This window comes from Crotalus tigris, unplaced genomic scaffold, assembly GCF_016545835.1.
Source record: "Crotalus tigris isolate CLP2741 ecotype Arizona unplaced genomic scaffold, ASM1654583v1 scf7180000017614.5298720, whole genome shotgun sequence".
Lineage (NCBI taxonomy): Eukaryota > Metazoa > Chordata > Lepidosauria > Squamata > Viperidae > Crotalus > Crotalus tigris.
This window is the reverse complement of record NW_024096513.1, coordinates 2,980,487-3,118,922: the sequence shown is the minus strand read 5'-3', so window position 1 is coordinate 3,118,922 and position 138,436 is coordinate 2,980,487. Positions and strand designations below refer to the sequence as shown.

The 138,436-nt window shown below is 45.1% G+C and overlaps 11 protein-coding genes across 24 annotated transcripts; 5 read left to right on the top strand and 6 right to left on the bottom strand.

Moving 5' to 3' along the window:
• The first annotated feature begins 15,973 nt into the window (after positions 1–15,973).
• Positions 15,974–18,792, top strand: MARCKSL1 (MARCKS like 1). The gene is made up of 2 exons (XM_039329445.1): positions 15,974–16,289; positions 17,689–18,792. The coding sequence occupies exons 1-2, from the start codon at positions 16,200–16,202 to the stop codon at positions 18,343–18,345; spliced, it is 747 nt and encodes a 248-aa protein (XP_039185379.1). The 5' UTR covers positions 15,974–16,199; the 3' UTR covers positions 18,346–18,792.
• A 5,672-nt stretch (positions 18,793–24,464) lies between these two features.
• Positions 24,465–48,167, bottom strand: HDAC1 (histone deacetylase 1). The gene is made up of 14 exons (XM_039329434.1): positions 47,959–48,167; positions 42,335–42,447; positions 41,722–41,839; positions 40,480–40,554; positions 36,991–37,129; positions 35,150–35,291; positions 32,909–33,001; positions 32,343–32,451; positions 31,886–32,026; positions 30,792–30,900; positions 30,346–30,476; positions 26,909–27,055; positions 26,114–26,162; positions 24,465–24,846 (listed from the first exon to the last, which is right to left on the bottom strand). The coding sequence occupies exons 1-14, from the start codon at positions 48,005–48,007 to the stop codon at positions 24,819–24,821; spliced, it is 1,443 nt and encodes a 480-aa protein (XP_039185368.1). The 5' UTR covers positions 48,008–48,167; the 3' UTR covers positions 24,465–24,818.
• Positions 48,168–48,440: 273 nt separating this feature from the next.
• On the bottom strand, positions 48,441–72,219 carry LCK (LCK proto-oncogene, Src family tyrosine kinase). Of its 2 annotated transcripts, XR_005555035.1 has the most exons (14): positions 72,042–72,219; positions 68,569–68,678; positions 67,634–67,715; positions 64,363–64,453; positions 63,438–63,536; positions 60,309–60,412; positions 58,380–58,529; positions 57,791–57,943; positions 55,730–55,909; positions 53,365–53,441; positions 52,272–52,425; positions 50,657–50,788; positions 48,698–49,952; positions 48,441–48,549 (listed from the first exon to the last, which is right to left on the bottom strand). XR_005555035.1 is itself a non-coding variant. In XM_039329416.1 (13 exons), exons 2-13 carry the CDS (start codon positions 68,671–68,673, stop codon positions 49,750–49,752), a joined length of 1,530 nt encoding a protein of 509 aa, XP_039185350.1. In that variant the 5' UTR covers positions 68,674–68,678; positions 72,042–72,219; the 3' UTR covers positions 48,634–49,749. The 2 variants fall into 2 exon arrangements, 1 of the variants encoding a protein (XP_039185350.1); XM_039329416.1 differs by lacking the exon at positions 48,441–48,549 and having other exon boundaries at positions 48,634–49,952.
• A 3,085-nt stretch (positions 72,220–75,304) lies between these two features.
• FAM167B (family with sequence similarity 167 member B) lies at positions 75,305–79,239 on the bottom strand. The gene is made up of 2 exons (XM_039329404.1): positions 78,577–79,239; positions 75,305–76,255 (listed from the first exon to the last, which is right to left on the bottom strand). Exons 1-2 carry the CDS (start codon positions 78,883–78,885, stop codon positions 75,992–75,994), a joined length of 573 nt encoding a protein of 190 aa, XP_039185338.1. The 5' UTR covers positions 78,886–79,239; the 3' UTR covers positions 75,305–75,991.
• A 4,805-nt stretch (positions 79,240–84,044) lies between these two features.
• On the top strand, positions 84,045–100,555 carry LOC120301740 (myotubularin-related protein 9-like). 7 transcript variants are annotated; one of them, XM_039329311.1, is made up of 12 exons: positions 84,045–84,263; positions 85,581–85,797; positions 86,728–86,787; positions 89,395–89,503; positions 90,776–90,901; positions 92,012–92,185; positions 94,193–94,410; positions 94,873–95,034; positions 95,189–95,330; positions 96,166–96,386; positions 98,657–98,799; positions 100,076–100,555. In XM_039329311.1, the coding sequence occupies exons 2-12, from the start codon at positions 85,601–85,603 to the stop codon at positions 100,189–100,191; spliced, it is 1,668 nt and encodes a 555-aa protein (XP_039185245.1). In that variant the 5' UTR covers positions 84,045–84,263; positions 85,581–85,600; the 3' UTR covers positions 100,192–100,555. The 7 variants fall into 7 exon arrangements, with proteins under 7 accessions (XP_039185245.1, XP_039185239.1, XP_039185251.1 ...); XM_039329305.1 differs by having other exon boundaries at positions 85,539–85,797; XM_039329317.1 differs by lacking the exon at positions 86,728–86,787 and having other exon boundaries at positions 85,539–85,797.
• Positions 100,556–100,854: 299 nt separating this feature from the next.
• On the bottom strand, positions 100,855–108,852 carry EIF3I (eukaryotic translation initiation factor 3 subunit I). The gene is made up of 11 exons (XM_039329357.1): positions 108,713–108,852; positions 106,963–107,055; positions 106,204–106,291; positions 105,469–105,534; positions 104,871–105,020; positions 104,634–104,761; positions 103,111–103,221; positions 102,332–102,421; positions 101,535–101,608; positions 101,254–101,346; positions 100,855–101,165 (listed from the first exon to the last, which is right to left on the bottom strand). The coding sequence occupies exons 1-11, from the start codon at positions 108,713–108,715 to the stop codon at positions 101,084–101,086; spliced, it is 978 nt and encodes a 325-aa protein (XP_039185291.1). The 5' UTR covers positions 108,716–108,852; the 3' UTR covers positions 100,855–101,083.
• A 79-nt stretch (positions 108,853–108,931) lies between these two features.
• Positions 108,932–112,655, top strand: TMEM234 (transmembrane protein 234). 2 transcript variants are annotated; one of them, XM_039329391.1, is made up of 5 exons: positions 108,932–109,079; positions 109,865–110,016; positions 110,628–110,694; positions 111,338–111,430; positions 111,559–112,655. In XM_039329391.1, the coding sequence occupies exons 1-5, from the start codon at positions 109,067–109,069 to the stop codon at positions 111,633–111,635; spliced, it is 402 nt and encodes a 133-aa protein (XP_039185325.1). In that variant the 5' UTR covers positions 108,932–109,066; the 3' UTR covers positions 111,636–112,655. The 2 variants fall into 2 exon arrangements, with proteins under 2 accessions (XP_039185325.1, XP_039185316.1); XM_039329382.1 differs by having other exon boundaries at positions 108,932–109,097.
• Positions 112,656–114,986: 2,331 nt separating this feature from the next.
• LOC120301771 (serine/threonine-protein kinase PAK 2-like) lies at positions 114,987–117,277 on the top strand. The gene is made up of 2 exons (XM_039329367.1): positions 114,987–115,616; positions 115,731–117,277. Exons 1-2 carry the CDS (start codon positions 115,038–115,040, stop codon positions 116,127–116,129), a joined length of 978 nt encoding a protein of 325 aa, XP_039185301.1. The 5' UTR covers positions 114,987–115,037; the 3' UTR covers positions 116,130–117,277.
• Positions 117,278–121,178: 3,901 nt separating this feature from the next.
• LOC120301699 (mothers against decapentaplegic homolog 9-like) lies at positions 121,179–130,287 on the top strand. Of its 4 annotated transcripts, XM_039329266.1 has the most exons (6): positions 121,179–121,461; positions 122,681–123,150; positions 126,697–126,957; positions 127,745–127,963; positions 128,403–128,659; positions 129,771–130,287. In XM_039329266.1, exons 2-6 carry the CDS (start codon positions 122,739–122,741, stop codon positions 129,912–129,914), a joined length of 1,293 nt encoding a protein of 430 aa, XP_039185200.1. In that variant the 5' UTR covers positions 121,179–121,461; positions 122,681–122,738; the 3' UTR covers positions 129,915–130,287. The 4 variants fall into 4 exon arrangements, with proteins under 4 accessions (XP_039185200.1, XP_039185203.1, XP_039185185.1 ...); XM_039329269.1 differs by having other exon boundaries at positions 122,796–123,150; positions 128,403–129,902; XM_039329251.1 differs by having other exon boundaries at positions 128,403–129,902.
• A 141-nt stretch (positions 130,288–130,428) lies between these two features.
• LOC120301719 (uncharacterized protein C1orf109 homolog) lies at positions 130,429–132,679 on the bottom strand. 3 transcript variants are annotated; one of them, XM_039329294.1, is made up of 4 exons: positions 132,389–132,679; positions 132,151–132,288; positions 131,941–132,062; positions 130,429–131,566 (listed from the first exon to the last, which is right to left on the bottom strand). In XM_039329294.1, the coding sequence occupies exons 1-4, from the start codon at positions 132,655–132,657 to the stop codon at positions 131,526–131,528; spliced, it is 570 nt and encodes a 189-aa protein (XP_039185228.1). In that variant the 5' UTR covers positions 132,658–132,679; the 3' UTR covers positions 130,429–131,525. The 3 variants fall into 3 exon arrangements, with proteins under 3 accessions (XP_039185228.1, XP_039185221.1, XP_039185213.1); XM_039329287.1 differs by having other exon boundaries at positions 131,941–132,288; XM_039329279.1 differs by having other exon boundaries at positions 130,429–132,062.
• A 1,346-nt stretch (positions 132,680–134,025) lies between these two features.
• YRDC (yrdC N6-threonylcarbamoyltransferase domain containing) lies at positions 134,026–136,297 on the bottom strand. Its single transcript, XM_039329238.1, has 5 exons — positions 135,971–136,297; positions 135,781–135,895; positions 135,549–135,668; positions 134,832–134,974; positions 134,026–134,560 (listed from the first exon to the last, which is right to left on the bottom strand). Exons 1-5 carry the CDS (start codon positions 136,264–136,266, stop codon positions 134,491–134,493), a joined length of 744 nt encoding a protein of 247 aa, XP_039185172.1. The 5' UTR covers positions 136,267–136,297; the 3' UTR covers positions 134,026–134,490.
• Positions 136,298–138,436: the final 2,139 nt, after the last annotated feature.

Genomic DNA, 138,436 nt, shown 5'->3' with positions numbered 1-138,436 from the left:
AGGCTTCCCTGCCCTGGCACCCTTGTCAACATCAATGGTCAGCGAGGAGACCTGGGAGTGCAAATCCCAGCTCTTTGGGAGGGAGTCAGTTCAGAAAAGGATCTCAAGAACTTTGGCTACATCCAGGTGCTTCTTGGCCCGTTCCTGAGGCTGATCCAGTGCAAAGGAGAAGATTGGGCTGGTTGGAACTTGATCCCAACCTAGATGAAAAGCAGAGATCTTGCTGGCGTTCTGATCTTATGCTCATCCAAGATGGAGTCCTATCATCATCTATAATAAGACCACTTCAGTTCTAAACTCTCAGTATGTTGTTTCAGCGTGGATTCTTCTAGAGCTCTGTCCACGATATACTTAAATCCCTGTTGCCCAAATCTTCTCGTTATGTCCCTTTGCGTTTCCTGATAGTTCCAGGGCGTATAATAGTGAGGTTCTTGTGGAAGACTAAGGACAGCAATCTTGATCCTCAGTCACAGAAACTGCCAGAAGGACAGGAGTTTGACTTCACCTTTCTCCTTAACACGTTGGGTTAAAGGGCAGAAGCTATTGCCGGCGAGCCACAGGGCAGTTGTGGGGAGAAATTGGGGGTGGGGGGAGACAGCAATCTAGCAAATAAATAAAATATACGGATCTGCATTTCCAAACAGATGGGGAGGGGAGGGGAAGGAAGGAAGGAAGAATAAATGTGGAATAAAGAAAGGCGAAGGAAGGAAGGAAGGAAGGAAGGAAGGAAGGAAGGAAGGAAGGAAGGAAGGAAGGAAGGAAGGAAGGAAGGAAGGAAGGATAAATGTGGAATAAAGAAAGGAAAAGAAAGGCAGGAAAGGAGGGAAAGGAGGAAGAGAGAAAGGAAGGAAGGAAGGAAGGAACGGAAGGAAGGAAGGATAAATGTGGAATGAATAAAGAAAGGCGAAGAAAGGGAGAGAAGGAAGGAAGGAAGGAGGAAAGGAAGGATAAATGTAGAAAAAGAAAGGAAAAGAAAGGCAGGAAAGGAGGAAGAGAGGATGGAAGGGAAGGAAGGAAGGAAGGATAAATGTGGAATAAAGAAAGGCAAAGAAAGGGAGAGAAGGAAGGAAGGAGGAAAGGAAGGATAAATGTGGAATAAAGAAAGGAAAAGAAGGGGAGGAAAAGAGGGAGGAAGGAAGGAAGGAAGAATAAATGTGGAATAAAGAAAGGAAAAGAAAGGGAGGGAGGGAGCGAGCAAAGGAAGGGAGGGAGATGTCTTGCATAGACAGATGCTGGCCAACGTGTACAGCTTGCTTTGAAGGCTGCTTCTGAGTTGACTTTCTCAGCCTCAGCCCTGGTTGCCCAGAAGAACCCATTCCTGGCTACCTGCTCCCTTCCTTGCCTCTGTGTTCGCAGAGCGTGTACGACTCTCACTTAGTGGGAGGATTCTATCTCAGCCTTTCCTCTCCTCTCCCCCACATCCTCCTTTCTCTGCACAGGCCAGCTTTCTCTCCCCCCGCCCTGCTTTTCTGGGGCCGTCAGATGCTGCTGAAAAGGAACAATGCTGGCATTGTCTCTGCTGGCGCACAGGCTTCAAACTCCAGTAGGGCAACAAAAAGACACATTGACTCGGAGGGAGAAAGGGTCCCATAGATTGCAGTGTCACATTTGGGACTGGGGGATGGGGGGGAGAAGCCTGTCTTGGTGGACAGAACATCGGAGGATTATGTTCTCTAGCCGCAGATGCTCAGAGCCGGATTGCTGGAAACATCCTCCTGTTTTCCTGGATGAGCGATCTCCAATGGGATCAAAACAGAGGCTGCTGTTTTAACGGAGTTCACACAACTTGCCTGTCTGGACTAAAATGAGGGGGGGGGGTGTTGATATGTTGTGTGCACCAGGCTATCAGCTTAAACCATATCAGTGGCAACTGATGCAGCTGGTACAACTGGTGCAGCTGGTACAGTTTAATCTGAGAAGACAGTTAGGCCTCTCCCTTCCTCCCGTGAGCACAGCATGAAGGCCACCTCTTTCTCTTCTGACCACAGGATGTGGCCCTCTCAGCCTCAGGTCACAGCAAGACATCTTGGTCACCTTTATATGTTTAGCTTTCAAGTGGTGTTTTGTCTTTTCTTCCAACACACTTTTTTTGACAGTGTGGTGGATGACACTGAAAAGGGACACAAACTTGCTAGTTCCCACTGACTGCTTTGGGCACACCGCCTCCTCTTTATGGCCATTTTAGATCTGCTGGGCAGAGGAGAGTTGAGACATCACAGCCTTTTTAGCGTTGAGATTCAGAGCTGAAACAAGTGGAGGACACCTACTTGGTGCCTTTGCAAGACCATGGATATTGTCTGCAGGCCAGCATGACCACATCAGGGGAGGTCAATGTTGAGAACTAAGGGACGCCTAGCTTCCTGATTTCACCGGTAGCTGAGCCTTTCCTCCAAGTCAGAGATGGAGACAAGAATCATGTCTAGTGATAGGGCACAAATCCTGCCTTTTCACCCAAACACTGGTCTGCATCTGTCTTCAGAGATAACTGGTGACTTCCAGGAGATTCTAATTTTGAAGTTTATTCACTGCTTTGGTTATCTAGATATTTTGTTTCTGGACCTTAGCTGACCCCTGCCTCTGATCTCCTGCAGAGTTCCCAACCTTCAGACCTTTAAGGTGCATGAACTTCAACTCCCAGGGGTTGCCAAGGTTGGTAAATGGTGTCCTACTAGGATGTACACCACTGGAAACCATCAAATCTGATCCTAGCACCTCTTGGTCACACAAGCTGACACTGAAGCCCATCTAGGCTGGCAGCCCACAAGAGTTCCATGCCACGTGTCTCTTTCACTCTGTGTTATTAAATGCACTAAGTACATAGTCTCTTCCTAGAAGTCCTCAACAAATGCATGTTCTCCCTTCCTTGGTGTTGTGCTGTTTTTTTGAGGAATTTTCTAGGAGGAAGAGAAAACAGATCAGGTACGTACAGCGCACAAAATCAGGATTAGCAGACAAAAATTGTCACCTGTTTTGCTGGCCAATGGCTTGGCAAGACAAAAATATTTTGTTCTCCAAAATGGCTACAGTGCAGAGGTTCGGAGCCCCTCAAAATTCTGGCAGTTGAGGTTAGAGCCACGACAGTTCAAGAATCTATTGTTGTATTTACTTGTTACTGATTTACAGTTTCATCCATTTGTCAATCATTTGTGCTGCTCCAAGAACTGTTTAACTCAACACTGGTTTTTTTTCCTGGTTGGATAAGAAAATCCTGGAATTCAAGGATATAAATAAAGGCCTAGAACAAGGGTCGAAGGAGACTTATAGCTCCACTCAAGATCAATCCCATCTCTGGAAGCAAAATGAGCGTCAAATTGTAACTTTTCATGTGATGCGGGCTGGGAACATTATTGAATAAATGGAGAATAATTTTAGCAATTTTATTTAATTAACCAGATCAACTTTTCATTAAACTAGATTACCTTTTTCTCCTGGTCACGCTCACTCTTTGGAGTGTGGCCACTGCATGCCATTGGAAAGTCGGGTGTGGTCAAGTCTAAAAGAGATGACACCATCCTGTCCCAGAGCAACGGGGAAGCCCACCCACTCCACCCCAGCTGCACTCATGCTTACCCGGTTCCTTTTAAAAGAAAAATCTAAGTTCTGCAGTGCTTGGCCAGCTCTAATCTCCATTAGCATAGTGGCTTTTTATGTGGTAGCAGGGGGTGCCAATTCAGCTCATTTGGTTAGCTTGTATTTCAGAGGGGTTGGGTTTTTTTTTTTTTTTTTTGCAAAGCTAGAAAGTGGATTCATTCCGACCCATTAAATAACTGGCGTGAATCTCATAACAAGGCATCAAAATATGATCTGATGGTCCTCTGGGGCCAAATCCAGCTCTGGTTTCAGGAAAGGGATTGTCAGCTTCAGTGCATGAATCTGCCACTCTAAAGGTGCCCAGCGAAGGGTTGGCGTGCCAAGGGAAGTCTAGCTGAGTGACTTTTCTCTCTGCCTTTTTCCAAACTGGGACCACTGCTGGCTGGCGGGGCCCAAGAGCCACCCGTCCCACAGAAGGGAGGGGGCGCATTGCTGGGCTGCAGGAGATGCACCCAGGAGCCCTTGTGGCAGCTGTGCCAAGGCCCTGGTGGGAAAAGTGCCATTTGGCCTGAAATGCCTTTTGTTTTCCTTGTCCGCTTCTCTTTTAATGAGGCTCTGAAACCAACTCCATCTTCTGCTCTGCGCCTGCCAAAAGCTGACTGTGCAGCCGCAGCCACAGACTGGGGGGGGGGGCGGGAGGGGGAGAGGGGGTGAGGGCCAGTGGCCAAAGGCCAAGAGAGACTAGTGCCCTCCTGAACTGACTTCCCTTCCCTTTGGCTGCCAGCTAACACTCTCTCTCTCTCTCTCTCTCTCTCTCTCTCTCTCTCTCTCTCTCTCTCTCACACACACACACACACACACACACACACACACATTCTTTCTCTTTCTGCCTTTCTTTTTTACTTTTTCTTTCTCTTTCTTTGTTCTTTCTCTCTCCTTCTTTCTCTTTCTGTCTCTCGGGGCTTGGAGCCATCTGTTTATGGGAAGGCAAGTCCACTGGCCACCCCGTGAGTCCAGGTCCCAGGGAGGACTTGAGATAAAAGGCAACGCTCAGCCACCTCCTGCCCCCAGGATGGGGCTGTTTGCACCGAGGCACCTCTGCCTTGCTGACCCCCCCAAACAAAAAAGCTGCAGAATGTGCTCTGCCTTCTTCAAATGACCTTCTAGACTTTGTTTTTTCAACCTGAGCAACTTTAAGAAGAGTGGACTTGACTATCAGAATTCACCAGTCACCATTAAAAGCCACAATAAGCTAATAATAATATTTTTTGTGGTGTAGGGTAAAAAATTGATGTAAAAGGTGTCATGGTTTAAGGCAATTTTTCTCAATCTCAGCAAGTTTAAGAGTAGATCTCAATTCCCAGAATTCCCCTGCTGTCTGGGCAATTCTGGGAGTTGAGGTCCACACATCTTCAGATTGTTGAGGTTGAGAAACACTGTTCTAAATTAAGAAGCGAATTAATTCCTTGATTATCTTCCTTCGTTTTCTTCTCTTCTTTCCTCTTTTTCCTCTGTGTTCCTTGCTTCCCACCCCCCACTTCCCTTAATTTTCCTTTGGAAAATACACGAAAAGGGACTGGCTTCATTGACACACCTTGCTAACCATCTGTTGTTCCTCTTTAAAGTCTCCTTCCAATCCAGTCGAATTCTAATGTTCATGTACCTGTTTCTTGTGTAACGTGTTCGTTGCAAGATAAAGTGCCCTGCATTTTCATCCACCTCTTGTGTAATATTTTAATTCCAAGCAGGAGACATCAATGAGGCCCTTGGCAAGAATGAACGAAACTCACTTGGATTGCAAGGTTATTTGTTCTTAACCATTTTTTGTCATATTCACTCTTTCATTCTTCTTTTACTGTTACAGATTAATTTGATCTTGTTTTTAAAGTTTTGAATCTGTGAACTGCCCAGACTCATTAGGAGTCAGGCAGCATGTAACTATAAAAAATAAATCATAAAAAACCAACTACTTCAAAGTTTCTTTTCCCAAAAATTATTTGGGATCCTTTGGAAGGATTTCTTCTGCCCTTCAGACACTTCCCGTATCGCAGCACTTCTGTTTCAAAGGGCTGCTTAATTAACCTGTAACATTTGTGTCATGATGTCATGAACTGTATCATGTAATCATAATTTTGTAGTCCTTGAGTAATAATAATTGTTATGACCACCGGAGCGCATGACAGATTTGCAAACACGCACTGCCACAGACTGATCAACCAGAGACCCTAATGGTTGTGTCAAACGAGAGAGGACTATGCCCACAGTGGAAGCTGCTTTGAAAAGCTGTGTCCTCCTTAGGAAGCCCTGAAGAGAAATGAAGCATCCTGAAGCAGCGCTACTCTCCCCCCCCCCCTTCCCACCTTCTCCTGGTGTCCTGGACAAGCTAGTCTTTGTAGTTATAACCTTTGGCAACAGAGAAGTAGAGCCTTTATGGCCCCACCTACGTCCTCACTCCTTCCCTCCTTTTCTTTGAACGGGCCATCAATTTTGTCTCTTGGATGTTGCATCCATTGGCATCAATGCTGGATGAAAAGGTTGCTTTCATCTTCTGAATAATGAAGGACAGAGGGAAGGTAGCTAGCTCTCATTTTCCATGCCTCAAATGTCTCTGAAGTCATTTCTTCTTCTACTACTTCTTCTTCTTCTTCTTCTTCTTCTTCTTCTTCTTCTTCTTCTTCTTCTTCTTCTTCTTCTTCTTCTTCTTCTCCTCTTCCTCTTCCTCTTCTCCTTCTCTCTTCCTCCTCCTCTATATCATTGCAACTCCCACAATCTATGGATTTTGACTGGGAACTCTTGGAGTTGCAACCCTAAATGAACAAGAGCCACCAACCTGAAGAAAGATTGATCTGCTTACACAGATAGCAGCTCCCTGGGTTTTCAAGGCACAGGATTCTTTCCCAACTTTCTCAGGACATATTCAACATTCAGTCTGGGACTGTGGGCTTGAAAAGCTGGTGCTCTGTTGTACACACAAAAGCTGGTGCTCTATTACACATTTCCCCAAGGATCCCAGGACCACAACGCAAAGTGAATTCCTTTGGCCCTGCAGGAAATTAACCTACAGAAGAATGTATTTGCCCTTTTCAGGGCGAAGCCTTAAATCTCTTAGACTGGAAAGTAATTTTATTAGCTATCGTAAATGTTAATGACATTTCAATGCACATGAAATGAAATCAAATTTAATTTTCCTCCTGGCCCTGTGTAAGTTTTGAATGTAGCCTATCATACAAAAAGACCAACAGCCCGGGACACATTTCATGGTAATGGGACAGAGCTGGGCTACCATATCTGGATTACAACAATCCAGATGACCACAAGATGGCAGCAAAGCTTAACAGGAAATATTCTTTGCTGCCATCTAGCATCAGTCAAGGCTTTGCAAGCTGGATATGGTTGTCCTAAAGAGGAATGGTTCCAAAAATGACCTTTGCATGCTCCTGTGGCCCTTTCCTGATGATCCAGTAATAAAAGTTGAAGCAGAAAACATGGTTTTGCCAGTCCCCTAATGCCCAAAATCAGGTAGGAGGGGAAAGAGAGAGAGAAGTGGGGGGGGGGAAGAATCTTGCTTTTTTCTCGTTTGTATTCAAGGAGCACACCATCAGTTAAAAATGCCACCATGCACCACAGACAACCAAAACAAACAGACCCCTAATAAAACCTCACAATTAACTTGTATAGGGCAGCTTTACGGGCTGCTTTGAGAGCAAGTTCCACTGAGTTCCATCCTGCTGACCTGAGTCTGCTTAGAGAATCTCAGGGATCTCCCATCAGCTAAAATACAAATAATTGGACAAGGAGGACTCCTGTTTCAGCTGCTATATAGGGAGCTAAACTCCACAAGGGCCTAATTTCTTTGGAGATCGAATTCTGTGTGGTTACCTATAGCTGTTAGATCAGTGTTTCTCAACCTTGATAATTTTAAGGCATGTGGACTTCAACTCCCAGAATTCCACAGCCAGCAATGCTGGCTGTGGAATTCTGGGAGTTGAAGTCCACATGCCTTAAAATTGTCAAGGTTTGAGAAACACTGTGTTAGATACAAGTGGAACTGAACTTAATCTAGATGGGCTTAAACTCCACGGTGAATGGGAACTTGACACTGTTTTTGCACTGAAACTATATTTAAAGACAGGCAGTCCTGCTAAGGAATGCAGTCATTAAGTGAAACATGCCCAATTTTACGGCTTTTTTGCCACAGAAATTAAGCGAATCACGCATTCGTCATTGAATCCCGCTTCCCGCATTGACTTTGCTTGCCAGAAGGATGCTGGAAGGCAGCAAACGGAGATCACGTCACCCCAAGACGCTGCATGCAGGTGGGCACCAGATAAGAAAGCAGGAGACTGTGAGTTCAAGTCCTACTTGAGCCGTGAAATCCAGCGGGGTGACTTTGGGCCTGTCACACCGTTCCTCAACCCAACTCACTTTTCAGGGTTTCAGTTGCATGGAAAAGAGGAGGAAGTGAGCTGGATGTGTTTGCTGCCTTGAGTTATTTATAAAAATAAAAATAAATAAAATAAAATAAAAATAATAAATTAATTAAAATGATAAAAACAACAGATAAAATAAAAATAACTAATAAATAAAAGTGGGATATAAATAATTTAAAAAAGTAAATACATGCAATGGTCTGTGAGGACTGATCATAAGTCACTTTTTTCAATGCTAGCAAAACGGCCACTAAACCAATGGTCATAAAACAAGGACTACCTGTGATTACGTTAAAAACATCTAGCTTCACTTGGTTCTTTTCTTTACCTTTTGATTTCTTTTTTTTTCTTTTTTTTATTTAAAAAGTTTTATTAATGATTAACAAAATAAACCCAGTAACCCATCCATCCCCACCCCCCTACCTCCCCCCCCCACTTCCCAGAGCCAAATACAGGGTATTACAAACATATTAAACATAATCTAATTAAATTTAACAAATATATTAAACATAAATCTAATTAAATTTAACAATTTATACAATTAAAATCATACTTAACCCTTAACTTCCTTTAAACCTTAATAACATATTATAAACAAATCCATTTATAAACAATTATTATATAAAAAATCCCATTATAAAATATTATTACTTATTTTTTTTTAAATTTAATCATAAAATAAATGGAACTTTTTAGTTCCATATTTAATCTGAATATAATCTATCCATCTTCTCCATACCATAATATATCTTTCTTGTGTAAGATATATTATGATATATTTGATTTCTTGTCTCTGTCAGATACTCACAAATAATAAGAGAACTGGAGAAAGCAAACCCATTGTTTACTATGTGCTGGTTTTGACTGGAAACCAGAAGTAAGTTTCTGGCAAAACCACTGTAAGTTGCAGTCACATGACCTCAACTTGATTTGTGGGCCATTTGCTGAGTGGCCGAAATGCACATACATGATGTGGCTGGTGGGGCCGTGTCAGGATTTGAAACCAGATCATGAGTAGGAGTCACTAAGAAACTTCAAATGGTCACTAAGCACCTGGTTGTAAGTCAAGGACTACCTGTAGTTTCTTTTGATGTAGACTGGAAAACAGCCTTGGAATTTCCTGGAGGTCTACTGTACCTTTAATAAAAAGAAAACCCTTCCCAAGCGCTATTATAACATTTAAAAAGAAGCAGTAAGAGGGGGAAAAAAGAACATTGACTGCTCTCCTCTCCAGGAGGGGGACCTAACTTAAAAAGCGCATTAAGAGGGGTTAGTTAACGGGCAATAATCAAAATTGTTCACCATTCCACCTGCTGTCCCAATGGAAGCAGTAAAAAGAGTTGAAATAGCAAGGAGGAAGCTGCTAATTAATCCTGCAAGGGACCTTTCCTTGAACCACACCGACCTGCAGGTACAAATGACAGAAGGCTCTTGATGAAGCCAGGTGCTACTGGGGATGGGGCTATTTTATGGGTTGTGTGAAATGGCTGCTTTAACTCTGCTTCCACCGGATAGTGAAAAGGAATGCCTCAAAAGTGCTCAAAAGCCATGGAATGAAAGTAGATTCTCTGATCTACAAAAAAATAGAAGTCTCCGCTGATCTTCTCTTAGTGTTTCACATCTATTCTTAACAGCCCAACATCGGCTTCTAGACAGTGTGTGGGTGGGGAGTCTGCCCTGCCCCGGGCACAGACAGGAGGTGTTATGGCCTTGCCAAATGCTCTTGAAATACATCATCCCAAGGGCGAGAGGAAAAGATTTGTTTGGAAATTTGCCAGAAAGGACTACTAATGGCTCTGAATAATAAAACTCTGCCTGCTTTGAAAAGGATTCAGAAGACGTGCTTCAGACCCCCTGCAAACCTTAATTAAGATCGCTCAACTTTTCTCAGGCTTCTGGAAGAGCCTGTAAAAAAAAAAAAAAAAGACGCAGCTGCTTTAAAGAGCTTGAGAGTCCAACTCTTAAAAGCAGCTGCTCTTTTTTTTTTTTTTAGGCTTGGGAAGAAAACTTGGAAAGGGCTGGGCTACTTTAATTTGTAGCACAAAGATGCAGGGGGACAGGGCCAAAAGATTTTTTTCTCAATCATTTTGAAGAGTGCATAGCTGCATTGAAAAATACCGAGCAAGTATGATTCGCTTTGCAGCAGATTGCTTGTCTTGCAAAAGGCATCTTCAAGAACAGTTTTCTAGCCATTTCAGTCCACCTGGAAGGAACGATTGGACTAGATCAGTGTTTCTCAATCTTGACAATTTTAAGGCATGTGGACTTCAACTCCCAGAATTCCACAGCCAGCAATGCTGGCTGTGGAATTCTGGGAGTTGAAGTCCACATGCCTTAAAATTGTCAAGATTGAGAAACACTGGACTAGATGATCCTCGATTCTGGTCAGTTAAATTGACCAAACCAATCTAGCCCGGGGGGGGGCACTAAATATCCTGTGGAATATTATCCCCCCTGAAGTGAAATTGGTCCCAACCCTACTAATGTTCCAGAAATGGATGGAAACTAATCAAAGAGAGAAGCAACCTAGAACTAAGGAGAAATTTCCTGATAGTTAGAACAATTAACCAGTGGAACAACCTGCCTCCAGAAGCGGTGAATGCTCCAACATTGGAAGTTTTGTCTGAAATGGTATAGGGTTTCCAAGGTCCCTTCCAACTATTATTGTTGTTGTTGTTGTTGTTATTATTATTATTATTAATCATTAGACATAAACCTCAGTCAACTGAACGTTCAAATGGGCTGGCTGGTTGACACGGGTTGATACCAGCATCCTAGGTGTCAACCAGGTACCCCCTTAAAATATAAGATTGTTCCGAGTAGTGCAGTTTTTTGTAACATTGCTGGAGTTATTGCAGGAAGCTGCAGTTTCTTGATGTATTTTGCAAAGTGCCCAATGACCATGGGTATCACTGTTACACCTTTCATCCATAATCACGCAGTTTCAATGGCCAGGTCGTGATATTTCGTAGTTTTTTTCCAGTTCTTTTTCTTCGACTCTGGCATTTCCTGGTACAGCGATATCAATCAGCTGTACGCTTCGGTTCTCTACAACTGCAATATCTGGCGTGTTGTGTTCCAAATGGCGATCTGTCTGTATTCGAAAGTCCCACAGGATCTTCACCCTCTCATTCTCAACAACTTTTTCCACCCTATGTTCCAACGACTTTTCGGACACAGGCAAGTCGTATTTTTTACACAGTGCCCAATGGATTAATGTAGCAACTCGGTCATGTCTAGCTTTGTAGTCAGTTTGTGCGATTTTGCTGCACTCACAGATTAGATGTGAAACAGTTTCAACTTTGTCATTGCAAAGTTGGCAATTTGAATTGTCAGTGGATTTGTTATTGTTGTTGTTGTTGTTGTTATTATTATTATATAAATTTGCAATAGCGGCGAATATCTGTAGCTCAGGTGTAGGATGAGGGTGAATGTTTGTTCTCCCAGCTTGTGAGTTGGCTGCCAAATGTTTTGTTACCAGGCTAGATAACAGCTTCAGCGTTTAGGGGAAACTCCACTGAAGATGTTAACCTAGCCTGGTAACCAAATGTTCAGAAATCAAACCACAAGCTCAGAGAACGAACCCTCACCCTTATTCCAGAAATTCCTTAAAACTTGTGTTTTGTTAATAACCTTGAGAGTTCCAAAGATACTTTCCCAAAAGGCAACTTTCTTGGGTTTTTTCCTTCACATTTCGTTTCTCATCCAAGAAGCTTCTTCAGTTCTGACACAGCTGATTGAGAAATTCTGGGAGTTGAAGTCTAGCGGTCTTAAAGTTGCCAAGGTTGGACATCCCTGAATTAGCTTGCTCGGTATATTGTGTGAATGCCAGCAATTGGCTAATTCAGTAGCTGGGTGAGAAGCCTCATGCGAAGACAGCCAAAACTAGGAAACAGGAAGAAAAGAGAAAGGAATTTTAGGAACAAGAAATCGTGATGAAGGCTCCTCAAAATATCTCTCCATGCTACCTCCAGTATAGTTCTAAACAGGAGCAGCCACAGGGGAGAGGCAAAAAAGTCAAGATGGCAGCCGTGATGGTGAAACTGAAGCTCTACTTGTTTTTTGATCCCCATTTTAATTCCTTCTGGCCACCCCTTGCAGACCACCCCAGTCCTTGAACATGAGAAGCTGGCAACTGGAGCTGGCAATATCTCATCCCAAAGAGAATTCAGAATTCAACAGTGCCTCTTTACTCCACAATGCCAGCCTAAAGATGATAAGGATTGGAACCAGCTCATTAAAAAAAAAAAAAAAAAACCAGGTGGAATGGTTTTATCGTGATGAAGGGCAAAATAAATTGTACTTCTCACACTCAGCAGGAAGGACTCCGCAAAAGATCATTAGCTAAGGAGAGGCCTCTGCGTCTTGCGCCCCCCCCCCCAGCTTTTAATCCAAAAATCAAACCAGATTTGGGGGTGGGCCAAGACAGAGAGAACAATTGGGAGGAGCCCTTGTGTTTCTCCATCTCCAGCCTTGCTGGACTTTGTTTCCTTGCCCCCTACCCAGCCCTCCTCTTGGGAGACCTGCAGCTTCAATGGGCTGGAATTTGCTCCCTGTTAATTAGCTAATTCTGTTGCTATTTTTAAAATGACACGGAAAGTCTCTTTTATTTGTTTGCCAGCTCCCATTCCTTTCTGGCAACGTAGTCAAAATGCCAGGCGTTGGGGGAGTCGCTTAGGCTCAATCGATAAATCAACAAGGCAGGGCACGGAGGCTTGCGGCTTTAGCTTCTACTTCTACCAACTACTCAAAGTTGGTGCTCCCCCCCCACCACCACTTTTGGACTGAAAATACCACCAGTTATTTAGAGAGTAGCAGAAAGCAGGAAGCCAGAGGCACCAGATGTTTAACTACCAGGGATGAGCGCAGCTCTCCGAGGGGTCTACAACAGTGTTTCTCAACCTTGGCAACTTGAAAATGGGTGCACTTCAGTTCCCAGAATTCCTCAGCCAGTATGCAGAATTCTCCAGCAATCATGCTGGCTGGGGAATTCTGGGAGTTGATGTCCACACACCTTAAAACTTAACGAGGTTGAAAAACATGGCTCAAATCTTGATTCCTCTTGCGTCAGTCAAACACAGAGGCATTTTGCGTCCTACTCTGCAGAAATGATCATTATTAGCCTGTTTCGGGATTAAGAGTTTTTAATATTGGCTGGGGGGGGGGTTCTGGGAGTTGAAGTCCACACATCGTAAGGTAGCCAAGGTTGAATTACACTGCCTCAAGGACTGATCCTAAAGCTGATCCAAAGTTTGCACCGCCAATTCCCTAAATGCACACAGTTGTCTGGATTTTGTGGGTACTCTTGCAATGCCTAATTTGCCCTTCTTTGGGGATTAAATGGCTTTAAAGAAACTGGGCAAAATTGTCCAACAATCCTCTTGTCAATTTGCTTTTTGTGTTCGGCTGCTGATTACTGGCAAACTAAATATGGGAAATTATTTTGGGGGAAAAAAATGCAAACAGCTTTGTAAGGCCTGACAAGAATAAATGTATTGAAACCTGATCTCCCATTTTAGCCACACATATAATGCTTCTCAAAATCCCCCCTTCCGCAGAAATGTCATTCTAAATAGGAATATTGAATCTAGATGTTTCACTTGTTGATAATTTTTTTGGGAGGAAGGGAGAAAGCTTGTGAAACCTACTCAACCCCAGCATCTTTCACCTCTCGAAAGCCAGCGCTGCCTCTTCTGTTGGACCCCCAAAGGCTCCGGTGGAAAGGAACCGAAAATAATTCAATTCACCCACCAGTGTTTCTCAACCTTGACAATTTTAAGGCATGTGGACTTCAACTCCCAGAATTCCACAGCCAGCAATGCTGGCTGTGGAATTCTGGGAGTTGAAGTCCACATGCCTTAAAATTGCCAAGGTTAAGAAACACTGACCCAGACAGTTCTCTTCCAGCCCAAGACACAACACAGCCTTGCAACCTGAGGGAGAACAATAAGCAGCCGTCTACTGCTTGAGTTCTGGGAGCTGGCCTTGATCTGGTAACGCAGCTCTCTGCCTTGGCAACCTAGCCCCCCCCCAGCAGGAGAGAGAAAGGGGTCAGGCCCACAAATGGCCAGCTCTCTCCATGGCTCTCCGGTGCCCTAATCTGCCCCTCTGCAAAGAAAAGGGGTCTAGTGTTGCAAGCCTGTCCTTGGGGTGGAAGTTAATCAGTTTCCACTGGTAATCTAATCAACTATATCACAGTGAGGTCGTGTTCTCTCACCTTCACCAAGTTCTAAACCCTTCCTTAAACCCCCACCCCATTTCATACCCCCCCCCAGGGTCAAAAATAAAACAGGCCATTCCTGCCCAGAGGCTTCATGTATTGTGTGCAGAGAAGTAAATTCTTACGAAATTGAAAACAACTCAAAGTGAAAGCAGTACAGTATTTTACGACCTGAGAGTAAATATTGTATAAAGGCCCCAGGAGTAGCTGGATCAGAAAGCAAACATTCTCACTTCCAAGCACAACCGGCCATATGCACCCAGGAAACTCACAAATGGGGGGGGGAGAGGAGGTTTTGAAGATTTAGGGATATACTGCCTCTGCTGTAGGAAGTTCCCTTAATTAACACTTGAAAGCTACACCCACTTAAATCTTCTCGCTGGCTTTTTCAAGGTAAAAAAAGACTTCTTCTCTTGCAGCCAGAAACAATCAAATTGTTATCAACAACAGGTTTAAATGCAGTTTTTAAATGTTTATTTTTTTTAAAAAAAATGCATCCTTTAAATATTTAAATTTTTAATACGTTGCCGTTTTTTTGCAATGGTTAAGGGGCATCCACAGGGTGGGAGTCAGGAAAAAAAGTGATACTTTTGTTAAATGGTTCCGGGAGGTGCAATGAATACCAAACAAACAATGAGTACCGGAACAAAATTTTCAGGTCAAAATGTGTTCAGTACCAAATCTGATGAGTTTCAAGGCAGTTGAGTACCAAGATAGCACTGTATGTGTGTGGATGGGATGTGATTATCTAACAAGAGCACATCAAGAAAAACACAACACACAACACACATATTATGCCTAACTACATCCACTACCCTAAACTTAACTTCTTCCAGCTTGTTCAGTCCACTGTTATTGTGGTGGCAAATAACCATGAAAGATCTAATCTCATCCACTTATTTTGAAAGCAGCTCTTCAAGAGATGATCTGATCCCCAAAGCCGTACATTTTGCACGCTCGATGGAAGTATACTAATTACAATCAGCCAGTACAAGTTCATATCCCACCTTCTGTGCTACCAAATTGGCATTTTGTGCAATTCTAAAAATAAAGTCCCAACAGCAACTCAACGCTCACTTCCTTAACCTGAATGCAGAACCACCAAATTTAAGTCAGGAAAGGCAAAGAAGCAAAAAAACACGCATTGAAAAAAGGCAATTTTGGGCCCTTAAGTAAGATGCAAACATCTCGCTAAGCCATCCTACGGTCTGCACGTGTTCCATTCGGGACGCTATGCAAAGTCAACCATCGTGGCTTGCCAATAATTTACATTTCGAACTGTTGCGTCAACCCAGGCGGATCATGTTTCATTTACTAAACCACGTTAAGCAAACCTTATCGTCATCCTTACAGTAGGGCCAACCTCGAGGGGGCAGAGCAGGTGCCCACAGGGGTTTCCGCATCCCCAACGAAGGGGGAGCGCAATCTTAAGAGGGGCAGAGGGGCGCTTCTCCAAAGTCAACCCACGGGAGCGCCCACGTGGTCGGGGACTGCTCTGGACCGGCTACACCAGACTTGTTTTCCCAAGGGCTACACCAGAACGGGAGAGAGAGAGAGAGAGAAGCGCACTCTGCACATGCTCAAGCGCACTGGCGCAGGGCGCGTCTTTCCCGAGAGGCCACGCGAGGGCTGCCCGGCGAGGGTCTGCGGGGTCTGCCGCGCCCTGCAGCGCCCCCCGCCCGGGCGCGAGCCGAGAGCGAGAAGCCCCCCGCCCCTTGGCGCCTCCCCTGGGCGGGGCTCCGGCGCCCGGCTCCGCCCCCGCGCGTGCGGCAGCCTTATTAGCCGCCGCTTTTGCGCACCAGGCTCAGTGCAAGCGAGGCGCGCGCGAGGAGTTGCGCGGAGGCTGCAACGGCTGAGCCAGGGACCCGACCGAGCCAGCGACGCCCGGAGCGCGGCGCCTCCCGGGGTGGCCTCAGCGCGTAGCGTCCCTCGAGGCGGCCGGGGCTCCTCTCCGTCTTGCCCTGCCCTGATCGCCGCCCGCGCCCCTCCGCCCCCCTCTCGCCAGCAGCCGCGCCACCATGGGCAGCCACAGCTCCAAGGCCGCCAAGGGGGACGTGATGGCCCAGGACGCCGCCGGCGACGCCTCGCCCTCCAAGTCCAACGGCCAGGTGGGTCTGGGGCGCGCAGCCGGCCAACTGCCATTGTTCCCCGCGCTGCCGCCGGGGCTGCCCCGCCCGGCTTGGGCGCGGCAGCCTCTCGGGACGGTCGCCGCGCTCGCTTGAAGCCCGCCGGATCTCCCCCGCGGCCGCTCGGCTGCCTCTTCCCACCGTCCCGCCGGGGACGCGGCGTGGCGCGCCTTTGTTCGACGCCGAGCCCGGCAGACGGAGCGCATCCCCCTCCCTCGGCGGTCTCCTCCATCCCGACGGGGAACAAAGGAGGACCGGCGCGCTGGATCCCGGCGCTGCATTGCGCGCATTCCCGGGCGAGGGGCGGGGGCGGCGGCGCGGGCAGAGCCGGGCGGGGAGGGGGCTGCGCAGCCGGGTCATGGACGCGCTCCGTGCCCCCGCCCCGCCTGATTTCCGCCCTTTTGCGAGGAACCCCGACCCTCTGCCTTTCCAGGAGGGGCGGGACTGGGGCGCTTCGGCCTCGAAGGGACCCACGGGCGGGAGGCGCTTTTGCTAACGTGGCCCGCCCTCCCTGGGGCTCGCCTCGCCTTCATCCGTCCTTCCGACCCTCCCGCCCCCCCCCCAGCGCCGCCGGACCGAGCGGCCCAATGGCGCGGCTTTGCATGGGGAGAGAAAGGCGGCCCCCCTCCCCGCCTTTTTGCCCAGAGTGGGGATTCGCGGCGGCGGCGGCGCTCTTGCACATTCGCGTCCCGCTCCCGGAGCGCCTCCTTGGCGCTGCAAGCCAGGCGGGCCGCGGCGGGAATGCGGCGCCCCCTGGCGGCGGCGCGCGACACGCTGCCTTCCTCGGGGAGAGACGTTTCAGCCGCTCCCAGAGAAGCGGAGCCAAAGCTGGTCGCGGGGGGCGCAAAGCGCTGCCCTCCGTCTTTTAACCGAGCCCGAACGCTGGAAAAGGTTGGCCGAGGTAGCCTGGACTCGCCCCGGTCTGATCAGCGCGCATCATCTGGCTAGTTGGCTAATAGGAGTGGTAGTGTGGCACCTGTGGATGGAAGGGAAGCCAAAGGACCCGTTTTGCGGCCAGGCGTCTGGGAAAATCAATCCAGCAGACATTCAGCCCGTAGAATTGAGCCCTTGGCCGCCCGGTCCAACTTGGTTCATTTTTCTGCTGCTCAGTATATTGGCGTAAACCCGGGTGATGTCGAACGGTTGGGCTGGATGCTGGGTGCAAGCCCAAAGAACGAATTAATCCAGTTACCTGTTGTGTGAGGGCAGTCAAGGTTGTGTGCTGTTGCCAGTGTGTGGCTCTTGGGACTATGGGATGTGGGGTTTCAGTTCATGCAATTGCGGGGGAGGGGCATTTTCTCAGCTGGATGAGACTCAGGGATGCTGAGCGTCTCCTTTTTCAGAGCTGTAACTCTGGTGTACCTTTTGTTTCCCCCTCCAGGAAAACGGCCATGTGAAAGTCAACGGGGATGTGTCCCCGAAAGCCGATGGGGAGGTGAACTCCCTGAACGACAGCGGCTCAGCAGAGGCCCCCAAGGAGCCGGCCAAGGCCGAGACGGGCGGCGGAGACGCCATTGAGCCAGCCCCAGTGGCCGAGGGCGAAGCCAAACCTGACGGGGCGGCTTCCACCAACACTTCCAAGCAGACCCCCAAGAAGAAGAAACGGTTCTCGTTCAAAAAATCCTTCAAGCTGAGCGGCATTTCCTTCCGGAAAGCCAAAAAGGAAACCGGGGATGCGTCGGCCGCCGCCTCTCCCACCGCGGGGCAGCAGGGAAAGGCTGAAGCAGCGGAGGCTGAGGACCAGTCAGCTGCCACTGAGGGGGGGGAGCAGGCCAGTGCGCCCCAAGAGGAGACAGCCGCCCCCGTGGAAATCGCGGCTGCTACTCCCGACAATCAACCGGCAGCCAAGCGGCAAGATGGCAGCGAGGAGCCAGCGAAGGAGGAGGAACAGCCACAGCAGCCTCCTTCCAGCGAGAGCCAGGGGGACGTAAAGCCAGATGAGAGCTCGGAACCTGCGGAGGTGGAGCCTAGCGCTGCGGCTGACACTGCTGCTGCGGCCGACACTGCTGCTGCTGCTGCTGAGCAGGAAGAGGAATAGAGCTGACTTAGCTGCCCACCAGAAAGAGACTTGTCTGTGCCATCCTTCCGATCCCAACCACCCCTCAGAACTGCTGCCTTGACTACATGCCACACAGGCCCGCCCCACACACAGGCCTTCTGCATTGAGCTGGCAAGCTCTGTCTCTCCAATGTGCCCCCCCCCACACACACAGTGAAGAAAAAAAAATAAAACTGACTTGGCCCGGAGGGCACCACTGCCCCTCAAGCAGGAGCTCCAAAGCCCCTCTTAAAACTATTATGGAGAGAGAACTGATCCTGGTCAGAAACTGGGACTTGCTCCATGTAATGAGACTTCAGCTATTAACACCAAGTTCTTTTTCCTCAGATCTTCTGTTTCTACTAATCTTCAAATGCAGCTCTCTTTTTTTCCTCCAAAAAGACCAACAAGCCAGCAACAACTGACCCGTTTTTCACAACGGATATTCTCTCTCTCTCTTGGTTTACATTCCTGGTTCTGACTTCATTTAAAAGTATTTTGTGCTTTTTATAGAAACCACCGTTTAAAAAGCTAATCTGGTTAGTTTTTTATAATGTCTTGCTCTTGGCTTTAAACCATAAAGCGTGTAAGTCCACTGTGTTTAATTTGACATCGGAGGGAGAACTACTTCGGGTTTATTTAGGGATGGGGGGGGCAACCCCCTGGGGGAGGGGGGTGGGAGAGGGTTGAGCGGGAGGGCTGGCTGTATGATGTGACTTTAAATTTTCGTTTCCTTGTCTTTGTAAATAATTTTTTAATGGCCCTACTCCTGATCTGCAGTTTTCTAACTCCTAAACAAAAGTTGTATGGGTCTTATTGTAACATTTGAAAAGAATAAATGGTGACCCCCTTTATGGATCGGAGTTGGATCCTTTTCTGTAGTAGTTGGCTAAGCGGCCAGTAATCGGGCAGCTGCATGATTCCCAGATAGTTTTCCCCTTGGGGGTGCCAATTCCTCTTTCTGTACCATCCAATTCTCCAGTGAAAGTTGAACTGTGTTGGGAGGGCACCTATAATTCCCAGAATTGAAGCCAAGGAGAAGTGTGGCTTGCGCCCATCACAGCCAGGCATATATTTACTCCATTAATGCATTTAAACTACACGCTAGGAGACAAGCTAGAACCTTTCCTGACAAGTTTCCTTAGAAGTGCTAAGCTTCAGGACAGATCTGGGTGGAGGCACTTGGGAGTTTAATCCCCGTGCCGCTTTCTTTCACGGGCTATTAAGAGCCTTAGTGGGGAGCACCCTAGGATACTCTTGTAAGGAGTATGAATTCCTGCAAGACACAAATCTTATCTGTATCTTCAGTTGCTTTCATTGGGTGTTCCTCATTGCCTTGACCTGTGCGCTCAACGGAACGGCGGCCAGGCAAGCAGCAGAGACTCGTCTTTTCTCCAACCATCAGCCTTTTTGAACAAGGGAGCCCACCTTACTCAACTCTGCATGCTCCTCTTTTCAGGCAGAACTTTCCAACCCTAGTTAGCAGGTAAAGGTTAGCTCGGCATGTCTGAATGGATGCCAGTAAATCTTGTTGGAATCGCCAGGTGGGTTATATGATGGGCTTCATAGGGTGGTCTGTGCTGCATGCAAATGGCTCCAGATGTTGAAAGCACTCCAGTGGATTCTTTTCAAAACTGCAGCTGGGCTGGGGGAAAATATAAGAACAGCATTTCTCTGACAGTGAGGCTGGAATATGGTCTGGCAGCCATTTTAACTCATCTTAGATCAGGGAGAGGTGCCTGCTAATCACCATATGAGGCAGCAGTCCTTGCTTCTCCTGCCTAAGATGGAGGCAGGGAGTCGCAGCTGTAGGAACCAACCACTCAAAACTCACTGGCTGCAGGTTTCCTACGATAGCTGTGGGAGACAGATAAGCGCCAAAAGATTGTGTTGGTGTATGGTTTTAACTGCCCACTGCACAGGTCATGGGGCTGAGAAATACTCTTGAGGATGTTTTTGGTACAAAAGGCTATGGGGGATGAGACTCTAGAAAGCAAGGTAGGTTATCAAGCAGTATCAAATTGGTTATTTTTTGTCTTGAGCTCAGCACCTATTCCAGTTGGCTTGCCAGATCTTGACTGGGGACAAGAATGGCCAAACATTCTTGTGTATTTCATCATAGATTGGTCTCTATATATATATTGGCTTCTTACCTCAATTTTTGCAAACCTCCCGACTTCTGGAAGAGCCAGTGAGCAAGTGAGAAGAGAATGTTTTGCTGATCTGCACTCCGTGTGTCCTTAGAAAGCATGATGGGACAAGCTACAGCATGTGCTGGCTGAGGGTGATAGGAGGTGTAGCGCAACGCTTCAGGAGCACATCAGATCATGGAGGGCTAATCATGCTAATTCCTCCAACCCCAGCAGCCTCCAACGAAATCAAAGGAAGTTTGTTTTTGGGGCTTGGTTTTTTTGAATAAAGCAACTTGCCCTGCCCAAGATCTTATCTTTTTTGAATTCTGTTACAATTAAGCCTTGCAGTTCACAGAATCACATGCTGCTGGTGGATCACCGTTCCATTTCAAAGGCCATTCAGGGTCTTTGGTTAATCTTTGGGAATCTGGACACTCACTGTGCTGGCGCCAGCAATGTTGTTACCCCCGTGGCACATTTGGGAAGCAAGTGGGACCAGGGTGAACTTAGTGAAGTCTTCTGGCCTTTAGTTACCTGCTGTGAGAAGCAGCTGCAGTGCCCTCCTTGAACAAAACAATTCTTGGTCTTTAGAGAGTAGGTGATAATGGTTGGCAAACAGTTGTTTATTAGGCCGGCAATCCTTCTGGGATTCAAGTAAACTGGTGATGTCAGTGCCAAAAGTGTTCTTAGCTGTGGCTCTCACTATCTTTCATCCTTCCCATCTGCTTTGATCTTTAGGCAAGTGGAGAAGAAGCACCAGCAGTGTGATGCAGTTGCTGGGTGGAAACTAGATTAAAAAAAAACCATTTTCTTGTTCCTTCCAGTCGAGATGCTGGCGGACAATCTGGATGGACTTCCAGTTGAAAACTGGCTTCAAATAATCGTTTCCAGGGAATCCCTAGATTCCCGTCCCATTTCCTCGGAGGTTGAAGACAATAGTATCTTGAATTGGACCCCCACCCCCATTTTTTCTCACAACAAACCTAGTCACTAGGTTGCATCTTGACTTGACCCTGAGTTCTCTGCTCCTAGTTCAGCTTCTTAGCCACACGTGACTTCTTGCTCTTTCTGACTGCTCTGCATATTAAAAAAAAACTAGTGTAGCCAGAACAAAAGATTAAATGGGCGTTGGGCATAGCTGTAGGAGCCTGGGCGATTACCAAGACATACTGAGCCTTTGTGGGCACACAACCTGGCCCAGTGTTCATAGATAACATAACTGCTTTTGCACCTATTTTTTAGTCCCGTTTCAGCTGTTCTGCCAGCATAGACAAGCGTGCAACACTATGTTTCCTCCGGAGACGCAAAGAAGAGGTGCCCATTCGTCCCAGGGTTTCCTGAGTGCCCTGCTCAGTGCAGTCAATCTGGTCAATTTCACAACAGGAAATGGAAAATGCCTCGCTCTGAGCACCTTTCCAAGGGTCATGTTCAGCAAGTAAAACTGATGATACACAACACTGAAAATGCTTCCATGTGGCAAGCAGCGCACAGGGAACATGTCAAAAGCTGGAGGCATTGACACGATGGAAGGGGGGCATTCTGTGACCGGGCAGAATCCTCCTATTTAGGTACAAAGAAACATGTATATACAAGCCGGTTTTACATGCCAGAGTTTTAAGTAAGCCAACTTTGGCACAATTGGTAAATTGCGCTGCCTGTTTGGGGAGTGTTCCAGAACGGGCCACAGCTGAGAAGGCCATGTTACAGTTCCCCACGTTTGATGCTAGAACCCAGAACCTCTGCCCACCCAGATGTTTTAAGCCTTTGTGTCTAGAACAGTGGTTCTCAACCTTTTTAAGTTGGTCGTAAGTCGAGGACTAAACCGGTCGTAAGTTCACAACTTTCCCTGCCCGGGAGCACCGCGCATGCGTGGTGCCGCCCCCTGCACCGGCCGAGGCGTAGCTGGCAAGCGGCAGAGACGGAGCAGGCCGACCACCGGCTGGGCCACCACCTGGCCCAGCCCAAGGGAGGTAAGGCACCCGCCGGAAAAGGGAAAAAAATGGCGGACAGCCTTGCTTGGCGACCTCCATGAAATGGTCGATCGACCCCAAATGGGGTCGCGACCCATAGGTTGAGAACCGCTGGTCTAGAAGCATGTAGTATCTTATGTTGTCAGTAACCCTTTTCTCCCATAAGGGGGAGGAGACTCTGCTATTACCCAGTGCACTTCCCTGTCGTCCACACGTTACTTACACAGATCCTTCCATCTTGATTATTCCCACCATCTCCTGTGCCCTCCCTGGATGTATGTACTAAATTCTAGGCTGTATCATCTTCAAGGCAGGAGTTTCCTGGGGTGGGAAAGGCGAAAAGCTTTGCAAATGAGTCTGCTGCATGTGAACCGTGAGCACTAGGCCGGCCCTGTGCAGCAATCCTTTGTCCCACTGAGGTAGTATCCCAGAGCAAAAGAAATCCTGGAGAATATTCAAATGTGCTGCTCCGGCAGGTGACATATTTTGGTAGATCCCTGCTGCAAGAATTCACCGTCGAAAACAGAAAAACAGACCCATTTTATTACAAAGTTTTTTTTCCCCTGCAAAAATGAAAATAAAAACTTTTCTTTTAAAAAACACAATATATATATATATATATATGTATGTATATATATAAATCTTCCCATCCCACCCCCTAGAACACACAAATACAATGATCTTTCATTTCACCAATACAAGTATTAAAGATAAGAACAACTGGAGGGCAATTGCATCCAAGCGACTAAAAAAAAAAAAGGCTTAAAAAAATAATAAAGCCCCCCCCTTCCCCCCCTGAAAGAGTGACATGGCAAAATTAGCAGCATTGCTGGGGTCGACCCCAAACAGTGACATTCTGTCCTATCTCTCACTTCCTGGGTTCCCTGGGAAACTCCCAGCCCACCTGCAAGCCTATTGGAGCCAATGCTGCCTCCTGGAAATCTTAACGCAATTCAGGAACAGGAAGCAGGTTTGGGCTAGTTCCTGTTTTAGGAAGAAGCCCTTCTGCAGAGCCATCCCGCAACAGGTCGGTTTTCCTAAGGACCCCTCGAGGCTGGTGTGACAATTCATAAGCAAAAGCCCACAGACAATTTTAAAAAGGGGACGGGGGATCGCAAAACTCAGATGGCATCACCAATGGAGACATCAATCTCCACTCCTGGCTCCGAAGGGAGGACCCCTGATTTTTTTTCCCCTATCATAAGCAGGATGAGATCAGCGCCTCCCCTGCAACTCCAGAGCTGATACCCCTAGAGCAGTGCTTCTCAACCTTGACCATTTTAAGGCATGAGGACTTCAACTCCCAGAATTCCACAGCCAGCAACGCTGGCTGTGGAATTCTGGGAGTTGAAGTCCACATGCCTTAAAATTGTCAAGTTTGGGAAACACTGCCCTAGAGCAAAGTAGGCAACTGTGGCTCTTTTAGGACTTGTGGACTTCAACTCCCAGAATTCCTGAGCCAGCTACGCTGAGGGGAAAGGGGGAGGTTTCCAAGCTGAGCCAGGCAGGCTCAGGAATTCTGGGAGTTGAAGTCTACAAGTCATGAAGGGGCCATAGTTCCCCCACGCTGGCTCAGGAATTCTGGGAGTTGAAGTCCACAAGCCATGAAGGGGCCAAAGTTTCCTCCATGCTGGCTCAGGAATTCTGGGCATTGAAGTCCACGAGTCATAAAAGAGCCAAGCTTGCCTAACCCTGCCCTAGAGGGATGTGTGAAGTGGGGTTGGGGAATTAAACCCTGGTTTACACTCAGGGTTGCTCAAAAGGGATCGACCCTTCCGAGGCTTACAGGTGGGTAAGTGTGTTTGGAATTCTGGGTTCCACCTATCCCCTATCCCCCCCCCCAAATAACTCTTCCAGAGTTTTATGGCTGTATCCTAGCTAATTAAACTAGTGAAAGGAAAGGAGCTTCCTCTGAAAAAATATCTTCTCCCAGAGAATAGTCATCCTATAAAATAGGGGTTCTCAACCTTGGCAACTTTAAGACTTGTGGACTGCAACTCCCAGAATTCTGGGAGTTGAAGTCCACACGTCTTAAAGTTGCCAAGGTTGAGAGCCCCTGCTTTAAAAACAGAAGGGAAGTTTGGGGTTTGCTTTCCAAAAGGAAACACGCAAATCTCCCCTATGCAAAAGCAAGAGGGACGGGAGAAGCAGGAATCTCGTAAAGGGCGCTCTCTGGGATAAGCCTATTCAGGACCTCCCTCCTGGCAGCTCTCCCAGGGAAGGGCAGCCAGGTCTCAAGTCCCCCCCACCCCCAGATTTATAGAAAACCAACAGAAACATATAAAATACAAATCTCATGGAACAGGGAGGGAACCAGAGTGCTGAACTGGAGAACCAGGGAGGTGTGGCGTTCCCCAGCCGTCCAACGTTTCTTAGGTGGGCTTCACCTCTTCCTTTATGCTGTTGGAGAAACGAAGGGGGCTGTTAGGGGCCTGTTAGCTTAGGAAATGTCAGGGGAAAAAAGCCAATTCTCACTTCTAAAGTTACTGCTCTCTCTCTCTCTCTCTCTCTCTCTCTCTCTCTCTCTCTCTCTCTCTGTGCTCACCTCAGGGATGGATCTCTGTCTTTTGCAATGTCCAAACCAGCCTGAGGGAAGCTGGCACCCCAAATCTCCAGCTTCCTTTTTGCACAAACAATGACAACATAGCCACAGGGAAGCGAGCACTTTCATGCACGTGTGAAAAGGCTTCATTTAGAGCAGTGGTTCTCAACCTTTTTAATGCCGCGACCCCCAACCGGTCGTAAGTCAAGGACTACTCAGCCGGTCGTAAGTCGAGGACTACTCAACTAGTGCAGCACCGTTTGCAGAATGGGACTTTTGGCGGGCTCAGTAGGGCAGAGACAGCCTGGTGATCGGCAGCCTGGTGAGGTTTCAAATGGGCATCCCGGGATAATAGCCAGGGGCCAGGAAAGGTGGAATCAGCTGCCAGAGAGGGCATCCTTAACTGCTGAAAATTACACAGCCAGGGTGCTGAATACATTCTGTGTGTCTGAATCTTACGTGGGGAGATGTTTGCTCTTCCTTCCTTTCCAGAAATAATTACTGTCATCAACCCACCTCTTAGTAGCTGCCGAGGATCTTGGTTCCACGTTCCGCACCCAGGCTGTCGGGTGTCAGGTGGATCCTTTTAAAAGGGAGCATTCCTGAAACACCCTCAGGAATCTCCCTTTTGGCCACCAGAATGGGACACGCGGGGCTCAGATTCTGCAAAACGCCAGGGATTCCTCTAAATCAGTAGTTCTCAACCTTTTTAATGCCACGACCCCCAACCGGTCGTAAGTCGAGGACTACTCAACTGGTGCAGCACCGTTTGCAGAATGGGACTTTTGGCGGGCTCAGCAGGGCAGAGACAGCCTGGACAATTCCTATTGGCTTTGGAAAGCCAATAGAGTTAGACTCTATTCAAGAGAGTCTATTCTACTGGCTTTCAAAAGCCAATAGAATAAAAGGGAGTAGCACAGCTAAGGAAAAGGGGGGAAAAATGGTGGACTGCGTTGTTTGGCGACCCCCGTGCAAATGGTCGTTCGACCCCAAATGGGGTCCCGACCCACAGGTTGAGAACCACTGATTTAGAGGAGGAGGAGGAACCAAGTCTGGAAGCTACAGAAAGGCATTTCCAGAGGTGACACCTAACTAAGGGTCTTCCCCCCTTCCGGGGTCTCTCACCTTTTGGCCTCTGCTGGTTCTTCTTTTCTCTTCTCCTCTTCGTGTACTTCTGCAGGAAGGAACATATAACCCCGTTTCTCTCAGTTATACATACACAAGACATCCTTTAACATGCGGTGGGTGTTCTTGTGCACCACACCCAAAACTGACCAGCCTCCCTAACCATTTTCTAAGGCTGTTCTGGCAGAAAGACAGCAATTTGGCTAGTTGGCCCTGTGTTGTTGTTTTTTCCTTTGTGAAAGTCAACAATTTCAGGCCTTCAGCCTGGTGCAATTCATATGGGCACCAGGAGGTATCAAAGAGTAACTGGAAAGCCAGTGCCGATTGAAGAGATTACACTGGTACTCTAACCTAACAGGTGAATAGTTAATATAAAATGGGGAAAACGGCTTCATTTTCATAATGAGGTTTGTACCTTCAAGCTTTCTTGTAATTGTATTATTTTGGGGCAGATGTGTGGGCAGGCTCCATTACGGTCGTAAAATCAAGAATTACTTGTGCTCCTAATAGGATACAATACAGAGGTGATAACTTGTCCCGGCTTAAAAACAAACTAACGATCTGCATCTCCTCAGGTAGTACAACCACACAGTTTTAGTCCAGGAGGCCACAACACATGTCGAGGGTCAGCAGTGTGATGTAAAGCCCCAAACATGGCATTTCTGCAGGGCAAGTTCTTACTGGATGGGAGATTAGAGGTCTCGCTGGAAAAGTCAGCTCTGTCACTAATTTGATTTTTTTTTTCCCCCAACAAGCAGGACTTAAAGTTCTCCCCTACGAATAAGTAGCTGCTACCTTTCTTCTCCTCCTCCTTCTCCTGTTCTTCCGTTTTTGACCGTTTAGCCTTTTTGAAATTGGCAACATTTTTGCGTCCGCCTTCCCCTTCGTCCTCCGAGTCCGAGAATTCCTCTTCGCAGGCGATTCTCTTGTCCGAAGAGCGAACTGTGGGGGGGAGGGGGGGGAAGAGAAGCAGAAAGGGATATTAGCAGCTTTACATTTCATACAGCAGAGGAGGAAGGCTAAAAATATTCTTTTTTTTTTCTTCAAACAGTAAGTCCCACCATTAGATGTCCATCCATCAGCACATTGGCCAAAACTGGCTTTCCCAAAAAGAAAGATGAGGGTCAACAAAGCACACAAGGGCAGGGTAGGAATTGCAATAGGACCCTGAGATTAAAAACCCTAATTTAAACCCTAAACTATGAGTCAGTTTAGTTCACAGTTCCCAAGGGTATGAAAGCTGGCTGGGTGACTTTGGGCCAATCATCAGGAGGCTCTGAGTTTTAGTGCTGCCTTTGGCATGAAGGCCAGCTGGTTGAATCTGGGCCAGTCCCTCTCTCTTGACCCAAGCCACTTTGTAAGGTTGTTGTTGTGAGGGAAATAGAAGGAGGAGGAAGTATTAGGTGTGTTCATCACCATGAGATAGCTAGATAAAAATAAAAAGGCAGGGTAATAACGCCACCAGTAATAATACTGACCACCCATAAAGACTCTGCGTTTTATAAGGCATGACGTTTCAAAACATCCATTGCAATAATAAAAACGACTATTATATTTTTTTATTGGTTATACACTTTTCCCAAGGTGTAAGTCGAAATGACTCAGTAATCACAAAAATTCCATCCAGGATAAATAATCCCCAAGCTAACAACAAATCCAAGCAAGCAACTATTCACAGCTAAAATAAATGCAAGCACAACCCCTGTACCAATTTAAAGCAAATTCCTACTAGACCTGGCGTATACATGCAATTTCAATTAGTCTAAAACAGGTACCAGCCTGGGAACTTCACCATTAACAAGAAGAGGGTGGAATAAACAGACTCCAGAGTAACTTCCTAGTCAAATAAAAAAGGTCTTTAAATCCTTTTGAAAAGCCATTAACTTAACACAAAGGCAAGAGGAAAGAGGAAGCTGGTTCTAGAGCAGTGGTTCTCAACCTTTTTAATGCCGCGACCCCCAGCCGGTCGTAAGTTGAGGACTACTCAACCGGTCGTAAGTCGAGGACTACTCAACTGGTGCAGCACCGTTTGCAGAATGGGACTTTTGGCGGGCTCAGCAGGGCAGAGACAGCCTGGACAATTCCTATTGGCTTTTGAAAGCCAATAGAATTAGACTCTATTCAAGAGAGTCTATTCTATTGGCTTTCAAAAGCCAATAGAATAAAAGGGAGTAGCACAGCTAAGGAAAAGGGGGGGAAAAATGGCAGACTGCGTTGTTTGGCGACCCCCGTGAAATGGCCGTTCGACCCCAAATGGGGTCCCGACCCACAGGTTGAGAACCACTGGTCTAGAGCCTCAAGGCCAGATCAGCAGAGAAACCTGCCAAGGGAACATATGGAGCAAGCGGGACAGTGGTGGGAAGAAATGGGGCAGAATAGAAGATTGTAATCAGAGGGCTAAAACTCCACCCCTGCCATTGAATCTGGGCTCGGGATCAAGTTCGGATCCAGTGAAGAGCCCGGCAAGAGAAGGGTGGAAGGTCCCAATTTGCACCCCTCCAGGCACAGGAGGAATCAGGCGTGCATGCCAGTCAGCAATTACTGTAACTGAAGCATGAAACAACAGAGGCACAAATCAATAAAGCCGCCGTCTGCTCCCCAGAAATAGGCAGTTCCTATTAGTATCCATCAAATAAAACTCAGCTACCCTTGCGGTAAGATTGAGAAATGGGGGCAGAGTTAGTTGGTCATCCATCAAACCTAAAGGTGGACAAAACTGAGTCAATTAAGGAACTTTGGAAGCAAACACTGGACAAACACTACAGACAACTGGAAAAAATAATCGGCCAAAATTCAAATCTTCATCTTATCCATATTCACTTGAAGGATGGAACATGGATACTGAAGGGCATCCAGGATGAAGCATTAGAAGACACTGTGTTGTGGTGGGCCCTGTGCAGTCATCAAAGACCAACAGATGGCTATCACCAGCAAAATGATGATACCAAATGTCCCGATCATGAAACAGGACATTAGGAATAATCAAGGACAAAGAAAAAAAGATTAATTTTCTGTTATAAAGCCTGCTACAAGAGAAAACTCCCAGAAATGCCACGATGGACATCTGTGTAGCAATCTTGTGTAGCAAGGGGATGCTATACAAGATTGAAACCGGTCCAATACAGCGTGAATGATCCCCGGGGATTGTAAGCGAGATAGCAGCATCTGGTGGGCAAGCATATGAAATGGGGCCATTCGGTCCAAAAGAATTAGCTCTAAAGTCAGATTTAAGCCTTGGCCACCAGAATGTCATTCAGAACTCAAGAGCACGTTGTCCCAACTGAGCTGCTGAAACTGGGACTGAAGAGGATCAAGCAGGCTGTGGAAGAGAAAGGAAGACTCAATGGTAGAAGAGCAAGGAATCCGAGGAGAGCTCCTTCAACATAAAACAGCATGCTTGAAAGGGGAGGGAGGGAGGGAGGAAGGAAGGAAGATGAGAAGGTGAGGTAAGGAAGAGAAGGAAGAGGGAGGGAGGGAGGGAGGGAGGGAGGGAGGGAGGGAGGGAGGAGGAATATGAGAAGGTGAGGTAAGGGAAGAGAAGAGGGAGGGAGGGAGGGAGGGAGGGAGGAAGGAAGGAAGGAAGGAGTAATAGGAGAAGGTGAGGTAAAGGAAGAGAAGGAAGAGGGAAGGAGGGAGGAAGGAAGGAAGGAAGGAAGGAAGGAAGAAAAGGAAGGAAGGAAGGAAGGAAGGAAGGAAGGAAGGAAGGAAGGAAGGAAGGAAGGAAGGAAGGAAGGAAGGAGGAATAGGAGAAGGTGAGGTAAAGGAAGAGAAGGAAGAGGGAGGGAGGGAGGGAGGGAGGGAGGGAGGGAGGGAGGAAGGAAGGAAGGAAGGAAGGAAGGAAGGAAGGAAGGAAGGAAGGAAGGAAGGAAGGAAGGAAGGAAGGAAGGAAGGAAGGAAGGAAGGAAAGGCAGGGCAACTTAACCTTGACACCTTTAGGATGCATGGACTTGCTGGCAGGGGAATTCTGGGAGCTGAAGTCCACACATCTTAAAGTTGCTAAGCTTGAGAAGCCCTGCCTGGCCTAGAAGATAGTAAAAGAACAGTCCAATTTTCAAGCCTCTTCCCCTGAGACTTAAATACATTCAAATACAGATGGAGCAGAGGAGGATAAAAAGGAGGGATGGTGGAAGGAAAAGCCACGTTTGGTACTTATTCAAGAGGCAGCTTCCTAAGCCCTCAGCTAAAAGAGAGCCCCCCCTCCTGTTGGCAATTCCTCCGGGCCCGGCACTCACTGGAAATCCGTTTGTCAGGATCTTCCTCTTCTTCGTCGCCACTCTCCTCCGGCACGGCGTCCTCTGGAATTGGCTGCATCTGCACTCCAGGAGCATGGGGGAGCATCCTCAGGTTCTCAAAGAGACGTTGCCTGCAACCAAGGAATCAAACGTCAAGCAGAAGCCCTTCAGCAGAAATCTACACACACACACACACACACACACACACACACACCCTCAAATATAAATATACACACACACACACACACACACACACACACACACACACACACACACACACATATATTAATAAGAATAGTGAAAATAAAAATGTGATTCCTGGGTGAATCCATAGTCAATTACCAATAAAACGTGAACACCAGGAATATAATAAACTATAAAAGTTTAATACCATCACCGATCACCAAGCTCTCTCTCTATATATATATATAAATGCAGGGACTTACTTTATCTTTTCCAGGTATTCATTGGTGTTTTGGTTGGTCATGTTGGAAGGGCTGATGTGGAGTTTGAAATCCGGCCCAAAGTATTCGAAGTAATCATTGTAAGGAAGCTCTGCAGAAGGGTTCAAAGGCACGGAGGTTAGGCTGTTAAACTGCCCCGTGGCAATTCCAAGGAAGGAGGAAAGCCACAAAGAGGACGTTCACGGCCTCAAAATGGCGCTGCAAAAAGTGCAAACTCAAATAATCACGTTATCGTGAAAGCTTCTTTGGGGACTTGGCACTCTTTCTCAGCCCAGCCAAAACAGAAGGCTGATGCTGCCAGAAAACTGGAGGAAAGTGCGCGCAAGGCACTTTGGCTCCTGTAAAATTAACAAATAAACCCAAAACGATGCCCGCTGGCAATTACTACGCATTTCTTAAGCAGCACTACCATTCCCTTAGCATCAAGACTCAGGCACAAGGAACCAAAAATGAACTGCTCAGAATAGTTTTCTTTATTGCTGTTTGCTCACAGGCCAGAACCTCGCCAGACTAAAACACACGAGGCTGCAGACCTATCAGATAAATCCTGTGACATTTTAGGGAGGATCCCTCCAGGGTCTCTTTCTGCATACCAAGAATTCAAGGCTGATTTGTCTCTTAGCTCCTTGTGAAAGACCCCCACCCCCCACCCTCCTGCAACTCAGCACCAGATTCCACCACAAATATTGATGCAAGGCAAGCCTTAAATCCATCTTCCAAACCTATAGATCAGGGGTAGGCAACCTTGGCTCTTTTATGACTCGTGGACTTCAACTCCCAGAATTCCTGAGCCAGCATGGCTCAGCTTGGAAACCTCTCCCTTTCCCCTCAGCATGGCTGGCTCTTGAATTCTGGGAGTTGAAGTCCACGAGTCATAAAAGAGCCAAGGTTGCCTACCCTTGGTATAGATCAACCAGAGACTCACCCCAAGTCCCAGGGTTAGCTGGTTTTCAGATGCTTGGCTCTGTAACTCTCTAGCAGCTCAGCAGCTGCCCTCATTCACCTTGCTGTTGGGACACCCTGAGGACCTGTCCGTGCCCCCCTCCCCAGGTGAGCTAGCCAAGAGTCCTGCGTACCATTTGGAATCTCTGTGTTCAACGCCACAGCCGTCTCGTATGTCCAACACCGGGCCACATTACGGATCGTGTAGCCACCACCTCCCAGCATCAGCATGGGCAAATTAAAGCCTTTGATAAACTCCACGCACTTGGCATGACCTGGGGGAAGGAAGAGCATCAGTCGGCTGGAAGTGAGCTCCCACTTAGCAATGAATCAGCAAAAAATAAGAAGGAGGGAAACAACCCAACGGAGCCACAAAACAATGGGGAGAGATGCATTTCACTGTTACAGACAATCCTTGATTCTCATTGCGCCACAAGACACAAATATCCAATCTTTAAAGATTCCCCTGCAATCCTGCAAAGCATTGAACGGTCCCTCAGAGGACACGCAGCTGATTTTGACCAGCAAAGCATCCTGGGGACACTCTTGAGTAAGTCACCACCACCACCCCCTCCAAGGAACCCCTCTTACCTTTAATGGTCAGATTAAAACAACCCAATCTGTCCCCCGATAAGGAATCTGAGCCACACTGCAGTGCAACGGCACTTGGCTGGAATGTCTCCATCACTTTAGACATCACCTGGCCATTAAAAAAAGCCAAACACCTGAGCATGGTCACAATGTAGCCAACGCACAGAACCGGAAGGGTCACCACCTGGACCGCTTCCCTTTCAGCACAAGGTGTGGCAGAGAAGGAAAAGCCAGCCCAACGCCTTCAGCAAAGCCTGTTCCTCAACGGAAGCCACCCAGAGCTCCTGTTATGCTTCCATGAAGAGCAGGGACAAGGCTCCCACCTCCCACCAACAGGACCTGAAGGAGACTAAGGGCTGGTCAGTGCTGAGCAGGTAGCCTGAAGCTTGCCCTTTCATCCCTGAAAGCTCATGTTCTCCCATCCCCTCCCTGCTCCTCTGGGACCCTCCAATAGCCCTTGCTAGAAGCTACAACTTTCTCCACCATCTGCAGGCCTGCAAAGCTTAGCAAGGCAACTGCAGCACCTGCAAAACGAATTAGAAGCATTTGAGGACCAAGACATTTACCGGCTTGAAAATGGCTTCGTAAGACTCGTCATCGATCCCGTCCCGGAGAGGGTAGTTGACAGCATAATATTTTCCTTTGCCCGCACCAATATCCTTAGGAAGAAGAAGAAAAGATGGCATCTGAAACACCAGCTGGGGCCACCTTCAGAGGATGCCCAAGTCAGGGACTGAAGGACGCAGAGGCCCTGTGGCCCAACAGTGGCACACCCTTCTCACGTCACCCAGAACACCGCCAAGGGCTTGTCCACAAGCTCCCTTGGCTCTTTAGAGCCAAAGCATTTCCCAATGACGCCTCCCCAAAGCAGGAGAGTCAGCCATCTTGTCCTGCCCAGGAGAGCTCAGCCCAGAAGACTGGGGGGAGGGGATGAGCTGGTGCTGAATCGAAAGAATAAGCCAGATTCAACAAGGATGCCAGCCGGCGCATCCGATCCCAGATGATGAGGGAGGAAGGGCAAAGAGCAACACACGGGCATCTGCTTCTCCTCTTCCCCAATGAGTGAGATTTTGCCAAATGGCGCCCAAATGTTCCCTATCTAGTCCTTCTTTGTTGCTGTAACAGCAAGCTATTTTCTGAGGGGGGAGAGGAGAAGAAGGGAAAGACCTTGAAGAGTGAGTGTTCTAGGATTCACATGATGCTTGCAGGGTGTGACATTGGTTCCCTCAATTTCCTCTTAAGCCAGAACAATGTATTTCTCAGCCAGTGTAGCTTTCCATGGAAAGGAGAGCCCACTTGATGTAGCGGTTAAGGCAGTGTTTTTTTCAACCTTAGCAACGTTGAGATGCATAGACGTTTAACTCCCAGAATTCCCCAGCCCACTTTTAAGATGCGTGAACTTTAACACAACATGCTGGCTGAGGAATTCTGGGAGGTGGACGTCTACACATCTTAAAATTGCCAAGTTTGAAAAACCCTGGGTGACGGTGTCAAGACTATCCCTACGGCAGTGTTTCTCAACCTTGACAATTTTAAGGCATGTGGACTTCAACTCCCAGAATTCCACAGCCAGCAATGCTGGCTGTGGAATTCTGGGAGTTGAAGTCCACATGCCTTAAAATCGTCACGGTTGAGAAACACTGCCCTAAACACTGCCCTACGGAGACCCAGATCACAGCCCATCTTTAAAGAGGTGACCTTGAATCTAATAATCAGTAAATAGACAGGAAGAGGAATGGAACAAGGTTAAGGAAGTTTCACATTTGAATTGTTTCAAGCTCAAAACAGCATCTCGACTCTCCCAGAAATGCCCAGTCTGTTTCAAACTCAACAAGGCCGTGTTTCATTGTTTTAGAATTATAAGCTGCCCAGAGTCACTTGGCTGAGAAGGGCAGTCATAGAATAAATACAATTTTAAACTGGAAATATTTTGCACGCCCCTGGAGGCACGTACAGCTTTTTCTAGGCCAAAGGCCATACTCTGCCTCGACAAGTTCTTTAATCAAGGTGTTGTCCTCTCCAAGTCAACATCAACTAATAATGGAGATGCTTGTGTAATTTTGGGAAAATTTCTGGGACCAGTGATGGCGAACCTTTTAGAGACCAAGTGCCTAAATTGCAACCCAAAACCCACTTACGTATCATCGGGTGCCGGGTGGGCGTGGCTGCATTGGTAATGGCAGACTGGGTGGGACTAAAAAGTTCAATCAATCAATTCCAACTTTGTGAGATTTTTTTTTCCCAAGAGAAGTTGAAATTGATGGATTGATTGATTTTTGTCCCCCCTTTTTTTTTCTGCATACGGCGGCAGAGGCCTAAAGCAAAAAGGTTTTATAAAACCCAGCTGAAGGCCTAGGACTGGGGCGACGGTGCACGTGCCCACAGAGAGGGCTCTGCGTGCCACCTCTGGCACCCCTGCCATAGGTTCGCCACCACGGATCTAGACCACAGATCTGGGATTTCTGGATCTAATTGACATAGCTTTTGAGGTGAAAACAAAATCAGCCAGATATTATCATCAGAGCTTATTTCAGTTATAGGAACAGTCAATAACGCTAATGAGATTGCCTGCTCTCTTCCATTCCATAGCAGTGTGACATAAATTCTGTCACATTGAACTTTTCAACCTGGGAACAGGTGTGCTAGGACCTCTGACCCAGCGAACACAAATCATCTTGTTTTAGAAGGAGAGGAGATCATTCAAAGCTCTGTTGCCTAACAGGGCCTGGAAAGTTTGCGAGCCAACAAAAAAAAGAAGAAGAGGGACCGAATGCCCAGGAAGACGCATCTCCAATTCCCATTCTCACCCGCAGATCCCCAGTTCCTGGGAAATATTCCCCATACTTATGGAAGGACGCTGTCATGACACGGTCTGTGGTGTAGAACGCTTCCTCCACACCATCGCCATGGTGGATGTCGATGTCAACATACAAGACTCTCTGGTGGTACCTGAGGTTGCAAAAAGAGGTCAGGCTGGCACCTCAAAAACAACGTTCAGCCACGAGGAACCTAGGCGTCCCCCCCAAAGCAAACTCAAAATTAGCCACTTTTAAAATTCAGTTCCCAAAGCCACACCAGGCCTGGTTGAGAAGAAAGTAAGTGTCATGGTTCCGAAAGAAGAAGCTCTTCAAAGAACTTTGAGGCATTGTTTACCTTAAAGAATCTTTTTAATTGCTACATAGTTTCTGGCAGTACATAGGGAAGCCAAAATCTGAATTCTCCTCCCCCAACACACCCGTAACAAAGCATAACTCACTCCTTCATTTAACCATCATTAATCACATTCTCCAATTAGTTTGAAGTGTGAATTTTCTCTCCCACTATTGTCTCTCATTACAACTAACCTTGAAAAATACTCTACTGAGATATTGTTATGGCTAACTAGTTCGCAAGTACATTCTTCCCCCCTCTTCACCCATTAACTATCTAATTTTAACTCTAAAAGCAATAGACAGGTTAAATAGAAAATGTCTGCATCTTCATATTTTGTCAAGTAAGAACATCCGATGTTAGCAGCATTGACAGTAAGTTTGTATGATCGGCAGCCTGGTGAAGTTTCAAATGGGCATCCCGGGATAATAGCCAGGGGCCAGGAAAGGTGGAATCAGCTGCCAGAGAGGGCATCCTTAACTGCTGAAAATTACACAGCCAGGGTGCTGAATACATTCTGTGTGTCTGAATCTTACGTGGGGAGATGTTTGCTCTTCCTTCCTTTCCAGAAATAATTACTGTCATCAACCCACCTCTTAGTAGCTGCCGAGGATCTTGGTTCCACGTTCCGCACCCAGGCTGTCGGGTGTCAGGTGGATCCTTTTAAAAGGAAGCATTCCTGAAACACCCTCAGGAGCCTCCCTTTTGGCCACCAGAATGGGACATGCTGGGCTCAGATTCTGCAAAACGCCAGGGATTCCTCTAAATCAGTGGTTCTCAATCTTTTTAATGCTGCGACCCCCCAACCGGTCATAAGTCGAGGACTACTCAACTGGTGCAGCACCGTTTGCAGAATGGGGCTTTTGGCGGGCTCAGCAGGGCAGAGACAGCCTGGACAATTCCTATTGGCTTTTGAAAGCCAATAGAATTAGACTCTATTCAAGAGAGTCTATTCTATTGGCTTTCAAAAACCAATAGAATAAAAGGGAGTAGCACAGCTAAGGAAAAGGGGGGAAAAAATGGCGGACTGCATTGTTTGGCGACCCCCGTGAAATGGTCGTTCGACCCCAAATGGGGTCCCGATCCACAGGTTGAGAACCACTGCTCTAAATGCTCGCTGAAAGCCATTGTCAGACCAAATAATGTTTCTTGGACTTGCCTATTCAAATCTGTGCCTCTCCAGCTGTCTCATAGGTAAATTCCCTCCGTGATGGTTAAAACAAGGGCAAAGCTGTCAAACCTCTCAGATTTCCCTATCCGAGCAGCTTTTTCTGCATAAGATGAATAGGATATTTTTGACAAGGAGAGGATTCACTTTGATCCACAGTATAAAGCACGGTTTCTCGACCTTGGCCATTGCATAGACTTCAACTCCCAAAATTTCCCAGCCAGGAATTCTGGGAGTTGAAGTCCTTAAAATGGGCACGATCTGAGAAATCTTGGCATAAAGATGAGGATTTCATTTAGGTCCACAATACAAAGTGGCGGTTTCACATACTTGAGCAATTCCAAGATAGCCAGGACGATGTCATTGACGTAACAGAAGCCAGACGCCTCTGATTTCTTGGCGTGATGCAAGCCCCCAGCCCAGTTCACGGCGATGTCCGTCTGCTGCTTGTTTAGTTTCACGGCGCTTGCTGGGGAGAAAAATTCAAACCAGGGAGAGGGCAGAGATGACAAAGCAGCCATTGCAGCCAGGCCCATTCAGAGGGCACTGAGGATGCTATCTAGTTTGGTAATCAAATGCCTGTAAGAAAACCACCAAGAGAGCATCAAGGACTCCACAGTTCAGCGCTGAGCTACAAATATTCTCTTCTATCGCTACCATTTAGAGGTGCTGGGAGGACAATCTGCAGAGTCCCCACGATCAAGGACAATGGGGAGGATGCCAGTCCAGCAGTTGGAGATCCTTTGGGTTGGCGCAAAGCACCCAGAATTGACAACCAAGGAAAACCATGCTGCAGGTAGTCCTCGAGTTAGAATCGTAACTGAGTCCAGAATAAAGCTGTACGACATGCTGGTCATGAAGCGGGTTATTAAGTGACTACGCCTGATTTTACGGTATTTTTTGCAGCAGTCATTAAACTTGCACAACAGTCATCAGGTAAAACCCTTGTTCCTAATGGAAGTTTTTTTTGCTGGAAACCAGAAGTAAACCCCAGTTTCAGGGGGAAAAACACTATAAATCATGATCAGTTGTAAATGCTAGCTTGTTGCCGAGCATCCATAAAATCATGTGACCATGGCAGGAAGGGCAGCCGTCAGAACTTTAAACTCTGGTCATCCCTTTTTTGGGGGTTCATAACTTCAAACCGTCATTAAGCAACTAGTCATAAACTGAGGACTGACAGTATACACTTACAAGAACCCAGAATGTGGGTCGCACAGAGTGCTGAAGCCAGATGGAAGATGTTAGATTTCTGTAGGTAAGGACTGGACATTTTCACAATACCTGCCCTTCTGTGTTACTTGACCCCCCCCCCAAGATTTCAATCACTTATTTCCAACCATTATCCTGTGGGTGCAACCCTTATAACTCATGATAAAATGCTACTCTCCAAAACAGATGTGTAAATTACAAAGCCCCATTTGTAAGGTACAAAATTACTATAACCCCATTACACCCATTTATTTGAGAATCATGCAGTCATTTAAAGGCATACGCCACCCTTGAATCAGCTCACATGTTCTCAAACTGTGCTACCGAGGCAGGACCAACCGCATTGGTCACAGTCTCTGCCACATCCTGATTTTTTTTTTTTTTTAAGAGTAGCAAGTTCTGACGGAGAGCTACAAGCTGGATTAAACAAGATTCCCAATGCTGAGGCTCTTCCTTTCTTCCGAGACGACAAAAGTAGCAGCACACCTGGTCATTCCTTGTTAGGCATCATGGCAAAGCCAGGGGAAGCAGGGCACACGCCACACAGCCTTCCCCACTTCAGGCCAACATCATAATCATGTGTAATTCACGTTCATGAAACATGAGTAGCTGTAAAAAGAAGGAGGTCGCAGAGGGTGGGATAGCGTCATCAAGGTGGTGGTCATGTCATTACCCCTGACTTGTATCTGAAGAGGGATGAGAGGGAAGAAAGGAGAGGAGAGAGAAAAGAGTAAAGGAGGAGAGAAGGAAGTAGGAAGTAGGAAGGTTGGAGGAGGAGAGGAGAAGTGGGGAGAAAGGAGAAGGAAAGAGAAGAGGAGAGGAAGAAGAGGGAAGTAGGGAAGAGAAGAAAGGGAGAAAGAAGGGAGAGAAGAAGGCGTGTGGATACGGTGAAAGGAGAAATGGGCGAGCAACACCAAAAGTCATGTGTATGTATTTATTTCATTTTATTAAAAGTATCTTATATACGAATGTAAAAAGAATGTATGTTAACCTCTGATAAATATTACGGTATATGTATGGGGGAGAGTTTGGAAAAATAAAAAATTATTAAAAAAAAAAAAGGTGGTAGTCATGAGTTTGGGCAGATTCCAGGAGACAATGGGGGGAGGGAGGGCTGGCATGCTATAGTCCATGGGGTCACAAAGAGTCAGACACAACTTAGCAACTCAACAACAACAAAATGTAAAGAGACCAATCTTTCCAGTTCTCCCTGTTTTGAGAATACCAACTCTTTTGGGCAGGTGGGCAAGTGGGCAACTTGAGAACACAACAGCTGTGGGCACTCTCACAAAATGGCTATCAAGGAGACCCATGGGCAAAACACCATTGCTCCTCCCTTCTTTAGCCAGCCAGTATGGTCTTTATTGCCCCAAATTGGTTTTTTCTCAGCAGGCGGACATACTTTCAGAGGCTAGCATGATAGCTGCCATCGGCCATTTTTAATGCTCAGAGAAGTATGTGGATCACAGGTGTTTTTATAAATTACGATACCAGAGGACATCATTATGCTTCATGCTCTAGCTTCCTATTATTTTCTAGATTTTTTTTTAAATTAAAATAATCTAAAAAGATCAAAATCAGAAAAGGCAGAGAAGCCGGCAGACACCAAAGGAATTTGCTCTGGAATCAAGGATCCATAAACTCCTAAATATTTATCCAGATCTATACAAACACTATTCTGAGATGACTATTCATGGAAGCACGAGAGACAACATTCTCTAGAAACCTTCATCCGTGAACTTATCATGTGGAATGTACAAAACATTTTGATGTGAGTTATTCTGAATCTAAAACACTTCATTTTTGTGTGGAAAAAGCTGTTTTGAGCATTTTGAAAGCGATCTGAGCATGGAGCAGAATGTCTCAAGCTCAAAACAGCTGCTTTAGCAAAATGTTTAATAGGAGGATAAAAAGAAAATCAGGATTTTGATAACCACTTTTCCAACTAACACATTTTCTTAAAAAGGCATAAGCTTTTGTGAGCTCAAGGGGACAAGAGGCAGTCTTTGATTTGCAATCAACTGATCAAAGTTACAATGACGCTGAAAAAAAGTAACTTATGATAGGTCCTCGCACCATCCTCACAATCACATGGTCAACATTTGGGGGTTGGCAATCAGGAATGTATTTATGATGGTTTAGCATGCCAGGGTCATGTGGTCACTATTCACCACCTTCCCAGCTGGTTTGCCACAAGCAAAATCAATGGGAAAAGCCGGATTTGTTTAAAACCATGTGATCCATTTAACTGCAGAGATTTGCTTAACTATGACAAAAAAAGGACATAAAATTGGGCGTGGCTCACTTTAACCACCACCTTGCCTGGCAACAGAAATCCTGGTCCCAGTTGAGATTCTAAGATGTGGAGTGCCTGTATCAGCCTCCTCCTGACATTTTCCAAAACTGTCTGAAATAGTTTGCGTTCAAATGGATATTTTAAATTCAAAGCAACTTTGCATATCATTGCCTGACCTAAGAGCAGGAATCGGATGTCGGAACACACGGCCTGCAACTCCATCATGAAACTGAGGCCCTCAGCAGAACAAGCAGTGCAGTTAGTGCATCCTTTTTGAGGTTTTTATTTTTAAAACTGTGATTGCTACTTACCAACGGAGCCTCCTGCAGAAAGTTGGCAGAACTCAAACAGTCCGTCAAACACAGGGCAATCTTCTCCAACATTGACTTGAAAAAGAAAGCAGCAGGAGAAGCCCTTGCTTAATCACAACGTGTCAATGATTTCAGCCAGAAAGAGAAATAGATACATCAGAATTTGGGGAAAAAAGAACACCAGAGCAACAGAGGTTTGTCTGGGAATGCGTTTGGAAGGAGAGGTTTAACTGCACATCACCCAGAGTTGCTCAATCTCTAAATTTGATAAATAGATATCAATGTATAACTTGTGAACCATGTGCAATAAAGCTGTCCTTCCACTGGAGTTTGTGTGATCTAGAATGTGAGGCAAAAAGTGAGCAACTGCATTGAGAAATATGGCTTATAGAAGAAAAAGAAGAACACAAGCTGCTGATTAATAAAAGTGAGATGTCAGATTTGTTCAAGCTGTCTCCATTGTCGTTTAACAATGCTAGCAGGTGGCGCCATCTGATGGAGCTCTGGCAAACTGAGAGGTTTAAGGGCTTTGCAGAACTCCCCATTGGTGCTTCAAAGCTCGGGGTTCAAGACCGCTAGTACTTCAACAGGAGACCACTAGGAGATCCCAGGGCAGTAGGGTAGTCCATCGTGCTGGCTGGGGAATTCTGGGAGTTGAAATTAAAGTTGCTGTGGTTGGGAAACACTGCCTTGGGTAGAAGGGTGAACATTTTTACTGCACTCAACATTTCTCAAGCTTTAACTCAGTTCAAGCAACAAATGTTACAAGGAGGAGCTATTCCTTGTTTTTTTGCATGACTGACCAAACCGTCCCTGGCACACAAATAGTGGATATTAACAAGTTATCTTTGGTAACTTGGAATTGCAAATGTATTGAAAACGAGAGAATTGCTAATTTTCTCTCTTCTCGTGCACAAATAGGTGGCAGGTCCCAGCAACACCAAAGGCTTGTCGGGGCTAGTCCGAGAATGAAAAGCCATAGTTTGTTATCCCAGCTGAAAGCAACCACACATTCTAGGTCAGGCCAAGCTTTTCCCAACTGGGATCAGAAGCCTCATTTAAGGGCTGATGGATAAGATACTGCAAGTGGATTTTACAGTGGCGATATCATCCATCCGTACTGCTATAAGCCTGATTTAACCTCCCCCCCTCAAAAAAAGAAAAATCGACTGAGGGGCTCCTTTTTAGCCAAGCACGTCTGAGGCTCTCCAAGCAAACATAACACCCTCCGCCTTCACTCACATCGCTGCATCTGCTTGCTGTATTCAGACATGTTATCTGGGCGAATGGACCGCAGAAATTTGATGTAATCGTCGCTGTGGTATTTGGTCATCTCCTCAGCACTTGCTTTGTAAGGTCGCTGGAATGACAGAAGGGAGGACAACTTGGGAAGGCCGCCACTGCTGAACCTTGTTCAGGCATAGCTCTGACTCTGTTGAGGCTCTTGAAAAGGGCGCCGGAGCAGCAGCTGCAAACGGCCTCAAAGAAAGAGACGATCAGGAGCCCTCCCAGTCAGGAGTCAGCAAAACCCACTGGTCCTTCGGGATCGCTGCCTCCAGCAGGACCGGAATAAGGGCAATGCAACTTTCTTCTCTGACTGAATGTGGCAAGACTCCTGGATGCTGTCAAACAAAGCATCCTCTGGACCAGCTGGGGTGTGTGTGTGTGTGTGTGTGTGTGTGTGTGTGTGTGTGTGTGTGTGTGTGCGCGTGTGTGAAGCCCTCCCTTGCAGTAGCTCTCCTTCTTCCTGAGCTACAGGACCTAGTCCAGGGGTAGGCAACCTTGGCTCTTTTATGACCTAGTCAGTAACGTTGGGTGAAGAATTTAATGTTCAGTTTTAAAAAAAAAAACTTACATAGATTTCCATTTTCCTGTAAAGACCATAGTTGAGAAGAAGGTTGTGAGTCATCCTGATTCTGTGAGGCTTCATGGGGTGACCTTGACCATAATAATAGTTTCCAATGTCCCCTAAGAGGCAAAGAAAAGAGGGGGGGAGGGGAGTACATCATCATTACAATGCCAACCGTATAAAATGTTAGAAAGGCATTTAAGAATGGACGTCACAAGGAGGGGAGGGAGAAATACAGGAGTTTTGAGTTAAAGGGTCTGTTCCAATAAAAGGGATGAACTGTGGAACCCTCGGTGCTCTTCAGCTTGACTGTTTTCTTGCAGACATCTCCTTACTTTAATTTTATTATGTTTTACAAGCTCACTAAATGAAAGAGACAAAAAACCAACCAACTTGATAGCGATCCCCTAACACACTGACAAACGTCCTCCTCTCAGCTTCAATACATGGCATCAATAATGGAATCCTACTGTGATCTGATTGGCTCATTGGCAAAACAAGATGACACCTGATTGGCTCTCTAAACACTCATGCTCATTGGCTACGATCAGATGAAGGAAAGCTACCTGGGATGAACCTAAGGAACCTGTGTTTCCTTTTTCTGGTTATTTGGCTATAACTTTTCATAGAATACAGTACATAATTGAACAAACTATGTTGCATTACATTCTTGATTAAATTATATTTCCATTGATATATAATTTTATGGTACTACTCCCCCCCAAAAGTGGTGTTATTAGCCATCAAACCTCAAAAATACACTTTTCTCAAAAGGTTTCCACCATTTTGGCCACTCCTGTGCCAGGAATATAAGAATTTGGCAAGAGGATTGGGACGGACCCCAACACATAACACTTCCATACAATATGACTTTGTCAATAATAAGCAGTGGCCGGCATCAGCTTCCTGTTGCAGCTGTAAACCTGTAAAGAATTCCTTAAGTTGGACTCAGCTCTACTGAATTTCAAGGAAATCTCCATGCTATTTTCTTGGCAACAACAATAGTCATTTGTCAATGTTTCTTTCAAGAACCTCTTTTGACCTCCCCACTGGAAACTATAAACCTTGGATCTTTTGGTCATCTCCATCAAAATACTAAGCAGGTTGAACCCTCCCTCATTTTATGAGAAAACCTCACTCCATTCCAAAAGAGACAGTATAAATGAAACACACAGGGTATTTTTTAAAGCTTCCAGACCATCCAAAACTCACTCCACAGCCGATACAGCCACTGCTGAGAATCTTGGAAGAAGTCCACAGCTCTAGAGAGTCCTTCAGTTGGAGAACTGAGTTAGCAATGTACTTCTGAGTGGAAGAGGGTACAGGCAGTCCTCAACTTTCAACTATAGTTGGGACCGGAATTTCTGTCACTAAACAATGCACTCATCAAATAAGTTACAACCTTATAAGTTATAAGTTACAACCTTTTTAACAGTGATCATTACATAAATTGTGTGGTCCTTAAGCAAATTTGTCTTCTCCCACTGACTTTACTTGTCAAAACCCCCTTGGGAAGCTTGCAAGCGAAAATTCACATGACAGCGGGGAGGCTGCAAGGACCAATCATAAGTTCAAGGCTGATTATAAGCACTTTTTCTCAGTTACTGTTGTGACTTTGAATGGCTGTTAAACAAATGGTCGTAAGTTGTAAAAGAGTGCTAAGTACGCTAAGCAAAGCCCTCTGTGCCAGAGATAGATGGGTGGCCCAACTGTAGGGCCACTTTCACACCCTAATTCAATATTTTTCAAGCTTGACAACTTCAAGTTGCGTGGACTTCAACTCCCAGAATTCCCCAGCCAGCCATTAATTGTGGGAATTGAAATCCACACATCTTAAAGTTGCCAAGTTTGAGAAACGTTACCTTACTCTTTCAAGAGGCAATCAAAAACCCTCTGTCACTCTCCTCACTGCTGTTTGCCTCACAACATTTAGAACAGTGTTTCTCAACCTTGACTATTTTAAGGCATGTGGACTTCAACTCCCAGAATTCCACAGCCAGCAATGCTGGCTGTGGAATTCTGGGAGTTGAAGTCCACATGCCTTAAAATGGTCAAGGTTGAGAAACAATGATTTAGAACAAGGAGTGGGGAAAATCAACATACTACTTCTGCAGCAACAAAATCCCTGACGCCACTAAAGAGAAAGGAAAATAAAATCAATTAGTGTACTGTACACACAAACACACATCCTTATTGCACAGGCTTTGCATCCTTCTGGTCAAGGGCAAAAAATCCAAAGGGATCCTACAGAGAGGGATCTGTGAAGCCACCAAGCCAGCTCTGCCCTGCCAGAGCCAGGAGCAGGGAAAGAGTCAGCCAACTAATAGGGAAATCCACCACCGAGGTTCACTAAGTCCCAGTACTTCCATAAACAAGTAAATAGAATTCGTCTGTGGTTTCAAGTAGAATGCTGCTAAGACAAAAATAAATCAGTTCTGCTGCTGAGCAGAGGTGATGTGGGATCGTATTGGTCTGGAGCTGTTTTCAAACTGGCACAGAGCTCTCGCATGAAAAAGTCTTTAAGTCTGGAATGGGCCACCATATACAGTAAATGCCTGGATTACTTGACTTACACATATGTAACTTATGACCAGCCGCTTAGTGTCATACCCAGGGGTAATTAGGACCCGGTTCCAAAGTTATGGTGATCAACCCCCGACTCTTGTGACCACATTTGGGGCACTTGGCAAGTGGCCCACATTTAGCGTCCTGCAGTCATATGACCATGTTTTATGACATTCTGCCAAAAATTGGCATTTACTTCTCCATTTTCTGCAAAACCACTCCGTAGCCAAAAAATAGGCTCAACAATTGCTGCAAAAAAGGTTATAAAATGGCTCCATCACAGGATGGGTATCACAACCATAATGGGCAGGCTCCATTATGGTCATAAGCTGAGGACTACCTGTATTACAGGGCCATATCATAATCATAGATGGAACCACAATATACAGATTTTTGAAAAGAGCTTTGGATTGGGTTCCTTGCTCTTACAGTTATTTATTTATACCTACACACAGAAAAACAGAGATCCTATTTTAGAGTTTACGTTATCGTTTTCAAACATTTCCTACCCAAAAGCCAGAAAACCACTCATTGCTTTTAAACCTCTATAGGATGACTATCCCTACTCTAGATGGACCTTTGGTCCAATTGAGAACCTCCTCCTGGAGACACAGAAAAGTTGCAAGCTGCTTTGGGTCCTAAGAAGCAGATAGCCTGAAGCAAATGTCAACTGTGTGACTACCTATTTGCCCTGGAAAATAGCCAGCCTTCCTGGCAAACAAGGCCCCAGCATCTCTTGGAAAACTCTATGCATGAAGGCTGAGATGAAGAAGGGATTCCCAGCAAGCCAATTCCCCTTGTAGAAACACGCCAACTTTCCCAGGCTAACATGGGAAATAGGGATTGCTTTGGTGACAACAGGAAATATGTGGCCTGAGAAAGAACCAGGAGTCTTTTTCCAAGGAGAAATATCTTCAGCTCTGAGGCCAGAGAGGACAGGGCAGAGAAAGGAGTTCGCTAAAGTCAGAATTTAGCTTAAGCTGGGAAAGCCCTAGAGTCCAACTCAGACCTCTTCTCATCCAGAAAACTGGATGAGAACACAAAGCTTACACACACACACACACACACGCAATTACCACAGGCCCAAGACTAGGAGTAGGACAATGGTCCCTGGAACTTAAAAGGAGCCTTCTAGGATTTGGCCACAACGGTAAAACCAACAAGCTTTCCTCCATTTCCTACCAACTTCCTCCTCTGCCCAAGGCCCAGCTCCCTCCTCACTTTTTCAGCCCTGCTAAACCTCCAGATGGTTTTCCAATCCTCTTGGAGAGCACTACTCCATCTCATTCCCTACCAACAACATGCTACCAGCTGCCCCTTGGCTTCTTGAAACATCCCACCCAGCGCTCCTCCTCTCAATGGCTGCCCTGGCTCCCTCCCTCTTCACATCCTGAGCCTGCAAACAGAAGAGCTCCTACATGCTTACAGCGGCTTGGTAAGCAGTCCGTGTTGGATCCTCCCTTCAAATCAGCCATGAAAATTACTCGGGGCCACTAGGCTCTCTCATGTCAGGCCTAGCCTGCCCTCCAAGGCTATGGTGGGCTGCATATTAAATGCCAAGTCATTTCTTTTCATATAAGCATTTACGGATCTATCTACTTCACCACGTGCCCAAAGAATAATCCTGAGAAATATCAAACGGAAATCCACATCCTACAAGGTTGCTGCTGCTGGAGAGAAAGGACAGAGCCCAGATAAAACTGGGATAAGAATTCCCTACACTTAAAATCAACCGTCTTCCTTCGTGGGGGAAGAAAACTCCAGACTGAGGGATGTTTTTCTTCTGACGGAAGCCTGATCGGATCGCTGCAACTGGGCAGTTCCCCTCCTTACATCAGGGCCCCCTCTAGAGCAGGGGTCTTCACACTTGGCCCTTTTAGGACTTGTGGACTTCAACTCCCAGAATTCCTCAGCTAGCGTGCCTGGCTGAGGAATTCTGGGAATTGAAGGCCACAAGTCCTAAAAGGGCTAAGTTGGAAGACCCCTGCTTGTGGACTTCAACTCCCAGAATTCCTCAGCCAGGCACGCTGGCTGAGGAATTCTGGGAGTTGAAGTCCACAAGTCCTAAAAGGACCAAGTTTGCAGACCCCTGCTCCAGCCTGTCTCCTGAGAAAGTTGTAGCCCACCCAACAGGTCTTCTACTCCAATCCCCTGTCCAAGCAGAAGACCCTATACCAGGGGTCTTCAAACTTGGCCCTTTTAAGACTTGTGGACTTCAACTCCCAGAATTCCTCAGCCCGCATGCCTGGCTGAGGAATTCTGGGAGTTGAAGTCCACAAGTCCTAAAAGCGCCAATTTGAAGACCCCTGCTCTTGAGGCTTCTTCCCCACTGCCTCATGACCCTCTTCCCTTCCACCACCACCCCCCCCCCCGACATCCCTGCCCCAAGTCTCCCTTGCATGAAGAGGCGCTTGCAGAACTTTCCCCGCAGCCCAGGGCTTCACTCACTCACGCCGGCCAGCCTCAGCCGCGAACACCTGCACGATCGACAGCCAGCGGGCCCGCCTTCCACTCCCTTCCACCTGCCAGGCGAGGGTGCAAATCCTGGCCGGCTTCGCCAGGCTTTTGCCAAGCCCGCCAATCTTCAGGTCCACAAGTAATTGGGGGGGGGCACTGGAGCGGGGCAGGGCGCCCCTCCCTCCGACGCTCAGCCTGTCCGACCTCTCAGGGCTGTTGTGCCGAGAGCTCCGCCCTCCATCAGACTCTTTTCTTCCCCCCCCCTTTCCCCACGGTCACCCGCCTGCCCGTCTCCCCAAGCCGGCTTTCCCCTCCCCTCCCCTCCCCTCCCCCCCCACCGCATCCTGGTCCGCCTCCGACTGGGAAGCATGGGAGATGGAGTCCAGGCAGGCAAGGCTCGCCCGCTCGGGGAAGATGACAACTCCCGAAGCAGCTGGCCGCTCCGGTGCTTGAGGAGGAGACGCAGCAGCAGTCCCGGAGGCGCTGTGGATGATGGGAGGTGTAGTCCCCCTCCTCCGACCGCCCCCTCCCAAGCCTCCCTCTTCCCCCCCCGGTCCCTCCTCTTCCTCCCTAAGCCCCGCCCTCCAAACGCGGAGACCCTCACTCACCGTCGTAATAGTAGCAGACTTTCCGCTTGGTCCCCTGAGTCAGCGCCATTTTCCCCCGCCGCCGCCGCCGCCGCGCCGCGTCCCGACGGCGCCTCAGTCTGGACCCGAGTCCCGCCACGCAACCGAGCCCGCCAGGGCAAGGGAGGAGAGGGCGGCCCTCCGAGACCCCTTCCCCTCCCGCCAGCCTATCACAAGTGGAGGGATCTCTCTCAAGGCCAATGGGGAGTCCGAAGGGGCGGAGCCTTTCGCGACAACAAGTTAGATCGAGCAGCGAGGAGTTGCTTCGACCGTACCACTGTTGCGGGAGGAGAGATACAGGGGTGTATTTAGGATGGGCTGGTACCATTTTCACCTGGAGGGGAGACATTCCTCTGGTTGAACCCCCCTCCCCCGAGAAAGCAACGGGAAACATTAACATCTTCGGCTTTTCAAAACTGCGCTGCGCCTTTTTTAAAATTCGCACACATTCCGCATCAAAGTTTTTTGGAAGATTCAATTTGATTTAGCAAGTTGAAGTTTCACTCGTTGCCTTCCCCTGCTCCTTGCGCTGTTTTCTGACACATCCTGAATAAATTTACTGCACGTTTTGTTCTTTTGAAAAAAAAAAAAAAACCTCGTTTGGAATTTTAAACTAAATCAAAATCCATCATACAATTGAAAACACAGAATTTTGCATGTATAACTTATATGTATTAAGCTTGTGTTCATATAGACCAGATCAAATGATACAATTTCCTACCTGTGCCACGGTTTAAGGTCATGTGTGAACCCAAGTTATTATGGCTTGTTCAAGAAACAATGGTTTAAAAATAACCTCTCTTAGAGGAACCTGTAAATCACCTTCCTTCCTCCTCCACCTTCCTTTCTTCTCTTTGTCAGATCCAAGGTGTGGTCAGAAAAAGTCAAAATGGCAGCCACAATGGTGCAAGCTAAGCCCTCACCACAAAAATAAAGGCAGAGCTTCGACAGCAATTGTGACCACCCTCTTGAGCTTTTTGACCACATCCCAGAATCACTTTCTATTGCCTTTGTTCAGCTTCCACACCTGGTTCCAGAAAAGCCAATGTCCTCAAGGACCGTTGCCTTAAGAAACAGCCTTCCAGTGCTTCTTTATTTGTACAGCTAGTCCTCAACTTACAACTGGTCTCTTAGTGACCACTCAAAGTTACAAAAGACTCCCTCCCCAAAGCTACTTATGACTTAGATTTGAAGTTCTGATGCTGCCCCTCCCTCAAAGACACATGACCTCCATTTACAATGGTTTTGTTGGAAACCAGGATTTTACTTTAAATTTCTGGAAAAAACTGCCCCGTAGCAAAAAATAGATTCGCTTAATGACCAGTTTTTGCTTTAAGGCCGCTGCAAAATAGGCCGTAAAAACAGGTCTGGTCATTTGCTTTACGACTGTCACAACCGCAATTGCCAGGTTCAGCACGGTCATAAGCCGAGACTAGCTACGGTATACCAGGTGCATGTGCCTTCTACAGAGCAGCTGAAGCAAAAAGTGATGATAATAATAAAAAAAGGCTTGGCCTGCTGAGCATGTGCGAGAACTCTCCGTCTCAGTTCTTCCGGGCACCTTTGAATGTTGGTTTTCTTTTCCTTTTGAAAAAAGGGGGAAGTTTGCCGGGGATCAGGAACTCAGGAAATCATTGGGGTCCCAATAAGCCCTTCTTCTCCATCCTACCCCCCCCCCGCCGCCATCTTGGATGCAGGGCGAAGTCTTCAAAAGAGCATCTTTTCTGTTGGTTGCGAGAACAGTGTACCATGGATCCTGGCTTGAGGCCAACTTTACACCTGCTGCTCATACTGTCCTTCCGTGGCAGTGAAAAAGTCCTCCAGGACCCCTTTTAGGAACTCAAAAGTGGGCCGTTGCTCTGGGTTATCCCTCCAACATTGCAGCATCAGTTTGTACAGCTCTTCTGGACAGTTGTCCGGCTGCGGCATCCGGTACCCTCGTTCCAGGTTTTGGATGACTTCTGGATTGCTCATTCCTGGAGCCAGAAGAGAAGCAGCAAGTGAGAAGGGGGATGGGGTCCAGGTGGGGCAATTCCCTCCGTAAAGGATGCAACACAAAGCACCCCCCCAAAAGATATGGCGATGCTCCTCCTAGGCTGAGCAATTAAGATGCGTGGACTTCAGCTTGCAGAATCATCCAGCAACTATGGCCGGCTAAGGAATTTTGGAAGTTGAAGTCCACAAATCTTAAAGCTGCCAAGTTTGAGAAACTTTGCCATAGATAGATAGATAGATAGATAGATAGATAGATAGATAGATAGATAGATAGATAGATAGATAACCTTTATTATCATTTTTTTGCTGTGGGCACAACGGCACACATCAAAAATGAAATTTAGTTGCCCGCTCTCAAAGTGAAACACATACATGACACACGCTTAAATATACTATGTACAACATATGTATAGATCAGGGGTAGGCAACCTTGGCTCTTTTATGACTCGTGGACTTCTATTCCCAGAATTCCTGAGCCAGTTAGGAATTCTGGGAGTTGAAGTCCACGAGTCATAAAAGAGCCAAGGTTGCCTACCCCTGGTATAGACCCACACCCCTACATATACATAACAAATAAATATTAAATACTGTCCATCTTGAATATATAACAGAAGGAGGAAATTTGAGACAAATGCAACCATATTTTGTATGGATCACAAATGGAAATAGATTGCTACTTACTGACCTGGGTAAGGGATCCGGCCATAAGTGATGATCTCAGTCAGTAGAATCCCAAATGACCAGACATCTGATTTGATGGTGAATGTTCCATAATTGATGGCCTCGGGGGCTGTCCATTTAATTGGAAACTTTGCTCCTGAAGGAAGAAATCTTAAGAGGGTAAGAATGGTATCTTGATGCAAAGTTAGACCCACCTGTTTCCTCTGGATTTCAGTTCCCAGAACTCCCTTAGCTGTGCGGGTTGTAAATTCAGAAACTGAGTTTCAGCCAATCGGGAGAGTTGGAAGGCTGAAAAAAAAAGGCTAATTTTCCCCAAGAAGAAAACTAGTAAATTTCATTGCATCGACCACAAGAAGGAGCTGCACACTCTGGAATGCCAGCATTTCATGCCGCATGTCCTTGATGTACACATCCTTAGAAGGGTTCCTCATCTGTAAAAATCAGACTAATGACCAGCACTTTACAGAGAATTTTCCTGTTCCTGGACCTTCAGTCATCCTTGACACGTCTGACTTTGGGCCAGTCACTCCCTTTCAGCCCAACCCACCTCACAGGGTTATTGTGGGGAAAACAGGAGGCGGAAGGTATGTTGGATATGTACACCGCCTTGACTTATTTGTAAAAATAATAAAGGTAGGGTACAAATTAAATAAAATGCCTCAGAATTCCGCAGAATCACTGCGGTCTTTAAAATATTTTAAAATTCTAGGAATTGAGGCACCCTCCTCCTAAAGCTGCTGAGGTTGAAAAACAGGGGCTCACAGCGTGCAAGGATCTGCACTCAAAATCACAAATTCCATCCTACCAGGGTTGCAGACAGCTTTATCTCTCATGGCTTTTCCTGGCTGTTGCACAGCGCAAAGCTGGTGGGCTACAACTTTCTCAGGAGACGGGTTGGAGCAGGGGGCTCCAAACTTGGCCCTTTTATGACTCGTGGACTTCAACTCCCAGAATTCCTCAGCCAGTGTGCCTGGCTGAGGAATTCTGGGAGTTGAAGTCCACAAGTCATAAAAGGGTCAAGTTTGGAGACCCCAGCTGCAGCTCTAAAACAGTGGGGCAGTTTTCCTATCGGGAGAAAGGATTCTGACCCTTTAGCCTAGCTTGGGTGTGCATCACACACCTGCATTCTAAGGATCAATTGTGGTCCCGTGTTTTTCACCCTTGGCCATTTTAAGCTGCGTGGGCTTCAATTCCAGAATTCTGGGAGTTGAGGTCCACACAGTTTAAAGTGGCCAGGGTTGAGAAACACTTTTGGAATCAGTGTGCATAGTACCTATGCATAAGGCCATCTGTCCTAACTCCTTCCCTCCCACACCCCAATTCCATCTTCAGAATAATTCATGGACCCTGATCTGCCCATTCAGAAGAATGAAGTCATAGCAAGAGTGTTTCTAAGGGAGTTAAAAAAAGAAAAGATTAAGAAAGTTTGAATGCACAATCAAAGCCCCCCCCCCTCTCCTTTTGACATGCATTGCACCCCACACGTAAAAGTGGATTGGGTGTTTGAAGCTGCCATTTTGAATTTTTTGACACCCTCCGTGCAGTCCTCCCCATCCCCTCCCCAAAGGAGGAAGAAGTTTTGCTTGCTGGGCAGGGCCAAGGGGGCAGAAGAGACCCACCCTCTTGAGCAGTGTATTCATCGTCCTTCATAAGGCGGGCCAGCCCAAAATCTGCAATCTTGCAGCAGAGGCTTTCCGACACCAGGATATTGGCAGCCCGCAGGTCACGATGGATATAGTTTTTCTTCTCCAGGAAGGCCATTCCTTCTGCTATCTTGGTGGGCAAAGAGGAGAGACACACATCACACACTTTTGTGCTGCATTTCCACCCTAGCTTTCCTCCCAAGCATTCAGGTCAAGTGTAACTCCCTTTCCCATGCATCCTCACAACCATCCTGCTGTAAAACAGGCTGAAAAAACATCTTAGCATTTATTTATATACACATACATACACACATACACACACACACACACACACATACATACATACATACATACATACCCCTGAATCCTCCTCCTCCTCCCTCTTTCTTTTGCTCCAAGGTAGGCACCAGAGCCTGTTTTTGTTTTAACCTGCAGCCTTTCTGATTCTCAGGACACTCTTGTTCCAGACTGCTTTCTTCAATTAACAAACTGAATTGGATAATTGCTTAGCCTGGAGATCACTAGGTGGATATGCTTGCCTTGTCCTTAAGGAAACAGCAAACGCTCCCTGGAAAAGTCAAGGCTTTTGGCCAACCCCAGAAATGAAAATGAATAATGCACACACCATACCGTAGAACATAGAATCATAAGGCTGGGTGGTCTTCAGAGGTCTTCTAGTCCAATCCCCTGCTCAAGGCAGGAGCCTCATGCCATTCCAGTCAAATGGCTTTCCAATCTCTTGTTAGAAACCTCCAGTGATAGTTCTGGAGGCAAGTTGTTCCATGGATTAATTTTCCTCACTGTCAGAAAGTTTCTCCTTACTTCTAGGCTAGATCTCTTTTTAAGGATCTTGTGGGACTGTTGTTTTGGAGAGATTCTAGCTACAGCCAGCTAAATTCCCTGGTTCAGCAGAAGCTGTTCCTACCATTTATTTTCATGCCTAAAAATAAGTTTTCTACCCATTAACACACACACCCTGCCCCAATAAAAGGCATTTTCACTGTTTGTTCCTTCTCAGCCATCCTGTCTGCTTATATCTTCTCATCCCATTATATTATTTTGTTCGTACCTGTGCTGACATGTCTAGCAGTTTATAAATTGTTAATTTAGTGCCTTCTGCAGCTTTGAGAAAATCTACCAGGTTGCCTAGAAGGAAGAAGGGGAAATCATCAGTCAAAATATGCTCAGTGCCTCTTCAGTTATAAGTACACAAATACAAAATTAGTAATGCTTACAAGAGCTATAAGCTCTATTTTCTATTATCTTTTTTTCTAATCATTAAAATCAACTTTGTTTCCCACAAAAAGTCTCTAAGGGTTTTCTTGTCAGCCATAAATGTAGATTTTTTTTCTCTCTAACCAAGGAAGTCAATTTAGCCATCTTTGCAAGCTTCATCATCCTCACCAACCATTCCTCCATTGTGGTCCGCCATGTGGATTCTGTCTACTGTTCTGTACATCAATCTCTGGGTTGGTGTCAAACATGCAGAACGTCTTTGGCTTTGGGATGGAAGAGGGAATGGGCTACTGTTGGTGCACTATAAAGTTCAAATACAAGAGCCCACCACTAGCTTGATCCAGAGAAAGAAGAGTCCAGAGTTGGATGAAGGTCAATTGGTATCCTAAGCAGTGATGCCGTTTGGCTGTTCCATGGCTTAATTGACAAGACGTTAAGACTCCTTGGAGGCTGAATGCTAACTGTGGCCAGGAGAGAGTTAATGGCCGGATAGCTGGAGGCGGGTACTCCGTGGTGCCTCCCTTCCCTTAAGCATGTTGTGCTTCTGCCTGATGGCTAATTCAGGGCTGGAGGGAGCCTAGCTTTGCTGCAGCCTCGTGAAGATGGAGAGAATAGCTGGCAGGAAACACCTCCCAGATCCCTCAACTATTTTTGTATCTGGCAGGCTTTGCTCCTTTTGTAGAGAGCTAAATTGCCAGAGCCTTTCATTTCCTTCCTTTTCTCCACTGCCTTGTGCCAAGTCATGCAAGGTCTCTCCCAAGGCCAACTATCTAGAGCAAAGGGAACTCTGCAAAATAACTTGGTTGGCTCTGAAAGAGCAGGGGGAATAATAGACTACAGGTAGTCCTCAACTTGCAACCGTTCATTTAGTGACCATTCGAAGTTACAATGGCAATGAAGAAAGTGACTTATGGCTGTTTTTGACCCTTATGACCCTTATGGCTCAGGAATTCTGGGAGTTGAAGTCCACGAGTCATAAAAGAGCCAAGGTTGCCTACCCTTGGTTTAGCACTTCTCCAGACAGGCCCTACGCTTGGGTTTAAAGCAGGTGAACACCTCCAACAAAGCAGGTGTGAATGCTCCGAGCAAGAGTTAGATGTCCAGACATATCTATGCATCTGTCACAACTGGTTTCCTCCATGGCTACACCTTTGTGAAGGAAAGTAATTGGAGAGATGATTTCATCTTAGCTTCCATATTTGATAGGAGAGAAGGGAAATAAGGATGGAAGGGTCTATCTATCTCTTTCCTTTAAAAGCCGCAGACAGTAAATAAAGACACTGCCATTGGCAGCTTCAGCAGGATAGGAATCAGCAGTGGGGGAAGAAACTTTATGTACGTACTCTATATTATAATAATATAGTCAGCTCAAGGACTGGTGGCAAACACTTTAATTCAGCCCTGAAGGAAAGCCCCTTAGGGCAGTGTTTGTCAACTGCAGCAACTTTAAGGTATCTGGACTTCAATTGAAGCCCACAACAGCTTAAAGTTGCCCAAGTTGACAAACACTGCCCTAGAGGTGAATAACTATCACATCCCCAGACAAGCTATTCTGAAATCTGCAGTTATCTCCTACTTTTCATCCAAAGACTCTGATAATATTTTTTGGTTTTTAGGATCCTAGAGTGAAAGAACCATAGAGCAGGAAGACACCCCAAGGATTATTTGGTCCAACCCTCTGCAGAATATAGGAAAACTATTTAAGCCATCCAGTGGAGATGGATCTCCAGCTTCTTCTTAAAAACCTCCAGAGATAGAGAACCCAAAGACTCTAAGTAGGCTGCTCCATTGTCATATGGAGCTCTCACCATTAGGAAGACCTTTCATATCCTGAAATGGATATAAATTGCTGCAATTTGCACTAATAATTTCCTTTTATATACGCCTTATGTATCTTCTTGATCACGCTAGCTTTCGCTCCCTCAAACCCAGCCACCTTGGTGAAGAACAGAGCCCAGAAAGGAACACTTTTTATGATCTTTGAATGGAAGGCTGAGTCAACATATTGAAAGGACTCCAAGGAGGGGAGGGGAGGGGAGAGAAGAGGAGAACTTTCCCTAGAAAAAAATATGAAATGTGGAACACATTTAGAAAATAAAACCTAATAGAATCAGAATAAACCTGCAAAATTTCCCTCTTCCAAGTCAGGACCAGACTTCATCCAGGTGAAATGTGAGGAAACATCCTCAGAAGCGCACCTTTTTCCATGTACTCTGTAATGATGAACATGGGCCTTTGAGTCACCACTGCGTACAGCCTCACCAGGCGTGCATGGCGCAGTTTCTTCATCAGGTTGGCTTCAGCCAGGAAAGCTTCAGGCGACATGCTGCCTTGTTTCAAACTCTTGATGGCCACTTTGGTGTGTCCATTATAGTAGCCTGTGGAGGGAGAGAGGGAAGATATGGGTCCAGGGCTAAGCCTGATTTCCCCATCACTGGACATAATCCTACAGTTGAAGGGGAAGCCCTCCTGGTCATCAAAACAGCCTCTCCACCATTTTGATCTAGCAGCAAGCCTCTCTGTGGGGAAAGGGGGGTCAGAAAAGCTTCAGACGACATGCTGCCTTGTGTCAAACTCTTGAGGGCCACTTTGGTGTGGCCAGGACCACACAACAACATAACATAACAACGCAGCAGTTAGAGTGCAGTACTGCAGGCCACTTTAGCTAACTGTGTTCAGCAGGTCAGCGGTTCAAATCTCACCGGCTCAAGGTTGACTCAGCCTTCTATCCTTCCAGGGTAGGTAAAATGAGGACCCAGATTGTTGGGGGCAATGTAAATATATATGTATATACATTGCTTACTGGTGTACACCGCTTAGAGAGTGCTTGTACTTAAAGCGGTATATAAGTCTCATAAATAAATAAATAAATAAATAAATAAACTGAAGCCCTGCATTTTTCTTCATGTATGTAAACACAGAGCAGGACTTCAGTTGTGTGATTGTGATTGCCATCTTAACTTTTTCAGCACACAAATACGTGGATGCCTCTGTTCAGAGGACACAACGAGTCTTGAGCCCTTCGCGCCTCTTTGAACCCAGTAGCTGTATTCATACAACATATTTCACTTGGTTATGAAATTAACGCATTTCCTGAATCTGCACAATGTCTTGTTACATGCAGCAATCAAGTGAGTTGGATTCACACAAGCCATGAAGAAGCTAGCTGAGACTGAAGCTAACCAAGCCGAGCACGTTCTGCAAATGTGGCCTCCGAGTTTGCAACTGATCTGGTTCACATTGTGATGCCAAGACAACCACTGTTTTTCAGCAGTCATTTCCTGCCACAAACAATTTGTGGCAGTTCAGGCTGCAGGAAAGAGCAAATGCTAATGTTTACATACAGTACTGTGACAGAAACTAAATTAAAAGCTCAGCAGCAAAGCTGATCCATACTAAAAATCCTACTTCATCACTATGTAAAATTACTTCAGTAATTTTTTAAAGAGCAGACAATTAAGACAATGACATTTGGTGGGTAAAATTGGATATTAAACACCTGCATGAAGTTCTTTATTGTCAATTGAAAAAATATCAGGAAGTATAGACGGCTTCATTCTAAACTAATCTTTGCTATCATGAGAGCCAGTTTGGTTCACTGGTTAAGGCACCAGGCTAGGAACCAGGAGATGGAGAGTTCTAGTCCTGCCTTAGGCATCAAAGCCAGCTGGGTGAATTTGGGCCAATCACCAGGAGGTGGTGAGTTCTAGTCCCTCCTTAGGCACCAAAGCTGACTGGGTAACTTTGGGCCAACCAACAGAAGACAGTGAGTTCTAGTCCTGCTTTAGATTTGAAAATCGGCTGGGTGGCTTTGGGCCAATCACTAGGAAATGGTGAGTTCTAGTCCCGCCTTAGCAGTAGTGGGATTCAAATAGGTGAACAACCGGTTCTCTGTGTAGATGCCACTTCCGGAAGTCCATTCTGGGCCTGGGCAACAAAAAATTAGTTACCAGTTCTACCCGAAGGGATCCAAATTGGCTGAATCCCACCACTGTGCCTTAGGCACAAAAGCCAGCTGGATGACTTTGGACCAGTCACTCTCTCTCAGCCCCACATCACATCACAGGGTTGATGTTATGGGGAAAATAGGACGAAGAAGGATTACATAGAAGGATATACAAAGAATAAAGATGGGATAAAATGGTAATAGTAGTAGTAATAATAATAATAACAACAGTCTTTTCTAATAAAAGTATAGCTTCTTGAATTGCTGAAAGTCATGACTGAGCAGAGTATGAATGAATCCACACTCCACTTACCCATCCAAACTTCACCAAATTGCCCTGCTCCCAGTTTCTCCACCAGCTTCAGGCTCTCCCGGGGCACTTCCCACTCATCCTGCCACCAGGGCTTCTGTGGCTTCTGAGTTTGGCAGGGCTTGGTTAGGCGGGTGCAAAGCCCATCCGCATTATCTGATGATGCAAAGGAAAAGAGTAAGTAGGCCAAAGGGATGGCCCTGGACCACGTCTGCACATAGCATTGGAGCTTCACAAGGAGCGGAGAGGCATGGAAGGTCATCAAGAACATCTCCCTATCCCCAGAAAGGGCAACTTCTCATCTGTGGAGCCATTTTTACAACTCAAAAAGCATCTTCTAGAATGGTGCTTCTCAACTGAAGTCCATACATCTCAAAGTTGCTGAGGTTGAGAAACACTGCCCTGGATGGTGCAAATTCCAGGACAGCGACTATGTTAGTGCATTAGGTGCTAAAACCACAGGAATCACATGACACCTGACAGCCCTTACATTAGTATCCTTGGCGTTGGGGGACCCAAACTCTCCTTCTATGAGAAGAGTGGACAGCCCAGTTCCACCCAAAAGAGGCTCCAGCAGTGTCTTTAGCCTTACTGATATAATGTTCTACCAGGCTGTGCAAGCTGTCAAAGGTGATACGAGGAGAGATGTAGAACCCGCCGTTGTCCATATTTCGTATCTTATAGTGCTTCACAACTTCTCCTTGGTTCTGGTCAAAATCTCGCACAGAGAGGGAGAAGGAGCCTGGGGAGAAACAGAAGGAGGTTACTTTTCTGTCCCTTTCTCAGAGCAAGTGAGGCAGGCATCGCTTTCCTTCCCCAAAATGCTTCCTTCCTGGCTGGGACAGGTAAAAAAAGGACTTGGGAGTTAAGAGGGGTTCAACTAAATGTGTATTGTAGGAAGAGAGCTACATTCAAAGGCATGCATTTTAAATATTTTTTTTTCTTATTTTTGCACACAAAAGCTATGATATGAAATTTGGGGGACAGTTAAGAAAGGCCTTGGGAGTGAAGAGGGGTCCAAACTGATGTGTATTGTAGGAAGAGAGCTACAATAAGAGAAGGGGCCTTAGAGGTTTTCTAGTCCAATCCCCTGTCCAAGCCAAAGACCCTATATCAGGGGTCTGCAACCTCGACAACTTTAAGTTGTCAACTTTAAGCTATCCTGCTCGCAGGTACTCCAGGGCAGGCCTGCCGGAAAAGGAACAGGAATGAATCTATGCTCTCCGGGCTAATTGGAAGATGTGATTTATGACTGCAAAATAAGGGAGGGGTTTAGCAAGAAAAGTTAGACGCAAGCAAGGGGAATTCAGATTCTGGCATAAACCATACGCAAAGTGCCGTCAATCTGTTACACTGATAATAAAGGCTTTTAGGGTAAACCTTGCCTGGAAGTTCTTTGAAGTGTTTCATTAGTCAGAACCATGACATTTTGTGGACTTCAGCTCCCAGAATTCCTCAGCCAGTCCACAAGTCTTAAAGTTGTCAAGGTTGCAGACCCCTGCCCTATACCATTTCTGACAAATGGCAGTCCAACCTCTTCTTAAAAACTTTCACTAATGGAACACCCATGACGTCTGGAGGCAAGCCATTCCACTGATTAATTGTTCTTGCTGTCAGGAAATTTCTTCTCAATTCTAGGTCGGATCTCCCTTTGACAGGGTCTACCACAACTCGCCATGGCCAACTCGCTGTGGGACAAGAATTACACTAACACTGAAGAAATGGTGGAATAGAATCCTTAAAGAAAGGATGCCAAAGGAGGGACAAAACAAAATGCGAGTGACAAAATAATTACATTTTAAATGATTAAATTGAATTGTTGAATTGTCCTGCAGCAAGCTGGCCTGTGGCGAATTGGTCATGGCAAGGTGTCCCGCGATGACTTGGCTGTGGCAAATTGGCTGCGGCGAATTAGCTGCATTGCGGTGACCATGACAATTTGGCCATAGTTAAGCTTCCACCAAGTTACTCCTTGTCCTGCCCTCATGTACTTTGGAGAACAGGATGACCCCCTGTTCTCTGTGACAGCACTCAAATGTTGGAAGACTGTTATCATGACCCTTTTTCAAAGTTGCTTTTAAGTTTCCCTCTCCAATCTTTTTGTCATTTTCCTAATATATGGCTGTGAAAGTTGGACCATAAGAAAATCTGAGCGCCAAAGAATGGAGGCCTTTGAATTCTGGTGCTGGAGGAGACTCCTGTGAGTCCCCTGGACTGCAAGGCAATCCAACCGGTCAGTCCTAGAGGAAATCAACCCCGACTGCTCTTTAGAAGGCCAGATCCTGAAGTTGAAACTCAAATACTTTGGCCACCTAATGAGAAGGAAGGACTCAATGGAGAAGAGCCTAATGCTGGGAAAGATGGAGGGCAAGAGAAGAAGGGGACGACAGAGAAGGAGGTGACTGGATGGAGTCCCTGAAGCAGGAGGCGTGAGCTTCAAGGGACTCCAGAAGATGGTAGAGGACATGGGGTTGTGATGGGTCGGACACGACTTCGCAACTAACAACAACAAACAAATTACCTTTGGTGGATTCACTCTCTCGAAGGAGGAAAGCACCATGTGTGTTACCAGCACTGAGAAGACGGCGCTCAGCATCCTTCCTGCTGAGGGCTTTGAAAAACCAACTGCAAGAAACAACACACAGAGTTCTATCCACAGCCCATTGTGTGTTCTACAGTTTTAAGCAAGCGACCGCAGCTATTCTGACTTAAAATGAAACAAGGTGAGGGTATTGTTTATTGCAGAAGAAAAGGCCACATTTTAATTTGAAACCTTTCTTGGCCACTCTGCAAAATGAATACTCCCAAAATGATGTACGGTAAATATTTCCACTACAGCTTATAAAATATACTATTTTAATTCATATATTTATATTGATCCACAAGAACAAGGGAGAGCTTACAAAAAAGAGAACTGTAGTGTCACACAATCCGAAAATGTAAAGGGCAAAATATTTTATTTCTTGAGAAACCATTCCCAAATTAGCACATCTACCTTAAGAACAAAACCATTTACCATTTGCCCAGTAGATATCTTTTCATCCTGAAAATTTTGCCCTTTATATTTTTGTCATGGACAACCAAGAAAACAAGCCAATGGATCATTGAACAAAGCAGCCCAGATTTTGCATTTGAGGCACAAAGGATTGTTAAATTTTGGGCATATTGGGTGAATACCCAGCTCTCTTGAAAGTCCATATGGTTGGGAAAGATGGAAAGAAGGAGAAGAAGAGGACAAGCAGCAACAAGAAGGAGGGACTCAATTACAGTGGTGAAGAGTAAAACACAAGAACACCTGAAGAACTAGGTTGAGAACATTTTACCCTGAGAAAAATCTTAACTTTAGAGCACAGAAAGTAAACACCCCAAGGAATTGTACTTGTCAGTGATGACTAGACCACAATCCTGATGGATCAAGATAATAACAATAACAACAACAACAACAGCAACAATAACAACAACAACAACAACAACAACAATAATAATAATAATAATAAATATAATGTTGGAAGGGATCTTGGAGGTCATCTAGTCCAACCCCCTGCTCAGGCAGGAAACCCTATACCATTTCAGACAAGTGATCGTCTACTCTCTTCTTAAAAAATTCCAGTGTTGGAGCATTCACCGATTCTGGAAGCAGGTTGTTCCACTGGTTAATTGTTCTAACTGTCAGGAAATTTCTCCTTAGTTCTAGATTGCTTCTCTCTTTGGTTAGTTTTGGTTAGATGGAGGTTGTGTTTTTTGTGTAACCTCTAAATACTCTCCAAATATAGCTTCTGTGGAACATCTTGCAGTCAGGCCTCCAGTGTGGTTCCCACAAAGACTAAAGTCCCTGTGACCACTTCCCTTGTGGTATCCACAACATGCCCTCAAATCTCATCAACCAAAATGATTCGGGTGGACAGCTGCAACACACGGCTGGCTCATATTTAAGTGATTGTCCTTTAGGACTCCAAATTCCCCCTCAAAATTACTACTATTGAGCCAGGTACCCCCTATATATACATCTGCGCCTTTGGTTTTTCTTGCCTAAATGTAGAATCTTACTTTTTTCACCATTAAATTTCATTTTGTTAGATAGGGCCCAATGTTCAAGTCTGTCAAAATCCTTCCATATCTTAAGCCTGTCTTCTGGAGTGTTAGCTATTCCTGCCAGTTTGGTGAGTTCCCCATCTATCCAGTCATCTAAATCATTCGTGAAGATATTGAAGAGCATGGGGCCTCTTGGGGGTACCCCACTGCATACTTCCCTCCATAGATGAAGTTCCATTGAGGACTACATGTTGAGTGCGGTCGGTCAGCTAGTTATGAATCCATCCAGTGGTGATGCTGTCTAATCCACATTTTTCTATCTTATGAAGTAGTAGGTTGTGGTCTACTTTATCAAAGGCCTTACTAAAGTCCAAGTAAATTATATCCACAGCATTTCTCTGGTCCACTAATTTTGTCACTTTGTCAAAAAATGCAATAAGATTTGTCTGGCATGATCTGCTTTTCACAAACCAACGATGGCTTTTGGTTATGACTTTGTTTGCCTCTACAGTAGGTGTTCGCAGATTCGTTGCTGGATTATCTTTTCCAGAATTTTCCCAGGTATTGATGTCAGGCTGGTTTCCTGAATCCATTTGTTCACATGTTCTTGTGATATGTGCAGATTTTCCCCCTTTTGTGGGTCTACTCATATTATCTGTTCATTTGCTTTGTTCCACAATAGAAATTCACAGGACCAATGAAATAGTCTCTGACAGCATTTTCTTCTTTCCTTGGTCTGCCTGGCTCAGTCCTCTCTAAACTGGCGCCTTCCAAAGGTGCAAGACCACCCCTTGCAGTTGCTTCCAGAATTCCCCTTTCTGGGAGCTGAAGTCCACAGGTCTTCAAGTTGCTGAGACTGAGATTGTTGGACTACATATTAGGAATGTTTAACTCCTTTTACTGGGTACCAGGATGGAGAAGAGGAGCTGAGCTGACAGAGAAGGAGTTGGCTTTAGCAATTGTATATGTTTGCGTGAATGCCTACATTTTTTAAAAAAAAGAAAAGTACAACAGACACACAAGTTTTTATTCCACAGAAAAAATATATAACACACACAAAAACACGTGCATTCCTTTAGTAGTGTACCTGCGTAAGTAGCATTTATTTTCTGCTGCGAAAATAAAATTGAAACAAATGAAAATTTCTAAATGCAATCAACAGCTAGACAGATTTATCAATACATTAATTTACCACTGGCCTGAACTGGAGTAAGGATGATTTGGATTGAGATTTAAGCCTCTTCTCATTACACTCAGTCCTTGACTTACAACCATAATTACAACCCAAAGATTTGTTGTTAAGTGCTGTGATTGTTAAATGAAGCATCAGGTGATCACACCTGGTTTTACAACCTGTTTTGCCCTGGTTGTTAAGCAAGGCACCATGTGATCTTGACTTTGCTTGTCGAAAGCTGGCTACAAAAGGTTGCAAACGATGATCACACAATTGTATGATGCTACATTGCAAGGACCAGTTGTCACATTTTTCAGCACCATTGTAACTTTGAACGGACACTAAACGAATGGTTGTAAATCAAGGTTTACCTGTTTTGATACCCTTAAAAACACAGCTTGTCTGTGGCTACGGGCATGGAGAAGAACAGTTCTTTCTACTCACGGCTCTTGTTCCAGTGTGTTCAACTTGGCGACAAAGTTGCATGGTATATAGCCCACTTGCCCTGTGGTGAGAGATTGAGCTTTCCACCATTCCCCTGTCCTAAAAGAGAGAAGAATTGTCTATCCATCTCCTTATTCTTCAACCCCATCCCTACCCAAGAGACAAAGGCAGAGAATGAACCCCAACTGAGGCTTGGACAAACCCTATTCCTCCTTCTTCCAGTTTGTGTTCCTTTAGCCATGTCGGCTGGACACCAAGCACCAGTCATCCCCAAACAGGGAGCTCCTTTCCATTATCACAGTATAACGTTTGCACAATGGATTTTTGTGATGTGTTTTATCAAAAGAACCCCACCATCCCTCCACCCAGGCCAATGAACCTGGGTGGGATATACTCCAACACCAGACTACCCATTAGGGAGAGCAGAAGTGTCCAATAGATCAAGATGGCTACTGCAGCTTGCCAATCAAAGCCCGACCCCTTTTTTTACACACTGCACAACTTATGCATATACAAAACATTAGAGACAGTAAATGAATTTGTGTGCTTTGGTAAAAAGTCCCTACTCAGAGACTGAATTCAACCATGGCAAAACTACGGAATTCTCACATTGTTTTGGTTTGTCTTTGTGTGTTTTTGCATGTGTGTGTGTATATATACATATACATACTTACAAGTTCTTGCAGTTTTTTATCAGTTGAGCTAAATTAATTTTGAGGGATCTCACAGCCCCCTTAGAAACTTTTCACAGTATAAATGTACGTCTAAATCCTCATTGGCCCATATTACTGATATTAACATGATGCGAAGGTGCACTTCCTGGTGGAAGGCAAGCCTTCAGTGCAACGTGAGCTGTTTTCAGACAGAAGAGTTAATCCCTTTTGCTGATGAACCATGTAGAGCCCCACAACAGAAACCAACTTACTCTTCTACTATCCTCAGCTGTTCTCCTGTTCGAAGCAGAAGATCGCCTTCATGAGTTGATTCATAGTCATAGAGGGCAACCACCAGTTTATCTAAAAAGGGCACGAACGTATTTTTAGAAAACAAAACAGGATTCTGAGTAAAGGCTGCTAGGAATAGAAGGAAAGGAGTTAGTGGACAATCATTTAAATATGAGCCAGCAGTGTGCTGCAGCTGCCAAAAAAACCAACTCAGTGCTGGGCTGCATTAACAGAGGGATAGAATCAAGATCACGTGAAGTGTTAATACCACTTTACAAGGCCTTGGTAAGGCCACACTTGGAATACTGCATCCAGTTTTGGTCACCACTAAAAAAGATGTTGAGACTCTGGAAAGAGTGCAGAGAAGAGCAACAAAGATGATCAGAGGACTGGACACTAAAACATATAAGGAACGGTTGCTGGAATTGGGTATGTCTAGTTTAATGAAGAGAAGGACAAGGGGGGAACGTGATAGCAGTGTTCCAATATCTCAGGGGCTGCCCCAAAGAAGAGGGAGTCAAGCTATTCTCCAAGGCGCCTGAAGGCAGGACAAGAAGCAATGGATGGAAACTAATCAAGGAGAGAAGCAACTTAGAACTAAGCAGAAACTTCCTGACAGTTAGAACAATTAACCAGTGGAACAACCTGCCTCCAGAAGTTGTGAATGCTCCAACACTGGAAGGTTTTAAGAAGAGACTAGACAATAATTTGTCTGAAATAATAATAATAATAATAATAATAATAATAATAATAAAAAATCTGCCTATCCCAGGTCCTGGGTAAGGACTCGATAGGTAGACAAAATGTCAAATCCAGTCTGAACATCTGGCTGACTGTGCGATGATCCATAATAATAATAATAATAATAATAATAATAATAATAATTATTATTATTATTATTATTATTATTATTATTATTATTATTTGCAGAAGACTATGAACCATGTATGAAGACCATGGGGAAAGATACTGTGAGAGTGCAACATAAAAAAGGCTGGGGGTGAAGAAAGGTATATTGAAGAGAACGGCTGCTGGAAAAATTCAGTCAAGAAATAAATATATATAGAGAGAAAATAATTGCAAGCACAACATTTACAATTAAAGGAGCCAGAAAGAATGATTCTAAAGGAAACAAAATGCCAAGCGCCGAGGAAATCAGGAGATTCAGGTAGTTCATATGAGTATAAAGATTTATTGCAAGCTTAAGCTGTCTACAAGAATTTGACCAACTGGCGGTTAAGGGAAACGGATGGGAGGCATTCAAGGTGAGTTTGACTTGGATAGCGCTTGTGTCTTATGAATGTTTGGCCCCTCCCTTGAGCTCAGCCTGGTCATCTCCTACACAAAATATTGCTTTCAGTGAGTGAAGAGGGCTATGTAAGAAACCTCTAACACCGTGAAACAATTTAAAACTTAAAGTGGTGAAATCATACGGAGTGAAATTGAAGTGAGGGAAAGCTGGAAGGAGTATTTTAAACATTTATATGGCATGGATAGTGGTGTGTTGAAGAATGGAATCAAAAGAAATGCAATCAATATTCAATAAGAAGGGGGGGGGAAGTCACGAATGCTGTATGTCGGAAAATAAGGCTGCAGGTGTTAAAATATGCTTATGGATCATCTGTGCAACATTTATTTAACACACGTGTGAAGACTGTGTTTATGACTGGAGAAATCCTGCTGTTATCCTTATACCCAGGGATAGTAGTAGGAAATTTGCAAAACTACAGGGATACTACTCTGCCTTGGAAGATGATGCCCAACTGAATGAGTATGCAAGTTATCAATCAACGAAATTGAGGAAGTGCAGTGTGGCTTTATTCTAGGCAAGGGTTGAACAGAACTGTCCTTTTCAGCAGGTCATTAAAGCATGTATGAATGTGAGGAAGTTTATTATATATTTGTTGATTTAGAGAAAGTGTATCCTAAAGCAAATAGTTATGGAATTTGGAATTGGTTGACCTCTGAAAGTAGTAAGAGTGGTTTATGACAGAAGCAAAGAGCATGAGAATCAGTTAAATGCTTAGCAAGTAGTTAATATTTGACCAAGGAATAAATCAAGGAAGCTTATTGTCATTTTTGCTTTTCAATGAGTTTATGGAAAAATATTTTTAAAAATGCTATTGGTGACATTAGACATGTATCGGTTGCGGACAAATGTGTACGCATGTAAACAATGCTATTTTGTTGATTGATTACATTTTATTGCAGCAACAGTTATAAAGATTGATCTGATGTAAGAAGGAGTATGAATCCAAAATTAATCTATCAGATATCAAGATATGGGTGTCTAACAGGGGAGGAAAGAATTGCAAGTTATACATAAATGGTGAACAATTAAAGGAAGTACATGAATTTATTGCCCCTATTAAAATATTTGTTGAAAATAAAAAATTGTGAGACATGCTTTTGAAAAGCTGTGAATAATATGTCATTTATATCAAGGAATGAAAGTTTGCTGAAAAAAGAAAAATAACAGCAAATTAGGCTGCTACTGTCCATTTAGTTTTACGGAAATAAGTTTATTAGGAAAGGCAATTAGTTTGGTGTAGTTTTATGGCACTATTCTAGAATTTGGCAAATGAAAAGTCCCTTTGAGCCCAAAGCAAAGTTTGTAACTAGAAAGTGTGTTTATCTTTGTTTTTTCCCAGCTTTATTCTATAATCTTTTAAGCTTATTCTGAAATTATCAATCTTTTATTAATGTTTGGAAGAGTAATGAGCTATTTGAGCATGCTTGCAAGTAATAAAAAAAAAGGACAGAATTGCTGCGCAGTCTGACTTCTGAGGGGAGACCTAAGCAAGGATGAGAAAGCATTCTGCTTGGGAATTGCTTTTGTTTTCCTGACAGCCATTATGACTCATATTTTTACATCTTCAAACACACCCACCAGCCACCCAAATTCTGAGGAACTAACAAAACAAGCAAAATTTGACCCAACTAAAACAACTGAAACAATTGGTTAGAGGGGATGGTTAGAGGAATCAAGCATCGGAGAGATTCATCTGAATATTCTTCTGAATATATTGGAGCAATATTTTTTCTAAGATGTGGGCCAAGCTTCTGCAATCTCTCCCAGCTGTTGATAAACTGATGCGGTTCCCTTATTTTGTTCTCTGCCCTAAGTTTGCCCCCAGCCCCTCAACTTGCCAACCACAGATGCCACAGATCTATTGCATTGCTAAGAAAACCAGATTGTCTTTGCATAGCTCGGCCAACATCCAAAGCTGAAAGGTAAAATAAAACACTCACCTTGGAGGGGTGAACTAGGCGGAGGAATCCCTTCGGCCCCCAACAGAGGGGTTTGCCACTCAGAACCATTTAAAGTGGGCTTCTGCAGGAGAGACAATGCTAAAATCAAACATCCTTTAATTGCAAGAAAGGCGAAAAGTGAGGTAAAACCGTTTTCAAATGTGATGGAAGAAGACCGGAACTAAAATGCTTCCTCCTCACCCAAATGAAATTATTATTATTCTCGGATAGTCTTATGACACTCCATATCTGGCTAAAATGAAAATTGATCTTGCCAGCTGTGAAATCAGGTATACAACTGGGTCAGAGATAGAACATGTTTTTTTTTAATAAATAAATAAAGCTGAAATATACAAATTAGGATGTGGGACTTTTGGTGTGAGACTTTATACCAGTGTTTCCAACCTTGGCAGTTTTAAGATGGGCATCTCACAACTGCCAAGGTCAGGAAACGCTGCTTAGACCAGTGGTTCTCAACCTTTTTAATGCCGCGACCCCCAACCAGTCGTAAGTCGAGGACTACTCAACCGGTCATAAGTCAAGGACTACTCAACTGGTACAGCACCGTTTGCAGAATGGGACTTTTGGCGGGCTCAGCAGGGCAGAGACAGCCTGGACAATTCCTATTGGCTTTTGAATGCCAATAGAATTAGACTCTATTCAAGAGAGTCTATTCTATTGGCTTTCAAAAGCCAATAGAATAAAAGGGAGTAGCACAGCTAAGGAAAAGGGGGGAAAAATGGCGGACTGTGTTGCTTGGCAACCCCCGTGAAATGGTCGTTCGACCCCAAATGGGGTCCCGACCCACAGGTTGAGAACCAGTGGCTTAGACAGTGCAGTGTACATGCGTACAATAGGTCCCCAATGTGTTTTCAAAAAGGAGATGAGATTAATGTGCAAATGAGCAAACCAGGGCAACGAGTGAGATTTCTCACCTTTGGCTTGGTGGCTGGATCAATAGGATAATGACACATCTCACAAATTTCAGCGTCTACAGCCCAGTCATCATCATCATAATCTAAACTGCAGCAGCAACCCATAATGTCTGCAAAGACAGGAGAGGAGACCGAGACACAATCAGGTCATGAGCCCAGCTTCAGAACTCTGAACATCTAAGTAAGATCTTCAGCAAAACGTATGAAATTAGAAATGAAAACAAAGGAAGGCAAAATGAAACAAATTGCTAACAAAATACATTGCCCATCATCCATGATCTTCCGTGAATTAACTATCAGGTACTAGAAGCAGCAATATCATCACTTGCCCAGAGCAAGTCATACCGTAGTGGCTACACTGAGTTGGTGGAACAGGGGCAATACTTGGAGATCACATTTTCTCCTATCAACCAATTCTGTTTTTCAGTCCTGGCGAAATATGACATCCCTCAAGAGGTAATATAAGTAGTTCTCAACTTATGACCAGAGTTGAGCCCAAAATTTCTGTTGCTCAGCGAGACGGTTACGGGTAGCAAATTACGGTCAGCCAGGATGGGGGGGAAAAAGACTGAGGTTAAAAGAACAGAAGCTGCCTTTTGTTAATATGATGCCCCAGTTTTTGTGGCTTTTCTGGAATGAAGTAGCCTTCATGCAAATATTATGTATTTCAAATATTTCTGTATATTTTTCAATTTCAGAAAGCAGGCTAATGGTTTTGGACTTCTGACAGCTTTGCAATACACTGTCTTAACTAACTGATGCCTAAGAATGTGGGTGTAGGTGTAAACCATGGTTTAAATGACTGCTTCCAAATGTGTTATTCTGAAATAGATTCTAAACAAGAATAGCTTTTGACACTTCCTGACAGACCATTTTGGAGAACTACTGTACAAAATAAACAAAATGGCCCCAACATCTAACAAGCATGTTGGTAACGCTTTGTTTCTTGCTAATAATCCTGCATTCTTAACAATAGCTTAAAAAGCATAAATCCAAATGATCCACATCGATGCAGCTTCCAAAATGACGTCCTGCTTGAAGGTAAAAACACTGCGCATAACAAAAAGCAAGCAAGGTCGATTCCAAAAAGGTTGCTTTTCTTTAAATTCTGCAACTTTAGTTTCAATTCTGTAACCTGCCTTCTTTTTCTTTTTTTTTCCAAGTTCCACATTCCGAAATAGCCTTCTTTCATTGGAAGAGAATAAGAACAGATGTTGGAAGCTTTATGTATGGTTCTCCTTCTAATATCTCCTTGAACACCATAATTGATTCACAAAATTCCCACCGTTTCTAGTTGGGAAGTTACTCCAAGGTTCAGCATTCAGAACAGGCATTTTTGCAATCTTGTTATATCAACGGAAAACATTTTCTCAGGAATTTAAACCTGGAACTGGATCTATCATATAGACTGTTTCAAAACACACAGGGTATTGCTGGGGACGTATATTTTTTTAAATAAAGGTCGATAAAGCAGGTTAGAGAGTTACAGAATCCGCCCTTATATGACACAAAGTGAACTGGCTGCTTCAGGCAATAGATTTAGTTTGTTCCAGGTACGCAATTAATATTTCTTACCAGGTAAGGAGAGGAAGAAAAATGTGATATTTTTCTCCCTACGTTCTTTGACTTGACACTTTCTCTCTATTCTTTAGCCAGGAAAAGCATCTATGTTCAAACTTTCAATCAACCACATTTTTCCTAGGCTCTGCATTACCTTTAAGCATATTTACCAAATAAATTACCTTATTCACTTTGGGATGTATTTCTGACCAATCCAAAGAGAATGAGATTGTTCTCCAAGTGAACAAAGGTAATCTGGCAGGATCACTATAGGTCCCAGAGCAAGGTTTTATTGTTGTGTGCTTTCAGATCAGTCTTGATCACAGGCAACTATCTGGACATTTTCTTGATAATAGTGTTCATGGGTAGATTGTCCTTGCCTTCTTGCTAGGGCTTGGAGAAAAATAACAGGCCCAAAGTCGCCTTCCCACCCAAATTCAGGGACACTGATTTTTAGAAAGGTACGGTATCCTACATTGCAATATAACGGCAAGATATTGCTAATTTGAAACTAAATTATTAGAGAGTAGAGGTAGTCCTTGACTTTCAAATGCAATTGGGACCAGAATTTATGGTGCTAAGCAAGGTGGTTCTTAAGAGAGCTGCATCCAATTGTACAGTCTTTCTTGCTGATTGTTAAGCAAATCACCACAGTTAGGTAAATCAAACAGTTGTTAGCAAATCTGAATTCTATCATTAACTTTGCTTTTCAGAAGGCCCCAGATGGTGATCACATGACCAGGATGCTACCACCATTGTATATACAAGCCAGTGCCTGAATCTTGATCATGTGACCATGGGAATGCTGTGATGGTTGTTAAGAACAATGGTCATAAGTGTGAGGACCGGTTGTATGTCACTTTTTCAGGGCCATTGTAATCAGTCGCTCAGTGAATGGTTGTAAGCTACGTGTAGTATCTTCCTTCCCTAACAGATTTGCTGGATTTTGAAAGCAATTGAAGCTCAACACACTTAGAAGACAACTAGTTGTCTATCTAACATTTCATGTAATCTCTAAATTCATTTCCTTGAAGTCCTGAATGCTTCCTATGCCCCTTGTATTTCTCTGATGTCTTTTTTGCTGTCACTAAATTGCATTGTTTCCCCATTAAGATTTACTTCATAATATTTCTACAGACAAGCATTTGTTTACTGATCACATATATTTTATGTTACAGATGTGCCTGTTTGCCATGAGCCCATCTTCTCTTGTGTTGATTGCATGCTTTATGCTGTAAGGTGCCTTGAAAACTCAACCCAAACAAAAGATGTAAGTTGAACAAATGCCCGAATATAGTTAGTATCTCTCCGTCGTACACATGCAAACTTAACACACTTCATATATATCTCCTTAATTTAAAAATAGGGGAAAAGATTGCCGTCTTTGGAGATTCTCAGTCATCCAGGACAGATCATGGTTGTCCCAAAGGCGCTTTCTTTCAAAAAGGAAACTGGACTTTCTTCTGTCCAATTGCATTTTTGAAAGAAAGCGCCTTTGGGACAAAGATTGCAGTCATAACGTCTTCTACTTCTTGTTTACAAATCAGATAGTTATCATTAGTAATTAAACCACTCGTTTAACTACAACTTCTAGAGAATCAGTGTTGAATGGAATCCTTAGAAACCAACAAACAAAAAAGCTACGTAAACAATAATATCCCCTTATAGTCCAAGCACTTTTCCTCAAATGGTGACCTACAACTCTCAAAGAAGAAAATTTAGGAGAACATCTGGAGGAGATCCTTTGGAAGAAAATTCCACCTAGAGAGGCGAGGAAAAGCCAAGGCTTTCTTTTTGCTGGCTGGGGAATTCTGGGAGTTGAAATCCACGAGTCATGAAAGGGCCGCAATTGCCCAGCCCTGTGGTCTTGGGTTTGGAACAAAGCCCTCTCTCGGTTCTTCTTCATTACTTACTTTTAGTCGGGGTTTAGTTTCTCCGTGGTTCCCACAATTTGAAAGGGAGGGAAAGGTCTTCCTCATCACACTGCAGAGTTAATCCACATTAACTGTTTAGACAGAGACAGAACTTTGCAGATGAAAAGAACAAAAATTTCTTCACTCCTCTCTCCCTTTCTCTCTCTCTCTCTCTCTCTCTCTCTCTCTCTCTCTCTCCCCTCTCTCTCTCTTGCCACCTTTCTTGCTGATTTCCTGCCCTCTAAGATCTCTGCAGAGGCAGCATCAGAAGTGTGTTTGTAGCACTTGTCTGACCACAAAAAGTTCTAAAGCAGTTTACAAACCCCAAAAGTTTCCTGCCAACGTCAACCCCCTGCCTTCTGTAGTTCAATGGCTGAATCTTGCAGCTGGCCCTCTATGGATCTCCTGAGCCACCAGGTGTGCACCCTTGACACATGACACAGGTTATGCCTTTTGAATTTTGGGAACCATTACAGTGGGAAGAAGAAAGAGAGGGCATGGATTCAAAGGATGTTTCAGGAATGCTTCCAGACATTTACATAAGTGTCAGGGGAGCTCCAGGCTCTAGATCTGGTCCAAAGGGATCACCAGAGGTGGTTCTCCCTTCTGAATGGGCAGCTGACTAGCCAGGAACAATGCAAAAAATTGTTCTTCTACTGGACCTGAAAAAATGAGACATGGTGACATAATCAACCCCAGCCAAGTTCAGATGACTGCCCTGCTCCCCACATTGATTTTTGGCCCCTCATCCTGACATTGTTACTACTTAAGCTTCATTCATAAGTCGCACCCAACACTTGGTGGCTGAGTGGGTCACAAGTTTGTTCTTTCATTTGGAATGGGACAGTCTTTATGGACATTTTCTGGAACAAAATGCCTGGGGGGGGAGTTTTGTAGATGATGATGATGAATAAGTCCCACTTGAAATGTTTGTTTCTCACAAAAAGATGTCAATGAAATAACTAGCTAGGACGGGGAGGATAAATAAAAAATAAACCAGGGCACTGGACTCTGTGGTGGAGAGATGGGGATGGAGAGTAGATTGGAAAAATCAAGAACTTGCGCACAGAATGGATCCAATGAAAACTGTGTGCAGCTTTTCTGTCTTTTTTTTTTTCAGGAAGGGAGGGAGTGGGGAAGGGAGGGAGGGAGGGAAGGAAAAGGAAGGGAAGGAGGGATGGATGGAAGAAGGAAGAGAGGGAGGGAGGGAAGGAAGGAAGGGAGGAAGGTTTAATTTTAGATTTTAGACTTGTTCTAATTTTTTTTATTGTGCACGGCCCAGAGTCACATCTCCAAGATGGGCAGCAATATAAATTCGATAGTACAATAAATAAATAAACAGGAGGAAGAAAGCAGGGGTGTCTGTTTTGATAGTCCTCCATGGATATTCTGAAAGGAGGACTACCATCCAAGGGTCCACCTGGTCCACCAAGCAGCTCTCCCAGAGCAGCAAACCCCTTTCTGGGTTCTCCCCTATAGACAGTGTTTACAATAATCCACCACTTTCAAGAAGGTGTCATGATTAAGGGTGGTAGCTGCGGACGGCCTGATTCTCCATGTCCAATTCTTCTTTAGATCCATATACACCAGGGATGGTCGCCATATCTGATGGCATAAATTAACTCTGCCTTGAACTGTGAAAAAGGAGGAAGAATGGCTTTTCCCACATTTTGCATACCATGCCCGATGTTCCAAGCCTCTGGCCCCTCTCTTTTACTTGCCTACTCCAGTTTCATCATTTTAGTTGCTCTTGCGTGAACTTTTTCCTTTTCGGGACTAGTGACAAGAACAATACTAATGGCAATCTTGCAAAGCATTTCCCCTTTTCAGACAATAATCTTGAGGTTATGGGCAATTAGCTTAGCTCCGTATGGATGCATATAAAATAATCTTTATGTTCATCACTAAGATGAACTGAACACAATTCATCACGGTTAGCCAAACATGGCTTGACCTCAACTTGAGCACTGATTTTTGTCTTAGACTTTTCTTTGTTTTCTCTGTATCCAGTTAATCATTATATCTTCCTGCTGGGTTTATCAGAGGCTGATTTGTAAGTGGATTTCACTCTGAATTTTTTAGTTTCATTTTTAAGGGGACTCTTGCTTTATTGTGATTCACTAACCTTGGCCTTTTCTGTCCCTAATATTCCTTTCAGTTGAAATTTCTTCTGTGCATTCTTTTTATTTATTTTAAACCCCATAGGTCTAACCCATGCTGGCAGGGGAATTCTGGGCATTGAAATCCACACATCTTAAAGTTGCCAAGGTTGAAAAGCATTGATCCAGAGTTACATTTAACCACATGGTTACATTTGCTTCCTGCTGAGTAATAAACCATAATAAAGATTGATAATAATGAATATTGCAAAGGAGAGAACAGTAGAAATGAGCAGAGATCACAACGAGCAAGAGAATCATGATTTCTGAAGGTTTTTTTTTCATGTATTTACTTAATTGTGCCAAGCTTGCTAATGTAACCACAAAAGCACTGTTTGCACACTCAGTTAAAAATGGCGAGGATAGGGCTGAGAAGGACGTGGTGTGTTTATGGAGGTGTGTCAAAAAAGTCACTGAACAGAGGAAATAGCCTTTACGGCCATGCTTCCCAAATCTGAAGAAATTACCCAAAACTGGATAAAAGTGGCTTTTCTTTCAGTAATAACGTATGACCCCATTACCCATCACAACAGGAACATTTAAAGTTTTCAGCAAAATCATCGTAAAGCGTGGTTACTGCAAACAGCTGTAAATGGACAGTGTTGCTGAGTGCCTAAAATGTGATCACATGACTGCTGGGGGGGGGAACAACCACAGGAACTTTGGAACTGAGTCATCACTGCCATTTTTGCAGGCAGCTCATAACTTTGAATGGTCGTTAAGCAACCGGTCATAAGTCGAGGCCTACTTGTACTCACATAGCATGAGACTCTTGGCTCTTGCATGTACAGTACCTGCACCCAAGGCTTACATCGAAGCAGAGCTGATTGTTGTGCTCCCTGGGACATGGACTTAGTGCCCTTCTCACATCCTAAACAGAACAGCTTGCACAATTAAAACACAATCGAAAAAGAGAAAGCCGCTCTGAACTGGGGCCGATTGGTGCTCGTTTCCTGCTCCATTTTAGAATTTGTAAACAGAGAAGACAAGGGGAAAGCTCTTAGAAATATCATAGAAGACCAACCGGTCTAAAGACGAAGTGGAGCCAGGCTGAGGCAGAGCACAAAGGTACACATTCATAAACAACACACAATACTCAAGTGACGCACCTCTTATTGCTGTTTTTTAAAGTGTTTTGCTGACTGCAGCTTCTCAAAGCCACATCAACTGACATACAATAAAAAGGAAGCAAGCTTTTAAAACATACATGGGCAAAATAAATGAGGAGGAGTGAAGGGGTGATCAGCCTTCCAGTTAAAAGAGACACGTTGACCAGCAATTTTTTTTCTCTTGAGGTCACTGCCCTTCCTGCATCCTTGGCCAGGTCCAGAGGACCACAGCAGAGAAGACCTTAAGGGAGGGGAGATCAAAAAAGTCAATCTGCAGTGTGTGAACTCTGCCCCTTTTTTCATGCCTTGCCGACTGATGCATGCATCGGCCCTTCTCTGAACCTGCAGATGGAATTTGTTCTCCCCCAGATGCTCCTTAGGCCTGTGAATTGCCAAAAGGACACCAATGGTCCTTCTTGATCCATATTGCTCTCTGCTTTTCATCTCCTTTTCCTAAGAAGCAAAACTTCCCTTCCTGAGAGGATGTGTTTTGTCTCCCAGCTCACCTCCCTGAGGTTGCCTGTCCGGATACATTCCTGAGCCCAGAGCAGATCAGCCAGGTGAGACACCAGTTGCTCTACACGGGCACAAAATCTACAGGTGCAGGCAATGGGGGCCAAGATACTCCCTGGCTGCCAACAGCCACAAGCGCCAAGCAAGCATGCAAAGGGGTAAAGGTCCATCAGCACAAGGAGAAACGGCGGGAGTTTATGTTCATGCGGGTGACTCCAATGTGCTTGAGAGGGGTAGACAAGAGGAAGGCCATCTTGGGGGGACTGTTGCAGAGCAGATCCGAGTCCTCCTCACAGCCCTCCAGTTCAAAGGTGGCGTCATCCAGCATCTCTTTGTGGCGATGGCAGGCCTGCTCCACCTTCAGCTGGTGGATCTGGGCCCGCAGCCCCATCAGCTGCCGTGCCAGCTGGTGGTCCATGGCCTGCATCTTCCTCTGGAACAAGAAATAAGAGAACATTGGCCTGACATCACATGTATTTATTTATTAGATTTTTATCCTGCCTTTGTTATTTTTACGTAATACTCATTTACATGATACTCATGAATGAAGGCAAATCTACCGGATATACTGGATCTCCTGCATGGATTGCCCCTCTGACTATGTAGGACAGACAGGGAGGAATTAACTACCAGATTACAAGAACACAAGTGAGCGGTCAGACAAGGAGGCCCAAACTCATTGCAATGAACAAGGACACACATTTAATTTCTCAACTACTACCGTAAGATTGTTGGCCGAGCTGGTACAAAGATAGCCAAGGAAATGATTGAAGCCTGGGAAACGGGCCTCTTGTCAGTTAACAGGATTGCTGATGTACCACCAGTTTATCAGGTACTTAGGAGCCGAGGAGTTGTGAGCACAAGGAAACAACAGCCAATTGCCAGCCATCAATATATCAATTAACCAACTGGAAGGCACCACATAAATACGACTCACAGAATAGTCTAAACTAGCCAATATTCCAGTAGAGAGGAATTCTCTGGAGATGGGTTCCAGCACGAGTCCAAAAGCTTGGAAGAGTAAACTTCTGGACCCAGTGACCAACTGCCAGACCTGCGCCAATCTAATCCCTTAGGAAAGAAAGACCCTCGACTCCATTAGGTTGAAGTAATAGGTTCTTTTATTGAAGGAAGCGGGTTGCAGTAAAGTCAGGCTAGCTCTAAGATTTTCCCACATGAACAAGATACAGAAAAAGTTCCTGTCTCCGTTCCCCCCTTGACCAGTCCATGTTTCGCCAATCAGAGACCGCCAAAATGCTATGAGAACACTGAGATGCTGTGGGCAATTCACATTCACATAAAATTGCTGGAAAATGTTCGGGATGGCCACGGATTTCCCATTGCTCAAATATATTGTTCCCCTTTTCTTAAAATATGGGAATGCAGTCTGACTACATTCAGTATTGAGAGACAACTGCTGAGTTTCATATTACTGCAATTTATTTACCCACTGAACATTGCCACATTTTAGAAAATACGTTGATAACTAACTAAGACTTTATTTGTGGCCTTATGTGTTTATTTTTCTTTATTCGTTTGCTTATTTGACTAGCAGGTGCACCTAAAATCCATCATAATAAGATTCAACAGTAGCAAAGAAGGAACTAGAAGGAACAAAAAAAAATATTCAACAGTTTTAAAAGACCTCAGCAATGTTGGCTAATATTTGCTGCCACGTCCTCAGAGTTGTTAGGCAAAATTTAGCAATATTGTCGTCAACAATGGCCATACAGTCTGCCAGAAGAAAAGACGTTAGTGCTGCCAACTAATAATTTGCAAGCAGCCAAAGATTCTAACGTAATGTTACGCACACACTTTCTCCAACATGGCAAGCTACTCCTTTGCTAGGACAATGAGGGCAAAAAGCTGGAAGCAAAACTAAAAGAAATGATGTAATATCTATCACGGTCACCGTAGAATGGCTCAATCTCAAAAATAGAACTTCATGGCCACCGTATTAGGATCTGTCCTCTGTTTTTGAAAGCTTTCAGTTGTACTCAGCCACTTGACCCAGCTTGTCAGGAAGGTACCAGGTGAGGAAGCCAGTGCCAAGTTGGACTTAGCAGGTTTCAAAACATTTCCCTGGCTAACGCTTCCCACTTCTAATAATCAGAGGAGACCAGGAGCATCAATGATGTCACATGTGATGCAGCATCATCATCATCACCACGGTGCAATGTTGTCATGGTGGCTTCAGCTAGAATGAGAGGTCCTCAACCTTGGCCATTTTATGACTTATGGACTTCAACTTCCAGAATTCCTCAGCCATCTTGAGCTGAGGGTTGGACAAAAGAATGGCTGGCTGAGGAATTCTGGGAGTTGAAGTCCACAAGTTCTTGGCCAAGGTTGAAGACCCCCTGAACTAGATGTTGGTCCTTCTCAGACAGGACTCTTTGCCTCTCATTTATACCTGGAGCAGAAGCAAAAGAAGCACAACTTGTAAGAAGCTACTGGCTGGGAGGTAGTCCTTGAAAGATATTGACCTAATGGGTTTTTCTCCTCTGCCTACGTTCTCCAGAAGCCCACTGCCCAGCAAAACAGCAGAGGTTAACTTGAAGGGATGAATAGCAGCTGCTCCTGGTTGGAGATTGAAGAACCAGGATTTTGCTGCCCCATCTTCCAGTAGATTCCATTGAGATTTATTATAATTGCCCCAAATGTAGCTTCCTGTAGTCCTACCAGATAGATGGCAGGACTATCAGATTATCTGACCCTGTTAGGCCAACTTCTCCTGAGATCCAAAGGGCTACTTACCAGTTCCATCCGAAGCCATTCAAAGGCCATACCAATGGTGGGGAATCCACAAACAGCCTTCAAGGGTCCCTGGGCTTGATTCTCTTCTCCCACTGCCTCTTCGCCCTGCTTCTCCAGGTGGGTCTTCAGCGCTCCAGCCCGCAGCCCATTTCTCCAGGAGGGGCTTTGCACGTGGGCCTTCCATTCTAGGTAAGATGGGCGCCGTGTCTGTAGCTTCAACTTTGTCGTCAAGGCCTTGACGCTGTCTAGGTTCTCTTCTTCTAAGTTCAGTTCATCTTCCCCCAATTCCTTGAACCTCACCAGGGCCATGGCAGAAGTGCCGAGCACAGAGTGTGTCTCTACAGAGAGCCAAATAACAAAATCACTCTCCTTCTCGGTGTGCACGCGGTATATGTGTGCTATAAATGAAAGCTGTTTATTCTTGAAACAATCAAGTCCTTGGAAATATAAAAAAGAGCAGGAACTTTAATTATCCAGAGGTGAACGGCAGAGGTTTTTTTTTTTTTTTTAAGTAAACTATTATTGTCTCGAGCTGAGAGGAGACACCCTATTCTTTGAAAGGAAGTTTTAATCGGAACATAAAAGTCAGCAAGAGTGTAAAGTAATTTATCCTGCAGGCACTGCTTCCTTTTCTTATCATCAGCCAAGAAGAGTCGTAAATCCTCCACCCAGGTCTGAAATGAGTTGGAAAGATGAAAGGTTCAAGGGCAATTTTTTTTATCCAGCCAAGTTAGGCTTTAGCTTACCAGAGGCCAGGAGATCTTGACTGGGGCATCTTCTCTGCCCTCTGGGCCTGCCCAGTTTTCCTGTGACCTTGCTTCTCCTTTAAGTTCAAATCCCCGGGACAACAAGGGAGGTAAAGCAGCATCACCTCCTATTGACTCTAATCAACCAACCCACTTGATGCACTTCAGTATAGTGTTGGATTCTCCCGTAAATTCCATGGACTGGTGGCCCTGGAAAGACACATTTATTGCAGGCAGAGGCAGGATGCATATTAGAAAGTCACCAAGGTAGACACAGCGGTTTCCAGGATGGTAAGAAATGGGAGTGTCCACAGATGGTGGTCACAACGGTGCAATCAAACCCTGCTTTGTTTTCATGTTAAATGTAATTTCCATCTTTACTTTTGTTGACCTTGCAGATCCCCAAAGTAAGAAAACAGAATGGTCTTTCTGCCTTTTATCCATCTCTGAGAAAGGAAAACCCACACACCATCTTTGCCATCCCTGCCATTTACCAAGCCTGACCATCCCTGAACCCCACACAATAAAAGACAGGACCTCTTAAGCCAGTGATGGCGAACCTTTTAGAGACTGAGTGCCCAAACTGCAACCCAAAACCCACTTATACATCGTGGAGTGCTAGCTGGGCATGGCCCATTGGGTAGGCGTGGCCCATTGGGTGGGCACGGCTGCAGTGGTAACGGCAAACTGAGTGGGACTAAAAAGTTCAATCAATCAATTCCAACTTTGCAAGATCTTTTTTTTTTCTGCAAGAAGTTGAAATTGACTGATTGATTGAACCTTTTTTTTTTTTTGCACACAGCAGTGGAGGCCTAAAGCGAAAAGATTTTATAAAAGCCAGCTGAAGGCCTAGGACTGGGGCGACGGCGCATGTGCCCACAGAGAGGGCTCTGAGTGACACTTCTGGCACCCGTGCCATAGGTTCGCCACCACTGTCTTAAGCCTTTGGGCTTATATTGACACCTGGGCTGAAGCTGACAAAGTGTGTTTTTCACTAGGAAATTGGCAAATATTGGCAACTCAATTAAAAATTAAAGAAAATCTCTTCAAGACACGCAAATCTCTTACACACAAAATATAGTAAGGTTCTTCCAGCCCTGGATCCATCAGCCAAAGTCAACATCTGCACACACAAAAAATGAAAAATTATATTTCATTCAGGGTAGGAAAAGTACATTTTCTCCTCATCAGATCCTGTGTGCCTCTCAAAGGCAAATATATCAGCAAGCTCGTTCACCCATGCCTTAAACAACAGGTAGACTTTCCTATCAATATTACTGTTTCGGTCTTCTAATTTGTGGCCACCTTTGATTGCTGAACTGTCTGTTACACTGTTGAATAAAGCAGCTTTAAGCAGTTGTCCTGTGTGCTCATTGGAATCCAGCTTGGAACAAACCAGAACACATCTTGCTCAGTATGGATTTTGCCGAAGGTGTGCTAATTTTCTGCCGTTAATGGGGCTCTCTTTTAAGATTAAGATTTCAATTCCACCAGAGTAATAGATCCTGGATTTTTTTTACACATTTTTAAGTTAGTAGTATAATGCCTTGTTTGGGTTAACTTGAGGGTACAAACAGACAAACAAATAAACACAGAAAGAGTATTAATAGTGTATACATTCCTAAATAATGCTGTAACTTTGGCTTCCAAGGGCTCAAGAATTCTTTCCAGTGCTCTGGTGGTGGGACCAAGTCTTCACAGCTGGTGCTTGCATTATAGCTGCTGCCTGTTCACCTCTGACCCTCACAAAGTCCCCTCCCTGAAAGACTGGCCCCCAGATGGGTGAGCAGGAAGCTGACCCTGGGCATTGAATTGGGGTGAACGAACCCTGGGGGGAAAAGCAGAAAGCCTGTTTCACTTTTTGGGAACAGCTCAAAAATAAACTTCCCACTATCTTCTGGAAGCATTTTATCTTGATGAATCCAATGTTCTGGGTCTGTGTGACATGCTGAACTTCACACCATCCGCCCAGGTTGGATTCCCACAGCACAGCAGCTTGTCGAACATTCATTTCCCTCAAGGCAAGGAAAAATGTGTTATTTATTATTTTCAAAGGAAGCCCTACATTTTAACTCCAACCCTGTGAGTTTTGGCCAGGGGGAATCCATGTGGGGAACAGAGAGAGGGGCTCATTTTGTCAAAGCAGATGGGGGGAAGATCTAAGAGAAAATGTAACTGGCTGCAAACATTTTTTGTCTTCAAAATCCAGTCTCCTCGGTGTACATCTGGAGTGTGAGGAATAGCACCCATCTTGACAGCACCCACAATGCTCCATCAGGAATGAACCATCTGGAGTCTTCCAAGTATTGTGGACAAGACTCATCAATTGCAATCCTTTGTTGTCAACAGCAAAGGGCTATTAGAACTGTCTTCAACCCATCTGGAGAACATGAGTGCCTTATCACTGTTTGTTTGTTTGTTTTATTAAATTTATACACTGTTCGAGCCTCTGCAAAGCCACTCTTTATTGTCATTTAATCTTGATTTAAACATAAGAGTAAGAACTTGGCAATGAAAACACAGCAGATCCTGACATTTCACAGGCTTACTGATGTAAAACCAAACCTGCTTGGGAAACACCAGCTGGTAAAACACAATAGTTCTGTTTTTCCCTAATGTAAATAAGAAATTACCATTCCTATCACTGGACAACTGATCATTGCGGAGTAAAATATACAACTTTTAAAGCTGAAGATTTTGTAATCTAAATTTTAGCAATTCATGGAATGAGCACTACCTAAATTACAAATGGATTCGGAACAGACAGCAGCTTTCAAGGTCATATTGCTAGTGTCTAATGCCGTGTTTCTCAAAGTTGGAAACTTTCAGATGTCTGGAATTCAACTCCACACTGGAATTCTGGGAGATGAACTCCACACATATTAAAGTTGCTAGGGGTGAGAAACAAATGGAAGAGGTAAAAGAGTTCCAGAAGAGATTATTTTTGGCTTTATCAATTTTACAAGGGCTTTTGGCTGTGTAAACCACAATCAAATGTGAATAGGTCTCAAAAGCATGGGTGTGCCAGGGTTATTGAAAAAATCAGTATAAAGAAGAAGAAGCCACAATTATAATGGAATAGGGAACAACAAAAGGAGTTCAAAGATGGGAATGAGCAGCTTCATAGTTACTGTAACCTTATTTATTTAATAAACATGCAGAGTATATAATGAGAAATGCTGGATTAGAAGAAACAGGCAACTAAAATGGTTGAGGAAAGCATCAACAAACTCAGTTCTGCTGATGAGGCTACCTGGTGATCTGAAAATGACACGGCAAACCTCTTGTTGAAGCTATTCTGTTCCTCAAAATTTGAAAAAAACCTAAAATTATGTCAGCAAGTGACACTAACTCTATGCAAGTAGTGAGAAGTTGTAGACTGTATCTTAGGCTCAATTCACTGGGAATGTGACTGTAGTTATGTGATTACAACAGATCTAGACAGACTTTTAAAATGCAGGGACATCCCAAACTCCAAAAATATTATTGTGGAACCAATGCCTTTGAGCTGGGATGTCAGAGAAAGTAATTGGGAATACCTTGGACCAATGTTTCTCAGCCTTGACATTAAGATGTGCAGACTTCAGCTCCCAGAATTCTGCAAGTTGGAAGTCCACACGTCTTAACGTTGCCAAGGCTGGACAATTTGTGGAGCTGAAGTCCACAGGTCTTAAAATTGCCAAGGCTGGGAGTTCTGGGAGCTGAAGTCCACACATTTTAAAGTTGCCAACGCTGGGTAAATACTAGGAGTTGAAGTCCACCCCTCTTAACATTGCTGTGGTTGAGAAACACTGCCATGGACAATAAGAAGAACAAATCATTCAGTTGCAGATCAAACCTGTCAACTGCCCAGAAGCACCACAAAGAGAAGTAAAACATAAACACTGAGGTCACCCTGAGCGGAGGGAAAAGTCACTGGAGAAGACCCTGATGCTTGGAAAAATCAGAAGCTGTTAGAAAAGGCAGAAGAAAAAGTGCATGAGCCAAGCAGACACTTCCAAGAACTCAGAGAACCATCTACTGGCAAACCACCCTAAAGAAATCATAGAATAACAGAATTGGGAGGGACCTAAGAGGTCATCAGGTTCATCCTGCTGGATTGAGCCAGTCTTCCCCAACAGTAGGCCCTCCTTTCAGTTCTATGGCAGGGATCTGGGGAGGGCACCAGGTGGAGAAAGCTGGTCTCGATGCACAATTTTTTAAAAATAATATAGGAGGGAAGACGGAGGGATTTTTGTGGATATCTGTTTTTTTATATCTGCCTTCTTGGGGATTACAATACTGGCAGATAATTTTTTTCCTCTTTTTAATTTCCTTTTGCACTAGAGAGCAGCCCTGCACTTCTCCATGGAAATATCTGAGAATCGAGTGCCTTTTGCTCATGAAGCACTGTTCTGCACGTCTGTCTTGTTATCACGCAATAAAGCTCTCCCCCAGAGTTTCAATTCCTCCAGTGTTCCAGTAATTTCATGCCTCTCTTTTTTCTCATCATCTGTCCTAGCAAACAACAAGGCCACCAAATGTATGACTGTTGTTTATCACAGCGATGTTTCATCTGCTATCTTCACACATCTCTTCTAGTTCTTCAACAGTGGAAAAAAATAAACTGAAAACAAAACAAATTACAGCCGGGCTACCTTAAGCGACACATCCTCTTTCTCCCTTTCTCGCTCTCTTTTTCTCCCTCCCTGCTCAGCCTCTCCCCCTCCAAGTGCTGTGCAGTTCCTGTTCTACCCTTTCACACTATAAGATCCAGCTTGAGCTCCCAGCAACACAACAAACAGCAGTTGCAAGGTTTCTGCACAACTGTCCTTTGCCAATATCGGCTGGCTGGCTGGCCAATCTCTGTTCCCTGCAGCCTTTGCCACTAGGTGGGGGATCCTGTTTCCAAGATCCCTTTGCAGGTCCCAGAAGAGATCCAGTTCCCCATTCAGCTGTCAGGTAAGGGAAGTGGGCGCTCCCAGCTCTTTGGCTTTCTCCCAGCACTAACTCGGTCCAGAGGAATACTTCCGTGCTGGGAAACAGGATCCTTTTACTGAAAAGTTCCTGCCAACCGCTCTAAGCTGTGCGACTACTTTCAGCAAAGCTTAGTTGCACCAGATGGTTTGCTACTAGCTAAAGGGCAGTTCCTGGTCCGCCTGGACAGAAGTGGGGTCATTATAAACAGAACGGAGCTCACTTCTGCAGATCTGGCAGACGCTGTGGTCCACCCCAAAGTTAACAGAAGGCTTCATTTGGGTTGCCAATTTTTCACCCTGGCCTTCTAACAGCAACTTCTAACCACAGTGATCTGTGCTGTTTATAGTGAGGGCTGTTCCTTCCTTCCTTAGTATTCAGATCAAAAATTCTCCTCTCCAAGTGCAATCCAAGTGTTGGTTAAAGGCACAAAATTAAGATCACTGTCTTTGTCCTGGTCAATTGGCAACAGCCTCTAATGTTGCCCAGAAAGCAGAAAGGGTTAAGAAATCTCTTGCTGTTTCTGCTGCTTGAATGGGACTGGAGTGGGGATGGAGACAGGAAGGCCCCCTGGGTTTGTGGGCTTGAAGAATGCCGAATTGTGAACCCGTTTGGCCTAATAATCAAGGTGCTGGCCTAGAAGCCAGAAGACTGTAAGTTCTACTCCCATCTTAGGTGTGAAAGCCATCTGGGTGACTTTGGGCCACTCACTCCCTCTCAGCCCAACCCACCTCACAAACCCACCTTAGTCTCCGCTTTGAAGCAGGACCCTCCCAGTGTTTCTCAACCTTGACCATTTTAAGGCATGTGGACCTCAATTCCCAGAATTCCACAGCCAGCAATGCTGGCTGTGGAATTCTGGGAGTTGAAGTCCACATACCTTAAAATGGTCAAGGTTGAGAAACACTGTGTCCACTCACTCTTGACCTGGAAAGTGTAGGCATCTCTTTACCAAGCAGATCTCTCTGACTATATTATCCATTCATTTACAGACATAGTATATTGGTAGTCCTGGACTTGGAACCGTTCATTTTTTAAACATTTCTGGGATTTGTGTAACAACTGGGGCAGTTTGCTTAATGAACACAGCAAAAAAGGTGGTAAAATCAGGCATGACTCACTTACTATCTTACTTAGCCACAGAAGTTCCTGTCCCAACTGTGGTCATCAGCCAACATGACCCTGTCTTGAAGGACCAGAAAGCCTTTTCCCCCATCCTTCCTGAAACACCCTTCCTCAGCTTTCTTCCTAATCTTCCAGGTTCTTCTCAAAGAGCTTTCTCCTTCACCGCCACATTTCCAGGACGCTCCGCCACACCCACCATGGAATTTGCCGAGCTGATCAAGACCACCAAGGTAGACGATGTGGTTCTCTCATGCCCAGGACTTCAGCCCATCCGAGGGACCCTGGCCATCACCAGCCATCATTTACTGTTTTCATCCCAGACAGAAGGGAGTGAGGAACACAAAACAACGGAGTTGTGGCTTCTTATTCGCAGTGTGGATGCTATTGAAAAAAGGTGAATAGCTTTGCCTGGCATTGCTGGGCTTCCCGACAGGGTTCCTCTCCGCCACCCCAACTCCAGTTTGTGGACTTCATCTCCCAGAATTCCCCAGCTACCATGAGGAATTCTGGAGTTGACGTCCATAGATTCTAAATTGCTACGATTGAGAAATACTGGTCCGGGCAATTGTAGCCTAACAGAGCTTAAACTGCACTATCAAACGTCACTGATTCATCTGGAGCAGTTAAAAGAATCTTTGCTTGCTGCTCTGCAGAAGAAACCGAACTAATCTGCCACTGCAGTTTTAAACTCTCTCATTTGCAATCTAGACCACATGGGTGAACTCTTCAGACCCAAATGAAGGAGATTTGCCCACCCCAATATTTTCACACACTCTTGAGGGTTCTTTCAAGGGTTCTATCAAGTTCCTTCACACTCAAGAAGGGTGAGATCGGAAGCAAAGATCTTCCGATCAGGCAAGGAGGCCAAATATCCTGCATTGGCTGGCTTGGGCTGGGGATCGGGTGGTGGGAGTGAAACAATGTGCTTTTCTTACTCTCATTGCTGATGGGTTAGTTTTGTTCTCTGCTGAAGCTCCTTCTTGCACCCTTTTGCTCCTGAGCTCTTCAAAAGGCAGCCAAACCTGGGTTTAAGAGGTGACATTTTTCTGCAACGCTTGGGAAGAAGCATCACCTGCTCAGAATGTTCATTGGGGGGGGGGCTGCAGAAGAGACCAAAAGAAACAAGGCATCTTACACCTTCCTGGGGGCCCTGGGAGAACATGGCCAAGGCAAAATTGGGGTGGTCCACGTCCCCCCGAGTGGCAGAGTGAAGAGCGAGCTGGAAGAGGGAGGGCACTGAAGTTGGCAGCAGGGTCAGTGCCAATTAACCTCTGCATTTCGGGCACGATGCTAACCTTTCTCCTTTCCTTCCTGTGACTCTCAGCATTCAGAATTTAAGCTGGTATCAAAGCTCCTGGACTAACAGCTCCCTGACAGAGAACAGGTTTGCCTTAACCCTTTTCACACCGCAAGGCATGCAAGCAAGCGAGGTGACAGGCTGGTGCGCGTCATCGACTTTCGGCTTCCACAGCTGCACAGCCGGGGAGGGGGAACCCATCTTCCCAGGTCTTGCTTCAGTGTTGCCCAGACAGGTGAAGAATGACCTCTCAGCCATCCTGATGTCCTTTTTCTACCTGCTGGAAAGCGAGGCCAGGTCAGCTTGATGAAGGGAAGTAGGGAGAACTGGCAACAGGCACCATAATCAGAAATCCAGCTTCTTGCCAGATGTAGCCCGGATTTTGCTATTATATGAACTGCCAGCATATTTTTAAGCATGCACGGAGTGCTTATCTTCTTGGCCTTGCACCTCCTTTCCATAGGCCAATGGTGGCGAACCTATGGCACGGGTGCCAGAGGCGGCACTCAGAGCCCTTTCTGTGGGCACATGCACCATCGCCCCAGTCCTGGGCCTTCAGCTGGGTTTTATAAAACCTTTTCGCTTTAGGCCTCCGCCGCCGTGCGCAAAGAAAAATAAAAGGTTCAATCAATCAGTCAATTTCAACTCACGAGAAAAAAAGATCTTGCAAAGTTGGAATTGATGGATTGAACTTTTTAGTCCCACCCAGTCTGCCATTTACCACTGCAGCCACGCCCACCCAATGGGCCACACCCACCCGGCACCCGACAACGCATAAGAGGGTTTTGGGTTGCAGTTTGGGCACTCGGTCTCTAAAAGGTTCGCCATCACTGCCATAGGCAGTTGAGATATTGTCTTCTAAATACATGCTGATTGCCAAACGACCAAATTTTGATCACATGACCATGCGCGTGCTGCAAATCTTATTTTTTCAGTATTGTTGTAAACAGTTGCAAACTGAGGGCTATCTGTAGATTTCAAATAGTAGTGAGATTTAGGATGGATTGAGGAAGGTTTGAGGTGGGGTGAAGGACACTAGGTCTTCCGTTGCCTCACACTTCTCTCCGGCTTAAAAGCTTGGAAAATATGGAAGTCTGAATACCCCTTCCTCCTTGCAGGGATGTCACCCGAGGGGGAGGCTGCTCCATGGAAGATCAGAAGCTCACCAGACATTGTCCCAAGATGGATGCCAGAAATTCTGCATAGTTCTCAACGCCATTGTTGCCTGGCCTTAAGACCTGTACAGTAGTTTGCAAGAACCAAACATGGTGGTTATTCCAGATTTATTTTACCTGGCCGGAAAAGGATGCACAGCAATACAGGTAGTCCTTGACTTAACAACCATTCATTTAAAGACCATTTGAAGTTACAAGGACACTGAAAAAAGTGACTTATAGTCTTGTGGAAAACGAAAGGACTCTTACGAATTCCAGAGGGTTTTAGCAGAGGGATTTATTGTGCAGGTTCAGAAGCAATAGCAACAAGCAATTCTGAACCCCGAGGGCCAGTTCAGACTTCAGTTTTATACCTTCCTTATTTTCCCCTCAGGAACAAAGTAATACACATTGTAATACATTAGGTTCGTTTCTCACAGGTATACAATGGAGAGTTTGCTACATACATTGTATCCAAGTGCAATGCACATTAGGTTAGTCACATACTACTAACACAGCACTATTCCAGTAATTATGCAGACACATCATTATTCCAATGATTGTTCATTATTCCACATTAATAGCAGTTTTCGCACTTACAGCCGTCCCAGCGTCCCCTTGGTCACACAACCCAAATTTAGGTGATTGACAGCTGGCATGTATTTACAAGAGTTGCAGCATCCCGAGTTCATGTGATCTCCATTTGCAACCTTCCCAGCTGTCTCAAAGGTGCTTTTTCAAGAGGCAATTGGACTTTGTTTTTCTTTCTCATCCGAAGCGAAACGTCTTCAAAGAAAAACAAAGAAGTCCAGTTGCCTGCACTTTTGGGACAACCATGACCTGGATGACTGAGATTCTCCCTACACTTCCCAGCTGGCTTCTGACAAGCAGTGGGGAGAAGTCAGGTTCTCTTACAACTGCAGTGGTTTGCTAAACAACCATAGCGAAAAAGTTGTAAAATTGGACGCAGCTCGCTTAACAACCACCTTGCTTAGCAGCAGAACCTCTGGTGCCAATCGTGGTTGTAAGTCTAGGGTAGGGATAGGCAACCTTGGCTCTTTTATGATTCGTGGACTTCAACTCCCAGAATTCCTGAGCCAGCTTGGCTGGCTCAGGAATTCTGGGAGTTGAAGTCCACGAGTCATAAAAGAGCCAAGGTTGCCTACCCCTGGTCTAGGACTACCTGTAGGGAGGCAATAAGAGAACCAGGGAGGGCAAGCGCACTGGCAGTGAAGTGAGTCATGTAACCAGCATCAGTTGCGTCAGTTGTATGATGCACACGGTATTGTGGGAGGCCATCATAGCTTTGCTGCCCTCTGCTTCTCTCTCTTTCTGCGTTAATGAGTTGCTCACTTCCTGCTCATCTGCAAGACCATCTTTCGGATTGTGGCTGGTGGGCTGGGAAGCCAAGGTCTCCATCGTTGGTGCTGCTCCTCCCTTGCCACAAAGATGAGGTTCTTTCTGCTTGCAAACTGCCGGAAGTTGCCTGCGGCCTCCTGCAAGGCAGCTCACACGGTCTGTTTTCTCCCTCTTCCCACAGGCTGGCCAACGCCTCTGGCACCATCACTCTCAAATGCAAAGACCTGAAAATTCTGCAGTTGGAAATTCCTGGAATGGCAGAGTGCCTGAACATTGCCAGCTCCATTGAGGTAAGGTGAGCCTGTCCTCATATTGGCAAAACCCAGCTGCTGCCAGATCATTGGAAGAGGAACAGTCCCTAAACATGTGCCGAGTGCCTGTCCTGATTAATGGAAGGGTGAGGTTTAGGACCAAGGTCACCTGGTTCCCACCTATACTATCCTCAGCCACAAAATCCCCAATCCGATTTTAGCCTGTTCTTGTAGGTTGTGCAAATTCAGGTACTGCTTCATCCAGGATGTATCTTGACATACATTTTCTTTTTCTTTCTTTCTTTTTCTTTCTTTCTTCTTTTTCTTTCTTCTTTCTGTTTTTTCTCTTCTTTCTCGTTTCTTTCTTTTTCTTTTTTTCTCTTACTTTTTCTTTTTCTTTCTTTTTCTTTTTTTCTTTCTTTCTCGTTTCTTTCTTTTTCTTTCTTTCTTTTTCTTCCTTTCTTTTTTCTCTTTCTTTCTTTCTTTCTTTCTTTCTTTCTTTCTTTCTTTCTTTCTTTCTTTCTTTCTACTATACTGTTCTGCAATTGTGGGAAGCAGTCATAACCAGGTATTAAAACTATCCTGTACCCAGCAGCCCCTTCCCCTGGTTAAGCTCATGCCCAAACTCAGCCAAGATGCTTCCAAATGTTGCAGCTTTAAGGATAAAGGAGGAAAAGGAGAAGTGAATGAGGAAGAAGAAGACATTTTCCCAAGGCCTTGTCTCTTGCTGTTCAACCCCCTTCTTTTCAATCATAACAGGGAAGTTCCCCCCTCCCCATGCTCTCCATTTCCTGTTGATTCATTTTGCGCAGGAAAGAAGAGGGAGGGTTAAAAAAGAAGTAAGCAGCCGATGGGTGGCACAGAAGCCTTGTGGTGCTTGGCAGTTTGGCCAACCCAGCCTCAGCTGTTGCGTTGAGTTCTCACCAGGGGCTTAGCTGGGGCTGTTTCCCCCAGTTCCCTATGGGGGATGAAACTGGCTTCAGGCCCACCTGTGCAGGGTGAGCCCCAGAAGCCCCAGTTTCTCACACACAGGTAAAAGGTGCTTGAAGAAGCTGAGATCTGCTTGGTTCAAAGACTTGCAGAGCAGGTGCCGTTGTGACTTTCAATAGTTGCTAAAGGACTGGCTGTAAGTTGCAGACTTCCTGTGTGTCTGGGCTTTAAGGATCAAGAGCAGCAATGCTGGCTGGGCTATTTGGAGAGTTGAAGTCCACACATCTTAAAATGGCTTCAGCTTGGCTAAGCGACACTTCCAGATGGAGAACGTCACGTGTACCTGTTGCTCACCATGCTGGACCAACCATGTTTCCACAGGCCCTTTCTTCTCTGGAATCGGTGATGATGACGTACCCCTTCTTCTACAGACCCCAAAACACAACGCTGGGCACTGGGTGGCTGACGCACATTACCGAGCAGTATTACGAGCAGATTGCAACTGACGTGAGTAGCGAGGCCGATGATCTTCATGAGAAGCAAAGGTGCCTCTCTGAGCATGGGCTACTGGGCTGGCAGAACTGACAGATGGACCAGGGCATTTTGTGGCCTGGTGTCAGGGGCATTGCATGTTATTGATAATAAATATCTATTAAAACTATTTTTTAAAAAAAATTAAAGGACTTAACAAGTTGTTCTACTATCTCTGCTGTATCAGAAGTTGAAAATGAGGCTGTAATTGTAGATATTGCCATTGGGTTACCTTGAATAGATATTTGTCTTTTAGCATAGAATGCAGGCAGACCTCAACTTACAACTGATCACTTACCCAACTGTTTGACGTTCCAATGGATTTACCTGGGGGGGGGGTTACTTATGATCTGGATTTGAAGTCCTGACAGTTGCCCCCCCTCCTTGTGGTGACATGACCATACCTCAGGAACTGAGCAACCGGGCCACAAGTTACGGCCATTTGTAATGTCCCGAAGTCACATGACCACGTTTTACGATGGTTTTGCCGAAAACCAGTATTTACCACACCCATAGTGAACCATTGGTTCATTTAATGACTACAGTATCCTCTTAATGATCACAGATCCACTTAATAAGGAAGGTTATAAAATTGGGTCTGTCACATGACAGACAGACCCACTTTATATCCATCACGAGTTACATGGGGCAGGCTCCATTATGGTCATAACCTGAAGGCTACCTGTATGACAAAACGTCATCCTCATCATCTGTCAGTTGGCCGAAAGTCTACACTGTATCCCTGCTCCCACCCAATTTTTCCAGGTCACCACTTTTTCTCCAATATCAGAGCTGGGTTTTAAAGTCAAGCAATTATTTCCCTCTGTTTTTGCGTGTGGGTGTGTCTGTGTTGTCCATAGGTATCAACAATCCTTTGCACCAACCTGGCTCCTTCACCCTCCATCCCATAACCAAGCCAACAGCTTCCTCCTCAGATTTGGGCCTATTGAAATGCAGTCAGGTCAACAGATGTCATCTGACAGGATAGACATTCAGCAAGAAGACTGTATATTGGAGGCAAACAGCCTCACCATCACCAGAGCTTGACCTGGCTCTTCAAACACCTTCACTCTTCATCCCTTCCAGACAGGGGCCTGGAGGCTGAGTTCCATCAATGCAGACTTTGGCGTCTGTCCCAGTTATCCCCCAGTTGTGATCGTACCGGCGAGACTGGATGATGGAGCCCTTCAGAAGAGCGCCCGGTTCCGTCAGGGGAGGCGATTCCCAGTTCTCAGCTACTATCACAAAAAAAATGGGACGGTGGGTCCACCTCCTTTCTATTCTGTTCATAAACCAGCCCTGTGGTTCAATATTTGCTTTTTCCTTCCCATTTCCCTGTTTTTATTCCGTCCAACTGCCAACCCTCTCTTTTTTCTCTCTTCCCCACAAATTCTGTTTGCATGCTTAAAACTCTCCTGTTCCGGCAGGCCTGGGGCTGATGTCCCCGGGGGTCCGGGATATGATTGGACTCGCGGTATGACTGGATTATTTTATTGTTTTACGACTGTTTTTAATTTTGTACGCCGCCCTGAGTCCTTTGGGATTGGGCGGCATATAAATATTTGTAAATAAATAAAATAAATAAATAAATAAATAAAATAGCTGTTCACCCCCATAGCTGCTCTAGTGCAGAGGTCCCCAACCCCCGGCCCGGGAACTGGCACTTGGCCGCAGCAAGCCAGCAAAAAAGTTAAGCCCCACCCACAGGATGTAGGCAGCATATGAAACCACACATCCTCCGGTCCATAGAAAAACCTCTCTCCACAGAACCGGTCCCTGGTGCCCAAAAAGTTGGGGGGGGGGCACTGCTCTACTGCAGTGTTTCTTAAACTTGGCAGTTTGATGATGTGTGGATTTCAACTCCCAGAATTCTCAAAACCTTCAAGATTTCAAGGCTTAGAAACACTAGCAATAGCCATCTTCTCCAACCTGGAGCATTTGCAATGCTTAGAAACTGCCAACACTCATATCCTCCAAGGAGGGCACGAGGTAGGAGAAGACAGAGATGCCCTCCAATGGCCACCTTCCTCATCTGTGCCAGGAGATGCTGGGAACTGAACCAGCCAGCTTTGGCATACTCTAAACAGGCCCGTGTCACTTCACCAATCTGTACAGAATCGTTTCATAGAAATAGGATAAAAGGGTTGGAAGGAACCTTGAGGGTCTTCTAGTCCAAGCAGGAGACCCTATACCATTCTAGACAAATGGCTGTCCAGTCTCTTCTTGAAAACGTCCCGTGATGGAGCACCCATAATTTCTGGATGGAAGTTGTCCCACTGATTAATAGTTCTCAGTCAGGAAATTTCTCCTTAGTTCTAGGTTGGATTTCTCTTTGATGATCTTCCACCTGTTACTTCTTCTCCTGCCCTCTGATGCCCTTTGGAGAATAGGTCAACCCTCTCTCCTCTGTGACAGCTTTTCAAGTACTGGAAGACTGCTATCGTATCATCCCTAAGCCTTCTCTTTGACAGGCTAGCCCAGGGGTAGGCAACCTTAGCTCTTTTATGACTCGTGGACTTCAACTTCCAGAATTCCTGAGCCAGCTACGCTATGCTGGCTCAGGAATTCTGGGAGTTGAAGTCCACGAGTCATAAAAGAGCCAAGGTTGCCTACCCCTGGGCTAGACATACCTAGCTCCCTTAACCGCTCAAGGTGTGGTTTAACCTCCAGACCCCTTTTCATCTTCACTAGCTCCATCAAAAGGAATTTGAGCATCACCAAATAGACAGCGGGTAAAAACAGAACCAAGCACTACTTAGGAACTGAGAATTCAGAAAGAAATGACTTTACCACTGTCATTAATCAGTACAACAAGAATGTAAAAATGTCTTTCGTTTGCCCCACAAGGGGAACTTTCAGAATTTCGCTTTTTCAGACCAATAGGCAGAAACTTAGCCCCTATTCAAAATTCATAGTTCTCTAACTTTAGTCAGCAATATTGTCATTTTAGGAAATATATCATCATGGAAAGTCAGCTTTAAAAAACCAAAAGCTGTATGAAATGCTCTACAATAGAAAAAAATAAAAGGCTTGCAAAAACTGGGCGTCAAACATAAACAAAAATTCTTATGTTAAGGAAAGCATATCCCAAAATACGTTCCATTTCAGGATGAGCTTTCCAAAAAAAGATTGAGCTTAAGGAGATGTACTTGACCAATGGCCACAAGGTGACATTGGGAGAACCCCAAATTGATCCATGTGCACCCCTCCCAGGAGTCTCCCTCCCTTTTACTCTCCTCCATCCATCTCCATCCTTTGCTCGTGCAGGCGATGCTTCGCAGCAGCCAGCCTCTCGTGGGGCCCAACCGGAAACGCTGCTATGAGGATGAGCAGCTCTTGACCACCATCCTAGAGGGCGGGGATCGTGGCTTCATCCTGGACACCAGGTCGTTGCAGGCCGCAAAGCAGGCCCGGGTGATGGGGGGCGGCCTGGAGCACCGAAGCTGCTACCGTGGCTGGAAGAGGCTGCACCGAGCTCTAGAGAGGTAAGTCCCTCTATCTCAGTGGTTCTCAACCTTTTTAATGCTGCGACCCCCAACCGGTCGTAAGTTGAGGACTACTCAACTGGTGCAGCACCGTTTGCAGACTGGGACTTTTGGCGGGCTCAGCAGGGCAGAGACAGCCTGGACAATTCCTATTGGCTTCACAAAGCACGAAGCTGAAAACACCAGCCTGAAGATGACGAATGGGACTTCGTCGAAACGTCGCCAAGACACTTCCAATTTTACGCGGGAAAAAACCCGAATAACCAAAGACCTACATATTAATTTTTCTATCGAGAAAGACGGGCAGATGTGAAAGTTTAAACCAGCCTCCCCTATTAACTGTAACTCATTTTCTCCAGCCAGAGAGGCCTGGTCCACAGGAGAGGCCCCTGACTATGAGCTGCAGGACTCTCCGACCAAGTCAATCCTCTCTTCTCCTCCTCCTCCCTCCCCACCTCTCAGGGGTCGCTCCCTCCAGGAAAGCTTCATCAAGCTGGTGGAAGCCTGCAATGACCCTTCTCCTCACATGGACCGCTGGCTGAGCAGGCTGGAAGCCTCCAAGTGGTTGTCCCACGTCAAGGAAGCCTTGAATGCTGCCTGCCTGGCAGCCCAGTGCCTGGAAAGGTAGCATTGCATTTGGTCTTTCCCCCGGAAAGGGTCTGGAGACGAGCCCCCAGGAGACGCTGTTGGGACACGTCCCCTCTGCACCCCAACCTTTCGGGATGGGCTAATGCCAGGGAGGAGATCGTGTAACCAGAAACTTTGTGTCTTGCTCCAGAGAGGAGGCTTGTGTCCTGGTGCACGGAGCCGAAGGGAAGGACGCCACCTTGCTGGTGACGGCTCTTGCCCAAGTTATCCTGGATCCAGCCTGCAGGACGTTGGCCGGCTTCCAGGGACTGCTGGAGCGGGAATGGATACAGGTACTAGCAGGAGGCAGTTCAAAGGGGATTGGCACGCTGGCTGGGGAATTCTGGGAAATGAGGTCACACTTCTTAAAATTGCCCTAGCTGGAAAACAAGAAAGTGTACCTTGTTCTTTTTTATCTCAATAGTTCCTAGCAGTGATACAGATAGAATTTCAAAATTGGAAGTGATTATAATTCGTTCTAAGCACAGGCATGGGTTATTTTTGTTATACATTATTCATCAGATTCTAGTCTGATGTGTGCTGCAGCTGCCAAAAAGGCCAACACAGTGCTGGGCTGCATTAACAGAAGGATAGAATCAAGATCACGTGAAGTGTTAATACCACTTTACAAGGCCTTGGTAAGGCCACACTTGGAATCCTGCATCCAGTTTTGGTCACCACGATGTAAAAAAGATGTTGAGACTCTAGAAAGAGTACAGAGAAGAGCAACAAAGATGATTAGAGGACTGGAGGCTAAAGCATATAAGGAAAGGCTGCTGGAATTGGGTATGTCTAGTTTCACGAAGAGAAGGACGAGGGGGGACATGATAGCAGCCTTCCAATATCTCAGGGGCTGCCACAAAGAACTTGTAATTTAGAAACTTCTGCAGCAGCTCGGACTCCGCCTCTCATCCTACACAGAAAAACAGGCTGATATGACACAGGTGTACCTTTGATCACAAGGAGGAACAGTTTAATTCTTACTAATATTTATGGGGTTCTTTGATTGACTTTGTTGAGCTTTGATTCTTGTTGAAAGCATTGTCTCCTGCCCTTCCCTCTCTCTGGACAGGGAAGAAGCAGAAAGCTCCTTTTCGCTTCTAGCTGCCAACCTTTTTGCTTTTCCAGGCAGGACACCCCTTCCAGCTCCGCTGCGCCCACTCTGCCTATGCGCACGCCCGGCTCAAGCAGGAGGCACCTACTTTTCTCCTCTTCCTCGACTGCGTCTGGCAACTGGGGCGCCAGTTCCCCTTCTCGCTGGCGTTCAATGAGCATCTCCTGCTGGCACTCTTTGAGCATTGCTACGCCTCTCCCTATGGCACATTCTTGGGCAACAACGAGAAGGAAAGGTAATGCAAGAGCAGGCCACGGAGGGGCAGAGCAGGGTTGAGGGTGCCAGCAGCCTAGGAGAGCAGGGTACACTAAGATTATTCAAAGACTCCCACCGAGGGCTGGGAATTTTCTGCCTCCAGCCTTGAAAGACCTCAAGGGATGGCCTTGCCCTTCATTTGGCCTCTTCAAATAGCTCGGGGGAAGAAATCTGAAATCTCAGAAATCACAACAGGTACCCTAAGTAACTTCCCACTGCTAGAACTCTCCCTGCACTTTCAAGAAATGAGACACAGAGGATTTTAACACCAGGATGTGATGTCCTCAGGGAGAAAATCAACTGGGGAAGTGGAATGGTTTCGCTTGCAAGGAAACCTCACAGCAGCCATTTTCGCAGTGAAGAGTACACCAAGATTTCAGAGCGTCCCAGCTGGTGATTCTCATCGCTTCTCTCACAGAAATGGCTGAACCAACCATGATAAAACACTCAGGTGGGGGGGGGGGTTTTCCACAGAACCAGGATCCACAGGAGTCTGCAGTGTGTGGTCAAGACGGCAGTCACATCAGTGAGATCAAAGTTCACGTATTTGTGTACATCATACGTGTACTGCAGTTGGAGCTTCCATCAGACCTTTAGAGCCACCCTATTGACTTTTTCCACAAGACGTTGCGGACATCCCTACCCAAGCTCCTTGCTTGTTGCTCCAGTCCCAGACATAGCATTAAATAAGAACAAATCCAGTTTAGCCAGTCTTCCTTGTAGCTTGGAGCTCTGTTCATAAAAAAGCAGTATGTCAAATTCTGGTTTATTGATCTGAGCCAGTTGAGGGAGTCCTCCACTTAGGATGATAATTTGAACCAGAATTTCTCTGGCTAAGCAAGCTGATTGTTAAGCGAGTCACACCCATTTTTTACAATCTTTTCTGCCACAACTGAATCATTGTGGTTATTGAGTGAATCGTGGGGTTGTCAAACGAATCTGATTTCCCCATTTCTGATTTTACTTGTCAGAAGAGGCTGGGAAAGTCACAAATGGCAATCACATGAACCCAGGAAACTGCAAGTATCATAAATACATGCCAGTTGCCAAGTGCCTGGATTTTGATCCACAGGACCAGGGAGAATATGCAAGGGTCATAAAAGCAGGAGGGCTGGTTCTAACTACTTTTATGAGTGCTGTTGTAGCGTTGAAGGGTTGCTAAACAAATGGCTGAAAGTTGACGAGTACCTAGAATTCTTTCATGCACCATGCTCAATAGTAGTAACTGTGAGAGGGACCTCGGAGTCCTAGTAGACAATCACTTAAATATGAGCCAGCAGTGTGCTGCAGCTGCCAAAAAGGCCAACACAGTGCTAGGCTGCATTAACAGAGGGATAGAATCAAGATCACTGAAGTATTAATACCACTCTACAATGCCTTGGTAAGGCCACACTTGGAATACTGCATCCAGTTTTGGTCACCACGATGTAAAAAAGATGCTGAGACACTAGAAAGAGTACAGAGAAGAGCAACAAAGATGATTAGGGGACTGGAGGCTAAAACATATAAGGAACGGTTGCTAGAATTGGGTATGTCTAGTTTAACGAAGAGAGGACAAGGGGGGACATGATAGCAGTATTCCAATATCTCAGGGGCTGCCATAAAGAAGAGGGAATTAAGCTATTTTCCAAGCACCTGAAGGCAGGACAAGAAGCAACGGGTGGAAACTAATCAAAGAGAGAAGCAACCTAGAACTAAGGAGAAACTTCCTGACAGTGAGAACAATTAATCAGTGGAACAGCTTGCCTCCAGAAGCAGTAAATGCTCCAACACTGGAAGTTTTTAAGAAGATACTGGACAGCCATTTGTCCGAAATGGTGTAGGGTTTCCTGCCCGAGCAGGGGGTTGGACTAGATGACCTCCAAGGTCCCTTCCAACTTTACTACTATTACTAATTACTTTTACGTCTCCAACAAGCCCAGTTTGAATCAAATTGTGCCCTCAAGAGGGGAGGGACACCTCAAAGCTACAAGAAAGAAACAGAGTCTAAAAATGTTAGATTGCGCTTGCTTCTGTCAAGTCTTCCCCAAACATCCCATTGCAATTTTTGTGGAGCATCTGTTCCCTGTTATCAGATTAATGTTGTATTCCTTCCCAAATATGGCGGGCTCCTGGTTGGATGTGGTGATCAGAAAGCTGGCTAGGGACTTCTGGGAACTGAAGTGCACACATCTTCAAGTTGCCCAGGCTGAGAAACAGCGCTCCAGACCCACCCAAGGAGGGACTAAAATACTACTGACTTCCCTGCAGGAGGTTGTGTGATGTGAGGGGGAAGACCCACTGCCTCTGGCCCTGGATAAACCGTGTGGAGAAGTACCTGAATCCCCTTTACCTGTACAACCCCCTGGTCATCTGGCCCTCCGTGGAGCCACAGAGCGTGGTGCTCTGGCAAGGTAAATGCCTTTTATCATGTAAAGTACAAACTCACATTTTCGAACAAAGTGCTCACGTGCCAGCAACTGTAATTTGGTTGAAATTAAGCCTTCCAGATTTCAGAGTTTCATAGGCCAACCTTGGTGATAAGTCTGGAAGTTGAGTCACGGCAACAGGACTTATTTTCTTGTTGGTTTGAAATATTTCGCTGTCCATCCAAACAGCTTCCTCAGTCAGAGCATTGTTGGCACTTAAGCAGCGAAACATCTCAAACCAACAAGAAAATAAGTCTTACCTTTACCCGGATGACTAAGAATCTTCGTTATGCTTTGCTTGGGTTGATACAATTCAATGATATAGCAATCACTTAGGAGGGCTGGAAGAGATCTGCACATACACACTGCAGAGTTTTGTACAGGGATCCCTGTGTTCGTAGGGATCAGAACATTTGTTATTAAGCAAGACATCGTGTGATCACAATTTGTGGCCTTCCCTGCTGGCTCCCCCACTAACTCTGCTAGTCAGAAGCTGTCTGGGAAGGTCACAGGTGGTGATTACATGATCCCAGAACACTGCCGCTATCGTAAATATATGCCAGTTGCCAAGCACCCAAATCACGATTATGCGATTGCAGGAATACAAAACCAAATTGTGCTTATGTGACTGCAGTGTCACAATATTCCTCAGTGCAAAAACCAGTCGTAACTTTTTCCAACACCTTCATAACTTCAAATGTCACTAAATGAATGGGTATAAGTCAAGGACTACCTGTAATACAGCCTTACTAGAACCTAACTGTTTCAAAAATTTCCGCTGTCTGAATATCGGCAAATTTCCAAATCACATCTGATGAATAGAAACGAAAACCTCGCCCACCTATCCGCTTTGCTGCTCATTTCCTTTATGTGTTTTTAAGATATAGATGTAAGAAACAAACCCAAACAATTTTTCTGAATCCTGGATCTTCAGAGGAGTCCTATTTAAAGTTCTCTAGATCCAGATTTGAGAGTGAGAATTTCAATCTACTGCTAAATATATTTGCAAACTTGCAGATTGGAAGGATATCTAAATACTCTGAGCACCTTAAATGTAAAAACAGGATGTATCTGTTCCATTAGCAGCCCCGGTTTTTCTGGGGTTATTATGAAAGACGTAGCTGTCCCCCCAGATGTTGGGGTTGGAAGCTAAGTGAGTCTATTGGCTAATGTTCTTTATAAAGAGTTGCTGCAAAGATATAAAAGATGACTGTTTGTCCTCGTGAAGGAGACGGATAACTGGCCATTATTCTCCATGCAGGTTTATTTCTCCACTGGGTCCGTTCGTCCCACCATCTTGATGAAGCTTGGGCAGAAATTCAGCAAATAGCAACAAATAGCCAAACCTACTCACAACAGTTGCACAGAGCAATGTGAAAGTAGACTGCAACACCCCTTTTTAGATGAAGGAATCAAAGAATTAGCTGATAAATGTCACCCCAAAAGAGGAGAGCTGAAAACAGAGTGAGGGTGCTGACACAGAGCCACCAAGGAGAGAAATGAGCTCTTCATCTGTGGCACAGAGAACTCTGTGAACATGTGGATGTATTTCCCAGACCTATTTTTTTAACTTTACAAATAAAATACAGCTCTTTAAATCCACGTTTTAGATCAAAGAAATCCAGAACACAAGATCAATCTTCCTGGTAACGAGTCATCTGAATGCTCATATGTAGCCACCCCAACTTGGAGCCAATAGCTACATTTAGACAATAAAGGTGACATGGCTAAACTTTTAAAATATTAATATTAATCAAACCTAAACCAGTGCTGGATGGGGAATTCTGGGCGTTGAAGTCTACACAATCTAAAGTTGCTAAGGTTGAAAAATGCTGCTCTACTCCAATAAACTGATCCAATAACCTCACAATAGATAGTAAAACCTGGAGTATGTCTAACCTGGGCTTTACTTAACAGAACTGTCAATATGAAAACCCCTAATGATATAACACTGAATCCTGAAGCCAACAAATCATACACATGATGGAAACAGTAATAGTAAATCTACTTGTACCTAGCTAACACATTCATATGTATTTCTTTTCATTTTTGTAAAGGAAGAATTTATTATCTCTGTCTCATGTTATAAATATGACAACTGGAGCTGTTCCAAGAATGTACAAGTAAAGAGATTCTCCCACAGAGAACCAGCAGCTCCAGCAGATCACCCTTTGCTTCTTGCCCTTAAGCATTGCTCAAGACAAGCAAGATCTCCATCCTGATGGAACTGCAAAGACCAACGAGGCATCGGAGGACAAGGACGCAGCACTCAAGCTTCAAACTCAAATTCAAAGTATTGGGGATCAAAGTAATGGATGCGGACGTAGCCATCCTCTCCGCCACTGCTGTAACTAGAAGCAGAAGAAAAGGAGTGAAATTCCTGGTGCTCTTGGTCTTCGTCTTGACGAAACCAAAGAGCCAGAAGCCTATGATTCTTACCTCTTCCCATCAGGGTGGAAAGCAACGCTGTTAATTGGCCCAAAATGGCCTTTGACTCTTCCAAATTCTTCCTCAACGCCCAGGTGGAAAAACCTAGAACCGTTAAGTAAGATGCAAAGAGATAACCACCATTAGGAAGGAATGCTGGGCAGCTTTTCAGTGTACGTTGGTCATGAGGGCTTGGCCTTACGTCTTTTGAAAGCAGTTGGGTTTCCTGGGAACGCCACAGAGGAGGGTGAATCATTGCCACATCGCTCATAACCAGAACTAAACGAGCTCACCTGGCCTCAAACTTTCCAATTCTGGTGGAGGTGGTTGTCACATCCATGGCTTCCTGTCCACCGCCCAACACCACCTGCCAGAATTGAAATAAGAGGATGAGACCCGTTCCTTGGGTTAGGAGCAGATTTATCAACGGATCCGTTTACTGCCATGGCTTCAGATTTCGTTGTCCTACTTGGCTACTCCTAAGAAAACTGACCGTGTTTTGATATTCCATGCCAACTTGAAGAAAGGAATAAACACTCTGAATTTTAGACCATTTGAGCCGAGGTGGCGTAGTAGTTAGGGTGCAGTACTGCAGGCCCCTTTAGCTGACTGTGTTCAGCAGGTCAGCGGTTCAAATCTCACCGGCTCAAGGTTGACTCAGCCTTCCATCTTTCCGGGGTAGGTAAAATGAGGACCCAGATTGTTGGGGGCAATGTAAATATATATATATATACATTGCTTACTGGTGTACACCGCTTAGAGAGTGCTTGCACTTAAAGCGGTATATAAGTCTCATAAATAAATAAATAAATTTGGGAGAACCCAAACTGTATAGATATGGGACCTCTAGCTAAGAAAACATTGCTCGTGTGCCAAGTTTAAAACTCTGCCACTTCATCTCTCAATATTTTCCCATTTCCTGTACAGCAATCAAGCAGGGCCCAGAAGCTGTCGAGAAGCAAAGCACCCAGAAGCTAACACACAGACACTTTCATCTCACAGACAATTTTACCTTTGTAAAGGACCTGCACAAACCACACAACTCTCATCCTAGGGAGATGTCACAAAAAAATTATGAGGAAAAACATACGTGATCAAAGATGGGGGAAAGTGCTGCGGAGTTCACCGGCCGTTCTGTTCGGAAAGTCTTTAGGTGGTCAAGATTTGTGGAATCAAAGAGCTGCAAGAAAAATAGATCCATCAGGGCTTTGGGGGGGACTTCCCAAGTATCATCTGGAAAGGCCAATTACAACATCAGTCCCAAGCAACACAGCAGTCACTTCCCAGTCCTGTGGACAACAATTCTTCCAACAAAACTGTGCTTGGAAGCTGAGTAGGGCAACTAGAATAAGCCTGGGGAAATCAAAAACAGAAACAAAACCAAGCTGAGTTCTGGTGAGAGTTGGAAAAACTTCCTGGGACCACTAATTTGTGTGCTGGTGCTTATATTTACAATTTGTAGGAAGGATGCCAAAAAGTAAGAACATTAAAAAAAATGCCAGTATGGCAATGAAGGTTTTAGAGAAAGATTAAGAAGTTGTCTCCAGCCAAGAGGCCCATCCTCAATTGGCCAGCTGAGCCCAAATAACCCCTCTGAAATTTGAGTCACAAAAGGACAGCTCTTGGGGCCAGATTTGCTCAGTTTCGGTGTCAGCAAAGGAAGGTTAGCTATTAATGAAAATTACCACCAAAGAGGGAAATAATGATCTGACTGAGGTTAAAATGTTATTCTCTCAAAACTTGCAAAAGGGATAGGAAGAGCTAGCTTGTCTAAACAGCCTCTCTTCCTGGGGTTAATTGAAAAATGCAGGTCAGTCACAGGACGCCGCCCTTTGCCAGCAAGCAGCAGCAGCAGCAGGAGAGACTCACCTTGGCAGTGTTATCCTTGGAGGCGGTGACAAACATTGTCATGTCTCTGGAAGTCTGGATGTCATTGATCTGTTTTGTATGCTCTTTCATGTTCATGAGGACCTCTCCTGACTGGAAGAGAAGAAAGTGAGCACAGGAGAGAAGGAAAGACCGTGCTACTTTACTCCAAGCTGGCTCTGGAATTCTGGGAGTTGAAGTCCACGAGTCATAAAAGCGCCAAAGTTGCCGACCTGTGGTCTAGTCTAGTGGTTAAGGCAGCAGGCTAGAAACCAAGAGATTGTTGAGTTCTAGTCCCACCTTAGCCATGAAAGCTGGCTGGGTAACTTCAGGCCAGTCACTCTCCCTCAGCCCAACCGTCTCACAGGGTGGTTTTGTGGGAAAAATAGGAGGAAGGGGTATTAGAAATGTTCAACGCCTTTTATAAAAATAAAGGTGGGATATAAAATAAGTATGAATATATGAATATGATACAATAATAACGTTATATACAGATTAAGTAGTTGATTGCATTATTTCAGTCCTTTTTATAACTATCAGTCAGCAAGAAGCTCCAAAAGGGATGGTCTGAGGTCCCATGAAAGCACCACCCTGATGCTAAATTAAGCAGGGCAATAATAAAGCACTGAGAAGTCTTGGTTCAGTCCTTGAATCCCTCGTAATTAGACTATGCAATGTGGTTTATTTAAAAACTACCAGAAGGCAAAGCTGCTCCAGAATACTATGGCACAAAAAGTAATGGGAATGTTTCCGTATACGCACGTGACTGCAGAAGTTGCACCGGTTACCAATAAATTTCAACAACAGAGTTAAACAGTCATCACCTATAACACCTTTTATGGCACAGAGCAAGAGACCACCTATCTGCTACGGTTTCTGTCTCTCTCTTAAGACTGGAAAGAGTTGGTGAACTTTAGGTCCCCTTGATCCAAGAATGTCATCTATTGCGACCCAAAGAGCATGTTTCCTGTGTTGCGGTGGCTGCCTTCTGGAATGATACCCCACAAGGAGTCATTTGGCTACGACCCTGTTGATGTTCCAGAAGTTAAAAATGTATCGGCCTCCCAGGCTTTGGGGTAGGGTGACCATGGTGTTCCACTTTTTTTGTATTTGATGTTAGAGTTAAGTAAACTGGAACCTTCTAAACCAGTGGTTCTCAACCTGTGGGTCGGGACTCCATTTGGGGTCGAACGACCATTTCACGGGGGTCGCCAAACAACGCAGTCCGCCATGTTTTCCCCCTTTTCCTTAGCTGTGCTCCTCCCTTTTATTCTATTGGCTTTTGAAAGCCAATAGAATAGACTCTCTGCCCTGCTGAGCCCGCCAAAAGTCCCAGTCTGCAAACGGTGCTGCACCAGTTGAGTAGTCCTCGACTTATGACCGGTTGGGGTCGCGGCATTAAAAAGGTTGAGAACCACTGTTCTAAACACACTGACAAAAATATGATAGACAAATTCGGATCTGCCCAGCTGAGGCTGGTTGTCTTCTGGATGGCACAGAAATACTCTTTATGAATCCATACCAACCTTTGCACTGAACTGGTTCAACTCCCCATTCTCATGCCCAACAATGATGAATTCTCCAAGGGGACCCCAAACCGCACTGGTAATTTTGGACTCGCTGCAGGGGATCTTCATGTATGGTTCATTGTCCTCTGAAGATAAAAGGAAACGAGGTACAAACGAAGTTGGTAAACAACAACTTTGAGGAAGGACAATTTCCCCACCTTAACTTTGAGTCTAGCCTACACCTGAAGGCCTCACCAAGCTGGCTGGAGTCTCGAAGGTCGAAGAAGCTCACAAAACATTGGTAGCCCATTTGCTTATCTGTGGAAAACATGATGATATTCCCTCCAAAGTCAAAGCCACAAGTCCTCACAGCGGAGTTGGTATTGACTAAAGCAAGTTGCTTTCCTAAAGAGGGGATGAAACACAGACAGTAAATTCAACCGGAGGGACCCACTGCTCCCTCAAACTCAGAATTATCTCCTCCAGGGGTCTCTAAAGCTTCAGGTCTACGGAAAGTGTCTTCGCACAACTTACATAACCTAGTCAGCTACAGACATAAGAGATGCATGCACACAACTTCCAAAATATTAACTTTTTAATGGCTGAGCATGTTGTGCAACCCCAGCTTGTTTGACTTCATTTATGGTTCATGAATTATGAGACTCCTGGAAATGGTTTTTAATCCTGTGATCAGACTGAAATGTGTCAGGTGTAATTTTGACACAAGTTTCCAGATACAAATTCTGCATCAGTACACAAAGGGAAAGCAGTGAAACTCCATTCTCCTCCCTCCTAACATTACATTTTTCATCCTGCATAATCAGAATATTCTTCCTCGTGCGTTGAAGTTTACCTGTCTCACAGTCCCAGAGCCGACAAGAGTTGTCTGCTGAGCCGGTCAAGACATGTCTGGTGTCCCCTGAGAGAGCAGTCAAGGAGCCACACAAAATAAATAATGAGGAGCAGCAGGAAACAGAAATGAATTATGACATGGTTTCAAAAGATAAAGCCTGTGAATACACTACACTACTAAAACTTTGTAACTGGGCAAAACAGTGTAGTGTAGAGCAAAACCTTTTCAACCAAGGAACCTCAAATGGGTTAACTTGCAGAAAGCATCCAAAAGCCGGCACCCATGATTCCCGTGAAACTGACCTTTGGTAAATTATGTTATGACAAACAATATCATAAAGCATTTTATGACAGAATGCAAAATAAAATAAAATATTTCCTGTGATCAACTACTGTCATTTGATTGTGCTATACAGTTCAACATGGGTTACTTCCAAGACAGATAAATATCTGAATACATCCTTGATTTTTTAAAAACTTCTCAATACATCACAAAATCTACCACTGTTGAAGGCATTAAAGAATCTGGTAGGAAAATATCTCTGAAACAATAACACAATGATTCATGGGTTACTGAGTGTGTAAGAGAGAGAGAGAGAATTGGGGGGGGTGGAGAGAAAGAGACCTTTCTACTCTCGTTTACTGAAGACAAGAAGATCATCTCCAATATATACATGAGCTATTCTCAGGCGACCTTGAAAAAAATGTGATTTTGTACACTACAACCAAAGGATACAATCAGCATCCACACACCAGACTGCACCAGTGTGGCCAGTGTATGTGCCAAGTCTCTCACCATTGACAGAGTACCAAACATTAACAATCTGATAAAAGAAAAATACAATCATAATATCAAACTTAGTACATAATAATCATTCTCTGATTAAATTGGACCATTTATTAGTCAATAACTTATAGACAGGATAAGTTGACTTGAAATTGATTATATAACACATTGAGTAAAATTAGAAAGTAGTAAGAGATCTATTAATGATGAATGAAGAAGAATCATTAATACAACTAAATCCATTGACAAACAGGTTTCACAAACTCTTGATTATTAACTCTTGGATTATTACAGGTTGAGAAGAATATTGTGAACAAACCATTCTGACTAGATTTTAATAGACTATGATGACCAATATTCACTGAAATAAAACCAAACCAACAAAACTTTTAACTGTGACTGACACACTCACCTTACAAACACTCACCCTACAAACACCACATATTTTTTAAATTTTCTTTCAAAGACAGTTACATGGCCAATGCATCATATGCACCTTTCTTTAGGGTGAAATAGATTTAAAAATCAGGGAGCCCACATTTCATGAAAGGCAAAAGATACAGATTGTTGGCATACAGATGCAATTGATTTTGAAAAAAAAAAAAACTTGTCTATTTTTCTTCCTTTCATTTTTCTCTCTTATTAGGATAGTAGAAAGAGATACTCTGTTAGGCTAACTGGAGGGAAAAAACCACAATGATAACATACCGGATCTTTTGCTACTGTGAAAAGCAAATCGCCTTCCCGATTATACTTGATTTGAGTAATTGACCTCTCATGGCCTTGCAACAAAATAGGTTTCTGTAAAGAGAAATTTTTAAACAAGATGTTAACACTGCTTACTTGCCAATGACAATGTTAGAAAATATCCCTGCCATTTATAACGCTACAGCTGCTAGTCAGCTGTAGAAAGATGGATAAAATAATAACATGTTAGGGAACATAAAGTAAGGATTGAAATTCCAAGCGTTGGTTTTAAGGAGTGAAACGGATGACAATTCTATTTCTTCTATAAGAAAATAATAAAGAAATAAAATGAAAAAAAGGCCAAATTTAAAGATGTACTGGGGTTTTTTTTTTTAATTTTTAACTACCCTGCAATTTTTTTGCATTCTGCCGTGGAGTAGGGTGACTGAATGGGGCTGAGCGGTTACTAGCCGGATGCCCTAACTGATGCCTATCTGGCATTTGCAGTAGGTATTTTCTCTTTTTGCCCAGAGAGAGAAATATCTGCTACCTAGGATCAAACTCACCCGAGTTCCACCTCCAAGCCACCAGCCACTTTAAAGATGTACTGTAATAGCTTAAATTTATTTATTTATTTATTCTGATGTTATAGTCTCAATTTGTAATCATTTTTTTCTCATCCAGTCACTGTACAGTCTCTTAATGTTGTCTACTTTCACAGCACAGGTTATTGTAAGAGTTTGACATCCATTCACATATTAGATAATGCAAATAGCAAAACAGCCGTAGCTCTCATCACCGCCTATTCTCAAAGCAGCTTTCAATTTATTTATTTTTAAAAAGTTTTAGTGATTTCCTAATTTTACATTTAAGTATTTAAAACGCAACATGGAGGCTGGGTTAACTGATAATTCGATAACATACAAATATCTTTAACAGAAATCTTAAAGTACCACATTAAATTTATTTATTTCAAGCATGAACATGTGTAGATAGATGCTGGGGCAGGTGAGAAAAGATGAGATGTTTAAGTTTAAAAGAAAAGCTAAGTATCCCTTAAGAGGTTTAACAGCTGAGAAACCAAACTGACCATACATTCACTGTGAATTTAATAGGATTTAATTCCTAGTAAATAGACCGAGAATTACAACTTGAGTATAATGAATTTCTCTTTTCATGCTCATTCTTTCCCCAATAACAGGAATGAGATGTCCAGGACACTTCTAGCATTAGGATGTACACACACAACAGCTTATGACATTTAAATTCATTATTTTTTATCGTTATTTCTTTGAGCTACCCTTAGGGTACAAAACAAATCCAGGAATCATCTTTCAGGCTATTGTTATACTGCTTTCCTAAACAGTGAGTCTTATTTCTCTGTTTTCTATTTTTATGCATTGGTTTTATTGAGGCAGTTTTATTTTATTTTATTGCAAGCTACTCTGAATGGAAGCACAGGAAGAACTGCTTAGAAAAATGTCGATTTAGCGCCAAAGCGAATCGTTCTCTCTGTTAGGGAACCTTTTCACGTACCGAGCACCCTGATCCGGGGCGCGTTTACACTGGGAGAGGCCCCATCGAGCTCCACGGGGACAACTTCCCGTAGACTTGCGAGAGCTTTTCCCAATAGCTTTTGGAGCCCAGGAAAAGTAGCAGGCCCACCACCGAGAACCGACCCACCTCTGAATTAATTATCCGGCTTAACTACTTAATCTAGGCAACTAATTATTTATTCGCATGAAGGAATCCAAGAGACGCGGAGACTCACCATGGCTGCGCACACAACGCCGGCAGCACGAGCGGAAGGCACAAAGAACCATTTCCGGGATGAGGCCGAAGGCGCACTTCCGGGTGAAGCCGAAAGGAAGAGGCCCTGCAAGGCCTAGTCACAGGGGCAGGCAGTTTGGCTTTTATGACTCGTGGACTTCAACTCCCAGAATTCCTGAGCCAGCCATGCTGAAGGGGAAGGGAGGTTTCCAAGCTGGCTCAGGAATTCTGGGAGTTGAAGTCCTCGAGTCATAAAAGAGCCACGCTTGCCTACCCCTGGCCTAGAGCAACACCCTCCCGACGGCTGCTTTCCATTCAGAAGTGCCTTGCGGGACTCTATGGTGCCCCGGTCGCCATGGCGTCGCTGGGTGAGGGAGCCACTTCCGGTATCTCAGAAATGGAGGGGAAGAGAGGGATAAGAGGGAAAAATGCCTTTTAAAAAGGAGAGTGTTAAGATTTCTCCTCGCAATTCTAATAGCAAAGGTCCTGCTAGCGGGGGATGATGGGAGCTGTCATTCCAGCGCCTGAGGAGGCCGCTAGGCCGAAGCGAGTCAGCTTCGTGCCATTGCCTCTCCATCCCACCCAAAGGAAAGATTAAGTGCTGCGAATCGTTTTTCATTCATCTTTGTGGGGTGTTTGCTTGTCTGCAAAATTTAAAAGTGCAGCCCTAGATCCCTCATTCAAAACGTCTGTTTTTGTACCACTTGCTCCTTGATTTTAGGTATAAATAAAGCTCACTAATTTACAGCTAGCCCTTGACAGACAGCCTTAATGGAGCCTGCCTGCCCTCTGCAGTCGTGACGATTGTAAAATGGGCCAGTCACATGACCAATATACAATCTTTTTAAGCAGTCATTAAGCGAACAAAGCAGTCAAAGTCTCAAGGAAGGTTTGTTGTAACTTTGAACAGTCGCTAAACAACTGGCCGTCAGTTGAGGACTGCCTGCAATAGGACTTAATGCTAAGATGCAATTTAATTAATGCAAGTTAAAATCTATAAAGCCTCCATATATTTGTATTGAAAGAGAAGGGAAAGACGATTCATAGATTAGCTACTGTCTTTCTTACCAAGGAATACTGTTGTAATGGATGAGTAACGGCTGCTGTGAGTACTTCATTAAATAATTTGTCACGGGGTGTCATCTTCTTGCAGGTGATGTTGCTGCTTTGCTGTTGGTAGCAATTCTTTGGGGAACAACCAATCCATTTTTGAAAAGAGGAACTGAGGGTCTGGAGCAGGTAAAGAGAGAAAGCAGACCTCAGCAGGTGCTGGCAGAAATAAAGTTCCTTTGCCTGAATTACAAGGTATTTGCCATTTTATACAGCATTCTTCACACTGCTTTTTCTAATCTACTATGGTAGATATCTGGACTGCACCAGCCTGTTCACATGCACAAGGGAAATTAGTCTAAAATTGAGTTGATTTTTTTTTCTAAATCTTATGTTACACTGTAATACGATAGTATACTAGCAGGGGGTTGGGCTAGAAGACCTCCAAAGTCCCTTCCAACATCATCGTTATTGTTATTATATTTTTACTTTATTCTAATAATCAGGTTTTGATTAACTGCTTCTAAATGCCAGATAAATCTTTAGCATTCTGATTCAGTATATAGTAGCTTTCTGAATGGAGAGGTAATTCCTTTTCTCTATTTCTTTTTCTCTTCTCTGTAAATAAGAATATTTGGGAAAAGTAATGTCCATTTTCTTCTCAGATAGAACACTGTTCAGAAAGCTATTGGTTAGCAATGATCTTTTAAAATAGTTTCGACCCAGGAACATATTTGAAAAAAGAAAAAGAATATGCATTGCAATAACTGGAACACTAGGGATTGCATTGGCCCTGGTGATCAGAAATTGGTTTAAATTAAGTAATGCTGAAGCTCTCACCATCCAACTTTTTTTTTTCCTTGCAGTACATGTTGCCATTTATAGTAAACCAGTGTGGCTCATTCATCTACTATCTTGCCTTAGCATCCACAGGTTGGTCCTTAATTACTGACATTATAAGATTTGGGGAGGTGATTTAAAGTGGAAACTGATCATTGTGGGGAATTACTCAGACACCTACTGCAGAATTTTAAAAATCTAATTTTTGTGACTGTATTACCGTAACTCAGTTCTTAATAGATTTCAGAGCAGGATTATCTTCATTATAAAAAAAAGAACACTGAGAATTCCGATGCACATTCAAAGGGAGAAGGCTTTTAATCACATGATCAGATACGATGTAGACTACTTTGAGCCCCACCGTGGACGCCTTTGGTGCCCTCAAGATATGTTGATTGCAGTTCTTGAATTCCGACCCAACATGGTTGGAAGAGGCCAGTTAAGGAAGAGGTTTTCCCCAAGTGCCCAGGTAAATGAAGCTTGCTAGACAGTTGCTGCAGAATCAAGCACTGAAAATAACTGTAATCTTGTCCTATTTGAAAATCCCCGAAGGTGGAGATCTAGCTAAGGTGCTTTTAGGGAGGAAGATTTCCTACCAGAATTCTTCCCCAGCCATGAACCAGCCAAACATTACCTTTAGGTGGAGTTTCCATTTCATTAGGTTATTATCTCCTCAGTGGTTATTGTTTGTTTGGATCAAATGATCCTACATTAAATGCTCCCCTTTCTGTTTCAGACTTAACCTTGGCTGTGCCTCTTTGCAATTCCTTAGCCCTGGTCTTCACAGTGGCAACAGGGAAAGTTCTTGGAGAAAACATAGGTGGGACAAGTAGGTGTCGAATGCCTTGATCAAATGCAAATTCTGTCCTCCTTATTGCCATATAATACTCCATGTTCCTCTCTCCCAAGAACAAAGTCTGTAGCTTTGGTTGATTTCCTGCTTTTTCTCTTCTGCAGGGGCTGCCCTGGGAATGCTCTTGACAGTCTTGGGCATCGCCATCTGCATAGTTGCGTCTGGGCACAAAAATCCGTGAGAGGTCTCCAAAGAAGAGGGGAAATTCTGTGGAAGACCATTCTTCTCTGCGCAACTGCTGATGCCATTCTCAAGAGTTGCAGCATGGATTAAACACACCCAGGGCTCCATGCTAGAGAGAGCATGGTTCTCCATATCCTGGCAATCGCTCCTTCATGCACTTGGATTCCAAAGAGCTCTGGGTTCCTAGATCTTGTCTTGATCTTCCTGTTAGCCAGAAACCTTGCAGACCCTGAGAAGCAGCAGGATCAGGAGCCTTTTAAGTGAATGCAGAAAGATCTCAAAAGCGATAGGAGTTGCCCAGACAGATCTGACTTAAGAGCAGGATCAATTGCTACCATTCAAACAGGGTCTGTGTTGTGAAGGACGAAGGAGCACGTTTTGGCACAAAAGTCTACAATGAGCATAAAGTACTGTTTACATGGCTCACCAGATTGATACCTAGAAATACAATTTTGGAAGTCTAAGTTAAGCTTCAGAATCCCTTGTGATTCTTTCATTACAGAGCTCCTAGTCCTCTAGTCTGGTGTTTCTCAATCTTAGCAACTCAATGATATGTGGACTTCAACTCCCAAAATTCCCTAGCTTCCCAGGGCATTCTGGGAGTTAAAATTCACACACCTTCAAGTTACCAAGATTGAAAAACACAGGTTCATTTTATATATGAATAATGTCAATTTGCTTGCATGAGTGGCGTGGTGGCCTAAAGCTGGAGCTCTTGCCTCATAATCAGGATCCTAGATAGGGGCAGATATTTCTCTGGGCACAAAGAGTTCCGCGTAGGCATCAGGAAGGGCATCCAGCCAGTAAACACTCAGCTCCATTCACTTGCCCCAACATCACCTCCATGCAAGCGATCACAGGATTGTTAAAAAAACAATGTCAGTTTTACTTGCATAACAAGTTCTTTATCCCTCTAAGATCTAAAATCTGTTAACGTTGCCACGAGTTTGCCTCTTTTAAACTTGTAACTTAAACTTCTCTCCAGCGCTTTGATTAAAGTAGTTTTAATACAAGTTAATTACCTTCTTGGATGGCCGTTTCTTACTCTTTGGTATAACTTCCTCTTCCACAATCTCTGCAGCTTTCTGGGGGAAAAAGAATCTTTGCACAGAAGGCTCAGTCAGCTGAGCGGGAATTTACAGAAAACGAGGAAACCGCTACAAAGGAGCCTTCAATGATTGCATTATGTCAAAATGTGTGTTGAAACAGAAGCCGAAAGATTGGGCATATCCATCTTCAAGAGAAGAGAATATTTGTAGCTCAGAGTTGAACTGTGGGGTCCTTGATGGTTTGTACGCGTGCTGGTTTTCCTGCTGACGTTTCATTGCCAAACTGGGTATCCTGATCAGTGCTAGGCTGTCTAGCTTGATACTAAATAGAACTGTGGTGGCAAACCTATGGCACGCGTGCCACAGGTGGCACGCAGAGCCCTCTGTTGGCACGTGTGCTGTCGTCCCAGTCTTAGGCCTTCAGCTGGGTTTTATAAAACCTTTTCACTTTAGGCTTCCGCTGCTATGTGCAAAAAAAAAAAAATGGTTAAATCAATTTCAACTTGCGCAAAAAAAGTCTCCCAAAGTTGGAATTGATTGATTGAACTTTTTAGTCCCACCAAATCTGCCATTCCTACTGTGGCCACGCCCACCCAATGGGCCACGCCCACCCGGCACCCTAAGATGCATAAGTGAGTGGGTTTTGGATTGCAGTTTGAGCACTCGGTCTCTAAAAGGTTCCCCATCACTGAAATAGAAGGTCGACATTCATCCGTTTTCCCCAGCACGCGCCGATGGCCACTAGAGGGCGCGATTGCTCCATTTTTCTCGGGCCTCCGTGCAGAAGCCCATGGCTACTGCTCTTCCCTTCGAGGGGGCGAATATTCTCCGCGCGTCTTCTTTCTTCCAAGGGGGGGGGGAACCCTCCGGGAAGCGACTACGAGAAGCTCTATACTCAGGAATTCTGGGAGTTGAAGTCCATGAGTCATAAAAGAGCCGAGGTTGCCTACCCGTTCTAGGCTGAGTCCTCTCTTGACTCTTTCTCTCCACCCGTTCACACCTTCTGTGTGTGTGTGTGTGTGTGTGTGTGTGTGATTTTTGTTTATTTGTTATTTCATTCATTCTCTTTCTACGATCAAATCACCCCAAGGAACTTCTTTCCTACAGATCGTTGACTTTTGTACCGATTCCTTTCTTGATTCATGTCCTTTCTTCTTTCCTCTTCTCACATTCCAATCTCTCCCACGCTGTGATTGTAACCCCGGTGGACCTATCATTCTTAACTCCTGCCGTGATCATAATTTTAATAAAACCAGGTTTTTCCTGGGTGTTTTTAGTAAGACTGAAAACGTATAGTCAGATCACAGGTGGCGTGCCCCGCTAATGGTAAAGCTGATGCTGGCCTGTTCGGGTACTTTTTACTAAATGCCACAAATAAATGCAAATAAAGCTCATTAGTTTATTACAAACCACGCTTGAGCTACTCTGTGCAAAAACACGGGTCTCTAAAAATCTACCTCGCGAGCTGTGCCTCGAGGCTCCAAGCAACAATGAATAAATTTAAGCGACGTTTCCACTGTTTAAAAACCGAGGCCGAGTCTACGAGGGAACCTAATCCCAACCAGATACTCTTCATTAAAAAAAAAAAAAACGCACGCAGGAAGCTGCCTGGGAAGCGCATCTTGCAAAGCTTGTTGGAGGGAAGATAATCTGGTCTAGAAACTTTAAAATGCCGTTTCGTGCTCGGGGAGTGCAGGTCGGATAATCGGTGCAACCGACTTGGCTGCAAAAGCGAAAACATTTTTGAAAGATAGTAAAGCGCAAAAAAAAAAAAAAAAATCTCTCCCTTTTCGCTGATGCGACCGCGCGCCGCTATGCCGACTTGCCGCCCGGTAGCTCCGCCCAGACGCCCGGCCCGGGAGCGAGGAGATTGGCCCCGCCCTCTGAGCCTTGGAGCTGCGGCCTGGCTGGCACGTCGGAAGGGCAGCGGGGTCGCAGCCTGGCCATTAACTAGGTCTGCTAAGGGAGGGCTGCAAGACGAGCCACTGGTTGCACAAGTTGGCCCGAGCAGTGCTCTCTCTCTCGCCCCAGTTCAGGAGGCGAAGCTCCTGCTGATCCCAGCTTGGCTCCTCTGCCTTCTGCTCCCCAAGAGAGAAAGCCTAGGTGCAAATTCACCTCTGTTTTCTCTGGCCCTGAAAAACAGGATAGGAAAAAGGAAGAGGCCCAAAATGTCTCTTCCGTCAGATTTCCAGCTTACTACTCCTCTCGGCTTTGATGCTGTTGCTGGAGAATTCGGGGCAAAGCCAAAGCAGGTGTCTAGGCTGCTACGGGCCTTAAACCTCACCAAGTCAGAACAGGAAAAGAATCCCCAGGCTGCATTAGGGGGTTTAAAAATCTGTGACTCCACAAACATGGCCAGAGAGGAAAAAACGACTTTTTCTGCTAGAAATACGGATGCAAAAAGGCCAGAGCCTGCGCTAAAAAAGGAAATGGCTCCTCCTACAAAATTGGTTTATACGCAATCACTAATCGATCCCATCCCAATGCTATCTGGTGACGCAAGTGGCAGTGCTCAATCAGCTAATAAAGAGGAAAAGAGAACCAAGATGTCGGATAAAGAGGTAGCAGAAAAATTGCAAACTATTGTGAGTATAGGAGATCCCAAGAAAAAATATACCCGATACGGAAAAATAGGACAGGGGGCTTCTGCTACTGTTTTCATCGGGAAAGATGTTGAGACAGGACAGGCGGTTGCTATAAAAGAAATAAAGCTACGGAAACAATCCAAAAAGGAGTTGATTATTAATGAGATCTTGGTCATGAAAGAGCTGAAGAACCCAAACATAGTCAATTTTCTGGACAGTTATCTGGTTGGAGATGAACTGTTAGTTGTCATGGAGTATCTGGCTGGCGGATCCCTTGCCGATATAGTCACAGAGATTTGTATGGATGAGGCACAGATTGCTGCTGTCTGCAGAGAGTGTTTGCAGGCCCTGCAGTTCCTTCATGCCAACCTGGTGATTCACAGAGACATTAAAAGTGACAATGTGCTTTTGGGAATGGAGGGCTCAGTTAAGCTGTCCGACTTTGGGTTTTGTGCTCAGATTACTCCAGAGCAAAGCAAACATAGCACAATGGTTGGAACGCCGTGTTGGATGGCTCCTGAAATTTTGACACAGAAGGGTTACGGCCCTAAAGTGGACATCTGGTCTCTAGGTATTGTGGCCATTGAAATGGTTGATGGCGAACCTCCCTATCTCGATGGACACCCTTGGAGGGCATTGTGTTTAATAATAGCCAATGGCACCCCGGCCCTGCAAAGCCCAGAGAAGCAGTCTCCGGTATTCCGTGACTTTTTACATAGCTGTCTGGAAATGGATGTAGAGAAAAGAGGGTCGGCCGAAGAACTGTTACAGCATCCTTTCTTGAAACTTGCAAAACCTTTGTCAAGTTTGACCCCATTGATTCTAGCAGCCAAAGAAGTCATGAAGAGTATTCGCTAGCATTGCTGTTGTGGTCTTTATCATTCCTGCTTTTGTTCGTTTGTTGGCTTTGTTTGTTGCTTCCTAATATACAAGTTGGTGATCTTTTTAGGGATGTTGAAAGCCTGCAGCGGGGGAGGGGGGATAATCACCTCAACTTGAAGAAAAATGGTGATAATAGTGAACTTTTCTGCAAGTCTTGGAAGTTGTAAACTGAATCACTGGCCTTTTCAACACTTCTACAAATAATTCAAATATATTTTGCTATGCCTATGAGTTGTTTGGCTTTGGTGCACATTCCCATCTACGTTCTAATTTGAGCACTTGCAACTGGTTCAAACTTTTAGAGGGAGGTATTACTTTACTCTGCTGACCTTTTTTCACCTTAGTTTTTTTTTTTAGGCAGTGATTGAAACTATGGGAACTTTTGAGTTATTTAAAACAGATAAAAATGTGCAAGTTCTTAGGGAATCTTGAAATGCATCTTGTATCCTTAAGAAGTACTTGGCGAGAATGGAAAAGACCAAAAATGTAGAGATGATGTAGCTGTGGAACAGCAAATTAGAAACCAGAATAGGAATCATAATGAAAAGAGAGAATTTATCAGAATTTATTTTTTAAAAAAGCATCAGGGAGATCATTGGGAAGAGAAAACTCATTTTAAATTTGGATCTTTAAATTTCTGCTGTTTCGTTTGTTAAGATTAATTTGGGGATGAGGCTATGAGAATATGTGGTGTCAGGTACTGTAACTACTATGGTTTGGAATAATTACAATTGTTTGGGGGGAGGAAGACTTCTCACCAGTTGTGCCCTGAGAACAGCTAAAAGGATCATAATGTCTATTGTGTGGCAGATATGTTGAACCTCCCGAGTCTTCAGTTATAATAGGACATTAAATTCAAACCCATTAGATAACCTGGACATTGCTGCTATCACCAATCTTGCAACTATGGCTTGGTTAGTAAATTATCATTTCAATAAGTCTATTTACAGATAATAACTATGGAGACATTGTAGGGTTTCATGTATTTGGAATGTTAATTACAAGTTCTACCTCTAGCTATAATAATCAAGGGAGATACAGCATTTTTTGGTGAGTTTACTATAAAGATCCAGATTAGAAACATTCTGAGCAAAGAAGATGAGTTTCAGCCATTATTGAAGCAACTTTTTTTTTTGTTACAGCTAGTTGGTGTCAGTGCTTGATTATATGGACTTTCATATGTACTATAAGAATTGTTGGAGTTTGAATTCCATAATCTTGTGTGTAAAAATTTCATTATGATTTTACAGCATGGTGGATTATATATATATATATGTATATATATATTATATAGTAAATATGTATAATCTTAGCAGAACTGTTTGGTGATATTCTCTTCACTGTTTTGCATATAGAAAAACATACACGCGCTTTAGGAAAAAAATGTTATTCTCCTTCCATTTTTATAAAATGTTGATAAGAGGATTATCATGGCAACAATACAAATTTCACCTGTACTTTGTTGCTGAGTTTACAGTGTTATTTTTTATTGCTGTTATACAATTAAAAGCAAAAAATTAGTAACTTGTGTGAATGTGTAATCAATACAATCAGCTATGTTTGCACTAAGAATGAATGCGGGCAATTTAGCCCACCAGAATGGGGGATTTGCCAACTTGAAAACACTAGTTTTGTACAGTCTCCTGTTCAAGTTACATTTTTATATATTGCCATTATTAGTAGTAGTAATATTACAGAACTATGGGAAAATGGAAAATAATTTTGATGACATCAAGCACACGACTCTGGGTGAGCATGTTTTATATTTAGACTGTATGTGAATGAATGAAAATAGTGCACCTAATTTGCGCAAGTATTAAGGAAATTGTACAACAATTCTGGTTTTTTTTAAGTTCGTGTCAACTGTCTAGTTGGCGAATCCAGAAAAAGGAACTCTTGGGATATTATTTTACCAAGAGTATAAAACTTTACTGAATAAGACACATTGGCACAGAAGTGAAACACGCTCTGGCTTTTACATGCAAAAGCAAGCATCTTTCCCTCTTTTTCTTCTGGGCTATCCACAGTCCAAAATGTCCACCAATCTCTTCTGTTCATTTTGCTATGGGAAACAGTGCATCCTTGAGTTGACAGAAATGTCTCACGGAAGGATGTTTGAATACCATTTTCCCACCCCTGCATTCCATCTCTTCTTAATTTGAATTTAATTCTCACCATATAGCAGCCTGTACAATTTCCTTCTCTATTAGTCTTTAATGGCTTTATACCACTGTACGTTAAAATGAATGACCTTGAACAGGGAAAAGAATGTTCATTATCAATTTCATGAACCCATAAAATTCTATTTCATAGAACCCGTAGTTCTATTTCGTCCTTAGGAGTAGGTGGTAAATATTGCAGTCTTGCTACAGTCACTCACACAACGTTCAGCAGATCTATTGGCACAAATGCCTACAATTGCAGGACTCCTTTTTTTTGGAATCCAACGGATGGTGTAGATTTCCCATTTTAAGAATTTATAGAAAATAGAAAAAATGTGTCAAGTTTAGGACAAAACAACGTATGACTGGAAAATTTTGCATTGATGTTATTCTGATAGAATTAGCTACTGTCATCTTAAAATAATTTCAGTTGTCTCTGTAACTGATTCAATAGTCATACTGTACTTACAACTCTAAAGTTTTTCCTAACAGTTTAGTGTTAAAATATCTGCTATTCCTCCTCCCTAACAGAGTCATTTTGTTTAGGTTTGAAGGATTGGGATGGACAGCATCATGTTTATGTTTCCTGGTAAAATACATGGGGAAATCCCATTGGAAGAAAATTCCACTTAGGGTTAGGGTTAGGTCACCATGAACTCATAGAGCAAAATGGACATCGCCAACAAATTCGGAGTGCTTGGGTATGGTTAGAAGGGCACTGACTTTTCTAGGCTACCCTATCTATGTTTCCTGGTAAAATACATGGGAAAATCCCATTGAGGGAAAATTCCACTTAGGGTTAGGGTTAGGTCACCATTAACTCATAGAGCAAAATGGACATCGCCAATAAATTCGGAGTGCTTGGGTATGGTTAGGAGGGCACTGACTTTTCTAGCCTGCCCTATCTATGTTTCCTGGTAAAATACATGGGAAAATCCCATTGAGGGAAAATTCCACTTAGGGTTAGGGTTAGGTCACCATGAACTCCTAGAGCAAAATGGACATCGCCAACAAACTCGGAGTGCTTGGGTATGGTTAGGAGGGCACTGACTTTTCTAGGCTGCCCTATATATGTTTCCTGGTAAAATACATGGGAAAATCCCATTGGGGGAAAATTCCACTTAGGGTTAGGTCACCATGAACTCATAGAGCAAAATGGACATCGCCAACAAATTCGGAGTGCTTGGGTATGGTTAGAAGGGCACTGACTTTTCTAGGCTACCCTATCTATGTTTCCTGGTAAAATACATGGGAAAATCCCATTGAGGGAAAATTCCACTTAGGGTTAGGGTTAGGTCACCATTAACTCATAGAGCAAAATGGACATCGCCAATAAATTCGGAGTGCTTGGGTATGGTTAGGAGAGCACTGACTTTTCTAGGCTGCCCTATCTATGTTTCCTGATAAAATACATGGGAAAATTCCTTAGGAGGAAAATTCCACTTAGGGTTAGGGTTAGGTCACCATGAACTCATAGAGCAAAATGGACATCGCCAACAAATTCGGAGTGCTTGGGTATGGTTAGGAGGGCACTGACTTTTCTAGCCTGCCCTATCTATGTTTCCTGGTAAAATACATGGGAAAATCCCATTGAGGGAAAATTCCACTTAGGGTTAGGGTTAGGTCACCATGAACTCCTAGAGCAAAATGGACATCGCCAACAAACTCGGAGTGCTTGGGTATGGTTAGGAGGGCACTGACTTTTCTAGACTGTCCTATCTATGGTTCCTGGTAGAATACATGGGAAAATCCCATTGGAGGAAAATTCCAAGTCCTTGGTGGCCCACATTCCTATTACCTGAGGTGGAGGGCTAAGATCCAAATCCTTTTCGCCCTCTTTTTGCCAACCAGGACGGGGCGGTGCCCTATGGATGGGTGGCCAACACTCCCAGCAAAGTGTCATAAATCAAAGGGGGGGGGATTTAAGGTGCTGCATTTCTGCATCCCCCACATCTGCGGCTCCCCAACTCCTATGCGTGGTGTCTTTTTCTTTTTTTGCACCCGAAGGCACCCATCTTTAATTTTATTATTATTTAAAAAAAAAAAATCGCTGCCCGTCTTTTCCTCCCAGTAGTTGCAAAGTAGCCGCTGCACCCTAGACCAGAGTGGAGACAGGGGGCGCCTTCTCCAAAGGCGCAGACTGAACATCGCCTCGCTTCTCTAGCCCCGGGCGAGCCGCCCGGAGGCGGGCAGGCCAGGCAACGGCGCTCCCGGCTTGGGTGCTCTTCCACCCAGGCCCCGTCCGCGGCCCGCTTAGGAGCCCTGCGCCAGGGGAACGAAGGCGCGCGCGGGCCTGGAGAGCGCAAAAGGCGCGCGCTCCTCCAAGGCGCCGCCCGCCCGCCAAGCGGGGGCAGCTGCAGAGGTTCGATCCTGCCGGGCGCTGGGTCTGCGAGGCCGCCCCCTCCTCATCTCTGCCGCAGGAGCTGGCCAGTAGGAGGCAGCCCAGCGCGGGGGAAGCTCGCCGACCGCAAGCCCCGCTGGCCCTCACCGCGCGCCGACTCCAAGGGCGTCCACGTGTCGGACCTGGAGCCCTCGCCGGCGACAGGAGGGGCCGCTCTGAGCGAGGGGAGGGCGCCCCGGGCGGCCCGCATACCGGCGAGACGAAGCTCCCGCTCGCTTCTACATTCGCCTCTTTGCATGGAACTCCTCCGTGAGGTGCACAAACGGGACTAGCGCCCTTAAGTCTTCTTCCCTCCACGCGCGTGTGTGTCCGTGCATGCACGCTGTCGCACGTGCACAGCGCGTCCTTGTGACCGGGCGCCTTAAAACAAAATCGGCACCAATTCCCGCAAAACGAGCACAAATCGGCCGATCTCGGTCAAAGAGATCAGAAGCCGCACCGCGCGCCCTAAAGCAGCTCTAGGTTCACGTTGCACGGAGCGAGGATTCCCTTAACTGTGGCTTACGTGGAAGGAAGCCGAGGTTTGCAGGTTAACCCTGTCCGGGGCCTGCAGTTCTCCAGGCGCAGCCTCTAGCTGGACGTGTGGATGCGGCGCTGATTGCTCTCCTCCGTCCCGGCCCTGGGGTCAAAAACGACCCTCGCTGGAAGGAGAAGCGGGCTGGCTTTCCCGGGCTTTGCTCCGGGTCTGGTCTCAGAGGAGGCCGAGGAAGACCCGCGCCCTTTTGGAGGACTCCGGCCGGCCGAGGTGCAGGGAGGGGAGGGGCGCGGGCCGGGGGGCGCATGCGGCGGGGGCAGGGAGGGGCGAGGCCCCAGATCAGCTCATCCCGAGCTTCCCGTCGTTCGGGGATGTGACCCGGTCCTTCGCTGCAACCGCCCGTTTCGCAAGCCAGTAGTAAGTCTGCTCAACAACCGCGCAACCTCTTGGAGAAGAACCCCTTGCGCGTAACGGGGGTCTCCTTTAGGATGACCCTGGAGAAACTTCCCACTGATGGCCGGAGCAAAGCGACCCAGGTTGCTCCCTCCGTAAGTGGCCTTGAGTTTCAAACGCTCCTTTAAAGTTCTGGTTCAAAAAGCGAACCAGATTCTGCAGCGCTTAAATAATTGTGGGATGGACCGTGATGATCCCCGCGGTTCTTCGGTGTTGGAAGTCTCTCGGGCGCGCTTGAGCCGCGAATCCCTTCAGCTTTGCAAAATGTCCTTTTTCTCACGTCCCCGAGAGGGAATGAGGCGAAGCACTTGTGCATTTCAGCGCTTGTGTGCCGATTTTCCCTTTCCGTGATAGAAGAATTTTGCATTGGATAGTTTCCTTGCACTTTAAAGGGCTTCTTTTGCAACGAGAGCAGCAACAATCGGGGCAATCGGTTCAGCACTTGCATTCAAGGCTAAGGGAGCCCATTGCATCAGCCGCCGTCGTTTTAATTTTTTGAGATCTCATTATTATTATTAGACTTAATATAGCCATCCACCCCGGTGGATTGAACCTGTTTTGCTGTTAGTCACAGCAGTCGAATTGTGCTGGCATTCTGGTAAATATTATGCATCCCCCACAAAGTCTCATATGCACAGAACGGTAATTGCTGCCAAAATATTATTTTATAGAAAATTCTGCTAGGTATTCTTAATTTATCATTTCCTGGATAAGAAATAGGAGAATTCTTCCAACTTTATTAGTAAGTATTTCCTAGGTTTTTAAAAAATGCATTTTGTGAAAAGATGCAGAGTTATAACTTATTGTAATTTATATAATTGATACACATACACACAGAGATAGTTTTGCAGCAGCTGCAATCTTACTCTTGTTAATTGAAAATCTGTTGATACTGATTAAAAATTGAGGTGACAAACTCAAAAGATAAGCATGACAATAATTACCCTCTGTTGTAGAACTCTACCCTATTTGAAGACACTAAGATTAGACATATTCAGCATAACCCAGCTTGATTTTGAAGGAACTTCTCTTCTAGTACTGAAGTTCTTCATTGAAGAAGAAATTGGACTGCTGAAGAAGATTTATTGGTCCTCATGCATTCCAACAGCTGTTTTACCTCTCTGTTCTCCTTTACTGGCCCTGCTACGAAGAGGTTGTTGGGTTGGAAGCAAGGAGACGAGGAGGAGAAGTGGGCTGAAATGGCAGTGGATTCCTTGGCAAAGAAGCTGATGAAGAAAAGGGGTGCCTTGCAGGAACTGGAGAGAGCCCTCAGCTGTCCTGGGCAGCCCAGCAAGTGTGTGACCATCCCCCACTCCTTGGATGGAAGGATGCAGGTCTTCCACCGCAAAGGGTACCCGCATGTCATCTACTGCCGAGTGTGGCGCTGGCCTGACCTGCAGTCTCAGCATGAATTGAAACCCCTGGCCTGCTGTGAATTCCCCTTTGGTTCCAAGCAGAAGGACGTCTGCATCAACCCTTACCATTACCAAAGAGTGGCAGCTCCAGGTGAATTGGTCAGGTGTCTGTTTAGGAAAGGACAACCCTGCCTTGGTTGCGTAATTATTTTGTCTGGGAAAAAAAAGGGAGTTGCACAGAAGCTATTATTGGAAGAAGGATAATCAAAGATTCAAGAGGCAGACTTTTAGTTACGGTTAGGTCATCCAAGACCCAGAGAAGAAAAGACAGGAGGGATTCAGAAGCTACTCTTATTACTAGGAATGAGCATATCTTGACAATAGGCATGCAAAGAGTTGCAGTTCACTCCTGGGACCGGTTAGTTGTTACTGCAAGTGCAACGGTTGTATTTACAGAATGATGTGTGTGTGTGTGTGTTAAACGGGAAGATGGGTACCCTAGTTGGAACTCCAGGATACTTTATGATGGTCTCATCGTTGATAAGGGTGGACAGGAGGAGAGGATGCCTTGCTGGTCTGGGTGGTAATTCTCTTCATAGCAATTCCTGTTATTCTGGTTCTGGAAAGAGCTTCGCTCCATACTTTATATAGGAAGTAGAGGCAGTGGAAATGCTGGCATAATGGGCAGAAGAACAGGAAATGAACATCTGTGCTGGCAATAGTAATAACCCCCCCCCCCAATAGGCCCAGGTAAAATTGTCTTTCTTCTTTTAGTTGCTGTGATGTGATCTTTTGTAGGCTATTTATTTCATACAACTGTTTACATTTTATGAGTGGTTTCAATATCATGGATGAAATGGCAGAAAATACTGTAGCAATAATAAGTGATATATTGATGTTAAAATGAGTGTCGCCTTAGACAATGGATTCTTTACATTTAATCAGGTAATTTTGCAAAGCATTTTTTTTATATAACTGCAGGTGCATTTCAATGATGCAAACAAGAATTTGCTCAACCAATTGTTCAACTGCAATTAGCCCAAGTGAATTCTACCATCATATTTAACCTGCTGGTTTGGTCATGTAAATTGGTCTGCTGTCTGCCAGATATGAAAATAAAAAAACAAAATGTTGTGTGCTTTTTTAAACCCATTAGGATGCCACACTCCCAACACTAGTGAACTAGCAAAAGTAGATGCTGAAAAGCTTGTAATTGTGTGCCCCTGGCGGGTGCCTCTCCCTGTGTTTTGTGCTTGTCCAAGGTGCTGAAATAGTAAGGTGCCTTTGCTCCCTACTTAGGACACACTGAATGCTATGCAGGAAAAATACAATTGAAATCAGAGAACAGAGAACTCTAGATTAGATGATAGAGCCGTGGTGGCGAACCTATGGCACACGTGCCACAGGTGGCACACAGAGCCCTCTCTGTGGGCACACATGCTGTTGCCCCAGTCCTAGGCCTTCAGCTGGGTTTTATAAAACCTTTTCGCTTTAGGCTTCCGCTGCCTTGTGCAAAGCAAACAAACAAAAAAAAAGGTTCAGTCAATTTCAACTCACGCAAAAAAAAAGATCTCGCAAAGTTGGAATTGATTGATTGAACTTTTTAGTCCCACCCAATCTGCCATTACCACCACAGCCACGCCCACCCGGCACCGACGATACATAAGTGGGTTTTGGGTTGCAGTTTGGGCACTTGGTTTCTAAAAGGTTTGCCATCACTGTGATAGAGCAATAATTAAGCATCATTTGGTCCTTTATTGTTTTCAGCCATCAAGTCATTGTTGACTCGGGGTAAGTGCCTGGAAAAATCCCTGCAGGTTCTTTAACTCTTCACCTGTCATCATTTTCCCACATTATGTATGTATGTATGTATGCCTGTTTGCCTGCCTATGTGTCTGTCTATCTGTCCGCCTGCCTATCTATCCATCCTTCCATCCATGTCATTGTCATCTATCACCTGTTATCTCTCTCATCTCTATCAATAATCTTTACCTTTCTACTATCTATAATCTCTGTTGTCAATCTTCTATCACCTATTTAACAATCAGTCCATCCATCCATCCACCTGTCTTTATATATATGTGTGTGTTTGTGTGTGTATGTATATGTATATGTGTGTGTGTGTATGTATGTATGTATGTATATATATATATATATATATATATATATATATATATATATATATATTGGAAAATTTGCATAAAAATACGACTCCTGGGCATTTGTACCATGTGTGTGTGTGTGTGTGTGTGTGTGTGTGTGTGTGTGTGTGTGTGTGTGTTATATAAACTCCCCACCCCCGGAACTTAACAACAACTGTGGAGAGTGTGGAAGATCCAGCATGAGGAGTCTGCAGCCTGACGCTGTGGGCAGGGAGGAGAAGAAGAACGAAAGCACGGCTCGATTGCCTAGGCATACGGTGAAAGGGAGAGACACGGTGTTCTGCCTGGACCCTCTGCAGACAAGGAATACCCCCACCAACAATACAGCCCCCCCCGGGACGAACACTTTGAAGTCCCCCCAAAGACGAGCACAGGAGAGGAGAGTGAGAACGCGGGGAATCAGAATGCAGAGATCTGGAGACCTGGTGTCCGCCTGAATACCGTTCCTATCAGCAATGGGGAAGAGCATGCAATAGGGAGGAGGGGGGATGATGAATTGAGAGACGGAGTTAGCACCCGATCACGCAGCAAACAAATGGAATGGTGGAGAACTGTCGACAGGAAGATTGCCAGGACGGAGGAGGAGGGCATAGACCCCCAAATATGCAACACCCGTATGAAAGTTACTCATGACAGTGGAGGAGTGAGAAGAAAGGGTGTAGAGCAGGGATTGAGAAAAGCGTGTGTGGGGGGGAGCGTCTGTGAGCCCAGGGAAGCTTGTAACACTGATAGAGGAGAAACAGATGCCCCCAGGGTGGAAAATGAAAACAAAAAGGGGAGGAGGGTCAGTACTATGGAAGGAAATAAGGATAAAGGGGTGGTGGAAGAGGTGAATGCCAGTAATGAGATAGTGGAAGGAACGATCCGGAAGAACCATAGAAGGAAGCGTAAGGAGAGTAATAAAGAAACATCTGGAACACTAATTAACTGGCCGGGACCTGTGACGCGGTCCATGAGCCGGCTGCAGATGCCGGCAAAACCCATTTAAGTCATCATTGTTTACTGGCTCCTTAGCCCTGATGATGTTTGGAGTTTCCAAACGAAAGCTTGGCAGCTTTTAGTAAAGTATATTTTTATATTTATACTCTCCTGGTGTTCGTATTTTATTTGTATCATAGACATGCCCAGGAGTCGTATTTTTATGCAAATCTTCCAGCGCATATATATATATATATATATATATATATATATATATATATATATATATATATATATATATACACACACATACATACACACACACACACATATATACATATATATACACACACATACATACACACACACATATACGCACACACAAACATATGTGTGTATATAATCTATCTAATCAATATTTATAATCTGTATATCTTCTATCTTCTGTCATTTCTACCTATCTGTCTCTCAATCTGTCTGTCTCTCATCTCTACCATTTCTATTTATCTAGCATTGTAATCTCTTTCTCTCTCATCTATCTTCTATCTAATGTATATATATATTTAATCTATGCCCGACTCCAAAGAGCTTAACGATTTTCAAAACCTCTGTTGTAGTGTTGCCTCCAGTGTTGGTTCCAAGACAGAGTGAATTCAATGCACAGTTCAGCCTCCTCAACACATGCCAAAATGTGTCTCTTGAGAGTGAACAACAGATGCCCAACAGCGCAACTCAGCCTGATCCTCAGCATGCAAAGCAGCCTCCCTGCACCCCTTTCCCAGCATCTCACAATATGCCCACTCCATCAACAAGCACCATGGGCTACCCAGTCACCCCAGGATGTGCAGCTGCTCCAGAAAGACCTTCTGAGCTCACAGGTATGCAAAACAGCACCAAACACTTAGTGGGATTGAGTCTATTGCACCCTTAGAAAATGCAGAGTTTGGCATCATTAAACTGCAAGAACCAACATTCAGGCTACCTACAAATTCAGCCAATTCTGGTAGTAGCAGCTGTGTTTGTCTTGAGAATTTGGGTTGGAGAATAGCATGTTTGGTATTTATTTGTTTTATGGTTTTTTTTAATAGCTCAGTCAGCTCTAAGCGTCTGGCCAAATATTTTGATTACTATGATCACTTTTTAAAAGTTAACACACTCAGCTAATGACACTAATTAACCCAACATAGTAGTTTACCTTGCATTTTTATTGTCCTTTCTAGTAGTCCTCAACTTGCAACTATTTAGCAACTGAAAAAAAAAAGATTTATGACTGGTCCACGCACTTATGACCATTTGCAGCATCCCAAGGTCACATGATCACCATTTGCAACCTTCCTGAGGGGCTTCTGACAAAATCAACAAGGGAAGCCAGATTTGCTGATGAACTGAGTGTCACTCAACAATTTCATTGATTCGGTTAACAACTGGGGGGGGGAGGTTATAAATTTTGAGTCAAGTGTGACTCATTAATGACCACATTGCTTAGCAATGAAACTTTCAGTCCCCATTGTGCTCATAAATCAAGGATTACCTGTATATCTCTTTTCTGTTCTGGCAATGCCGGCTGTTTAAATGTGTATGTGAAGCATGTATTTGGATATGAAACAAATCACACTGCTATTATTGCGTTTCTGTCTACATAACACCTGTGAAACCTTCTTCCAGATGTCCAACGTGTGAGCTATGAGGAACCAGAGCAGTGGTGCTCAATTGCCTATTACGAACTCAATACAAGAGTAGGAGAGACTTTTCAGGCCTTTTCTCGAAGTATACTAATAGATGGCTTTACAGATCCTTCAAACAAGGACCACTTCTGCCTTGGATTGTTCTCTAATATTAACAGGAACTCTTCCATAGAAAACACCCGGAACCACATCGGAAAAGGTAATTGCAGAGAAACACTGCATGTCAGACGCATGGAAGCCAACTGAAGCATTTTGCTCTCCATAGAAATGACCAAGTTGGTCAGTTAGAACAAAAAGATCCATGGTTAGTCAAAAGTACACTTTACTAAAGTCAAGTGGTTACAGAAGAAGCAAAGTTGAATCTGAGGTTTCTGCACCCAAAGCCTATGGTTAACATTCCCTTGTTCCCACCTTTCTCCATGGTTATCAACAAGTGTCCAATTAGGTGCTAATAAATTGTTTAGGTAACACTCCCTGTCTTTGTGGACTGGATAGTTCTGCATTTCTTAGCGTGACCTTGGAATGGTCAGCAACAATACCCTGATCTTAGTATATCATGAAGTGGTTTAGAACAAGAGTCTTTTGGCTTCGATTGTGTTGAAGATGACATCAGTCTTGGTCCCTCTTCTCTCCTGAAGGTGTCCATCTGTATTATGTGGGGGGAGAGGTCTTTATTGAGTGCTTGAGCGACTGTAGCGTTTTTGTCCAGAGCTCGAATGCCAACTGTGAACGTAGCTTCCACCCGAGCACCGTCTGCAAAATCCCCAGTGGATACAACCTGAAGATCTTCAACAACCTGCTCTTTGCACAACTGCTTTCCCGGTCAATTAACTGTGGTTTTGAGGCCGTCTCTGAGCTCACCAAGATGTGCATTATCCGGATGAGCTTCGTTAAAGTAAGAACTTTTTTTGTCTTGTATTATAAAGCTGAAAAATTGGGACTGGCTTCCTTGTTACAGGGACATTTTAAAAGGATGAGATGCACTAAATTTTGTACCTTCACGAAATTTCGCCATAAACAAGAAGGGAAAAATTATTGCAACTCTGAAATTTGTGGCACTGTCTTGCCACTAGCGACTTCAATTACAACTGATCTCTGACAAGAGGGAATAAAAAGGGATTTTTTTAAATTTAAGTCCAGGATTATTCCAAATGAACCATATGTGCCCTGGAGGACCTAGACTGTCCTCTGGCTGACCTTTTCAGTTCCAATAATGGCAATTTTCAACTGGGCTTTCATTGGTCTTATTGGCCACAGAATATCAGTTTTACCTTTTCTAGGCCCTTCTCAAGAGACCTCTTCCAACTCCCTTATTTAGGATTGTGCTTTATTTCTACATTGCCCATTGTTTCTTCAAAATGGCGTGCAAAATTAGAATAGCTCTAAGTCTAAAATCCATATGCGTGCTCTTTGGACTTTTTGGGACTCTCAGAACTAGAGCTGAGTAAAATCATTTCTGAACTTGATTTCCGGAAGGAGATGGTAGATCTGCTTAAAATTCCACAAAGGTTCCTGTGCTGTGATTACAGTACTCACTCTCCTCAGATTCAGGTTTAACTTTGAAAATATAACCAAAGATTCAATATGAGAGACTATATAATAGAGACTTCGCTTACGTAATCATTACATCTTCAAAAAGTGTCCTAATTCAAATGGCAGCATTGTGTGGATTTGTGTAGGAAAAGAATGACAATCAAGTCTATCCCAGATGAAAAACCAATTAATGAACTGAAAGTCTGGCAGATGTAACTCCATATTAGGCTGTTTCCTTAATTGTTCTTTGCTGAAGAATGCTTTTGAGTTGTTGAACTAATACTAATGATGTGATTTGCTCCAAGTCCATATATTTTTATTAGATGCATCCTAACTCTATCCACAGTTGTACGTCAGTACTTGACAGTGCAAAGGAAAGGTAATGGATGTATTTAACTAAAATCAAGGAAGTGTTTTCTTGAATAGAATGAAGAATGTCTCATCCTTTCCCATTTGTTGGTCTCTTCTTGTAGGGCTGGGGAGCAGGTTACCATCGCCAGGCAATCACCAGTACCCCATGTTGGGTGGAGATCCACCTTCATGGAGCTTTGAAATGGCTGGACAAGGTGCTGAGGGAAATGGGCTCTGCAGAGGCTCCCATCTCTTCCGTTTCATAAGAATCATCTCCAATATCTGGTGGACAAACATGGCTTCAGATATATTTGTTTCTGTATCTCTAATAATCTTAAAAACCTGAATCCCAGGTATATTCATTGAAATACAGTAGAGCCACTGAACTCCGGGATAGAAAACTTTTTAATAAATACAACTTAGCTTTCGTCTGTTGACATCGTCAAAGTTGGTAATCGGTGGTTTCTGTATACATATATACACTTTGTAAAGCTGATATTATTAGTGTTTTTCATGCTGTTTTACTACTTAAGATGGCAGTCTGTTGTGTGGGCGCTTGACTTGTGTGGATCCTATGCAGGATGGAGTACAGTAGGGTTGTCACCTCAAGCCACCCATTTCTCTAGAGGAAGATATCCCTAAGAAGATATAAAACTATTACACGTCAAGATTTATTGGGTGGCTTGAATTCTGTAGCACCAAATTTTATCATATTGTTGATCCACTGCTATAAGAATTATCAGAACATGACCCTTCATACAGAAAATACAAATTCTTGCGAAGTTTTTGCCTTATATTTATTAGTATTCTTACTCACACCAAGGTATTTGGCTTTGTAACATGCATACAAAAAAACATAGGACAGTATAAAGCCAATAGGAATTGTCCAGGCTGTCTCTGCCCTGCTGAGCCCGCCAAAAGTCCCATTCTGCAAACGGTGCTGCACCAGTTGAGTAGTCCTCGACTTACGACCGGTTGAGTAGTCCTCAACTTACAGCCAGTTGGGGGTCACGGCATTAAAAAGGTTGAGAACCACTGGTATAGAGGAACATCTAGTGCTTCTTCATTGCTTCTGATGAGTGACCTCGGAAGTGGGGGACCAGCCTTAGCATCCTCCTCTTCCAGAAATGTCAGCGTATTGTCGTAGAACTTCACTGTCTTCTAGGGACATCAGGTGCTTAGTAGGTAGGGCAGCTACTCTTTCAACATTGAGTTCTCCCAGATGCCGAAGGAACGTGTGCATATTAAGACTCCACTGTGATGGATGCTGGAGCCCCCAGGAACTGGCTGGAACATGAAAAACTGAGAGGGAACATCTATGCTACTGGCAATCCCATCTGGAGTCTTGGGATCCAGAAGGACTAAACTCTTTCTTTTTTGTTAATGCAACCAGCAGATTACCTCCCACAAAGTGGTTGCCCGGCTGGGGATGGCCTGGATCGTAGCTCAAGTACAAGGAGTACAAAGATTCCTCCTGTACCTGCTCCAGCGGTCGCTACAAGGAGGAGCCCAGGCCATGTAAGCTGAGCTCTTCAAAGTGAAGGGTGCAGGTAATTTAACTCAAGGTGTCAGCTCCCATTTTTGGGTTCTGACGAACGTCTTGAAAAGTGGGAAATTGTAGTATGTAAAGCTCCTTCTTCAGCATTCTGATCAGCTGCTGCAAAGGAGAAAGTGGACAACCGTAAGAGGAGGAAATCACTTTTATTTACACTGAGGTGCCATTAAGAACTCTGCTCCAGGTTGGAAGTTAGTCTGAACTGCAACAGTCCCGCACAATCCTGCAAGTGGGGCTCACCCCCTAGGGCAGACTCCCGTCCAGGGGCCTTCAGACAGCAAGGCTGGCTGGGCTCTTCCTGGAGAAGCCCAGCTTTACGCTCTCATGTGTCCTCCAGGAAGAAGGCGGCTTTTTGCAATGTCTCTGGACAAGAGAAGAAAAACGGTTTTGGTGAAGCATCTGCACAGTTCCTTCGTTTCCCATCCTGCGTTGCCTTCAGGAGCTCCCTTCAGGAGCAGATTCCTTCCTTCTCCCCAGAGCCACGCTGGGCAGGTCCCAGGCTGTGTCCGAGGTGAGCCAGGACCTCCGTGGGTCACTAAGCCCCTCTGCCGGGCAGCCCGGACTTTTCCAGCCAAGGCCAGGGCGGTGCCGGGCCCACGCCCGAGGGCCCTTCAGGAGCAGCCAGCCCGGGTGGGGACAGCGGGCAACCCTCGCCGGGGTCCCCAAAGGCACCCAGGAAAGGCTGGTCCGAGGGCGCGCAGAGGCCCCAAGCGAGAAGGCCTCCTCCCGGCGGTTACCTGCCACGCGGCCTCCTCGCTGCCCGCGCTGCAGGATCCGCTCCCAGGCGAGGGGGGCCGCCTGCACCGCCGCCAGGTCCCGGTAGCTGAGCGAGAGCAGCAGCAGCCGCGCCTCCAGGTAGCTGGCCAGGCCGGTTAAGGAGCGCTCCCGGGCAGTCCGCGGCCTCTCCCCCCGCATGCCGTTCCCGGCCGCGCCCAGGCGAAGGATACACGGCGTGGAAGAGCGCCTCGGCGTCCAGCAGCCCGGCCAGCAGGTCGGCCCAAGCGGGGTTCGGGTGGGGCCCCCCGAGCGCCAGCAGCGGCGCCACGCGCGCGCCCACCGCATCCCGAGCCTCGCGCAGCGCCGGCCTGCGGAGAGACGCGGGGAGAGGAGGAGGAAGAGGCGGCGGCTCGTCTTGGCCCTGCCCGGCGGCCCAGCGGGGGTGGGGGGGGGCGGCGCGGCCCTTACAGCTTCTCCCGACGCAGCTCCGCCAGCAACGCCTCCATGGCCGCCCGCTGCTTCAGCCGCAGCCGCTCCGGCAGGCGCGCGAAGGCCCGCAGCGGCGTCTCCGCCAGGGGTGCCCTCTGCGTCGCCTCCGCCTGCCGGGCCAGGTTGCCCAGGGCCCGCAGCAGCGGCAGGCAGGCGGCCAACGCCTCCAGCCAGCCCCGGTGCTGCTCGTGGAGGACGCGCGTGGCCGAGCGGAGGCCGTCCCGCAGCTCCTCCGCCGCCGCCACCATCTTGTTCGGTAGCACCCCGCCCCTCGCCACCGCGATTGGCGGGCGCCCTGCCGCTCACAGACGGGCGGGCCGCGCGTCGCTAGGCTGCAGGCGGAAGTGCTTCTTTCCGCGCGCCGCTTCCGGTCGAGCCCAAAACTGGATGCAGAATTGCAAAAGTGGTCTAACGAGGCAGTAGAAAGCTGTAGAGCACTTCACATGTGCGCCGCATTGGCTTTTTTGGTAGCTGCAGCACACTGCTGGCTACGACTCCTGAATCCCATTCACAGTTATTGTTGTTAAGCTACGCAACAGCTGTTGTACGCCCACAATTTTGATTTGTGTTGCCTAAAACCATAGCTTTCTCTGCAGTGAATTGCATTTCGTTGGATAGGGCCCAGTATGCAAGCGTAGCAAGATCCTTTTGCATCTTGAGCCTATCTTATAAAGGTCCCCAACCTGCAGGGGCTTCTTCAGAGAGTTGGCATGACTCAAGACTGACTCAAAGACACAGTACAAACAATGCCTGGTAGAAGGCAGAGACTGCATCACTGCTTCTTCTGGAAGATGCATCCTCTTATTTTCCTCTGCACCCCAAAAGACAGTTTGGACTCTGCAGGAAATGCTAAGTTGGAAAGTTTCCCCAGCCATCTCTTCTTCAGCCAGATCTGTGTACCAAATTTATTTGCTGCCCATTTTACCACAGGGTAACCCTAGGCAGCTTACAATACTGAATTCTATTTTACACTAAGTTGTTTACTCATATGCCCTTGTTAATTGGAATCCCCAAACTACAAACATATACTTAGTCTTGCTTCTTTCCTTCCAAGAGCATAGTGTCTGTCGGTTTGTTATATTGTTTTAGGAATGCCCTGGTCAACTGTGCTTATGATGTCAATAAAATAAAATCAGTACCTGCTCCATTTCAGGCAGCAGCTCAGCGGAAAAAAGGCCAGAAGAGGGACCAAGAATGGCTGTTAATGAAGCTGTACTTAAGGCTGCCTTCACTTTCATTTTAGATGTTTTCAGAGCATATGGAATACTGTGCACTTGCATCCATCTATAATCAACAATTCTGGAGGATAAAGACACAGCAAAAACCCATCATCCTGTTAAGATGAATTAAACTATCTAACCTTCCCAACATTCAGGGCAGCTTAACTTTTTCTGTAACAAGCCATTCAAGGTTAATAACCCCCATCTTTAAAATCTTTTTTAATTGTCCACATTCTTATCTTGGCAGAAAATCTGCCACTGATTTTTCCCCCAATTGTTTTTCTGATTTTTTAAACGACTTGATTGCCTTGGGACCTTTGGTGGTGTCCTATCTATGCACTTACTGGGTTCAACCCTACCTAAATCCTCTTTTTATAGAAAAAAAAATGCCACAAAAATTGCATACAATTTTAATTTAATGACATTGGTCCTACTGTTAGGGTAGGAGAAGAGTCAACAGAGATAGCCCTACCCATTTATTTAGTCCTATATTCAACCACATTACTCAATGTTTTCAACTGAATTGTTCATATTCAGATGTTCAAATGATCCCTTGAGGATCCGTTTTCAGACAGGATCCATGTTCTTTAGAGAGAGTAGGAAAAGTGATTTAGTCTGTGTGAGAAACCAGATGGCAGAAATGCTTCGGGCAATCAGAAATAGCTGCACTTTTAAGCTTTAAAGGAAATTCAGCCATTTGGCCACAGTCCTCAAAGTCATAAATTGGACAATCTTCGAAGCTGCAATAGCATTAAGGATGCACCCTAAGGGAAGAGTCCCTTTACAATAATAGTGGTCACATTTTGCTTTCTTGACTGGGAAAAGCCTGACAGCACTTCAGTGTCCCCAAGGTCCAATATATCAGTCTCCAGACACTTCAGCTCTCAACCCATACTTGGATACCAGGATTTCAACAGTTTGAGTAAGCGCACTGGAAAAAGAATGAAGAAGAGATAATTACAAAATAGGGCTGGGGAACAAGGGGGATTCCTGCTGTAAAATTCTGGAATGTAATGAAAGCAATCACAGTCAGTACAATAAGTTGGGTTTCCCCAGTGCACAAGGCATGTGCAGAAATGAGAAGCCTGCTTAAGTGCATCTATTTTGAACCAACTCTTTTGGATCACAAAAATGTTTCTCCTTTATAAGAAGCAAGTGTAACTCACACAAACTACTTAACCCTAAAATAAAGGGTGACTTACCATCCTGGTCGAATAACCCTGTATTTTCCAGGGATGGAGAGGTCAACCACAGTTGAGCCTAGACGACACTCAGGACTAAGGGTATCTCCTGTTGGCCCCCCATCAATGACCAGTGAAAGGTGAGGCCAAAGCTCTTGGAATTCCTATAGAAAAGATACATAAGAAATGAGCTCCTAGAACCTGCTTAGTAGACTTCACAAGAAATATTGTGAGGAAAGGTGTGTGTGTTTGTGAGGGGGCAACAGCTAGAGAGGCATGGAAAAAGCAGGCAGGATTCTGGCCTAGGCCAAGTGAAACTGTGCCAACTCAATCCAAAAACAGAATGTCTGCTAAACATCCCCATTTATTGAGATGTGCAATGGGCGGGTACCTGTCCTCTGGAATAGCTGCTCCTGGCCCCCAGCAAGTTCTTTGGGACTTGAATGTTGTAGCACTCCCAGTACCAAGAATATTGTATTAATTATTGCTATATATACCATGATTATGGCATTGGCAGCAATTCTTGTTTTCATAGCTGTTTACACATGCATTAAATCCATCAATCCATCAGCAAGAAGGGATAGAGCACAGTTGGCTTCAGCCCAGAACCACAAGACTTGCAAGTTCCAGATAGCATCAAGCCACCTTCTTACTCTTCTATAAAAGGGCTGCTTCCTTGAAACAGACTCAGAAAGAGCAGCTCCCACAGGCTCCCGTCTGGACCAGGGCCGTTCTTACCGTGACGGTGAGGCTACTCGCCCTGTCGCTGACGTTGGCGCTGGTTAAAGCCAGAGGCCCATCACAGGCCCTGACCAGCTCCCGGACGAAGCGGTGGTTGGGGACGCGGACGCCCACCAGCTGCAGGAGGGAAAGGGAGAGGCTGAAGGGAGAAGCTCCGCTCTGCGAGGCGCCCGGTCCACCCCCGCCGGGAGCAACCGGCCAGCCCAGCCCGTCCGTCGCCGTCGCTCACCGGCGTGAAGGGGTTCAGGTCGGCGTTGAGGGCGTCCGAGCGCGGCAGCACCAGCGTCACGGGGCCGGGCAGGAGATCGCGCAGCAGCTCCTCGGGCACCGGCACGCGGCAGTACCTGCGGGCGCAGAGGGCTCAGCGGCCTGGCCTGGGCTGGCCTCCCCTCCCTGCCCGCCGCTCCCGGCCCGCGCACCTGTGCACCTGCTCGACGTCGCCCAGGCAGACGGCCAGCGGCTTACCAGGGGGCCGCCCCTTCAGCCGGTACAGGGCCTCGACGGCGGCGGAGTTCTGCGCCAGGCAGGCCACGCCGTAGACCGTGTCGGTGGGCAGCGCCACCAGCCCGCCCTCGCGGAGAGCGGCCGCCGCCCGCGCCAGCGCCGCCTGGCCCGCGTCCCCTGCCAGGCAGACGCGCCGCTCGCCGCCCGCGACAGGAGGGAGCGGCCGGCCCCGCGCCACCAGCATGGCCCACCGCACCAAGCCGCCCGGCATCCGCGGCTCTTCCGGCGCCGGCTACGCACTTCCGGCGCGCCGCTCCAACCCCGGAGGGCGCAGGTAGAGCAGAATCAGGCTATCCTGCTTCTCCCTGTTCAAGCAGGGGCAAAAGGGGTTCCAGCTTTAGTTGTTTCTGAGACCAAGTCCCTTAGTCCAGGGGTGGGCAACCTTGGCTCTTTTATGACTGGTGGACTTCAACTCCCAGAATTCCTGAGGCAGCCATGCTGAGGGGAAAGGGAGAGGTTTCCAAGCTGAGCCAGGCTGGCTCAGGAATTCTGGGAGTTGAAGTCCACCAGTCATAAAAGAGCCAAGGTTGCCTACCCCTGCCTTAGTCAATGCTCCCCCTCTTGCTGACTGGAGGCCGACGGAAGGGCCCTGCAGGCTTTCTGCTATCTAAATGAATGTTATCGGAACTGACACCATATTTCCCCCCCCAATAATTCATTTATCGAAGAAAGAAATCTTCCACAGGCACATTTAAATAAGCATTTAATATTTAATTGCTACTAGTATTGCCTTCCATTAAAAATTATTTTCCAATTCCTTGCAGATATTTCAAAGCACAATATTAATTTTATACAAACTGGAGCAGGTAGCAAATGCTATTTCACATTTTACATTCTTCAAAAATACAACTTTTTAAAATTTATTCTTCTGGTGTTTTGGAAAGCTCTTCCTTTGGAAGTACTGTACCTATAGTGAGCGTCTTCACATCACTCAACGCACAGACATTTGATCCCAGGTTTCAAAGTTAAACTAAATGTGCTTAAACACAATACAGGTACTCCTGAGAGAAACAGGTAACTTCAAATCCTCCCGCCATGTCCTGTGAGGTTGTGGAGTTTAGCCATAACAACACTGAGGCAAGGTTCCCACAACATGCGTTAAGCTGATCTTCCAATCACCCAATTCACAGGCCACCTCAAATCATAAATTAATACAATGGGCTGATCAATTACCAAACCAAGACTAACCAAACTTCAACAGTTGTGCATTGCAGTGGTTAAGTCTTTCGTAACCCGGCTAAACCTTTCATGCAAACCCAGTCAGAGTCTGATCATGAAGATTTAGATCACAGTCCAAAAGTGAAGGGGACCAGGAAGGCACTTTCAAAAATTATCTGAGAACCTTTGGAGTCTCCAGGTTCCTTACTCTAAGAAGCAATCAATCAATCATTCTTTGTGGGAAAGTGCCTGCTGAAAAAAGGAAGGAAACCGCTTTTATTAAACTCAAGGGTTTTCTCTCCTTCCATCTTGAACCAGTTGAGGGTGTTTTTCTGCCCAACAGGAAAAGGTGCATCTGAAACTTTCATGGTTGGAACAATGGGAAATACCTATTTCCTGGTGTGCCTTAATCCTACATTGGACTAATCCAAAATTGAAAAGAGAGGCTTAGACTGTTTTTTTGATATTCAGTAGAGTCCCACATCTAGCTACACTCCAAATCCTGACTGTGGCTAGATAGAATGGTACTTTGCTTTCCCCCCATATAAACTAAGCCAGTATCTTAGTATTTGGAAAGAAATAACACTGCAAAATGAAAACAAAACAAAACAAAAACTTCAAATAACATATTTTGAAATAAAAACAACAATCGTTCTTCCCTGGACTATATTGGTGTAGACTGCATGTGGGAAGAAAAGCTAAAACACCCAAGTGATAAGGAAAATATAATGCATTTACTTGAAAGTGTCCACTGCATAGAGACTGGCCTTGGCCAGCGTGCACACTATTGAAAACACAGTGTGGATAACATACCATTTCCACCCATTTTCACAAACATACACACAGACACACCATACATAAATATATCCAGTTTCCTTGGCATTTTTTAGTGCAGAACAGACTCCAAAGCTTAGAAACAATAAACAATGCAGAAGTTGAAAAAGCAGCCCACACCAGCAGGAAATATTGGCTAAAAACAGGAGATGCTATTTTTAGACTGTTGAAGTGAATGCAAAAGATATGATAGGAGAGTAGCATTTACTTCCTGGGCCAACAAACGCCCCGAACAAGATTTCCTGTCCTTTAATAGATGAGAACTTGCCAGTGTTACTGTCATCTCTTCCAAGGTTAGCTGGTCTTTTGCTGGTACCTTGAAATTCTGGAACATCTGGCATCTTGGAAATAAGACAGACAATGCAGCGGTGGGGCACTCAGAGAGCAGG

Bases quoted from the DNA above. Each gene is read 5' to 3' on its own strand.
- MARCKSL1 (XM_039329445.1), top strand. From the start codon at position 16,200: ATGGGCAGCCACAGCTCCAAGGCCGCCAAGGGGGACGTGATGGCCCAG. The intron at 16,290-17,688 runs GTGGGTCTGGGG...TTCCCCCTCCAG, and splicing joins CCTCCAAGTCCAACGGCCAG to GAAAACGGCCATGTGAAAGT.
- HDAC1 (XM_039329434.1), bottom strand. From the start codon at position 48,007: ATGGCGCTGACTCAGGGGACCAAGCGGAAAGTCTGCTACTATTACGAC. The intron at 42,448-47,958 runs GTGAGTGAGGGT...TTTGCCTCTTAG, and splicing joins AGTCTGCTACTATTACGACG to GGGACATTGGAAACTATTAT. The intron at 26,163-26,908 runs GTAGCAGCTACT...TCCTTCCTGCAG, and splicing joins GAAGGAGGAGGAGAAGAAAG to AAGTACACGAAGAGGAGAAG.
- LCK (XM_039329416.1), bottom strand. From the start codon at position 68,673: ATGGGTTGCTGCTGCAGTTTAGATTATGATGATGATGACTGGGCTGTA. The intron at 67,716-68,568 runs GTGAGAAATCTC...TCTCTCCTGCAG, and splicing joins ATCCAGCCACCAAGCCAAAG to AAGCCCACTTTAAATGGTTC. The intron at 60,413-63,437 runs GTGAGTAGAAAG...TGTTTCTTGCAG, and splicing joins AACACACTGGAACAAGAGCC to TTGGTTTTTCAAAGCCCTCA.
- FAM167B (XM_039329404.1), bottom strand. From the start codon at position 78,885: ATGGCCCTGGTGAGGTTCAAGGAATTGGGGGAAGATGAACTGAACTTA. The intron at 76,256-78,576 runs GTAAGTAGCCCT...TTCTTGTTCCAG, and splicing joins AATGGCTTCGGATGGAACTG to AGGAAGATGCAGGCCATGGA.
- LOC120301740 (XM_039329311.1), top strand. From the start codon at position 85,601: ATGGAATTTGCCGAGCTGATCAAGACCACCAAGGTAGACGATGTGGTT. The intron at 85,798-86,727 runs GTGAATAGCTTT...TGTGACTCTCAG, and splicing joins GTGGATGCTATTGAAAAAAG to CATTCAGAATTTAAGCTGGT. The intron at 96,387-98,656 runs GTAATGCAAGAG...ACTTCCCTGCAG, and splicing joins GGCAACAACGAGAAGGAAAG to GAGGTTGTGTGATGTGAGGG.
- EIF3I (XM_039329357.1), bottom strand. The intron at 105,535-106,203 runs GTATCCTTTGGT...CTGCTCTCTCAG, and splicing joins CTGGTGTGTGGATGCTGATT to GGGACACCAGACATGTCTTG. The intron at 104,762-104,870 runs GTGAGGCCTTCA...TTTTATCTTCAG, and splicing joins TCGAGACTCCAGCCAGCTTG to AGGACAATGAACCATACATG.
- TMEM234 (XM_039329382.1), top strand. From the start codon at position 109,067: ATGGCGTCGCTGGGTGAGGGAGCCACTTCCG. The intron at 109,098-109,864 runs GTATCTCAGAAA...ATCTTCTTGCAG, and splicing joins GGGTGAGGGAGCCACTTCCG to GTGATGTTGCTGCTTTGCTG. The intron at 111,431-111,558 runs GTAGGTGTCGAA...TCTCTTCTGCAG, and splicing joins AGAAAACATAGGTGGGACAA to GGGCTGCCCTGGGAATGCTC.
- LOC120301771 (XM_039329367.1), top strand. From the start codon at position 115,038: ATGGCCAGAGAGGAAAAAACGACTTTTTCTGCTAGAAATACGGATGCA. The intron at 115,617-115,730 runs GCCCTGCAGTTC...TTTTGTGCTCAG, and splicing joins TCTGCAGAGAGTGTTTGCAG to ATTACTCCAGAGCAAAGCAA.
- LOC120301699 (XM_039329251.1), top strand. From the start codon at position 122,739: ATGCATTCCAACAGCTGTTTTACCTCTCTGTTCTCCTTTACTGGCCCT. The intron at 123,151-126,696 runs GTGAATTGGTCA...CCTCTGTTGTAG, and splicing joins CCAAAGAGTGGCAGCTCCAG to TGTTGCCTCCAGTGTTGGTT. The intron at 126,958-127,744 runs GTATGCAAAACA...ACCTTCTTCCAG, and splicing joins AAGACCTTCTGAGCTCACAG to ATGTCCAACGTGTGAGCTAT.
- LOC120301719 (XM_039329279.1), bottom strand. From the start codon at position 132,657: ATGGTGGCGGCGGCGGAGGAGCTGCGGGACGGCCTCCGCTCGGCCACG. The intron at 132,289-132,388 runs GTAAGGGCCGCG...GTCTCTCCGCAG, and splicing joins GAGCTGCGTCGGGAGAAGCT to GCCGGCGCTGCGCGAGGCTC. The intron at 132,063-132,150 runs GTATCCTTCGCC...CGGCCTGGCCAG, and splicing joins GAGGCGCTCTTCCACGCCGT to CTACCTGGAGGCGCGGCTGC.
- YRDC (XM_039329238.1), bottom strand. From the start codon at position 136,266: ATGCCGGGCGGCTTGGTGCGGTGGGCCATGCTGGTGGCGCGGGGCCGG. The intron at 135,669-135,780 runs GTGAGCGACGGC...TCCCTCCTGCAG, and splicing joins ACCTGAACCCCTTCACGCCG to CTGGTGGGCGTCCGCGTCCC. The intron at 134,975-135,548 runs GTAAGAACGGCC...TCTTTTCTATAG, and splicing joins CGAGTAGCCTCACCGTCACG to GAATTCCAAGAGCTTTGGCC.